General features: G+C 36.1%; 12 protein-coding genes, 5 long non-coding RNA genes and 4 pseudogenes across 21 annotated transcripts; 15 read left to right on the top strand and 6 right to left on the bottom strand.

Moving 5' to 3' along the window:
* Positions 1 to 11,422: 11,422 nt before the first annotated feature.
* Positions 11,423 to 14,370, bottom strand: LOC125202676 (Double Clp-N motif-containing P-loop nucleoside triphosphate hydrolases superfamily protein). Its single transcript, XM_048101124.2, has 3 exons — positions 13,077 to 14,370; positions 12,806 to 12,983; positions 11,423 to 12,339 (listed from the first exon to the last, which is right to left on the bottom strand). Exons 1-3 carry the CDS (start codon positions 14,183 to 14,185, stop codon positions 11,527 to 11,529), a joined length of 2,100 nt encoding a protein of 699 aa, XP_047957081.1. The 5' UTR covers positions 14,186 to 14,370; the 3' UTR covers positions 11,423 to 11,526.
* Positions 14,371 to 20,913: 6,543 nt separating this feature from the next.
* Positions 20,914 to 23,419, top strand: LOC125192813 (putative UDP-glucuronate:xylan alpha-glucuronosyltransferase 4). 2 transcript variants are annotated; one of them, XM_048090580.2, is made up of 3 exons: positions 20,914 to 21,653; positions 22,304 to 22,748; positions 22,861 to 23,419. In XM_048090580.2, the coding sequence occupies exons 1-3, from the start codon at positions 20,963 to 20,965 to the stop codon at positions 23,285 to 23,287; spliced, it is 1,563 nt and encodes a 520-aa protein (XP_047946537.2). In that variant the 5' UTR covers positions 20,914 to 20,962; the 3' UTR covers positions 23,288 to 23,419. The 2 variants fall into 2 exon arrangements, with proteins under 2 accessions (XP_047946537.2, XP_047946464.2); XM_048090507.2 differs by having other exon boundaries at positions 22,298 to 22,748.
* Positions 23,420 to 28,073: 4,654 nt separating this feature from the next.
* Positions 28,074 to 30,870, top strand: LOC125224521 (putative UDP-glucuronate:xylan alpha-glucuronosyltransferase 4). The gene is made up of 2 exons (XM_048127967.2): positions 28,074 to 28,785; positions 29,884 to 30,870. Exons 1-2 carry the CDS (start codon positions 28,086 to 28,088, stop codon positions 30,786 to 30,788), a joined length of 1,605 nt encoding a protein of 534 aa, XP_047983924.2. The 5' UTR covers positions 28,074 to 28,085; the 3' UTR covers positions 30,789 to 30,870.
* A 3,783-nt stretch (positions 30,871 to 34,653) lies between these two features.
* LOC148932295 (uncharacterized) lies at positions 34,654 to 35,874 on the top strand (annotated as a pseudogene).
* Positions 35,875 to 40,599: 4,725 nt separating this feature from the next.
* On the top strand, positions 40,600 to 43,688 carry LOC125215431 (putative UDP-glucuronate:xylan alpha-glucuronosyltransferase 4). Its single transcript, XM_048116883.2, has 2 exons — positions 40,600 to 41,317; positions 42,627 to 43,688. Exons 1-2 carry the CDS (start codon positions 40,615 to 40,617, stop codon positions 43,541 to 43,543), a joined length of 1,620 nt encoding a protein of 539 aa, XP_047972840.2. The 5' UTR covers positions 40,600 to 40,614; the 3' UTR covers positions 43,544 to 43,688.
* A 3,157-nt stretch (positions 43,689 to 46,845) lies between these two features.
* On the bottom strand, positions 46,846 to 48,317 carry LOC148932294 (protein FAR1-RELATED SEQUENCE 1-like; annotated as a pseudogene).
* A 3,333-nt stretch (positions 48,318 to 51,650) lies between these two features.
* On the top strand, positions 51,651 to 55,043 carry LOC125201770 (myosin-binding protein 7-like). The gene is made up of 4 exons (XM_048100014.2): positions 51,651 to 51,977; positions 52,065 to 53,727; positions 54,330 to 54,367; positions 54,675 to 55,043. Exons 2-4 carry the CDS (start codon positions 52,318 to 52,320, stop codon positions 54,781 to 54,783), a joined length of 1,557 nt encoding a protein of 518 aa, XP_047955971.1. The 5' UTR covers positions 51,651 to 51,977; positions 52,065 to 52,317; the 3' UTR covers positions 54,784 to 55,043.
* A 430-nt stretch (positions 55,044 to 55,473) lies between these two features.
* LOC125202269 (transferring glycosyl group transferase) lies at positions 55,474 to 57,839 on the top strand. Its single transcript, XM_048100639.2, has 2 exons — positions 55,474 to 56,895; positions 57,464 to 57,839. The coding sequence occupies exons 1-2, from the start codon at positions 55,574 to 55,576 to the stop codon at positions 57,702 to 57,704; spliced, it is 1,563 nt and encodes a 520-aa protein (XP_047956596.1). The 5' UTR covers positions 55,474 to 55,573; the 3' UTR covers positions 57,705 to 57,839.
* Positions 57,840 to 61,360: 3,521 nt separating this feature from the next.
* LOC125194166 (uncharacterized) lies at positions 61,361 to 62,793 on the top strand (annotated as a pseudogene).
* A 2,085-nt stretch (positions 62,794 to 64,878) lies between these two features.
* On the bottom strand, positions 64,879 to 67,292 carry LOC125203397 (uncharacterized). 2 transcript variants are annotated; one of them, XR_016134945.1, is made up of 4 exons: positions 66,943 to 67,292; positions 66,754 to 66,828; positions 65,230 to 65,786; positions 64,879 to 65,132 (listed from the first exon to the last, which is right to left on the bottom strand). It is a non-coding gene; the product is annotated as an uncharacterized LOC125203397 (long non-coding RNA). The 2 variants fall into 2 exon arrangements; XR_016134946.1 differs by lacking the exons at positions 66,754 to 66,828; positions 66,943 to 67,292 and adding an exon at positions 65,947 to 66,662.
* Positions 67,293 to 68,419: 1,127 nt separating this feature from the next.
* On the top strand, positions 68,420 to 69,092 carry LOC148932293 (transcription factor GTE7-like). Its single transcript, XM_089065059.1, has 2 exons — positions 68,420 to 68,653; positions 68,735 to 69,092. The coding sequence occupies exons 1-2, from the start codon at positions 68,420 to 68,422 to the stop codon at positions 69,029 to 69,031; spliced, it is 531 nt and encodes a 176-aa protein (XP_088921185.1). The 3' UTR covers positions 69,032 to 69,092.
* Positions 69,093 to 71,231: 2,139 nt separating this feature from the next.
* Positions 71,232 to 73,645, bottom strand: LOC148932292 (uncharacterized). Of its 2 annotated transcripts, XR_016134943.1 has the most exons (4): positions 73,296 to 73,645; positions 73,107 to 73,181; positions 71,583 to 72,139; positions 71,232 to 71,485 (listed from the first exon to the last, which is right to left on the bottom strand). It is a non-coding gene; the product is annotated as an uncharacterized LOC148932292 (long non-coding RNA). The 2 variants fall into 2 exon arrangements; XR_016134944.1 differs by lacking the exons at positions 73,107 to 73,181; positions 73,296 to 73,645 and adding an exon at positions 72,300 to 73,015.
* A 414-nt stretch (positions 73,646 to 74,059) lies between these two features.
* On the top strand, positions 74,060 to 75,498 carry LOC125194158 (uncharacterized; annotated as a pseudogene).
* A 2,092-nt stretch (positions 75,499 to 77,590) lies between these two features.
* LOC148932291 (uncharacterized) lies at positions 77,591 to 78,347 on the bottom strand. Its single transcript, XR_016134917.1, has 2 exons — positions 77,942 to 78,347; positions 77,591 to 77,844 (listed from the first exon to the last, which is right to left on the bottom strand). It is a non-coding gene; the product is annotated as an uncharacterized LOC148932291 (long non-coding RNA).
* Positions 78,348 to 78,360: 13 nt separating this feature from the next.
* LOC125214294 (uncharacterized) lies at positions 78,361 to 80,237 on the bottom strand. Its single transcript, XR_016134918.1, has 3 exons — positions 79,655 to 80,237; positions 79,466 to 79,540; positions 78,361 to 78,498 (listed from the first exon to the last, which is right to left on the bottom strand). It is a non-coding gene; the product is annotated as an uncharacterized LOC125214294 (long non-coding RNA).
* A 5,203-nt stretch (positions 80,238 to 85,440) lies between these two features.
* ABCG22 (ABC-2 type transporter family protein) lies at positions 85,441 to 90,814 on the top strand. Of its 2 annotated transcripts, XM_048099988.2 has the most exons (10): positions 85,441 to 85,587; positions 85,698 to 86,094; positions 87,587 to 87,657; positions 87,988 to 88,223; positions 88,290 to 88,445; positions 88,515 to 89,007; positions 89,081 to 89,368; positions 89,609 to 89,893; positions 89,979 to 90,086; positions 90,166 to 90,814. In XM_048099988.2, the coding sequence occupies exons 2-10, from the start codon at positions 85,704 to 85,706 to the stop codon at positions 90,385 to 90,387; spliced, it is 2,250 nt and encodes a 749-aa protein (XP_047955945.1). In that variant the 5' UTR covers positions 85,441 to 85,587; positions 85,698 to 85,703; the 3' UTR covers positions 90,388 to 90,814. The 2 variants fall into 2 exon arrangements, with proteins under 2 accessions (XP_047955945.1, XP_088921736.1); XM_089065610.1 differs by lacking the exons at positions 85,441 to 85,587; positions 85,698 to 86,094 and having other exon boundaries at positions 87,600 to 87,657; positions 87,995 to 88,223.
* A 923-nt stretch (positions 90,815 to 91,737) lies between these two features.
* On the top strand, positions 91,738 to 92,315 carry LOC125219858 (uncharacterized). Its single transcript, XM_048121946.2, has one exon. The coding sequence runs from the start codon at positions 91,841 to 91,843 to the stop codon at positions 92,162 to 92,164; it is 324 nt and encodes a 107-aa protein (XP_047977903.1). The 5' UTR covers positions 91,738 to 91,840; the 3' UTR covers positions 92,165 to 92,315.
* A 23,119-nt stretch (positions 92,316 to 115,434) lies between these two features.
* LOC148932290 (uncharacterized) lies at positions 115,435 to 116,703 on the top strand. Its single transcript, XM_089065058.1, has 2 exons — positions 115,435 to 116,028; positions 116,185 to 116,703. Exons 1-2 carry the CDS (start codon positions 115,435 to 115,437, stop codon positions 116,701 to 116,703), a joined length of 1,113 nt encoding a protein of 370 aa, XP_088921184.1.
* Positions 116,704 to 121,136: 4,433 nt separating this feature from the next.
* Positions 121,137 to 122,405, top strand: LOC148932289 (uncharacterized). The gene is made up of 2 exons (XM_089065057.1): positions 121,137 to 121,730; positions 121,887 to 122,405. Exons 1-2 carry the CDS (start codon positions 121,137 to 121,139, stop codon positions 122,403 to 122,405), a joined length of 1,113 nt encoding a protein of 370 aa, XP_088921183.1.
* An 11,395-nt stretch (positions 122,406 to 133,800) lies between these two features.
* Positions 133,801 to 135,056, top strand: LOC125187346 (uncharacterized). The gene is made up of 3 exons (XR_007170597.2): positions 133,801 to 134,007; positions 134,140 to 134,290; positions 134,457 to 135,056. It is a non-coding gene; the product is annotated as an uncharacterized LOC125187346 (long non-coding RNA).
* Positions 135,057 to 137,545: 2,489 nt separating this feature from the next.
* On the top strand, positions 137,546 to 142,393 carry LOC125201490 (E3 ubiquitin-protein ligase RHF2A-like). The gene is made up of 9 exons (XM_089065667.1): positions 137,546 to 137,764; positions 138,123 to 138,269; positions 138,375 to 138,421; positions 139,177 to 139,239; positions 139,355 to 139,463; positions 139,551 to 139,891; positions 139,960 to 140,070; positions 140,186 to 140,535; positions 142,134 to 142,393. The coding sequence occupies exons 1-8, from the start codon at positions 137,759 to 137,761 to the stop codon at positions 140,484 to 140,486; spliced, it is 1,125 nt and encodes a 374-aa protein (XP_088921793.1). The 5' UTR covers positions 137,546 to 137,758; the 3' UTR covers positions 140,487 to 140,535; positions 142,134 to 142,393.
* Positions 142,394 to 143,400: the final 1,007 nt, after the last annotated feature.

The raw sequence follows: 143,400 nt of genomic DNA, 5'->3' as shown, positions 1-143,400 counted from the left end.
AACTAGAATTCTTATACTCAATTTTGTTAATTACTAACTATCTAAATTATGCCAAACCCATTGATAAACTCTTTGCCTAACTTATCTATTAGTATTACTCCCTCAGTCCACTACCAATATTGATAGTAGATATTACTAAGTTTACATTTAAAATTAGTATAGTTGAAAAGATAGAAAAAATAGTGGAAGTATTTCTAGGTAGAAAAAAATATAGTGGGCTATATTACCAAAATGAAAATAGACTAAATTTTGTGAATGGATTAAAATGGGAAAAAAGGGTGTTAGTTATGAAGGGATGGAGTATTAATATGCACTTGTGTCTGTATTAACTACTCCTATGTTTCTATTTGTCACTAAAAGAGTAACTATATATGGATCCATAAATAGTGTGCATTTTTTCCTTTCCGAACACCTCATCTTATAGTTTACCTTTTAATAACAAAGGGATCTATGAATGACACATAATCTTAATTCACTATTTACCATTGATGAACATTTTTTCTATCAAATATTTTTATTAAACCTTGTGTAATTCTTAATAGTACTTATATTTGGTTTAAAAATTCATATTTTGTTATGATCAAATGTGCCACCTATTTTCATACCGAGTCAATTGTAAAACTCCATATATGTATTTAAGCATACACCGATAACTAAGAACCATGAGATATAACGGTTACGTAATGGTGTACAAAATTCAAGCTAGTGAAACTTGGATTAAATATATCTAACACTCATGTAATTCATAAGTTCCTCAACCCAATTTTGTTCTCGAACATAGAATCAAATTATTGAATGGTGTGGCCATGTGTCTCACAAATTTAAAATAATAACAAAAATACATTTGTCACAATTGGAGTAGCCACCTTTTTACTCCATGCAAATGAATGAAATTCTCATAACAAGGTGGACAGCTTTCTTTCTAAGACTACACAAAATATTTACAAGATCAAACAATAGAAAAAAGGAATATAGTAGCAATTTAAAGGTATAGGAAAAAGAAAGAAAGAAAGTTGAAATTGATTAAAGTTAACTTTTCAATTATAATGCACGAGGTGTGCAGAAAAGAGAACAACTTTGTGTTAAAAGGGCTGTCCACTTTCTACACTTATGCTAATTAATTTATTTTAATTAGTCATCATGGCGAGTATCACCCTTCCTCCTTTTGAGGCAGAATTAGATTCCATATGCTTTCGAATAATTTATGAAATTATTCTTTGAATGTTTTGATAGATTACTAGCTAGCTAGCAAGAGACCCTGTCGGTGATATTCTATCCATAACGAGCCTAATATATATATATATATAGGGTTAATTGTTTATATAATGTCATAAAATTTAGTCAAATTCTGATTTATCTCATAATTTTTAAAACTGGAAAACAAATTATGAAGTTAAAAAAAATGAACTGTCTCGTATGTTTTTTTCCACTCAAATCCGACGCTAAATATGCGCCAACTATCACATGAATACATGATGTTTTTTTATTCAAAATCTGACGATAAATAAGTGAACATGTGTAAAATTTTGGCAATACGAATAAATAATGACACATGTGTATTAATGAGTCGACGACAAAACAATATTGTTTTATGCGTGCTAAACTAAAAAAAAGAAAAAGAAAATAACACCAATTTAGTCCAATTAGACCATTGGAATTTTTGTTAAACTTCATAATTAATTTATCATTTCAAATTTTAAAAGGTACTCCCTCCGTCCCATAAAAGTTGAGACAAAACTTTTGGGCACGGAGATTAAGAATTTATATTAAATAAATAGGAGAGATGAAAAAAGTAGGAAAGATAAGAGAGTAAAGTAAATGATGGAATAAAATAAGAGTGATTAGATGTTTTGTCTTTAGTTAAAAAAGGAAATGACTCAACTTTGTTAGGACGGACTAAAAAGGAATACGACTCAATTTTTATGGGACGGAGGGAGTACCACACAAACTAAAATTTGATCAAAACTTCATAATTTTATAGACTAACGCAAAACACACCCGAATAGAGCTAATTAATCTTGATTAATATACCAACCTGAACCATTAATTATTATTACTTTATCCGTTCCAACTAAGTTGAGACATAACTTTTGAACATGAAGATTAAGAAATTATGTTGAAAAGTAGGAGAGATTAATAAAGTAGGAAAAATAAATAAAGAGTAAAGTCAATAGTGGAATAAAATAAGAGTAATTGGATATTTCGTTTTTTGTTAAAAAAAAATGACTCAACTTGTCCAAAGAGAAATATGATTCAACTTAGTTGGGACGAAGAGAGTATATAATAACATACTTCTACTTACTAAATGAATTTCAAATTCTTAATGCTGGAAAACAAAAAGTTGGACATGAATATTTAATAGACCACCTTTTTTTCTCTATTACAATCTGCACTAATTCCCGGGAACTCTATTAAAGCAGCCACAACAAATTCCCTATACAATAATGCTTTAAGTTTTAATTTATTTCAAGATTACGATTTTATTGTATTTTGCGGTTCAACTTCAGTCGGACTCGGACCAAATCATTGTGCTAAGTTTGGTTTATGTAATATTAAGCCGAATCCCGAATTTTGTTTATCAAATATCTTAAGACTCACGAACTTATTCGAGCCAAACTGAACATTTTGTAAATTCAGAAATATGTTTTAATTAATAATTATTCAATTTTTAAAATATAATGTTTTACCCACAATAGCACAAATACACTCAATGGTTACCATATGTTGATAAAGTATAACTGTATCTAGTTATCATTTTATACTTTCAAGATCAATTATTTAACGAGCTATTTAGGAGCTACCGAGTTTTGAGTCGAACTTAATTTGTTTAGCTAACGAGTTTCATCAAATGAGCTCGAGCGAGCTATTTCCGAGCTGAACTTTGAATAACTTGCGAGGGACTTGGTTTATGAAAAATCCTAATAGTACTAGATTAACATATACTCTATCCCTGTTTTAACATCGATTTTTTTAGTTAAATGAATAACAACTTAAAGGATGTATGATAGTGAATTTGAGCCTAATTAAGATTTTTGTGATTGGACATTAACCGCTTTATCACTGGTTCAAACGTGTTTTTGAATGAAGCATTGTGTGAAAACTTTCATTGCAAAATCAAAAGGTTCATGGAAACTAAAGAAGAAAATATGTTCTCTTTTGTAAAACACGTCACAAAGCATGAAAGTAGTGCTATCTTTTGATTTTTTGTTTGGGAAGATTTGCTTTTCTCATTTAAACCTTCTAAAGCAGAAAAGTTACTCCTACTTTGCCATACCAGTACGTTATAGATTCCTCACACCTTAATTTTTTTGGTAACTTCAATTCGCATTATATTTATTTATATGGAATATTAATAATTTAATGGAGCAGTTCTACTTCTTATGATAATATTAACTATAAAAATATACGATAAATGATAGTAACATGGAAAGCTGTTGTCCAGCTCCGAATATCCTTTATTTTTGTTTTGTTTGAGCTTGTATTTTTATTTTATTAAACCTTACTAGTAATAAAAATTGTTCACCATCCAGATTGACATGATAAGGGTTATCCGATTAACATCCCAATTCACACAACTCACTATTTTTACAAATTTTCCTACTCCATTTTCATCCCATCCTTTATTAAGAACTAACATCCACGATTTTTTATTCTTTTTTCCCCCACAATTTTCGTTCATTCTATTACATTATGTATGCATCTTGTCTTTCAATTTTGATTCATCTAATTTATTATTTTGTTACATTATGTATGCATCTTGTCTCTCAACTTTGATTCATCTAATTTTTATTTATTTATTTATTTATTATTATTATTATTATTAAATATTTTAATTAAATTATATATGCAATTTATTTTTAAATACGAAATTCATTAAACTTTAAAATTTCATATACTTTCGAATTAAATGCATTATATTTTTATAATTAACTAAATTCTATGCTAATAAAATTTAAGTACTCCTATATGATTTAGAAAAAGCAAAAAAGAGAAAAAAAGACACAAAATTGAAAAAAAAAAGTGAAAATTTGAAAAAACACAAAAAGTGGATATTGATTTTGAACCATGAACCCCTAGCTTTCGCCAAAGTATATTTCACTATACCTTAATTAAAGCATTCTCTCAAGTGTGAAGCTTATATTTCACATCGAATACAGAATCAAATGGGAAGAGAAAACAACCCAAAAAATCTGCCTACTAAAGTTCATCCCATATTGAATAAACAAGTAAACACAGTAGATAAATAACTTAAAAATATTTTCCTGAAGTGTAAGACTATGGAGTACAAGTCATTTAATTTTTATAAATAAAATTCATTTTTTTATGAAAATTGATTTTTAGAAAAAAAAAATTAGAAACGAGTTTGGCCACCCATACACCATGCAAATGGTCATCTTCATGCTAAGTTGTCCCTCGCTCTTTCCCTCCGTGGATTGATGTCTGGCTTTCTGCAATGCATTCCGCCTCTGTCTCATTTAGCTGCGAGGGCCCCAACCCCAAGGCCCGTGTTGAGAATGATCTAAAGTTGTGCAACATCACCATTTAATTTCTAGCAAAAATAGCTTATGAATGAGCTACAATGGCTGTAACAGAGTAGTCTACTAAGGACAGCGACATACATACGGAGTACTCAAATCCGGAAAACTTGATTAATAAATAAAACAAATATTTAAACGACACGTTACGTAGACATTAATTGCTTACTAGGCCACTTACACACATACATTTTTAACCCGAGGTATATAGTAAAATTTATATCTATATTTTTTACAAATAATTTTTGCCCCACTTAAAAATGTAACAAACTCCAAAATGCCTTTTCCGTTGTATTTGTTCCCGACCTCGTAAAAACAAAAAGAGAAAGCAAGTTATTTTATCTCAATTTTTAAGAGGTTATTTTCCCTTTTTTTGTTGCTTTTACTTCTTTGTTTTTATATTCTTTTTGTTTTTTTTGTTCTAGTAGTTTCATTTTTTCTCGTTCTTTTGCTTTGTGTTGAACATACTCGTCACTCTCCTCAAAGTCTGCACATTAATAATTCATAATTTAGATATTGAAATCCAAATGATTATCCATTTAAAAAAATATCAATTTTAACCACTATCATTAATGTGGTGATTCATCACCTCGTACCTTAGAGCATCTCCGGTGACGCCCTTCTGATAGGGTCCTCGATCTAGCCAATCTCACCAAAGATCAGCCTCAATATTCCGTTCTTGATTTTATTTGATTTAGCATATCTCTTATTTTAGTTATTTATCTTTAGTTATTTTCCATATCTTTTGTAATCTTTTATTTTAATTATCTTGCTTGATTAGCAAGATAGGTTTAGGATTTAGGGTTTAGGGTTCTATCGTATTTAGGGTTTAGAATTCTATCGTATTTTCATTCATTGAGAATTCAGAAATAAAATACTTCTTTTCTCATTCTGGTTCCAAAACCCTAGAACTTCAACTAGGGAATTATCGATTACTTTCGGTTCAATCTTTGCGTGCTCTACAAATCTCTCGATAGGGAACTTAAACCCTATCAATTGGTGCTTCCATTGATTACTCTTCTCCCACCATAATCAATTTTCTCTCAAATTCACGTCCCCTATTGAAACCCTAGCTTTTGTTGCTTGAACACCTTCATTCACAAGCATAAACATATCATTCTCAAAATATCATGTCTTTTCCCAAGGAATCACAACAGCACCACCTATCCATCGATGATATACTCTTGGAATTAATATACTCTTGGAATTAAAACGAATGATCAACGCTCAAAATCAAGCCTTGGTGGAAAATTTCGAGCAGCAAACGCTGATCGAACAGGCTCCAGGCAGCCTTGCCGAGCGCTCACCTCCGCATCAGAGACCGAAGGAGCCGCCGGACCAACAGCCGGCCATGACACCGCAGCGGGGCTGGTGTCTTCCACCGTCGGTCACAAACCCACCGCTGGGTATCAAACCCTGGGCCGTACCAATTTGATAGGAATTAATATGAGATTAATTCCTATCTGGAGAAATTATATGAACAACCGCGACTTTGAGAGAATTATAGAGATTGGCGGTTTCTCCAAGAGGGAGAACCGAGGTAGAGAACGAGATTAATATTTTAATTCTTCATTCTGCTTGATAATAATAAAAGACTCTACACATATTTATAATATGTGTGGTACAAAAAGATCTCTATAAACTAGGAAAACAAATCAAAAGCAAATCAAATCCTAACTGCTATGGAAAGTAAATAAAATCATAATAACTAAATAATACTAAAACATAAATAAACTAAATAAATATACGGAGAGAATATCAGCTCCCTTCCGGAATAAAATAGAATATCAGGTCCCTATCAACTCTCCCACCGTTGAAAACCACCTTGCCTTCAAGGTGGAAGTCAGAAAAATAATCTTCCATCTCGTTGTCGCCGTCTTTGTTTGGATCTTCGTTTGCAAACAAAATTATATCGTTTGGGACCGCAACGAGTGATGGAGAATCCGTCTTTGGACATGAGATCTCTTCCGGAACTTCAGTGACATAACCAATGATGACAATAGTGATTTTTGGACTATGGGATTTCGAAGGAAGCTTGGTTTCCACCAAAACCATTGGCTCATCCAGCTTTTGAGGTGATTCGTCATCAATTTTTACCATCTCTTCGATGATGGGACCAGACTTGACATTTATTGTTGACACATCGTCATTTTTTGCAATTGCAATAGTCTCGACGACAGAATCAGATGTGGCCTCCTTTTTAGCCATGACCTCCTTTTTTGCTAAATATGCAACTACCTCCGAAATTTTGTTGAGAAGTTTATTCGTCTCGGCGAAGTAAATGGCATCCTCATCAAAGTTATGATAAACAACATCCAGAAATTCTTGCCATGAGCAATTAGGATTCGAGCGTCGATACTCATGGAGCCATACAGATGCTGGATGGTCAAAAAATAACCTCACAAAAAATAAACGATCAGTATCAGAAAACAAATGATAGTCAAAATACTCCTGAACATCCAAAATCCATCTCACGGGGTTAACACCAGAAAATCGAGGAGGAGAGTCTGGAGGAGAGTTCGACAGCAAGACGGACATGGTGGTTGAAATAAATAGGAGGATGAGAACCTAATGAAAGCACCAATTTGATAGGAATTAATATGAGATTAATTCCTATATCTGGAGAAATTATATGAACAACCGTGACTTTGAGAGAATTATAGAGATTGGCGGTTTCTCCAAGAGGGAGAACCGAGGTAGAGAACAGTCTTTTGGATTCGATGGATTCCATGACAACGGAAGTGACCTCTTGTGAAGATGATGAATGGAGATGTGCAATTATTCAATCTGGTTCAATAATTCTTGTTCACCCCTCATTTTGCATCAGTGAAGAGATTTTTGGGATTGATGCAAACCGGTTTTTGGAGGCTTTATGCAGGCATGCTCATCATCAAACTATAAGTTTACCTGAATCAGTTGGTGACAAACAACGAGACCACTACTTCGATCCAGGAGGTTCTTTTGCTGTCAAATTTGTTGATAGGCTCATTGATAGAAAGAAAATATTCGGCAAATTCCTTTCAGAAGTCAACTCCGAGCTGCATTTTTTTCCAGCAACTTTAGAGGTCAAAAAGATGTTACTCAAGCTCTTGTCCTACTGTCAGCAATCGGTCAGTGGCCTTCTGTCCGCGAAAATAGCCAGACAATTCTGTGGACGATTTCCAACAACATTTCCTTACTTTCCGTCTTGAGGGCAAGGTGATTTTCGAGGGCGGGAGAGTTGATAGGGTCCTCGATCTAGCCAATCTCACCAAAGATCAGCCTCAATATTCCGTTCTTGATTTTATTTGATTTAGCATATCTCTTATTTTAGTTATTTATCTTTAGTTATTTTCCATATCTTTTGTAATCTTTTATATCTTGCTTGATTAGCAAGATAGGTTTAGGATTTAGAATTCTATATAATAGAATTCTATCGTATTTTCATTCATTGAGAATTAAGAAATAAAATACTTCTTTTCTCATTCTGGTTCCAAAACCCTAGAACTTCAACTAGGGAATTATCGATTTCTTTCGGTTCAATCTTCGCGTGCTCTACAAATCTCTCGATAGGGAACTTAAACTCTATCACCTTCCCACTAGGACTTCCCACACAAAATTCATGCCACGTCATCACTAGGACTTCCCATTGCACTAGGACTTCCCGCAATAAAATTAAATTCACAATTATTCAATTTAAGGAATTAAAATTTACGGAATTAAAATTTCGACACGAATACGAACGCGGAAAAGCGAATATTTCATTAAAAAAAAACATACATTCTTCGAAAAAAAAAATTACATAGTCAATAAAAAAAATTAACCACTTCAACGTCCACCCCTCCGCGTCCAAACCTCTTCGATGATATCCTCCTGAAGTCGAATATGGGCATCTCTTTGCCGCATGTCGGCAAATGCGCGCAACCGCTCAACCTCTCCATGAGGTACCCCCATGTTCACATTCGCGCTGGCCACGCCGTGGTTTGGACCGGCACCCATATCATCTTCGTTGGTCCACTGAGTCAGTTCGTCACCTTCACTTTCGACAATCATGTTGTGCAAAATGATACATGCGTACATAATGTCGCCGATGTTCGGAATATACCACATCCGTGAAGGACCCTTCACCATCGCCCATCGACTCTGGAGCACACCAAATGCCCGCTCAATATCCTTGCGCGCTGCCTCCTGACGGCTCGCAAAAAAGGACTTCTTTGGTCCGACCGCATGTTTGATCGTCTTCACAAAGACGGGCCAGTTTGGGTATATCCCATCCGCCAAATAGTATCTCATATTGTGCTGCTTACCGTTGGCGACGAAACTGATGGCGGGACCAATGCCATTGCACTGATCGTTGAACAGGGGCGACGACTGGAGGACGTTGAGGTCGTTGTTCGACCCGACGACTCCAAAATAAGCATGACATATCCACAATCGGTAGTCAGCTACGGCTTCAAGGATCATCGTGGGATGCTTGGCTTTGAAGCCGGAAGTGTGGATCCCTTTCCAGGCGGCGGGGCAGTTCTTCCACTCCCAATGCATACAATCTATGCTGCCCAACATCCCAGGGAACTCGTGCACCGACCCGTGCATATTTATCAGCTGTTGGCAGTCTACGGGGCTCGGACTCCGAAGATAGCGATCCCCGAATATCGCTCTAACGCCCACTCAAAAATTCTGCAGACACTCGACGGTTGACGACTCGCCAATGTGTAGGTACTCGTCGAACATGTCGGCCGGGCCTCCGTACGCCAGCTGTCTGATTGCGGCAGTGCACATCTGTAAGGGCGTGTGTCCGGGTTTGCCAGCCGCATCCTCCCTGATCCTGAAAACTCATATCTTCTCTCTAAAGCACCAACGATATGCATAAACAACCGACGATGCATCCTAAAACGTCGCCGGAATAAGGCATCCTTAAAACGCGGTTGCGGAGCGAAGTAGTCCTCATACAACCGCATATGTGCAGCAATGTGGTCCCGGGGTACATGACGTCGGTGATGGATCGGCCGAGGTACCGCCGCCTGCTGCCGCCGCTGCTGCCTCTGTCGTAACAATCGATCAATCGCCCCGTCCATAGCAACATCCAATTCATCTTCACTATCACTATCACTATCACTAGCGCCTCCGCCACTACCACCCGCACGACTACTAGCCATTCTAGAAATATTTGAAAATAGAGTTTAGAGAGAGAAACTTGTCAACACAAGTGGTGTGAATGAAATAAAGTTCAACGAGCCCTATTTATAGAATTTTTTAAAACAAAAAAAAAAAAACAAATTTAATCGGACACCCACGCCACAGCGGCGGACGTCCGGTCGGATGGGCGAGCCCATCGGACGGGCAAATGGGACGGGCGTGTCCTACCATTCTCCCACAGCGGCGGACGTCCGGTCGGACTTCCGCGACGTCCTACCGCGACGTCCGCTGTAGGAGATGCTCTTAGACTTAGACATGAGGTCAAGCCAATCCTTGGCCAGTTCCCTAGTTGTTTAATGCCTGACTTTTGAGACAAAAGATTAATGAGGGAGTACAATTTTTTAAAATGTTAGAAAGAGAATTTGAAATTAACTCTTCTTAATTAAGAACTTTGCTTTTGGCTTCTATATTTTTGCTTTCTTTTTTCTTTGACGGAGTTGATCTTCATTCTTCTATATTGAGTAGGTAAAAAAATGTCAGTAAAAATTTATTTTATAGAATAAAGCCAAACTAGTCTAAAAGTGCAATTGATGGAGTACTATTCATATTCTTTTCTGTGTTTGAGACTTTATATTTTATACTTCAAAGTTTAATTCTTTTATTGCTACTTGATCTTTATTTTTCACATAAAAATTATTCAAAAATATTCAAGGGAAAACAACGAAAAACGCCCTCAAAGTTTGATCAAATTCTGATATATTTCTTAACTTTAAAAAATAACTAATTAATTAGTAGTAGTAAATCATAACTTTGACAATTCTCTAAATTATCCCATCGAGTTAAATTTTGTAGAATTGAGTGTGACATGGACCCCAGAATTGAGCATGACGTGAACGTAATGCATCAATATTCCAAAATCTCAAAAAACTTATTCAATTCCACCGTCCGCGTCATACGTTCTCGGCGTCCATGTCAGGTTCAATTCTCCCCAAATTCAACTTTATGGGACAATTGAGAAAATCATCAAAGTTACAATTTAATTGGTCATTTTTTAAAGTTAAACGATAGACTAGATATTGACCAAAATTTGTTATTTTTTTTTTTGTTATTTTTCTAATATTCAATTACTCTAACTTAAATGCTACTCTCTTCGTCCCCAATTAATTAACACCAATTTCATTTTTCGCCCATTCCCAGTTAATTGACATCATTATTTTTTAGAGTACTACTATCTCCGTCCCCCAAATTTTGACACAGTTTACCATTTCGGTCCGTCCATGAAAATTTGACACACTTCACTTTTACCATTTTTGGTAGTGGACCCCATATTCCACTAACTCATTCCTAAACACATTTTATTATAAAACTAATATTTTAAAAGCAGGACTCACATCCCACCAACTATTCCAACTCACTTTCCATTACATTTCTTAAAACCCGTGCCGGGTCAAAGTGTGTCAAAATTTGGGAGACGAAGGTAGTATTACTTTTGGTAATGGACCTCAAATCCATTAATTTATTCCATCTACATTTTATAATAAAAATAATATATACAATTAGAACTCACATTCCGCTAACTTTTCTCACTCATTTTCTACTACATTTTTAAATATTTATACCAAGTCAAGCGGATGTCAATTAATAGGGAGACTGAGGGAGTACTGGTGCTCCAAGTCTTAGTATGCACCTATATATGAGCACAAGGTTGTGCTTATTCATACTAATATGTAGGAAAATATTATGGATTAAATTCATTTTTTTCGACTTAGAAATTATGGTGGGAACTGAGAATTCTATTATACCCAATTAAATAACCCAACTTACCTAGAAAATGAATTCATTTTCGTTCTACTGAAAAAAAAAGAAAAAACTAGTATTACCGCAAATCCTGAATCTTAAACACTAGGCGCCTATCAACATTTTCAAGAATTCCCAAATCATCATGATCTTGATCTTGAAACGACATATTCAAATCCAAGATACCGCCCGCCTCCTCCTCTTTCCGATCATCACCAGGAGAAGACCCCCTCGATCTGGAGCTGAAACTCTCGCAGCTCAACACAACAATGGCATCGCAGAGGCCAACCTCCTCCCCATTCTGATCAACAATCCTCCCCTTCTCGATCGCCCTCTTGATCCCCATCTGCGAGCACTGATCCGCCTCCTCCAAATCCTCCACCAAGAAAACTCGGTGTGGATCCGCCGCCGCCGCCGCTGCAAACCTATCGATGAAGCTCCTGCACTCGTCCCTCCCCCGCTTGTTCCGGCAATCCGAATCCACGAAGCTGCTCAGCCCGAATGATGCGAAGTTTGAATGTGAGCCGAACACGATCTTGGCCAACTCTCTGGCGATCTTCTCCTTGGCTTGGTTCTGGTCCGGGCCGAGGAAAAGGAGCCATGTCTCTTCTTTAACGTCGCTGCTCTGGCTTTTCCTCCTCAGCATTCCCGACCTGCACTGCAGGACTGTTCCCGCGATCTCCGGGATGATCTCCTTCTGCCATGGAACCTTCTCCTCCAGCGCGTTGCATAGGAGATTCAGATTCTCTGCGTTAAATTCTTTGAACCTTTGTGCTCCGTCCGTGTCCATGGCGTCTCCGAGTGATGGTGGTGACGAGGATGAAGGTGTTTTGTGAACCGAGCTGCAGAATGAGTTCCATTTTTTGCATAGCTCCTTCATCGCATCAGATTTCTGAAATAAAAAATTAGTTAGTTATTGCTATGAAGTAAACAAGTAAGATAAGACGAAGAAGGACTTGTGTGCGTGCGCTGGCCTAGTAGTAGTCTGGTTACTGCCTGATGTCAAAGGTCTCGTGTTCGAATTCACTGTGACGTGACCTTTAAATTTTTAGTTTATTTTTCAAAAAACAAAGAGGAAGGACTAAGTGAAGGCCTAACACTACTAAAAAGCATGATATTTATCCGCTGTCATTCGGTAACTATGATGCACGATAACAATAATCGAACGGACATTCCTTGTCGGTGAGATTTTACCAACGTGCAATTAATCGAACGGACTTGTGTACCAACGGAAATATCCAACGTGCAATTAATCGAACGGACTTGTATAGCAACGGAAATATCTTCGCTTTTTGTAGGGGTATGATTATTTTTGGACTTTATAGTATACAATACTAAAACACGAGATAGGTAGGCACCTGGTCTTTGTCATTTAGTCTTCTACTTTCATCTTTAAGCCAAGAAGGCAATCTCGACAAGGCTGGGCCGTTAGCACCGGCTTCCATGTCTCGTACTTGGCCGTGGAATTTCTCTGAACATTCCACACAGCAAGAAAGCTTCATCTCTCCATTTTCTCCACCTTCACTCTTCTCATCGCTGAACCAATACACAGAAATTTGTAAATAAGTATTTACACACTCATAATCAACTTAGGTTATAGTAATGATAAATCTTGGAAAACAAATATACCTGTGGGAAACAAGGGTGAAAGCCAAGCTATTAACAGGAATGGTGAGAGGGTGGAGCCCCCAAACAGTTTGGAGAGAGTGGTAGCCATTTCTACACTTGATGTAAGTTTGGAATGTGGCGATCCCCATCAGCCAAAACCTCTCCATCTCCCCAACGCTCCAAACCAATCTCCCAATCTCCATGATCATGTGCTCCACAGAGCAGTAGTAGCTCCCTTCCCTCTCCACATAATCACTGATCCATTTCAAATCTCCAAGATACAGCACCACCCCTCTCCCGACAAGGCTCTGCACGAGGCGCGTGAGCTCCCTTATCTTCAGCTCCACCTGGTCGCGGTGGAGGTTGCTGAACGTGTAGAGCGGCGGGATGCTTATGAACTTCACCTCTTTTAACGACTCCGCCACCTCCCCTCTCTCAACCCTTTCCATTAAAGCTTTCACAGTAGCTTCTAAGCTGGATGTGTTCTCCCCAACTAAGGCCAAGCTCCTTTTCTCCTTCTTGAATAGTAAAGTGTCGATTATGACATCCAAATCTTCGTTCCTGGCTGGAGATGAGGAGAGGGTTTGTTTTGGTGTAGGAGAGGGAGAGGAGGAGGTGGAGAGGTGCAAGGAGATTGCTTTCTCGACGTTGATCTTGACCTGCGTGCTCGAGAACCCGGCCTCTCTCATGACCCTGCTCACGCTGGGGTCGTCGAGGATGGAGATGATGAGCTGCTCGAGCTCGATCTTCACTGCAAGGAGGGGTTGTTGCTGTTGCTGCTGCTGCTGCTGGATGTTGTCTCCGCGGCGCTGGTGGGCCTGGGCGCGCTTGAAGGCAGCGACGAGGGCGTTGGAGATGGCCGGGGAGGGGGAGGAGGAGGCCGGGAGGCGGTTGAGGGCCACGTTGAAGCAAAGCTCGAGAGCCTTGCACTGGAGGGGGTGGGAGTGGGAGTCGAGGCAGGCCACGCGGAAGAGGCCGCCGGGGGAGGCGGAAAGCATGGTGTTGGCCACGTGGAGTGGGGTCACTTGTGCATGGCCGCGACGCTTCGCCAGCACCACTGCTTGCTTCACCATCCCGGCTGCCTCCGCCGTCAGGGCTTGCTGCACCGCAGAGCTGCCGCTAGCTCTCATTTTGCTTCAATTACTAGTTATGTTGCATGAAAACGGAAATAAACATTAGTGGATGTTGCGTTTGTTGTTGGGGAATTTCTTATAAATATAGATAGAGGAGAATGGGAATTCTTTTCTTGTAGATGAGGTAAAATAAAATAAATTTTTGAATAAAAGTAAAAGTGTGTTATCCGATTTGTGACACTTATGTTTGGGTGTGTAGGAATACATACATATATGTATGAGGAATAATGTATGGTTGTGATGGCAATTATAGAAATAGTGCATTAGTCCAAAGTCGAATGTTGCAGTGGGAAAGTGGAATGCATGTGCTGACAAGGAGGAGGAATACCAAAGGCAAATCAGCTTTATCTCTATCTCATTCTTTCTCCATACATTTTATAATCATTTTATTCTATGCATATATATTTATTGTGGTGTTAGTGGGACTCTACCTTTCATGCAGATTATACACTACTTAAATTAATATAATCACCATTTCTATGATTCTTTCGCTCCTTTTGCACTTGTGTGATGGAGTGATTGCAATTTGTACCATGATTGTTCATCCTTATGAATGTGAATACCACTAATATCTCATTATTATTTCTTTATGATTCTATATTAGAAATTTGGAGGCGAACATAATTTGCTTGACATTTAATCAATATCTACTATTCTCTAATTATTGGAGAATGTTTTATCATTATAACCAAGTGCAACTTTTCCTTTTATCCCAATCAATGCAGGTGGTTGTAGTTCTATAGTTATCTGAATCGGGTAAAAAGTTTTACAAATTTTTTTTACCAAATGATGAATAAAATAACGCTTTAATATTTTGAGTAGTTTATGGGCACAAACACAAAAATATGAGTATGGTAGAATGAATAAACACAGAAAACGAGGAGGTGAAAAAGTGAAGCAAGGTGTGGGGGCTGTCTGTTTGAAGGAATCGGGAACTGTGTACGATTTTGCTTCTTCAACCAAGCGAATAAAGCCTCTCTCCATTTACCTAAAGTTTATAAAGCTTTGCATGCAACCTCCTTTTCTCTATTTTGCATGGGGATTATGAACTTCCTAACCATTCCCTCACCCCTCTCTTTCTCTCTTATAATAAAACAAATGATTAATTAGAGTGGAACAAGCCAATGACAACTTCGTGTATACTAAATTTTAAAAATTGATTGAGTATCTATTATTGATTTTGAATTTTAAACGGTCTTGATTACAATATGCAGCGACACTGTATATTACATTGAAGACGTTGCGGGCATTTGTGATATTATTTTTGATGTGCTAAGAGTATGATAGAGTATATGATTCATTGTTGTTAATTCATTTCCAAAAACAATTGAAATTTGAATATACCCACTTTATATCTCATAAATATACAAAATTAAAGTTAATTTGTTGCTGCATCAATTTTGATTATAACCACTAGAGGACAATTGTAAAAAGTAGTGAAATTTACGATTTTATATTTCAGTTTCAAAAAGTTATAGAGTTGACTAAAATTAACAAAAAAATGTGATTTAAATGATAAGAGTGAACTACAAAAATGGTCCCTGGACTATGGGTTTATCTCGCCCATAGTCCCTGGACTTTAAAAATATCGCCAGTAGTCCCTGGACTAAGGGTTTATCTCGAAATTGGTCCTTTTGGCTTTTTTTGGTACGAAAATACCCTTTGATATTATTTTGGGGGGTTTGGGCAATTTGGTCTTTTTACACTTTTACATTTTAAATCTGATATTATCTTAGTTATGTACTAACTTTGATATTATTTCAAAATTATCATTCTTCTTCCATTTTGTTATCCTTCACTGAATTTGTTTTTTTTTATTTCAATATTAGATTTAATTTTATAAAATTAAATTTAATATTTAGATTTTAAATATCAATAAATTTTTTTAATGAAAACTATTAATTCATGGACACTATAAATATTGATTAAAACTATTAATTTTTATTATTTAATATAATATTCAATTGAATTGAAGAAGTACAGAAAAATAATATTAATCATGATGGAAAAATAAGAGTTATTCTATTTAGCCTCCGTTCGGTGTTATAATTGCTTGTGATTAAATATTATGAAGTTGACTAAAAATTTGATCTTACTAAAAATTTTATATAGGAGTATTTTTGTTGAAATTTTCCAGTAAATTTTGATTGTTTTCAAATTAATAAACTATAATTATATTAGTCTTACATTAGATGCATATTTATTTCAGAATAAATTGTGTTATATAATCTATTTATAATTAAAGCTACTGTATTAAATATTGATTAAAACTAACGCGTTGTCATACCTTATTGATTACATAGTACTATACACTATCAAATATTGATTATAACTATTAATTTTTGCTATTTAATATTTTTTATAATTAAAAAAATTTATTGATATTTAAAAATTAAAATTTAAAATTTTGTAAAATTAAATCTAATATTGAAATAAAGAAACAAAGTGAATGATGACAAAAGGAAAAAAGGATGATAAATTTAAAATAATATCAAAGTTAGTACATAGTTGAAATAATATCAGATTTAAAATGTTAAAAGTGTAAAAATACCAAATTGCCCAAACCCCCCAAAATAATATCAAAGGGTATTTTCGTACCAAAAAAAGCCAAAAGGACCAATTTCGAGATAAACCCTTAGTCCAGGGACTACTGGCGATATTTTTAAAGTCCAGGGACTATGGGCGAGATAAACCCATAGTCCAGGGACCATTTTTATAGTTCACTCAAATGATAATTATTCCAAAATAACCCTTGTTAATGTAGGTCCAGTGGATAACGCCAAGACGTCAATTGTGTTACAATAACGTGAAATTCGCATTGCGCTTGTGAAACAGGCTGAGGAGTGGTCTTTCTATTGTTTTTCCGGATTTATTTTTAATTTCCGTGATTTTGTTTTATTTCCTTTAAATTATTAGGGCTATCTTTTTATTGTTTTTATTTTTAATTTATTTTCCTTTAATTTATTAGGGTTTCCAAACCATTTATAAATAGTGGATTTCATTTTGACTTATCACATCTCTGTATATATGTATACAAGATGTATTATTGTATATATGGAATGGCTCATAATTATTTAATTTACATCGAGTTTATTTTTGGGGCAATACCTTGTTTGAGCTGCATCCTGATTTTTCTCAGCGTGTTAGGTATAGAAAGATGAACCCATGCATTGGTCACCATCCATTTCATATCAATCTCTATCTTTGATATTCAATTCGGATAAGAAATAAAAGGGATGAAAAGAATATTAGTATAACTCAATAATTTAGCAACCTAATTGATGAAATGGATGAAAAGAATAACTCAATAATTTTCATCTTAATGAATCATTTACATTTCTCTCTCCCTTTTAACCTAATGCTTTCTTGAACATAAAGAAAGGTCAAACGACAAAACCAATACACTTCAATAATATACATTGTGAAAATAATAAAGCTAGCAATCATAAATAGCTAGGATCAAAATTCTGAGTTTATGTGTGTGCTCTACTTCTAGGAAAGGAGAAAAGTGCACTTTAATTCTCTGTAGAAGTGAAGAAAAACTGAGAAGGTTCTGCTCAGGGGACCCAAGACATGATAAATTCTGCAAGCAAGAATATTTCGAAATTGTTGTATGCTACTCAAGATTTGTCTTGTCCCTACATATATGTATTTGTATAGATGTATGTATGCATGAAAACACATAGTATATACATGTACAGTATATGTGTATATGTTAATATGGGTATGTATAAATCACCTTGATTTTTAGGGTTTTTGCCTTATGTATTTGATGTGCACCTTTTCATGTATAAATATAGCTAAGTATTATCTTCATTCAAAGGTAGTCTCAGTCAAAAAGGGGTCTTCCTATCTTTGATGGCCTAAAAAGACATCCAAATTAAGAGCACCCAAATAAACTGTATGAATTATGAAAAGTTCTCTACTACCACTAAAGCACTCTCGTTTGAACCAAATTTAACTCTCTCTCTTTATGTATATATGTTCCTTTTGATAACTATTTGACCCTTGCTTTGATGTCTCCCTAAGTAAAGAAACCTTGTTCAAATAGGTTAAATCTAGATAAAGCTACCAAAACTATTAGTCATATTAAATTTAATTATCTCTTCACATATCTAGCTATCTAAATTCTCTTCACCAGTCCACACTCTACACTATATTTGTTGAGAAGAATAAAAGAAAAGTATAAGTGTGTGTCAGGAGATAATAGAGGATTAGCACCCCCACTAATTATCTTTTCTCTCTCTTGCTTAAAGTAGATTAAAAGCACTATTAACGAAAAGCAATGTATGGCACTATCTACTCAAAAGACTTATGCTTTTCGACCTTCAAATACGCGTAAGGGGCCATGTGGGGGCTAAAGCGATTTAATTTCTTTTCTAAAACACATTGATTTTAGGTCTTCTAATCTAATTATGTGAGAGCGAATATATAATTATGCACAAAAAAGTTTGTATTTGTTGGTGATGATTATCTAATTTAACTATAATTAAACAAGTTGGGCTAGCTTGAATGTATCTCCGAATTAAATAAGTAATGTAATGAAAATGACACAGCCTTTAATTAGGAGATAGATCAAGATTGATGAAGATTAAAGTGAATGACTACATGTTTTAGATTAATTGGCGTTTGATCCTGTTTTTTTGCAGCGTTTCGTTGTGAGACGTATATTTGATTCGGTTCTATATATGTTTTTGGTTTGAAAAAAGAAACATTTTTAGCGCAATAACTATTTCACCAAATTTTTATTATTATATGAGAGTGGTTGGAAGCATATGTGTATTAAAGGCACACAACAAGGGGAAAAGTTGTTGCGATTTCCACATGACAGCCTTCTTAATGCAAAGGTGACGGAATTACGTAACTCATTCTCCTTTTTCCTCTAAAGTTTCCTCACTAGTTTTTCTCTTATGCTGTCGGAACATTAAATTATTCCCCTAATTGATGCTTCCTCCGTCTGTGATTAGAGACCCAGATTTTTCTATTTTGGTTCGTCCGTCAATAAGAATCTTAATTCACTTTTACTATAAATATCAAGGGAAATCCCACATTCCACTAACCCTTTTCACTCACATTCTACTATTTTTTTTATCCACTTTTCTTTATATTTATTTACACCCGCCCCAAACTCAAATGAGTAATACCCCCTCCGTCCACCAATAATAGTCTAATTTTGCCATTTTCATTCATCTACCAATAAATGATCCACCTTCCACTAGCATTTTTCATCCACTTTTTACCATGTGTGTTATGCCTTATGAGAGTGTGGGGTCTATTCTACTTTTATTAGTGGAGAATCCGACTCACCTCATTAGAGAAGAAAAAGTTTCCTTAAATAGAATTGTTCTACTTTTAAAGGAGATTCCAAAAGATACGGAGGGAGTACATTTATTAAAATCTGTGTCCTGTCAAATTTGGCCTTTTAATTATTGACGCAGGGGGTAATATTTTGGAAAAGAGACTTCCGAAAGGTGTATGAGCAAATAAGTGATTGGTAACTGTCATATTTACCTAGCATAATTCGAACGCGAAGTCTAGTGTTCAGTATTGTTTGGCATTGAAAAACTCAAGAAATGAAAAAATAATAAGAGCCCCTAAATAGGCTAAGCACTTAAGTACTCGGTCGGTGACAGTCATGTAGACGCAGGAAAAATCTCGCAAAATTTTCACCTAAAAATTGGGCTGCTTCCACTCACCCTTGAAATACTATTGGGCCATGAGAGAATGAGAAAATATCTCATTTATATCGGTGGGGAAGTTGGGTTCAAGCTTTGGGTTAGTGGGATTGGGCTGCAACAAATAAAATGGGCCTTCAACTTGGGCTAGTCAGTTGTACAGGTAGAATAGTTAAGGGCGACATGTCTTATTTATCCACAGTAGTTCATTTATTGAAAAATTGAGGTACGACCATACTAAATAGATTTGACACATTGAGCAAGCCTTGGATTACACTTAATACCCAAATTTCTAGCTTACTCAATTTTTACTCATTACCAATCTGATCGTCCAAAACCGTACCTCAACACTAACTACAAGTTCAAGTCATTTTGCCCATCTGATTTTTGGACAAATACGTTGATTTAGTCTAATAATTATGAAATTTGTAACAGTTTTTAGCTATCGCCCAATAAAAGAAAATTTCTATATAGAAAATGTAATATTTGGCTAAAATTTTTAAAACGTCACTCTAATGCTCTCTTAGAATAAAATGCATTTGTTTCTTCCATGCTGTCATTTACGGTTACTATGCTTTTTAATACTCCCTCGGTCCTATACATATAAACTGAATTTTCCTTTTTTAGGAGGTAGAAATATTTCATATTTAATTATAGAATTTATTTATCTTTTCTTTTACTTTATTATTTATTGATCTCACCATCCACTATATTATTTCAACTAATTTTTCTTCTTCACTCTTACTTTACCAATTACGCATTAAAACTCGAGCTATCCCCAATTAGCCTAGGACGGAGGAGTATCTGAATATTGATGTACTATGCTAAAATTGTTTTCTACTATTTTACAAGAATAGTTATATAATAAAAATATGAGTTGGTAGAGAATGTTGAAAATGCTAATTACATGTCACCCGCATTGTGGAAAAGCAAAGCAATACTATAAAACTGCCAAAACGGATTAGACAAGGAAATACAATATTGCAGCGTGCATCCATGCTCTTACTCTTACAGTTACAATCCACCTACATTCCATCCATCCCATATTTAACTACCTCAAACCCTCTCAATCCATGGCAAACACAACAATCAATATTCAATGGCGGCGAAGCCCTCGAAGCCGAAGCCCCTCACCTCCTCTTTCCTCCTCTTCTTGATAGCCCTCTTAGTCTTCACCACATACTACCTAAGACAGCTTCACGACGACTTCCAAATCTACCCCAAACCATCACTGAATCCAGCCTGGTACGACGTCGTATCACGGGAAATGGGGCACGAGTGGTTCAACATCGGGCTGGTGAACATGGATGAGGACGAAGCCGCGGCGTTGGTGACTAAAGGGAGGGTTTTGAAGGTGGAGATGGGAACGCTGGATGAGGGGTTGCGGTGGTCGGACTTGTTCCCAGAGTGGATCAACGAGAGCTCGACGAAGACGAGGTGCCCGGAGCTGCCCATGCCGGAGTTCGGGAGGTACGAGGAGCTGGATGTGGTGGTGGCTAGGGTTCCTTGTAGGGTGTGTGAGGGGAGTGGGTGGAGAGATGTTGCTAGGTTGCATGTGAATTTGGTGGTGGCTAATTTGTTGGTGAGGAGTGGGAGAGTGGGAGGTGAGAGGCCGGTTTTGGCGGTGTTTTTAGGGTGTTGTGGTCCGATGTGGGAGATTTTCCGATGTGATGATCTTGTGTTGCGAGTTGGTGATTCTTGGATTTATAGGCCTGAGTTGAGGAGGATCAGACAGTTGGTGCACCTCCCGGTCGGAAGTTGCCAGGTCAGCCCGGCATTAGCACAATCCGGTGAGCTACTGAACCATTACCCGTTTCGTTGAGGGAAAATTGTTAAATAAATCACAAAGAATGGTCAAATTTTGGTCCATTTGACACTTTTTTATTGAAAATAAATTACAAAGTTTGAGATTTTCGCTATTATTATCACATCCTTCCCTTCTTCCGGCGAATTACGTGCTGATGTAGCAACCAATTTAAATATGTGGACGTCATTTCGTACTTAATTTTGAATATTGTTTTGTTAATGTGTTTTAAACCGATTGCTACATCAACGATTAATTGTCAAAAAAGAAGTATTTTATAATAGTGAAAATCTCAAACTATGTGATTTACAGTATTATTTTAATTTTGAAAAATGTAGGAAGAACTCGAATTTGACTATCTTTCTAGTTTATTTGGCAATTCGCCTTTCTTTAGGAACCCTTTTTAGCCCCGTTTTACCTTTTTGGACATAGAATTATGTGAGTTTTCCATTGATATTATACATAGGATAATAAATCATTAAAAGCATAGTATGGTAATTCCTATAGTAGGAAGAAAGTTGGTTTGATTACTTTGATATACTAGACGAAGGAGAGTTGTTTCTTGAGTAATATAGTTAGCAAATTAATCTAACTAATTGAGATCAAAATTAAAAGGTTGGTTGTGTTTAGGTTCAGAATTAAGAGGTGCAGAGGCATACGCGACAGTGCTACATTCCTCAGAGGCATACGTGTGTGGAGCCATAGCTCTAGCACAAAGCATCCTCCAAACAAACACGACCAAAGACCTCATCCTCCTCGCCGACGACCACATCTCCCCCGAATCAATTGAAGCCCTCCGATCAGCCGGCTGGAAGATCAAGCGAATCCGACGGATACGAAGCCCTCAGTCGAGGAAGAACTCCTACAACGAGTGGAACTACAGCAAGCTCCGCCTCTGGCAGCTCCTAGACTACGACAAGGTCATGTTCATCGACTCTGACCTCATCGTCACCAGAAGCCTCGACCACTTCTTCACCCACCCGCAGATCTCCGCCGCCCCCAACAACAAGGAAATCTTCAACTCGGGCCTCATGCTTCTAGAACCTTCCCTGTGCACCTTCAGAACTCTAATGAAGAGAAGGTTCGTGATAGGAATTTATAGGATTTTATGTGTGCGATGCAAGGTTTAATTAATTTTTCAAAAACTAATTTATGATCTTTTTTATACTTATTTTTGTTTCGCTTGCAAACAGGTGGCTGGTCCGCTCCTACAATGGTGGCGACCAGGGCTTTCTCAACGAGATGTTCCCGTGGTGGCACCGCCTCCCCAAGAAGATCAATCACCTCAAGTTCTTCCGGTCGGATGGGGGCCATGAGCACCGGATAGCGGATGATGCCTACGCGTTGCACTACCTTGGAATGAAGCCGTGGATGTGCTACAAGGACTACGACTGCAACTGGGACAAGGCGGCCACGCGGAGATTCGCCAGCGACTCTGCCAATGAGAGGTGGTGGCGCGTGTATGACAGCATGCCGGAGAAGTTGAGGCAGTTCTGCGCCTTGACGCCGGAGGCGGATGCCAGGATTAGAAACAATAGGGTTAAGGCAAAGCGTGCTAAGTTTGGTGATGGACACTGGAGGATCAAGGTGAAGGATCCCAGGCAAATTCACTTGTCATGATTACTTTGTTTGTTATATATGTGTGTATATATTTACTTTGATCAATTGCCTAGACATCATTGAACCAAACTCAAAAATCATATTGTTTATATATTTACTTTGATCAATTGCCTAGATATAATTGAACCAAACTCAAAAACCATATTTTTCCAAATAGTATATGAAGTTGAGTACGTGGTAAACAGTTTATAAACTTTACCTCCATGTTCGTTATTTGGTACTCTCTCCGTCCCAAAAGAATATGAACATTTGGTTCGGCGCAGGTTTTAACGTATAATTGGAAAAGTAAGACAGAGATAGAATTTTTTTTTTATTAAAGTATTGTTAGTGGAGAATGAATCTCACCTCATTAGAAGGAAATGAGTATCCAAAAATTAAAAAGTTCATACTTTTTAGGACGGACTAAATATGAAATAGTTCATAGTACTTTTCAATGACGGATGAAGTATTTTAGATATACTATTATTGCACTGTATACCTGTAGTTGGTTTTAGTGGTAATAAAAGGTGCATCCAGTTTGTGGTGCCGCTATAAGAACATATTTTCGCGTTTAAACTGATATCATAGTGTAAAAACCACGCGTGTCGTATGCACGTCTCCAAATCTACTCAATAGGATCTGTTTGTTCCAACAGGAGTAATCATTTATATAAGGTAAGTGCAGATGTCGCTCCCACGAATAGGGGTGAGAAAAAAAACTGAAAACCGAATATCCAAACCGAACCAAACCGAAATTTTGAAATTCGGTTCGGTTTTTTCGATTTTTCGGTTCGGTTCGAGCGAAAAAAAAACTGAAAAACCGAATTATATTTTAAATAAAATAGTATATATATTTATTCTATTAATTTAAATATATTATATCAGAGGAGTGTTATATTGCTAACTCAAACTTAATTGCTAACTACAACTAAATAATAGTCATTATATATTCAAATTAAAGACCTAGATCATCAACCCTGAAATGTCAATACGATCAACAAAAAAAGTCAATAAGACCATAGAATTAATTCCAAAAAATATCAATAGGGGTATTAATGTCAATTAACTACAAAATTAGTTATAACTAACTTTTAAAAGAAATCCCAAAATTTTAAATTCATATAACATATACTCCCTCCGTCCCAAATAATTTGGGACATTTTGACCCGGCACGGGTTTTAAAAAATATAATGGAAAGTGAGTTGAAAAAGTTGGTGGGATGTGAGTCCTACTTTTAAACTATTAGTTTTATAATAAAATGTGAGTAGGAATGAATTAGTGGAATATGAGGTCCACTACCAAAAATGGTAAAAGTGAAATGGGACAAATTATGTGGGACGGTCCGAAATGGAATACTGGGTCAAATTATCTGGGACGGAGGGAGTATCAAATTAAAGATAATTTTATATGGATTCCAACGATATCCTGCATGCATATGTCCCGACGTCAAAATTTGAAAAAAAATTCAAAATTTTTTAATTTTTTCGTACAGCAAAAATGTCAACATACTATATAAAATATGTCAATATAATACATGTATAATGTCAATATAATCAACGGGTTAACATTCTTAAAGCATTGTGTTAACATTCTCAAAGCATTGTGTTGATATTTTCGGAACACTATATTGACATTTTCATCCAAAACCCTAATTTGAAGTTTTTTTCTTATCTTTTTCGATTTAATTAATAAAAATGAAAATTACACGTGGAAAATTGTAGACCACACGTTTTCTAAACCCTAATTTGGGACATTTTGACCCGGCACGGGTTTTAAAAAATATAATGGAAAGTGAGTTGAAAAAGTTGGTGGGATGTGAGTCCTACTTTTAAAGTATTAGTTTTATAATAAAATGTGAGTAGGAATGAATTAGTGGAATATGAGGTCCACTACCAAAAATGGTAAAAGTGAAATGGGACAAATTATGTGGGACGGTCCGAAATGGAATATTGGGTCAAATTATCTGGGACGGAGGGAGTATCAAATTAAAGATAATTTTATAAGGATTCCAACGATATCCTGCATGCATATGTCCCGACGTCAAAATTTGAAAAAAAATTCAAAATTTTTTAATTTTTTCGTACAGCAAAAATGTCAACATACTATATAAAATATGTCAATATAATACATGTATAATGTCAATATAATCAACGGGTTAACATTCTTAAAGCATTGTGTTAACATTCTCAAAGCATTGTGTTGATATTTTCGGAACACTATATTGACATTTTCATCCAAAACCCTAATTTGAAGTTTTTTTCTTATCTTTTTCGATTTAATTAATAAAAATGAAAATTACACGTGGAAAATTGTAGACCACACGTTTTCTAAAATCCTATGGCCTTAAATTAGTTGTAGTTAGCAATTAAATGATGAGTTAGCAATTGATCACTCCCCTATTATATCATATATATAATATATATTCTTTTACTATATTTTATATAATATGTATTATATATTCTATTAATTTTATATTATATATTTATATTATATTAGTATATATAAAATAAGATAAATTATATATATATATATATATATATATTAATATATGCTCCATATTTTTTTTGCATTTCCGGTTTTATTGAAAATTTTGGTTTTTGGTTCTAATTCGGTTTTTTTAGTTCGGTATTTCGGTTTTTCGATTTTTCAATTTTTTTCAGTTCGGTTCGGTTTTGATTTTTAAGAAAATTCGGTTGTTCGGGTTCGGTTCGATTTGAAAAAAAAAAACAAACCGAAACCCGAATACACCCCCCTACCCACGAGAAATAGTGATTGGACTTGGTGATCTTGCACACTAGAGAGAGTTAGCTAGGCAGCCACGTTCAGATTTATACAAACAAATCAATATTAATAAACCTAACCAAATTTAATAAATCCACGCAACAATCAACCAAAACATAGTAAAGGAAAAATAAATCCATAACCATAACAAACAATTTCAACTTTATTTACCCAAAAATCCAATACATTTTATATACCCTAAATTAGTCGAATATAATTGGTCGAGAAACTAAAGAAAGGGGAAACTAAAACTTCCTGATTTTTCGCCAAAAATGCAGCGGCCTCTAAGCTAACTGTCCGAAATGAGGAGGGAGTCTTTTTTCGTGTTTAGATTATGTGAGTTGCGCATTCAGTGAATGTGTGTTCAGGTTACGCATACAATCAGGGTCGTAGCTACATGAAGAGGATAAGGGGCATTTGCCCCTCCTCAACATATTTTTTTTATTATTTTGTTTTATAATTTTTTCAATTTCCTCTATAAATGCTCCACCACAAATTCTTAAAATTTCTTTATATAAATATTTTTGCCCCTTCTGAATTGAATTTCTGGCTCCGCCCCTGCATACAATTACTACATTTGTTGAATACGCATTCACCAAAAGGGTGTTAAACATATAATTTTGTAAATTAGAAAAATAGTTCCCATATTGAGAACATCTCTTCTGTTTTATCCTAAATAAATAAAAAAAAAGCTGAAATTCAATAGATTAGTACTGTTACATAAATAGTTTTAACGCAATAAAATCGACATATTTGTTTATTTGATGTGAAGTGGGAGGACGTTGATGAGATATGTATTATTGGAGTTTTGTGCCTTTAATGGATCGATTAGTGGATACCTCGATTAGGAGTAGATTGAATAGTGGATCGATTAGTGGGCTAATTACTGGGCTGGTGAGATACTTTAATTTTTGCTATGTTTGAGTTTGGGCCATTTGTAATTGGATAAGGAAATAATGAAATGTGGTCACTTTTTTAGAACCGTGAGTAAATTATAAACTTACAAAACATCCAAACTCAATGCCCCATGCATGAAATTGCCTCGATCTCATTAAATAAGACTAATAAATAGGTCTTTGAATTGGAGTCTATGTGTTGTGTGCATTATCAGGTTGGTTGAATGGTCTCTTTCTTGTAACTATATATATCAATACCTAATTAATGTAATTGACATTTCAAAGTAGATCAAGTCATATTTAGAGTTCTCCATCAACATTATATTCCACTTTTATCATTTCCGTATTTATTATGTTTTATTAATGTTCTGTACTAGTGTTATTTTTTGTAACACTTCAAAATGATATTTCAATTCAAAATTAGAACATCGATGATAATTTTATTTGCAAGTTAACCTTATAGCATATTGTTATTTAAGATGAAAATTAATTTTATTTCATAATTAACATTAATTATATGTCAGTTTTCCATCGTTAAATATAAAGTTAGAAATTTCATCACGAACGTCACCAAACTAATTCATAAAGGTATTGATACCTTAATTGCATTTAATGTTTAAATGATCAATCAAATTCACATTAAAATTAAGAGAACCAACATTTGGTGGTTAACCTATATTTTTATTAATGCTTTAAAAAACCTATATTTCCATTAATAATAAATATCACAAAAAATAGTGCAAGATCGGATCGTGGTGAGAAGGCTTAAGATGTAAAATCCAAATATACATTTAGCTGACATATTTGCATCTTTTATACTTATAAATACATTATCAATATTAGATTTGTAAAAAACTTCTCACTTTTTACATCGTTAATTTTTTTTTTTTCCGGACCCTTACAAAAGGTTATCCCTTATTTATTCTCCATCATAATTGTCATTTATTGAGCTCATAATAAACCATGTTTTATAGGAGTAGTACATAAATATACAAGTATACAACGCTAGCTAATCAATATTTGTTGCAAGGTTAGGACGTTTAATTGGTTGAGAATATTAAAACTATTTACCATCCCATATTACATATATTTAGCTCAAACGCTTGATAATGTATACAATAAGAAAACTCATCACACTCCTTAATGGCGGCGTCGAAGCCGTCAAGGCGGAAGCCCTTCACCTTTTTCGCTATTTTTTTCTTGGCAACACTAATCACATTCAACATCCAAAACCTAATCCAGCGGCATCAAGATGTCCAGAATGCCGTAAACCACCCCACACCAGCCACGAGCCTCAATTGGTTCGAGTTCATTGCACGAGAACTGGGACAAGAGGCCATCAACGTTGCATTGGTCAACATGGACGAAACGGCCTTTCCAGACAAAATCCCCATCAAAGGGAAGATTTTCAAGGTGGATTTCAACCGCGTGGATGAGGCAGTGCAGTGGTCCCACTTGTATCCAGAGTGGATCAGTGAGACCAATGCAAATTGTCCGAATGTTCCCATGCCCATGTTCGAAAACTACGAGCAACTCGACGTGGTGGTGGCTAGGGTTCCTTCGGATGAATTTGGTTTGAAGGATGTTTTTCGGTTGCAAGTGAATTTGGTGGTTGCTAACTTGTTAGTGAGATGTGGGAGAGTCCAAAGTGGGGTTATTAGTAGACCAATATTTGCTGTGTTTATAGGGGCAAGTGGGCCCATGTCGGATATCTTTCGATGTGATGATCTTGTGTTGCACGATGCTGATTCTTGGATTCACAGACCTGAGTTGACAAGGATCAGACAGATTGTACGCATGCCTGTCGGAAGTTGCCAACTCAACCCTCCGTTACCACATAATGGTAAGCTTTACGAAAGTTAACCTAGCTATATACTCTCTTGTCCATAAAATAATGTTCATATTTACTACTCCCTCTGTCCCATAAATGATGTCTCACTTTTCTTTTCAGTTTGTTCCATTAAAGATGTCACATTTCCATTTTTGATAAAAGTTTTCTCTCACATTAATATAGAAATTATATTTTCTCTCTCCACTTTCTCACACAAAACAAAACCTCATAAAATCCTATATTGTCCCACAAGTGTGACATCTTTTGTGGGACGGAGGAGTACCATTTTGTTCCGTCTAAATTTGCTTTATCCATTTTTGGCAAGTGGACTCCACTTTCCACCTAACTAATACTCCCTCCGTCCCAAGATATTAGACTCATATACCATTTTGGGGTGTCCCAACATACTTGAGTCATTTATCTTTATGGTAAAAATTTACTTTATTACCAACTCCATTTACACCACTAAACAACATCTCCTAAATTCTTATGCCCAAAAGAAAGGGGTCTACTTCCTATGCCCAAAAGAAAGGGGTCTACTATATTGGGACAGATGGAGTACTATAAAAGTGGGATACTTAATACACTAACTTTTTCCACCTCTTTCCTTCACATTTCTTAAAACTCACATTGACTCAAAATAGGACTTTACATCGTGAAAGGAAGTGAAGCACTTCTTATTTGGCACGAAATTTTATTCAATACGTATTGTTTTGTGAGTCAAGTGAAAAGAGATAAAATAAGAGTGAGAAAAAGTAGAGAAACTGATAATTCTATTTTAAGAAATGCATCATCTTTTATGGGACAACCTAAAAAGATTTTTTTTTTTTTTTTAATTTTGAATGGTATGTGAGGAAAGATGGATCATGATTGAACTTTTCTTAAAATCAGAATACAAAATTATATCAGTTCGCAGATACGTTGATTCATTATATCAATTTCTGACTCAATATTAGCAACCAATATGTTTTGTGATGCCAACTACTAATATTTTAATGTATCAGATAATTAATGTGATTTAATTTTAAAAAAGTTGTCATAGGAACCGATCCCGGCCCTATACAGGAGGAGTATATGTTTATTAATTTATTGACTTTGTACTATGTTTAGGTAAAGAATTAGGGATTGAGAGGTTGAAGCAACCAAGAGAGGCTTATGCTACCATAGTCCACTCGATAGAAACCTACGTGTGTGGAGCAATAGCTCTAGCAAGAAGCATCATCAAACTAAACACAACCAAAGACCTCATCTTGCTAGCCGACGATCACATCTCTCCCAAATCCATCAACGGCCTCCAATCCGCCGGGTGGAAGATAAAGCGGATCCAACGCATACGAAACCCTCACTCGACGAAAAACTCCTACAACAAGTGGAACTACAGCAAGCTCCGCCTCTGGCAGCTAACAGACTACGACAAGATCATCTTCATCGACTCAGACTTCATCGTCACAAAAAGCCTCGACGAGTTCTTCAAATACCCGGGCATCTCCGCCCGGGGAAACAACAAAGACCGGTTCAACTCGGGGTTGATGCTCCTAGAGCCATCGATGTGCACTTTTAGGAGCTTAATGGAGAAGAGATGGGTGGTGAGATCGTATAACGGCGGTGATCAAGGCTACCTCAATGAGATGTTTCCATGGTGGCATCGCCTCCCTAACAAGATAAACTATCTCACCTACTATGATCCGAATAATAGTGATAAGAATAGGGAGCATGTAGTTCCGAGTGATGTGTATGCGATTCACTACCTTGGGTGGAAGCCGTGGACGTGCTACAGAGACTACGACTGCAATTGGGATGTCCTCGAACATAAAAAATTTGCGAGTGACTCTGCTAACAACATTTGGTGGGATGTTTATGACAAGGCTTCTGATGAAATGAAGGAAAACTGTATTTTGACACCCCAAATGCGTACTAAGTTTTGGAACAACAGAAAGAGAGCCAAGGAAGCTAACTTGTCGGATGGGCATTGGAGGATCAAAATTAGAGATCCAAGGTTGAATAATGGATTGTGATGGAAATGTAATTAGGGTGACAAAAACAACTGAACTAAAATTTAAAAGAGTTTCGGATTGGAACATACTCCCTCCGCGTCCCCGATTAATTGTCACTCTTTTCCATTTCGGTCTGTTCCTCAATAATTGTCACACTTCATTTTTACCATAAATGGTAAGTAGATCTCACATTCCACTAACTAACTTCACTCACATTTTATTATAAAACCAATATAAAAAAGTGGGTCTCACGTACCACTAACTTTTCCAACAAATTTTTCTTTAAAACTCGTGCCCGGTCAAAGAGTGACAATTAATCAGGGACGGATGAAGTATCCAATTTTGTCCAATTTTTGGTGTGTTTTAAACAAAAAATAAAAATTTTAAATTGTACTATTTTATAATTAAGTTTTAATTTTCTATTTATAATTAAATTTCAACTTTCATAAAAACTAGATTTTCAGATCGGTTTGGATTAGTCAAAAATCTAAATCGAAATCTGAATACTCACCTGTAAAGATAATAACTAATGTCCTCTAGTAACATCCTAGATATTAGTGTTATAATAAAGAGTGAACTACGAAAATGGTCCATAGACTATGAGTTTATCTCGTCCATAGTCTTTGGACTTTAAAAATATCGCCAATAGTCTTTGGACTAAGGGTTTATTTCAAAATTGGACCTTTTGGCTTTTTTGGTACGAAAATGCCCTTTTTGGGGGTTTTGAGGGGTTTGGGAAATTTGGTCTTTTTACACTTTTAACATTTTAAATCTGATATTATTACAATTATGTACTAAATCTGATATTATTTCAAAATTATCATTATTCTTCCTTTTTGTCATCCTTCACTTTGTTTCTTTATTTCAATATTAGATATAATTTTACAAAATTAAATTTTAAATTTCAATTTTTAAATATCAATAAATTTTTATAATTATAAAAATTATTAAATAACAAAAATTAATAGTCATAATCAATATTTGATAGTGTCTAATATTTAATCAATAAGGTATGACAACTCCTTAGTTTTAATCAATATTTAATAGCTTTAATCATAAATAGATCATATAACACGATTTATTTTGAAATAAATATTCATCTAATGTAAGTCTAATATAATTTTTGTTTATTAATTTGAAAACAATAAAAATTTACTAGAAAATTTCAACAAAAATATTCCTATATAAAATTGTTAGTAGGATCAAATTTTTAGTCAACTTCATAATATTCAATCACAAGCAATTAAGAGACAACCGAACGAAGGCTAACTAGTATAGCTCTTATTTTTTCATCATGATTAATATTATTTTTTCCGTACTTCTTCAATTCAGCTGAATATTATATTAACTAACAAACATTAATAGTTTTAATCGATATTTATAGTGTCCATGAATTAATAGTTTTAATTAAAAAAATTTATTAATATTTAAAAATCAGAATTTAAAATTTAATTTTATAAAATTAAATCTAATATTGAAATAAAAAAAAAAAATGAAGGATGACAAAAGGGAAGAAGAATGATAATTTTGAAATAATATCATATTTAAAATGTTAAAAGTGTAAAAAGATCAAATTACCCAAACCCCCCAAAACCCTCTAAAAGAGCATTTTCATACCAAAAAAACCAAAAAGGCCAATTTCGAGATAAACCCTTAATTCAGGTACTACTGGCGATATTTTTAAAGTCCAAAAACTATTTTTGTAGTTCACTCTATAATAAAAGTTGTTCCTCGTTCCAACATTGCTCAGACTTAATTATACAACAAATTGAGAGTAGTTCGTCTTTAATTAATAGGTTTGCTGAGCGAAGCTCTCCAACTGTCCAGCAAACTATATAGTCTATTCTTTTAACATGCCATTATTAGTGACTCTAAATTATACTTTTCAACTATTATCCTTAACAACAATTATAATTAGTTATGGTTGTGGTGTGTGTATATGTGTCTTTACTATTTCTTTTATAGAAAATTACACTACAAAAAAATATCAGTTTATCAACGGAAAAGCGACGGATAATTTTCACTACGAATTACCGACGGAAATTTTTTAGCTAATTGTCCATCAGTAAAGAACTCGTCGGTAATTTTTTTTTACTGGCGGAATTACCGACGGAAAATACATTAATTAAAAAAGGAAAAAATTAGCGACGGAAGTTGTAATTCCTTCAGTAATTCCGTCGGTAAACTGACATTTTTTGTAGTGAAAGAGATAGAGAATGATAAACGTGCACTTGACTTTCTTATTTTTCAGATCTTTAAATAGTTATCTGATGTTGAGTTTGTCCCATCGTACTCCCTCCGTCCATCAATACAAGGGTTTTTTTACCCAACATATATTTAAAGATTAGTGGAAGGTGAATCATAATAAAATGTGAGTGTGATAAAGTTAGTGGAGTGTGGTCCATTACCAAAAATAGTAAAAAGAAAACGGGAAGCTAAATGGGAGCCCTTATAGTCGATGTCTTTATTTGTTCCTAATCTTAGATTTATTAATTATAACTTTGAGTTCAGAAAATTAGAGTAGTTTCACTTCAATTCTATACACTCCATAGGTTTATAAACGTAACAGATAGTACTCAGTGTTTTAAAAATCAGTTTGGACCGGCCGGTCGGACCGGTTCGGCCGTGAACCGGTGACCTCTCCGGTCCGATTCATCATATAAAACCAGTGGAGCATTGAACCGTTTTGGGCCGGGTGAACCGGCCAGTTGGACCGGAAGTTACCAAATTTTTTGATTTTTAAAAATGAATTAAAAATCAATTTAAAAAAAATTTACACTAAACTTTCATTTCATATTAACCCATACTTGTATTGGGCCTATGAATTTATAAAAACTAGTTTAAAAAATCATTTGTGTCTTTCTTTTATAGAAGTATTCCACAAGATTGTTCTTTCATTTTTCAATGTGGGATGAAAAGCTTATTTTATAGTCATCTTTTACAATCTATTGCCTTCACTTTTTCAATGTGGGATGTAGTTTGTTTTGTTAATATGTACTACTTCATATTATATCAACTATCAACTATATACTAATTGTATATTTATAATTAAAAGCTATATACATATTTTATGTCATAACTAAAATTAACAAATCTTAATTAACTTTCAAATAAAGTTTTAATTACTAATGCTTAGATTGAAAATAAAATAACAAGAATATATAATGGGAGAAGTGTTCATAACATGAAAATTAATACATAGTATAATAAACATATGAATATGTATTTTTACATTACTAGTATTACTCGTTAAGAATTGATATATATATGCTTTATCTATACTTATATATCTCTATATTATTTAAAATTAAATTATATATTGCATTAATGCTTGTTTATTTACATGTTTTGAAACCAAGTGTTTTATAATAAATATGTATTTAATTATATACTCATATATATATATATATAAAGCTACAGTAAAACGGTTTGACCGAGGTTCGACCGGCTGGACCAGTTGAACCGTGAACCAATAGTCTTACCGGTTCGCTCGCTGGTCCGGTTTTTAAAACATTAGATAGTAGTGTCTATTAGTGAAAGTATAATGTTGGATATTTATGGAATCCCCAATCAATTAATAATAAATGATCTATTTAATAAATCCACTATAAATAGAAATAATAATTAGGCATGAAAGAACAGCCCCGGCAGCCCACATGGATTCTTCCCAGGCAAGAGAGGGTTACGACAAGGGGATCCAATGTCACCGTTCCTCTTCATTTTATGTATCGAATATCTCTCAAGACTCTTGTCAGAAAGAACAGTCGTGGACTTCAATTATCATGCTAAGTGCGCAGCACTACACATCACACACCTTGCGTTTGCGGACGACTTGATGCTATTTTGTAGGGGGGACGTGGGATCCTTGACTATCCTAGCCAAGACAATGGATGAATTTGCAAGGTGCTCAGGGCTTGAGATTAATAGGGACAAGTCTCAATTATTCACAGTCGGAGTACACGGACCCGAGCTTCAACAAATTAAGGGAGTCTTCCACTTTGCCGAGGGACAGTTACCCATTAGGTATCTTGGAGTGCCCTTAAACTCAATGCAACTCAAAGCGGCACACTACTCGCCCCTTGTGGACAAAATTGCCTCCATGACAAAGAGATGGACGGATAAGAACCTTGCTTACGCCGGACGAGCCGAACTTATCAAATCAGTTATGCAAGGAGTGGAGTGCTACTGGCTCCAAGTGTTCCCTTTGCCTGGGACGGTGATTGATAGGATCACACGTTTGGCGCGTATTTTCCTATGGGGCTCAAAACAAGCACCAGTAGCTTGGCGCGACCTTTGTCTACCGAAGGAAGAAGGAGGTCTTGGCTTCCGAAGCCTTAAATCATGGAATACGGCGCTTATCTCGCGAGTGCTTTAAAATATCTTCTCCAAAAAGGATTCTCTTTGGATTAAATGGGTGCACAATGTGTACATCGGAAATAGAGATTTTTGGGACTGGACAGCGAGGAAGAGAGACCCGCCACTGATCAAAGCGCTACTGGCCAACCGGGATTGTCTTCTCCAACATATGCCTCGACACGATGTAGCAAGCTTGCTGGGGACTTGGTACCAGGCTAGAGGGTCAACACAAGCATACGAATGGTTCCGACCGAAGGGCAAACGTAAATTTTGGCCCAAATTTGTGTGGAGGAGCTATATTCCACCAAAATACTCATTTACCACCTGGCAGGCCATCAAGGGAAGACTCCCAACCCGGGACAGACTCACATACCTTGACATTGATTGAGTTTGTCCTCTTTGTAATGAGGAACCAGAAACAGCCGCCCACCTTTTCTTCTCATGCAACAAAACTCGAACAACTTGGCATGAAATCAAGAGGTGGCTTGGAATCAGAAGACCCCTCACAACAATACCAAGTGCCATCAAATGGATGGCACGAGAGAACATGGGCTCAACAGTCAAGAAGAAAGCTAAATGGATAGCCCTTGCGGCTATGGTAAGTCTCACTTGGAGAGCAAGGAACTCGCCGATCTTTGATACCAAACCGTTCGATCCCGACCGTTTACTTTTTGAGATTAAAAGGGTTACGTACATCACCCTTTACTCAATGTTCCCTGAAGATCTTGTTGTATTATCCATTGGGCACTAACTATTTATATAATAAGATGGGTCACAAGGCTTTTGCCTTGGTGTGTGTGTATGCCACTGCCATTGGAGTTCCTTCATGGTAGGATGGCTTTATGCGTCTGTTCTTTTATGTGCACTACATGCGGACAAGCCAAACTGCCAATCGAATACCGATGTGACCCGGTGTGGAGGTCTCGTGATACCCGCAAATCGCCCGCACCACCGCATGGCGCATGCGCACAACATGCGCACCAACCTGGCCAAACCGCTCAAGGGACTACCGAGGCACCTTCGTGCGGTTTCGGTATACCGTCAACTTGCCCGTAACAACGAGTGACCATGCGTACAACATGCACACATACCTGGCCGAACCGTCCGAGGGTCTACCGATGCAGCTCGTGTTGCGGTCTCGAGATACCAACAAGCCATACTGTCCGAGGGTCTACCGAAGGGACTCGGGGTTGCGGTCTCGAGACCAGCGGCTTGCCCGCAACACCGCGTGGCCCACCCCCACCACAGTGGGCCACTCTTATATATATTTTAACCAAGTTTTCCGAACTGAGAAGTATAACTTTGGGTTTAAGAACGATAAATTTCATATAGAGGTCAGGGCACGAAATGCACAAATCTCTTACAACGGCCACACTTCCCCTTCCCCCGACTTCTTAGGGTACTCTTTCCTCTTGGAGATTTTATCCCAATGGGTTTTGCCCCAAGAGGTTTTAACGAGGCCCGCCCTCTACCGTTTGAGGGTTCAGTTTTGTGGTTTCGGGGGTAGACCCGGACTACCCCCACATAGGTATGCCTATGTTCCCCTTGTAAACCTCTACTTGGCAAGGACGATTGTCTAAGCCCTAGGCTCTCTAGGTGTTTTACAATAGTTTGGTTCATCATGTAACCGGCTTGATAAAAGCCCTTGGGTATGCCCAAGTTCAGTTGTATTGTGTTGATCCCACCCGGCTCGCTAGCTTGTCTAGTTGGCTGTACCCCTCGGGTATACCCGAGCTATGATTGTATCTCGTTTTGTTTTAGTGAATTTATTTAAACACCAAAAAAAAAAATTAGGCGTGAAAATAATGCAAGAGAAAGTTTCTATTTTTTCAAGGAATCTCATGTCCACAAGATTCTTTTAAGAGGAGAGATCATATTAGATGTTGATAAAGAAATGTGATCGTAGCCCATAGGTATGTAACTACTTTCTATACATAACTGCCATAGTGCTTCGCAAAAACCGAAGCAATAAAAGATCCGACCTTCACTAAATAGTACTCTCTCCGTCCCGCTCAAGATGTCACGTTTTCATTTTTAGTTTGTCCCAACTAAGATGACACATTTCCTTTTTTGGTAACTTTCTCTCTCCAATTAATACACTCAACCACGTTTTCTCACTCCTATTAAAATATTCATCTTTCTTTATCTCTCTACTTTAATACTCACACCCACCTTCTCTCTCTCCAATTAAACACTTTAACCAATAACTCATAAAATCTCGTGTCGGCTAAGCAATGTGTCATCTTAGCCGGGACGGAGGGAGTAACTTAAATACCAAATGCATGACTTAATCCAGATAAATCACATTATCATGTTGTAATATACTACCTCTGTTCCATAGTAATAAAGTCATTTTGTTGCCCGCAGGGGCTTAGCGCAGTTGGTTCCGGGGGAGCAGATATTGCTACAAGGAGCTAGGTTCGAATCCCACTACTGGCGTGTGGGAGCTTCCATCTCTCAGGCACAAGTGTGAGGCCTTGGAAGATGGGCTCCTGTCAGGACAGTGGGTTGAAGGCCTCCTCTCTAACGGGCCGTTGTGTACCATGATTGAACCCCCTCACAAACTGTCGGGCCGGGGTGTGTGGGCGGCCAGGGTGACCGCATCACCTTTTTGCTACAAAGTCATTTTGCCATTTTGATGCGTTCCATAGTAATATAGTCATTTCCCCTTTTTAGTAAAAGTTAACACACTTTTCCACGCTTACTTTAGTCTCTCTTAATTTATTCTCTCTTCATCTCTCTACATTTTCCATTTTTCATTTTACTCTCCATTTGCTTAACTCACCTAACACAATTTTTATTAATCTTCGTGCCGAAAAAAAACGCCTCAATTACTATGGAACAGAGGGAGTAGCTACTGACGTATCTTAATAAATCAATCATTTCTGTGAGAAAATTATAGCTCATGATACCACTGACTAGCCCAAGTCGTAGGCCCATTTTATTTGTGCAGCCCAATCTCACAAAACCCAAAGCTGATCCCCAATTAAAGGCCTAAACTATGTAACCAGTTCGACACCTGACTCATGAGTTATGAACCCACGTCAATTGAGGGTTCTTTTCTTTTCAAGTATATATCTTGTTGTTGAAAATAATGTATTTGCACGTTGTCTTTTGCAGTATTCAGATCTCAATAATAAAGTATGGATCAACCTACACTACAAGAAAGAATACATAAACGGATGGATTTATTCTTCATCTCATGTTCTTGATAAAAGATATTTTGCCTCCATGTCCCTTATTTTTCTAAAGGATGTGCTTGATAAGATATGTTTAATCTTGACCTAATATATAACTACTCGATTATTATAATTACGGGCATGTCTAGGCCCGCGCATGAACTTATAATAAATGCCTAATTTTGATTACTCTTCCGAAGATATATTTTTTGTAATTCATGGCTTTGGTCATACAAAGCGGGCCTAAATTAAAATCATATAAAGCCTTTAGTAATATAGCTTAATAAGTACTAGTAAACACTTTTCGAACTAAGTAAATAGCTAGTGGGTTGTAAGCAACGTTTAATATATTAGACCAATTTTTATTAATTACTAGTCCTACTGCTATAAATTGATTAATTAGCCTGTCAAATTGACTCGAAAGTTCGAAAATGATATCGAATTACAATTTGAAAGTTCATGCCATTGAAATTTAATAATGTCAGTATATTTATTTTGGGGCGGATCTAACATAAGGACAAATTTGGAGTGTGTGAGTTGACCAAATAGTAGAATGGTAATGTCTAAGATCAAATTAAAGGTCTCAATTTCAAATCTACCGTGATACAATTGTTAAATTTATATTCATTTATCCATTAAAAAAAAAAGACACACTTGCCCTCCAATTTCCCCACATGTAGTACTAACTTATTAGTGTAAAGATTACTATTTAATTTGTTTAAAATTTCTATCTCCGCTGAAAATATTTAAAATTCTTCTTTATAAATTCTTGGCTCCACCACCCTGTAAGTATAAATTGATTAAGTTATATTTTGGTACTATTTTATCTAGCAAATCGAACACCACATTAGGTTACGCATACCATTAATATATCTAGGTTATGCCACTCACCGAATGCGTATTTCGTACGCATTCACGAAAAGGGTGTTACCCAAAGAATTTTTTAATTATAAAAATAGGTCTGATATTGAGAACATCTTTTCTGTTTGATCCTAAATCAAGAAAAAAGCTGAAATTCAATAGATGAGTACCGTTACGTACAGTATGCTAAGCAATTAAACGCGATAAAATCGGCATATTTGATGTGCAGTGGGAGGGAGTTGATGAGAGATGTATTTTTGGAGTTGTGAGTCTTTACTGGATCGATTAGTGGATACCTTGATTTGGAGTAGATTGAATAGTGGATCGATTAGTGGTCTAATTACTGGGCTGGTGAGATACTTTAATTTTTTTCTATGTTTGAGTTTGGGTCCTTTTATAATTGGATAAGGATATAATGAAATGTGGTCACTTTTTCAGAACACTGAGTAAATTAGTAGTATAAACTTTCAAAACTTCCAAACTTTAATGCCCCATGCATGAAATCGCCTCGATCTCATTAAATAAGACTAATAAATAGGTCTTTGAATTGGATTCTATGTGTTGTGTACATTTACATTATCAGTTTGTTGAATGGTCTCTTTCTTGTAACTATATATCCATACCTAATTAATATAATTGACATTTCAAAGTAGAGTTCTCCATCAACATTATATTCCACTTTTATCAGTATGTTTTGTTAAGGTTCTGTACTAGTGTTATTTTTTGTAACACTTCAAAATGATATTTCAATTCCAAATTAGGACATAGATGGTAATTTTATTTGCAAGTTAACTCTATAGCATATATATTGTTATTTAAGATGAAAATTAATTTTATTTAATAATTAACATTAATTATATGTCAGTTTTCCAACATTAAATATAAAGTTAGAAGTTTCATTACGAACGTCACCAAACTCATTCATAAAGGTATTGATACCTTAATTGCTTTTAATGTTTGATCAATCAAATTCACATTTAAATTAAGAGAACCAACTTTTGGTGGTTAACCTATATTTTTATTAATGCTTTTAAAAATACCTATATTTCTATTAATAATAATCACAAAAAACAGTGCAAGATCAGACCGTGGTGAGATGGCTTAAGATGTAAAATCCAAATATACATTTAGTTGACATATTTGCATTTTTTTTATAATTATAAATACATTATCAATATTAGTAATTTGTAAAAAAAAGTTCTCACTTTTTCCATCGTTAATTTTTTTTTCCGGACATCATAATTGTCATTTATTGAGCTCATAATAAACCATGTTTTATAGGAGTAGTACATAAATATACAACACCTAGCTAATCAATATTTGTTGCAAGGTTTGAAGGTTTAATTGGATGAGAATATTAAAACTCTTTTCCATCCCATATTACATATATATAGCTCAAACTCTTGATAATGTATACAATAAGAAAACTGAGTACAGCACACATATTCCTAATGGCAGCGTCGAAGCCCTCAAGGCGGAAGCCCTTCACCTTTCCCGCTATAATTTTCTTGGCAACACTCATCACATTCAACATCCAATACCTAATCCAGCTGCATCAAGATGTCCAGAATGCCGTAAACCACCCTACACCAACCACGAGCCTCAATTGGTTCGAGTTCGTAGCACGAGAGCTGGGACACGAGGCCATCAACGTTGCATTGGTCAACATGGACGATGAAACGACGCTGCCAGACAAGATCCCCACAAAAGGGAAGATTGTCAAGGTGGATTTCGACCGCGTGGATGAGGCAGTGCAGTGGTCCCACTTGTATCCGGAGTGGATCGATGAGACCAATGCAAAGTGCCCGAATGTTCCCATGCCCATGTTCGAAAACTACGAGCAACTCGACGTGGTGGTGGCTAGGGTTCCTTCGGATGAATTTGGTTTGAAGGATGTTTTTCGGTTGCAAGTGAATTTGGTGGTTGCTAACTTGTTAGTGAGATGTGGGAGAGTCCAAAGTGGGGTTATTAGTAGACCAATATTTGCTGTGTTTATAGGGGCAAGTGGGCCCATGTCGGAGATCTTTCGATGTGATGATCTTGTGTTGCACGATGCTGATTCTTGGATTCACAGACCTGAGTTGACAAGGATCAGACAGAATGTACTCATGCCTGTCGGAAGTTGCCAACTCAACCCTCCTTTACCACATATTGGTAAGCTTTACCATAAAATAATGTTCATATTTCTTCCATTTCAACAAAGCTATGTGACCAAATTTTGTACAAACAAAAATTAGTTTATTTGAAAAAAAAAATTATTTATGCATTTAATTAGAGTATATAGATGCATATATAGTACATGGAAAGTGCATAATATTGTGGTCATATATTTATGATTTGTGTATAATTTTTTTACATTTTTGGAACCGTAAATGTAATTAGTGCATACTTTAATTCAAATTTTAAAAACAATAGAAAGGAAATTCAAATATAAAAATAAAAAATGAGGTTAAAGGCTAATATGTCTTTTTAACTTGTCCACTTACTACATTTATTATTTTAATATATAATTAATACATCAAATTATTAATATAACCTTATTTTGGTTGTACAAAATTTGGTTGTTTATCATCACTCCATTTCTTTCCAATTTGGTCTGTTTACATTTGCTTTATCCATTTTTGGTTCCACTAACTAATTATACTTACGCTCTATTATAAATTAATACTGTATATAAAAATGGGATACTCATTCCACTAACTTTTTTCACCATCTTTCCTTCACATTTTTAAAAACTCGCACCGAGTCAACGTAGGACTTTAAAGCATGGGCGGAAGTGGAGCATTTCTTATTTGGCATGAGATTTTTTGCAGTGTTTTTGTGTGAGTTAGTTAGAAAAAAGGTAAAATAAGAGTGATGAAATGTAGAGAAGCTGATGGTTCTATTTTAAGAAATGTATCATTTTAAATGAGACAACCTAAAAAGAAAAAGAGTTTCATTTTGAATGAGACATAAGAAAAGATGGATCATGACAAACTTTTTCTTAAAGTCAGAACACAAAACTATATCAGTTTGCAAATACGTTGATTCATTAATTAATATCAGTTTCCAACTCAATATCAATAACTAATAGTATGTTTTGTGATGTGAGCTACTATTAATGTTATCATATACTACCTGTCCCTGAAAATTTGATACATTTTACCATTTCGGTCCGTCCCTGAAAATTTGATACACTTCACTTTTACCATTTTTGGTAGTGGACCCCATATTCCACTAACTCATTCCTACTCACCTTTTATTATAACACTAATACTTAAAAGTAGGACCCACATCCCACCAACTTTTTCAACTCACTTTCCATTACATTTCTTAAAACCCGTGTCGGGTCAAAATGTAGCAAATTTTGGGGGACGGAGGTAGTAACATGTGATTTTCGGTTATCAAAATTCTCATTTAAAAAAAATTCTCACTACAACCACTCCCTATGTAATTTTTTGACTTGTACTTGTACTATCTTTAGGTAAAGAATTATGGATTGAGAGAGAGGATGAGAGGTTGAAGCAACCAAGAGAGGCTTATGCTACCATAGTCCACTCGAAAGAAACCTACGTGTGTGGAGCAATAGCTCTAGCAAGAAGCATCATCAAACTAAACACAACCAAAGACCTCATCTTGCTAGCCGACGATCACATCTCTCCCAAATCCATCAACGGCCTCCAATCCGCCGGGTGGAAGATAAAGCGGATCCAACGCATACGAAACCCTCACTCGAAGAAAATATCGTACAACGAGTGGAACTACAGCAAGCTCCGCCTCTGGCAGCTAACAGACTACGACAAGATCATCTTCATCGACTCAGACTTCATCGTCACAAAAAGCCTCGACGAGTTCTTCAAATACCCGGGCATCTCCGCCCGGGGAAACAACAAAGACCGGTTCAACTCGGGGTTGATGCTCCTAGAGCCATCGATGTGCACTTTTAGGAGCTTAATGGAGAAGAGATGGGTGGTGAGATCGTACAACGGCGGCGATCAAGGCTTCCTCAATGAGATGTTCCCATGGTGGCATCGCCTCCCTAACAAGATAAACTATCTCACCTACTTTGATCCGAATAATGGCGAGGAAGATAGGAAGCATGTAGTTCCGAGTGATGTGTATGCGATTCACTACCTCGGGTGGAAGCCGTGGTGGTGCTACAGAGACTACGACTGCAATTGGGATGGCCCCAAAAATCAAAAATTTGCGAGTGACTACGCAAACAACATTTGGTGGGATGTTTATGATAAGGCTTCTGATGATATGAAGGAAAACTGTTTTTTGACACCCCTCATGCGTACTAGGTTTTGGGAAACTAGAAACAAAGCCAAGGAAGCTAACTTGTCGGATGGACATTGGAGGATCAAAATTACAGATCCAAGGTTGAATAATGGATTGTGATGGAAATGTAATTAGGCCGGTGACAAAAAATTTGGATTCATATTTTTAATTAAACATCTGGTCTTTTGGATTCATATTTTTCGGTAGTTTGGTTTGTTGTTAAGATTCATTTTTCATAAAAACTAGTAATAGTAGATTTTTTATAGTTTTTGGTTCGTTGTTAAGATTCATTTTTCATAACCTATGTTCTCTAGTAAAATCCTAGATATTAGTGTGGTATTGTTCGTTCCAACATTTCTCAAACTGTGTTATACAACAAATTGTGAGTAGTTCGTTTTTAATTTTTAGGTTGCTGAGCAAAGCTCTCTCTACCAAATTATATTTAACAAGTCATTATTATTAACTCTCTATTTGTTATACTTATTATTCAATTATTATCCTTAACAACAGTTTTAATTAGTTGAGAAGGATTAACGTGCATTTTAGGCTCTTATTTTCGAATCTTTGTCATCTGATGTTGACCTGGTTATATCGTACTCCCTCCGTCTCAAGGAAGATGACCCATTCCTTGAGTAGCACGATATTTTATGTAGCTTTATTTTGTGTGTTGAATGGAAAGAGTAAAACATGAGAGAGAGAATAAAATAGAGATAAAAAAGATGTTTTCAATTTTTGTAATGAGTCTTGGTTGAGACAATCCAAAAAAAAGGCTTTAATGGGACGAAGGGAATAGTAGTTATTTAATTAGAGCATTTATAATAGAGCCCCAACACCAGCAGGTGCGTGCACCTAATTTTGGGGATCTATTACAAGAGGGGAAAGGAGAGGCAGCCCGGTGGAAACCGCTGCATGGGCAGCGGCCGCTTACGGTGGGATTTCCAACCTTATGTGGCCGGTTCCTGCCAGGCGGACTTCAATATTTTTTAAAATAAATTTATTCAATTTATAAATATCCTCAATTTTAACATTATAATTTAAATCTATTTATTTTGGAATTTTATTTTATTTGTTAATTCAAAAACATGTAAAAGAGGTAAAAATTTTATGAAAGACAGTTTATATTTTTTCAAGGAAATTTCATGTTCACAAGATTTTTTTAAGAAGAGAGATCATATTATATGTTGATAAAGAAATGCGATCATAGGTATGGAACTACTTTCTATATATACAAATAGCTGCCATAGTGCTTCTCAAAATCGAAGCAACATGATAGTACTAAATACGAACTTAAATACCAAATGCATGACTTAATTAACTCAGATAAATCCCATTATCTTGTTCTAGACTTCTAGCATAGTATCTTAGTAAATCAATCATTTTTCGTAGGAAACATTATAGCTCATGATAACACTAACTAGCCCAAGTCGTAGGCCGATTTTATTTGTGCAGCCCAATCTCACAAACCCAAAGCCTGAACCAATCTTCGCACTCTAATTAAAGGCCTAAACTATGTAACCGATCATGACTTATGAACCCACGTCAATTGAATTTGAGGGTTCTTTTCTTTACAAGTATCTTCTTTTTAACACCTTGCTGTTGAAAACAATGTATTTGCACGTTGTCTTTTGTAGTGAATTTTTTAACACCTTGCTGTTGAAAACAATGTATTTGCACGTTGTCTTTTGTAGTATTCAGATCTCTATAATAAAGTATGGATCAACCTACAAGAAAGAATATATAAATGGATGAATTTATTCTTCATCTCATGTTCTTGATAAAAGATATGTTAAGCTGTATTAATATTCACCCAAGGAGAGTGATCAATTGCTAACTAATTAGCAATCACAAATTAAGATCAAATCTTAGCTATTAAATTAGGAGGTATAATATCGCATCAATTATATTTTAAATTAAAAAACTATTAAATAAACTTAAAGGGTATTAATGTCAGTTGTCTCTCATCAAAATCATCTCAAGACTTTAAATTTACTTATCTCTCTCGGTTTAAATTATTTTTCGCAAAATAAATACCAATTAAAGATAATTTTATAAGGATTCCAACAAGATCTCAATTGCATATGTTCCGACGATGTTCGGGTGATGAAATTTGATAAATTATATTTCAATTTTCGTACATGTTGATAAGCAGATTTTATCAACAAATACAAAAAAAATCTCAATATAGTGTATGCAAAATCTCAATATAATGTAGATAAAATATCAATAAAACTGTGTTGATATTTTCTTATGCTTGTGTAGATATTCTCATGTAGTATTGTTGATATTTGTAATACACTATGTTGATATAATAAATCACCCACGAAAATTATCATACGATAACATAATGACGATATTACTCTTTTGTTGATATTTTGTCTACTATTTATTAAAATTTGTGAGTTTTAATCTCATTTACTCATTTTAAAATCCAAGAACGTAGATTTAGTCTTAATTTTGGATTATGGTATAACAAGAATTAAAAGAACCCATTAACCTAATATATAACTACTCGATTATTATAATTTATAATTACGGGCATGTCTAGGCCCGCACATGAACTTATAATAAATGCCTAATTTTGATTACTCTTCCGAAGATATATTTTTTGTAATTCATGGCTTTGGTCATACAAAGCGGGCCTACATTAAAATCATATAAAGCCTTTAGTAATATAGCTTAATAAGTATCGTGATATAATAAACACTCATCGAACTAAGTAAATAGTGGTAAGGATCTCCTCATCCACTTTTCCTCCTCCATTCCTCATCCACTAATATAAAATTGACACATGGATCCATTTTCATATATAAAAAAATGCCTACTAAAAGCTTGCTCCATTCCTCATCCGCTATGGATCAAACAAAAAGATGTCATCAATCAACAAACTCAAACCATACACAAGTTGAAGCAGTACAGCTACGCTATATGCATTTGATCTGAAGAAATGAAAGCATTCTCTAAACTAACATCACGTTGCCGAATTAGAAACAACCTCAGTCTCAAAGGCGCATATATTTATTCTCGTGCAACAACAATAATCAGAAATCAATAAAGCAAATACAAATGCACAACCATTCAGACGATGATACAAAGCCAAAATTAACAAAAAAATAGCAGATTCCTTACACATATATATAAATGCCTACTAACAGCCTGCTCCATTTCTAGATTACCCACGAAGCAGCAACCGCAAGATTTCAAATATACTCCAACTAAGCAGCAAAAATAATGAAATCATGAAATTACCATAAAAATTTAAAAATAGTTCATAGCAAAATAATTGAGTTCATCAATCTTTTTCCAGTTCAAGCTCAAACACAATTGATCTTAGTGCATGAAAATTTCAAAAATAGCAAAACAATAATCCAGATAATTTGCTCTTCTTCATTGCAAGCAAGCTTGCATCTCTTTCTACACCAAATTTATGATGTATTTTGAGGATCAAAAGCAGTGTACGTTAAGTCCCGGTAGTCATCATTGATGAGCACAATCCCTTCAGATTTCCGCGTAGAAGAAGCATGTTCCACACCACTCTTTATTGCTTTTGGTTTCCGTTTTTTACTGATAGCTTGTTCCAAAGCATTCTTTGGTCTATTACATGTTTTGTATGTAACCCTTCCTTTAGGTTTCAAGCCTTTAATTTGATTTTCATCGCAGTCACCTTCGGTTGCAACATCTCCAACCTTCTTTGCCTCAACAGCAACACTTTTTCCCTTCTCTACCATTCCATCAATGCCGTTTCCCATCTTCAAGAGACATTTCATGGCATAAACATAACTATCTTCACTCTCGGCTGCCTTGCCTGTCAATTGTATGAATGAATTACACAACTCTTTATATCGCTGTCTCTTTCGGGTTTTTTCATCAACAACGACAGCTCCTTCCTTGCAAACTCTTGTCATCCCGCTCTTAGCATGTTTGGTCCATCGCTTTAAGATATATTCATCGGGTATTCGATTGACATTCATTAATGTAAAGACTTTTAAACTATGTGAGCATAAAATACCCGAGAATTCAAACTTTCTACAGCTGCAAGAAATGGAACCTTCTATGGTATCATATGTGACAATATGTTCATAAGCCCGATCAAGAGGTCTAACCTTATATATTCTTGAACTTCCAAGTTGACTCTCACTCTCGATCTTTCTTTCGAATGCCTTCCTCAACTCCTCGTTAAATAATGCAAATATCTTGTGTGTATATATGGCAGCTCTAACGAAAAAGTCATGACAGGAGAACTTTGAGCATTTTTGAAATCTTCTGCAGCTTCTTTCTCGCGCCGATCATCTATCAACCTTTGAAAATGATGGAACACCTCAACAATGTTGTTTTTGTAATTTACATAATGTTTAATCTTCGAGGTCCTCTTAGTTCTTAAATAATTCTTCAAATCAATATGAGTGAAACCAAGATGTTGAATTCCACCAGATTCTTTTGCCATTACGTCCAAAATTTTCTTTGGAGGCAACCCGCAACTTTGAGCAACATCAACTTGAGTTTGTTGAACATTAAACATTTTCCGGAAACATCTAAACTTGTAAGGTTGTTCTGGATCACACAAATCATGATTGTGTTCTTCAACAAATTTCACAATATGACACTTTCCACTGTTTCTACAGTTGATTTTCAACATAGCTCTACATCCGCACCTAATTTCAGGACGAGGTCTCTTCACTGTAACAGCTCGACGATCTGTTCCTCTAAAACCTTCTTTGCAACAACAAAAACTTATGTCCAAAAGCTTGCCTGTAATTGGATCCCTATGAGCAGATTTTTTTCGAGTTCCAAATCCTGTTGCTTTAGCATATTTCATATAAAAATCATATGCCTCAACTTCTGTTTCAAACTCCATTCCTATCTTAGGAATAAAGTCTTGTGATATAGTATCATCCATACCTGTAGATAAACAATAACAACATCAACTTTTTTAGTACTCCATATTAACGTGAAATCAAAAAACACATCTGTAGATACACATCTGAAAAAAATGAAAAGAACACATCTGTAGATATACATCTGTAACGTGAAATCAGAAAAAAAAAATGTTCTTACGTAACTCATTTAACGTGAAATCAGAAAAAAAAAATGAAAAGTTTTTACCTTTTTTGGATGCTTCTAAACAATTAGTTGTGAATGCTTTTTATTGAATGGTATATTGCGAGCTTCAATGGAGAAGCTTCAATGGAGAATGGGAGAAATACTTCCCGTTAGTAATAAAGTAGAGAGGCACTGATTTTAAAAATGGAAGATGGAAGGATTGTTTTGATTTGGCGCTGATTTAGTTCGGCGCATTCATGAATTAGATTTGATTAGGCATTTTTTTATATATAAAAATGGATCCATCTGTCAATTTTATATTAGTAGATGAGAAATGAAGAAGGAAAAGTGGATAAAGAGATCCTTTAAACAACATCGTACTATATTAGACCACTTTTTAAATACTGGGTCCCACTATAAATTGATTAATTAGCCTGTCAAATTGACTCAAAAGTTCGAAAATGATATCGAATTACTACAATTTAAAAGTTCATACTAGTGGAATTTAATAACGTGAGTATATTTATTTTGGGTTTGATCTAGCATATAACTAGAAGGACATATTTATATTGCGTGAGTTTGGCAAGTAGTAGAGTGGTAATGTATGAGACCAAATAAAAGGTTCTAAATTCATATTTATCGAGACACGATCATTGACTTTATATTTATTATCCATTAAAAAAAGACACGCTAGCCCCTCCAATTCCCCCAAATGTAGTACTCCCTCCGTCCCGCTTTAGCAGTTTCATTGACTTTTCTGCCTTGTTTTTGTAAAAATGATAAAAAAATAGTTAAAGTGAAGAAATGGTAAATTAAGAGAGAGAATAATATAGAGAAGAGTCTTATCTACATTATTGTCTCACTTATTTTACCATTTCACCACTTTAACTATTTTTTATCATTTTTACAAAAAGAGAGCAGAAAAGTCAATGGGACTGCTAAAGCGGAACGAGGGAGTAATATATTAGTGTAAAATTTATTTGTTTAAAATTTCATCTCCTCTGAAACTTTTTAAAATTCTTCTATATAAATTCTTGGCTTTGCCTCTCCGTATGTATAAATTGATTAGGTTAATTAGAATTTGAGTTGAAACACGTCACTTTCAAATGTGTAGTTTTAATAAGACCCATAACGTATATTAATGTGCTATATGAAAACACTTTTTGAATATAAATTATGTAAATATCATTAGAGACATATTTTAAATCTTGGCGCCATGTTGCTTTTACTGTAGAAACTCAAGTAGCATGACCCAGGACAAATATTCAAGTCACATAAACCTACCCAATTAATGATGGTCACTCATGAATTTATGTCACAATACTATATAATAAGATTGAATGGATAATAAGAATATAAGATTCAATAAATGATGGCACACGCTTTCTCTCTTGGTTGAGCGGCACGCACAGTTTGATTTTAACCATCCCAATTCTAAGAATTCATAAATTTCTTCAAGATCAACTTTCTCTACTTTTGAGATTATTGCTTATGCTTCTTCTTTTTTTTTCTACCAAAACTAATGTAGGACTTTTTCATAGGTTGAGATCCGTCAAACAAGGCAAATATATGTACGATTGCGACATGTATGTTTAATTGTCTTACACAAACAAATACTATGTGCATATCTAAAATAGTATTATTAAATAATTCGCGATTGTCATACATTGAAATGAGTCAAAGTTCTAATCCGAACTCATAACTCAATGTCATATTTTATGGAGTATATCATTAGATGTAAATAAATATTTAAGTCAATTAAAATTTTGGTATTCCATTCCTCTCATTTGGTATTCCTTGTGCTTATTAAAAAAAAAGCATCCAAACATTCATTCCATTCTGCCATATTCTGCTCCATTATATCCTCGAATTTAGTTTAATCTAATATCCATTAATTTTTGTTAACACGGTAAAACTGACCAACGTGATGCCATCCACTCGGATAAAATTTTGAACAAGGAGGCCATGACGATCAACTGATGGATATACAAAGTTTTAGGACTCCGTCAAAAAAAATCTAGTAGAAGTAAGATTCATTGCAATGAGAATGTAATATTATGATTTTTACTCAAATACTAGTAAAAGAAAAGTATATGTGGGTAGTTTATGTTGGACCCCAAGCCCGGTTAATATAATTTGACTGGATCGTACGAGTAATGAAATATTTAATACTCCCTCCGTCCACGAATAGGAGTCTCATTTCTTATCGGTGCGGGTTTTAAGAAATGTTAAGAAAAGTGAGTGGAATAGGGGTCTCACTTGTATATATTAGTTTTAAATGATATGTGAGTGGAATGGGTTGGTGGAATGTGGGGCCTCTTTACCATTTATGGTAATTATGAACCGGGACTCCTATTCGCGGACGGACTAAAATGGAAAAACGGGACTCCTATTCGTGGACGGAGGGAGTATTTAAAAAACTAAATATAACATAGAATCCATTTATGTTTTAAGATAATTGTGGTATACCCAATTTTTCTAAAAATCGATTCTTGATGAGTAAAAAATATTACTAGAATAAAGTATGTCACAATAATATGAAGTTTTAGATTAATTAACATTAACAACTAATTAATTCGATTAAAAAAATAGTCTAAATTAAATTTGTATTTATGAGGTTAAATTATTTTATATATGCAAGCTGCTGCTTCCACCGCCTGCTCATCAGACTTGGTGGTTGGTAGAACCTAGTTCTATCAAATTAGAGCACGAACATTTGAAGTGAGAAGAAGAACGAGATAAACCCTAGTTGAGGTGTTATGAAGCGATTTCCGCTAGAACCAAGAATGAGAATAATTTATTTATTATTTTTCAATGAATGAAAATATTATAGAATTCTACTCCTAAAACATATCTTACTAAACAAGTAAAATAAATAAATAAAAAAATTATAAAAGATATGCAAAATCAAATCAAATACTATTAAAAGATAAAGAGGTTTGGATGCAATATTGTGCATTTAGATGCTTGAGGGCTCTATCAGTGGTGTTTAGGACTAGATAATAAAAAAACAAGCAGTAAAAGTTAGATTAAAGCCTGCATTAATAGGAGGGTAATAGTATTGAATTGAAATTTGTAAATACACAAAATTTAGCGGGTGAATTAACCAAATCCAATTTGCTATTACCAGGTAAAAGACGCGCGATCCACACGCGCTCTGATTAGTCAAAAACGCCTCTCTAACTTGGGTATCTCCCTCTCTCCCAAATCAACAATAAACTACCTTTCTCTCTCTCTAAAAACCAGCTATCAGATCATCGCGAAACACGAAGCAAAAGCAAAATCAAAATCAGAAAACAAACTCGAAGCTCGAAACACAAATACCTGACACAGAATAATTCATCACCGGAAGGGATAGGGTTTCAAATCCTCCCCCAATAATACTTTCATTTCCCTCAATCTCCCAATTCCAACGGGAGATTGGTTTCCCCTTCCGATCACAATTCCTTACAGAGAGCACCTTTGGCTTTCCGGAGAATATCATTCTCACTCTTCTCGCCTTCCCGGGAATTTCCAGGTTCGTTTTCCCGTCACGTCATTCAGGAAATATCTCATTTCTGCACCCGAATTTTCGTTATGGAATTTCTTGGTCATTTCTTTGCAGGGAATCCGTGGCGATTGAATCATTTTTATCCGGAACCATTGGTTTCTTTTGTCTTGGTTGATGAATAGAGGGGAAAATTCATGCATAATTTGAAGGGAAGTTTATTAATATACATACGGGCGGAGGAAATGCTTTTTAATTCTGAATTTATTAATTGTATTTTATAGTTCTTCGTGTTTAAAAACACTGATAGTTGGGGTGAAATTGTGAGTTTCTGGGGCTTGATCTGCGTTGGGTGTGTATTGGCTGATTCATGGAATCAGATGATTCGCTCCAATCCATGAGCCATGTCCAATGTTGTGACTGTGGTTGCAGCTGTTCTATGACGGACACGGCCTTATCTGAGATGTGTCTACGCCCTGTCAAGCATAAATACGATGACGTCGAGGAAGGAAACAAATTTACTGCCCCGGGACTTGTTGTGCCGCAAAATGCCCGTGTGGAGGTCGAAAATGAATGTATGGCACTGCGTGAAACAGTCGGCAGTCAACAGCAGACTATCCAGGATCTCCTTATCGAATTAGACGAGGAGAGAAATGCATCTTCTTCAGCTGCAAACGAGGCCATGTCTATGATTCTGAGGCTGCAGAGGGAGAAGGCAGAGGTTCATATGGAGGCAAGGCAGTTTAAGAGGTTCGCGGAGGAGAAAATGGCTCATGATCAGCAAGTGGCATTGGCATTGGACGATTTGTTGTATAAGAGGGAACAGGCCGTGCATTCACTTACCTGTGAGATTCAGGCCTACAAACACAGGATGTTGAGTTTTGGGCTCACGGAGTCTGAAGCCGATGGAGAAAAGGTTGTGGGCCAAAACACGAGCATGACTGAGAACCTAGAGGGACAATATGAGTTTCCTGGATACGATATTTACCCACCTCTCAAGTGCAATGTAAATGAATCCCAAGCTTATCCAAATGGTGATGATGAAAGTGCTGACATTGAGAAATATCCCTTTGGGGAAACTCCACACTCTCGGTATGAGCTGAGGGATTTCGAGTACAGGCTCAATGAATATGAGCGAAGTCCTACTAGAACCATCGAGCCTGATAGGGAATACTCTGGCACAAAAAATATGCTTGAAAAGGTTATTGTTGGTCAATCTCCAAGACGGCCTAATCATCTTAGGAAGTTATCTACTGATAGCTCATATTCACAATTTGGAATGGTGAAAGAAATGAGTCCAGATTTTGCGCCAGATTCCCCAAAATATGGCGGCAGTTTTAGGAAGACGACTTTTTCCCATTTGGATTTGAATCCTAATTACAGAAAAGTGGATAGTGCATCTGAAGCTGGAGATGACATAAGTGACAGAGTTTACACAATAGATTCCATCCATCAACGGTCTGCAGTTAATGGTGTCATGGATCATAAGGGTTCTGATGGATCCGTATATGAGGACTATTCAAAAAGTTCCCAGGGTTCACTAGACCACTCTGATGTTATGGACCTAGAGATGCAGAAACTGTATGCAAGGCTTCAGGCTCTTGAAGCTGATAGAGAATCAATGAGGCAGGCTCTTATCTCTGTTGGAACTGATAAAGCACAAATGATTTTGTTGAAAGAGATAGCTGAGAACTTGTGCAAAGAAATGACACCAGCAAAAGCAATGCCTATCCAGAAGAAGCCAGTAACTAAGGGTTTAAGCTCCGTTTCCTTATTGAAGGTAATGATAGTGGTAAATGCTGATTTTTTTTTCCAAATTCCAGTTGCATCTACACATGAAAGAGACACATTGCCCTTTTTTCTGCTTTATCTGCAATTACACTCTTCTTATCAAAGATACGGTAGTATTTGGAAAAACTTGATTAATATGTGTGGTTATGCAAGCCTCACAACCTTTAGCAGTTAGCACTGTACAAGCACAAGTTGTGTTTCAGACAAAAGAAAGTGCAGCCAAATACCTCTATTTATTAATGGGGAAAGCCTCACTTCATGATTACAAAAACAGTGTAGATTCTAAGCATCTTTTCGTAGATAGGATATCTACCATTAAGATCTATGTGGTTTGGATTGTTATGGACTTCTTCCAACTTTTATCCTTACATTATGTCTGCTCACACTTGGGATCATCTTCTGGCTGTTTAGCAAATAGAGCCATTGTTTGTAATAAGATCCTGTAAATTACTTCCGTCTGAAGTTTTTTATTTTCATGCAACACTGGTCACATGTGGGAGCTGTTTGTTAAAACTCTAATTGCAGGACATTAGTAAATCTTGTAATTACCATTTCTTCATGAATACTGACTATGTATTTCTCTTTGTTCAGTGGGTCATATTATGGAGAAGGAATGCACGCAGAAGCAGGTAACATACAATACCATGAAAATGTCTAATTAAGTTGTGGATATTATTGGACATCAGAAATTTTGCTCTCTACTCTTTTTCTGCTGGTTTACTTGATAGAGCATCCTTAGCCCATTGGTATTATCTAGTCTTTAGCTAAGGTCTGTTTTTGGATGGATGTCTTAGTTATGTCTGCTAATACTTGTTAAAATAGCTTAATATTTCCAAATAAGAATGCATAATAGCACCTATCCTCTGAATTAATGCAGTTAGACATTGTATGATTTAACCATTATTCGCTCATTTTTCTTATTTCTGAGTGTCTCAGGTACACGTTCGGGATGTCTGCCAAGAATGAAGGTTTGCTAATGCTTTTAGACAAAGGTCCTCGTATCGGACAACGAAGGGTTGTGTCAACAGTAAACCTGCGAAACTAAGACTGACTGGTCTTTGTTCCATCCCCGAAGCCTCTGTTATCATCACTACTGTTTGGATGCTGAGTGGTTTTGAGCTTTTCTGGTGTTTGGATTGTGAGTGAAGGTTTTTTCTTTGCTAATTTGTTGCTAAGGGGATTGGTAATACTGGCACGTCGTCGTGCAGTTTCGCATCACTTCAATTTGTGGCATAGCATACATCAAATTTGTCGATATAGGAGTTGTATTCTTTGTGGTTGATCAGCCAATTTCGCTTGTGCTTCTCTTTTTCTGTTTCCTTTACTTCTCACTATAATGTTGATCTGTTATTTTTCTTGTACCCCAATCGTCACATAAGCCCAGTCTTCTTGGGACGCAAATGACAACCTCTGCCGTCACCTTAATCAAGTTTTGATGCTGAAACCCTAAACCCTTCCATTGCAACTTGCAAGACCCTTTCTCGTAAATTGTGGATAAAATAAAATAGAGTGAGAGAACTAAATACTGTGAGTAAAGAAATCATCTTTTTCCTTAATAAATTACATTTTTTGACTAATGTGCTTCATAAAAATAAAATGTTAAAAGTGACTATCTTCTTCATTACACAAGCTAATTTGCCTAATGGTTGTGATTTAATAAATTAATAAAATTTAAATTAAAAAGTATAGGAGTAATTAATTTTGGTTTTTTCTTTGAATCGAATAACCCTTTTATGTAGTTGTAAAAGGGTTCGTGGCTTGTCTCTCCTCTTGCCTTCATCCCAGCATACAGTCTCCGGCGGCTTAAACAGCCGCCGACCTCGCCGTTGTTAAAAATGCTGAGCTCCAAAAATTTATGGGTCAAGGCTAGATCGAAGAAATCGAAAAAATCGCGCGTAACCCATTCCAAGAGGCCGAACTCAGCCACAAAGAAACAAAAACTTGAATTCAAAAAGCAAGCTACAGGCGTGGCACCGCCGCCGCATTCATTAACGGAAGAGGAAGAATTCGAGCAAACTGAAGAAGGTAAATTCAGCTTGAAAAACTCGGCTCAATCCCACTCTCACGGCGTCCAACCGTTGGGCAATCTCTACTTCAGCTCTTCGCCCACCAATTCTAGGAACTCGGGCCTCGGCAATCTCCAAATCCTCACAGATGAGCTCCTTCTCGAGATTCTTGCATTTCTCAGCGGGACCCAATTGGGGGTTTTATCAACTGTGAGCAAATCTTTCTATGTTTTCTGCAATCAAGAGCCTCTTTGGAGGAATCTCGTACTGGATACTTATCAAAATGGGTTCTTGTATAAAGGGACTTGGAAAAACACTTTTGTTAGTTCTTATAAAAGCTCGTTCAAGATTGTTAGCAGTGGGGTTAGAGTTAGGGATTTTTATTCTGATTACTTGTTTCAGAGCTGGCTCTGTGCTAATCTTGAGATGAAACCTGAGTGGGTTGAGAGGGATAACATAGTGAGGAGAAGGGGAATTTCTGTTGATGAGTTTATACTGAGCTTTGAGGAGCCGAATAAGCCAGTGTTGTTGGAAGGATGTCTGGAGAAATGGCCTGCAATTGAGAAATGGGACAGGGAGTATCTGGTTGAAGTTTGTGGTGATGAACAGTTCTCGGTTGGGCCGGTGCAGATGAAGCTCGGGGACTACTTTAGGTACTCAGATCAAGTGAAGGAGGAGCGGCCGTTGTATCTTTTTGACCCTAAGTTTGCTGAGAAAGTTCCTCAGTTGGGGATGGATTATGGGGTACCTGAGTATTTCAGTGAGGATCTTTTTAGTGTTTTGGGAAGTGAGAGGCCGGACTATAGATGGATTATTATTGGGCCGGCAGGGTCTGGATCGTCTTTCCACATTGATCCTAACTCGACCTCTGCTTGGAATGCTGTGGTGAGAGGTTCCAAGAAGTGGGTGCTGTTTCCTCCTGATGTGGTGCCGCCTGGGGTGCATCCGAGCCCAGATGGTGCAGAGGTTGCTTGTCCCGTTTCCATAATTGAGTGGTTTATGAACTTCTACTGTGCCACGAAAAGTTGGGAGAAGAGGCCCATTGAATGCGTTTGTAAAGCAGGGGAAGTCATATTTGTGCCTAATGGATGGTGGCATCTGGTTATTAACCTCGAAGATTCTGTTGCCATCACGCAAAATTTTGCTAGCAGGTATACACACTTTTCTCTCCATCATGTTACCTTTGTTTTTGTTGCTACACCATATATTCATTGATGCTCAATTCATGATTCAATCAGTCTTCCTTGGTGATTAAGTGCTACTTATTACAAGTAGTTATTAGTTGATGGCTTGACAATGTGATGATTTTTCGGTTATGGACTTTCACATGCTGTCATCTTCCTGTATGAGTCTTATAAGAGTATCCTTAAAATCTTTATGTTGCAAGTTCAACTCAACATCCTATACTTTCTTTTAGAGGGCACTGACATGAAGTTATTTAGAGGTATTATATTCATTGAAACAAATGCAAAACTTGTGCATCCACAATTACTTATCTAATTTTGATGGCTGTTTAAGCAAATAATGAATATAGGAAGTTAGTGATGAAAATTTGGATTCATGGATGGTTAGCAACCCTTTTTTGGTGTTGGAAATTCAAGTTAGTGAGGGAGACAGAATATACTGTTAAGAAACATGTTGGGCTGCTATAACAAGACCAGAAATTCCAGCATCATCTTGGTTATGCTGCAATAAGTTAAGATTGTTTTCATATTGCAGGAGGAATTTGTTGAACGTTTTGGATTTTCTAAAGAGGCCTAATGCGAGCAGTCTTGTGTCGGGAACGAGAGATAGAGTCAATCTTCATGACAAATTTAGGAATGCTATCGATGCAGCTCTACCCGGAACGATAGACGAGCTGAAAGTGAAAGCAGAGGAGAAAGAAAAGCAGGCCAAGAAGCTTTCTTTCTGGGAGACTGTTACTGATTCCAAGGTGGGTGCCTTCAAGTTTTCCTTTTAGTTTTAGGTCTCACACACCACTCACATTCTATGTAGAACAAGTTCATTTGTTTTCTTGCAACTACAGACGTGCAACATTAGAGTTGAGAGATTTAAACAATCATTTCATCTATCATTATTAGTCTTTACTCCATCACATTCATTATTTATTCTTTTCTTTTTGTCACTAATTTTTGTTGCAATATCTGTTACTTTTTGTATTAAGGACAAATGAAATGAAAAACTAACAATAGCAATAGGTGTGTTTTTTTGGTCAATGGCACTAATACGACCAGTTATTTCGAACCTCTTTTGACTAACAAATTGGTGCTAGTCAAATTTTACCATCAAGATAATACGACAGCTCTTTTATAATAGGAGTATAGTATATTATATTTTTCTTTATATGGCACGAATTAATTTCTATTACACTCTTTTTTCAAAAGCACTTGGTGAGGCTTCAAATTCCCTTCTTTTGTTCAAAATATTATAATGATTGATGTATCACACAGCAGCAGTTTTAATATTATAATAAAATTAAAAAAAAGGTACCCATTTAGCTTAATTAATTATAAGAAAATAGCGTATATATTCACTAACTTAGTATGTATATATACTCATAAAAGTTAGTAATATTAAGTGAAGTTCGAAATATACTCCTAATACGAATAGAGTAATAAGTAAACATTAAATGAAACTCATTGCCAATCCAGATCTCCTGATTCTTCTTCCATAATTCACTGGGGAGAAACGACCTTCTCCAGTTCTCCTTTCATATTCTCCCAATCTCCCTCATTCGTTTAGGCAAGTGTCGCTCTGTCGCCATTTGCCGAAGATGGTGGCATCGCCATTTGTGTACCTTGGGATGGGATGTAAGGGTAGGTAATATAGTTTACTACTGTATTACATGTTTTAAATTGATAAAATTTTGTCTTTCACAATTGAGCTTGGCCAAAAATTGTTTTGCAGTTCAATTTATATATTGGAACTACGAAAACCTAGCTTATCAGAAACATGTTGGGGTCATCACATTCATTATATACATCATTACTCTTACCAATACACCGGATCTATAATAAAAGCACAATTTATACATATTAGTGTCGTGTTTGATATGATGCATTAAAATATTTATAATTAATATATAATCTATTGTTGGGTAGACAATATATATTAGGGGAGTGTTATCTTGCTAATTCATAACTTAATTGCTAACTACAACTAAATAATAGTCATTAGATATTCAAATTAAGGGCTTAGATCATCAACCCAGAAATGTCAATACAATTAACAAAAAACGTCAATAAGGCCATAGGATTAATTCCAAAAAATATCAATAGGGGTATTAATGTCAATGAACTACAAAATTAGTTATAACTAACTTTTAAAAGAAATCCCAAAACTTTAAATTCATATAACATATATCAAATTAAAGATAATTTCCATAAGGATTACAACGATATCCTACATGCATATGTTCTGACGTCAAAATTTGAAACAAAATTCGAAAATTTTTAATTTTTTCGTACAACAGAAATGTCAACATACTATATAAAATATGTCAATATAATATATGTAGAATGTCAATATAAGCCATGGGTTAACATTCTTAAAGCATTGTGTTGACATTCTCAAAGCATTGTGTTGATATTTTCGAAACACTATATTGACATTTTCATCCAAAATCATAATTTGGAGTTTTTTTTTATCTTTTTTTTTTATTTTATTAATAAAAATGAAAATTACACGCGGCAAATTGTAGACCACACATTTTCTAAAATCCTATGGCCTTAAATTAGTTGTAGTTAGCAATTAAATGATGAGTTAGCAAGTGATCACTCCCCATATATATTAAATGTTAAACTATATATAATTAATAATCGTAAACATAGTAAAAAAATCACTAAATTTTAGTATATGGAGTAATATTTCTGAATTATTATAAAAATGTGTTTTAAGTATATAATTCTGTCACAGCCTCATTGGGAATGAATAAATAGAATTTATTAGTATTAGTTTGGGAACACGCTGTGCATATTCAATTATTGATGCCATAACCATTCTTAGAAAATCACTCTAAGTGGAGAACATTATATCATCTACATATACTAAAATAAATTAATTATGTTTGGTTGCGTAAGAAGCCACCATCGGGCTTGTGATAGCTAATCATATTTGTTTAAATTCAGCCCTCATTCCATCTCTCTCTAATATTATGACAATTGTGTGGCCACAATTATACGTAATTCAAGTACGTCCATTTTGTTTGTTTGGATGCATGACAATTTTCACGCCAAAGTCCATACTCTCTTTCACATCGCAAAACCCAATTTTCAAAATAGCTACCAGACATTTTCCTACTTTTTAATTGCTCTTGTCCTCTTCATCTTTTTTAATTTTTTTCATTACTGCATATATATGTGTATTGTAAAAAGGACAGCATAATATATAATTGTATATATGTTTTTTGTGTTTATATATATGTTATTTTTTTTCGATTTAATTGAACTATCGTGCTTTGTCCCAGTGATATAAGGATAGTGGGTTTCTATTGTGGGAAAACTGATAAAATGTACTCCAGATATGAAATGATCTTCTTTCAATTAAATAAACAAGTTAGTTATCAATATGTCTATGCGTTGCATGTCATTGATTGGATGAAATTACTACTAAGTATGATTGGTGAATGTTTACACTTTTGTAAAAATAAATTATAGCATCGTGGATATATGTGTCATTGGTTCAGGAATAGGGTACCCATACAAAAAAGTTTCATCCTACAATAAAGTAATCATTTCGGTAGTTGAAGTCTTGAAGATAAATAGTTTAATTTTCTACTAATACCAATTTTGCTTAATTTCAATTTTCAATCTTCTTTTTCCTTGACAAAATAACTAGCAAAATAAGGGCGGTCCATATCTGTTACTCCGTACCATTTTGACATAGAAATTATATATAAGGAGGTGATCAATGGCTAACAAGCTTAATTTGTTAATTTTACTAATTTATTATTAATAATAATAAAAATATCAAGCGATGACATTAGCATGTTAACACAAATCTAGTTGACATACTTATATACTCGTGTTGGCATTTAAATATAGATGTCAACGCAGAGATATAAGTATGCCAATTAAAGTTGTATTGATATATTAATGTCATCGTGTTGACATTTTTTATATGTAGGTTGACAAATTAGCAAAATTAATAAATTAAATTAGTTAGCGGTCTAATAGGACCTCATATTTATACCTTAATGTATAGGAATCTGCTAAATTAAAAACCCATTTCAAAAAAAAAATATATATATATATATATATATATATATATATATATATATATAAGATTGTGATCAATTGAGATTATTTATGCTAATTGAGAAATGAGATGCAATATCAGCCACTCATTTTTATTAAATGAGTGGTCCAGATTTTGCCACACAATAAATATTTTTAGATTAATTTAATATGAAAGGATAGAATGGTAATTTCATATTTTAATTAGGATTTCATCTTCACGTTCCATAGATAGAACTCCAAACCTTGCTGGCTTTGCTGCTGAAATTCTGCTAGTGATCGCTTTCTGATCAAATCCGACCGCCGGATCTGAGAAGCAGGATCGGTAAGGACTCCAGAGAGCGGCGATCAGTAATTTCATGTTTTAATTAGGGCAGAATGGATGAATCGAGGGAAGCAGCAACAACAGGATGAATTGAGGGAGATTCCGGCGAGGCAAGACTGGGAAATTGATGCCTCGAAATTCGTGGTCAAATCTGTGCTGGCGCGGGGCACTTTTGGCACCGTTCACCGCGGCGTTTATGACGGAGAGGATGTTGCAGGTATGTGTATTAATTTTTTCTTTTTTATGGATCAAGATAAATCAGATTAGGAGATGTTAGAATTTGACTGAATTTTGTGTTGTTTTCAATTCAGCATTGTGGCTAATTGACATGTTTTGGAATGGGAAATCTTTTTGTGAAGATGAAAATAGTCTATGCATTCCATGTGTTTGTTAATTTGTCTCAATATCAGTAGGATACAGCTTGGTGTGAATTTTTTTTTGCCTTGTAGTGCTTGCTGTGATGACTGTAGACTAAGTAGTTGTTTTTCCTTGATCATGATTTGATGAGTTGCTATTAACTTGTGTTTTTGCTATCAAAATTTTTATGAGATTTTTGCTTCTGTTGCAACCATATTACCATATTTTTGCAGTAGATGATTCAATTGTATTGGATGTGAACTCATTTGAGAGATTGATTTTCCAATATTTGCTTTTGTTATAGGATTTGAACTTTTTGCAAGCTTAATTGTTGATTTGTTTATGGAATTGGAAGTATTATCAGGAATTGGATGTCAACAAAACTTGGATTTGGGTTGCAGAATTTACCCCAAGAGAAAATGCCTCAACTTGTATAGATAATCAGGAAGAGGGATGAGCATTTGGCACAGGATGACGATGAAATTGAGCTTGATATTGAGGCTCTTGATACGGAAACGTTGTGGGAATTTGATCGGTTTGTGACCAATTGGAAGAAGATGGTGAGCAAGACAAAGCGGCAAGCGTTGATGATGAACAACAATCCAGCTGCTGGAGTTTGTATTCCCTCCAGTCTTGTTACTGATGCTGATGTGGTAAGTTAAATTTGCATCAAGATTTTTGTCTTTTTTGTGGTATTTTCACTGTTTATTCATGTTGCTGGTAATGTTGTGTAGGGCGCATTGAGCGACAAGAATGATGATTGTGGCAAGATGATGAAAGAAAATGATGAAGAAGATGTAGATATTGATGACGATATGCCAGCAGCGAGCTTCCCTGCTGTGGTGGAGATTGAGATTGAGAGAGAAGGTGTTGTTGGGCAGGAGAATGATGGTGTTGTTGGACAGGAGAATGATGGTAGAGGCAATGCCAGCAGTAGCTCAAGCAGTTCTGGCAGCTCAAGTAGCGATTCGTCATCCTCGAGTGGTATTGATACTGATTCTTCTTGCGTTTCTACATTGTGTTGGGGGTGAAAGTATGGAAAACAGAAACAGATGTTCATTCGTTTGAGCTTGCTTTTTACAGATTCTGATTTAGGGAGTTCCTCTGGTAGTGAGTCCGACGCAGATGATTGACCAATTTGATGATTGAACTTTTATTTGATGATTGAATTGGATGTATGGCAGTTTTGTTGCTTTTTCTTGCCTGTTAACTAACTGTGATATCTCAACTTTGTTTTAGTTCATTTGATATTTTAGCTATTGATATGTGAATTATAAGTGTTATTTTTTAGTTGTTGACATTCGATATTCTCGGTATTGATATGTCAATTGTAAGTGTTATTTTTTAGTTGTTGACATTTTAATATGAGTTGTTGACATTCGATATTTTCGGTATCGATATGTCAATTATAAGTGTTATTTGTTAGTTGTTGACATTTTAATACGAGTCGTTGACATTCGATATTCTCAATATTGAAGAAATGTTAAATGTACAATTTTTTTATTGTTGTTGGATGATTTATCAAGTATGAAAGGAACGGAAAATACGTAAAGAATTCTGCTTTTGAGGCAAATGTTACGTGTCTCTCTCTTTTATTTCTCCAAATTAAAGCATGAAATATTTTGCACTCTGGTTGTTTGGTAATATTTCTCATTTGAAAATTAGTTGCTAAGATTTAGTTATCTCCCTTTTTTAATATCAACTATGCATGTCAACTACCTATATAATCTATGTCAACTACGTATACAATTAATAACATTTGTTGTTGACATCGTGGTTCCCATAAATAACATTTGTTGTTGACATCGTAGTTGACATATTGTCTCCGTAGTTGACATCGCGAAAATGACAATTATGCCCCCTAGCTGACATAATGTTTGAGTAGTTGACATTACGCAAAAATTGTGAATGATTGGCTGAAAATGCATCTCATTTCTCAATTAAGCTAAAAAATCTCAACCTAACAAGACCCGCTGTTGATATTTGATTTTGCTCTCTATTGACATCTATTGTATGATTTTGTTTTTTTTTTTTAATTTTAAGATTTGTTTTCTAAGTTGTACACACTTTATACAAGCTGTTGACATTTGGTTATAAGTTGTTGACATTTCAATACAAGTTGGAGTCAGACTTGCCTCCGTGCTACTCGCTGATGAGGGCGTCCAGGCTGCCCCAGTCCTGCCTGGAGGGGTAATTACAATTACAATTCATGTTTTTAAGGTTAATTATAATTAAAAATTATGTCAACTATATATACTAGCCATGTCAACAACTAATATAATTATGTCAACTATGGTGCATATCGTGTCAACGGTACGTACAAGTCATGTCAACTACGGTACATATCGTATCTACTACACGTACAAACCATGTCAACTATGTTACATACTATGTCAACTACACGTACAAGCCATGTCAACTATACATAGAAACCATGTCAACAACAATTATAAGTCATGTCATCTACACGTACAAGCCATGTCAACAACAATCAGAGTTGTTTTTTAGTTGTTAACATATACTAAAAGTTATTGACATTATCTTATTAGTTGTTGATATTTGATTCTGCTCTCTAATGACATCTATCTTATAATTTTCTTTATTAATTATAATATTTGTTTTCTGAGTTGTTGACACTTTATACAAGCTGTTGACATTTGGTTATAGGTTGTTGACATTTCAATACAATTTGTTGAACTGATTAACATTTGATATAACTGCTAAGTTTAAACTTCAGAATCCACAATAATAGTTTTAAAACCCATCCAACTATATAATTTAAGATTACTTACACATGGAGATGTAGTCATATAATTTAAGATTACTTAAACATATAATTTTATTATGCTCAATTATAATTCATGTTTTTAAGGTTAGTTACAATTTAAAATCATGTCAACTATATATACTAGTCATATCAACAACTAATATAATTATGTCAACTATGGTGCATATCGTGTCAACGACACATATAAGTCATGTCAACTACGGTACATATCGTGTCAACTACACGTACAAGCCATGTCAACTATGTTACATACTATGTCAACTACACATAGAACCATGTTAACAACAATTATAAGTCATGTTAACAACAATTATAAGCCATGTCAACTACACATAGAACCATGTCAACAACAATTATAAGCCATGTCAACTACACATAGAAACCATGTCAACAACAATTATAACCAAATGTCAACTACACTTTCAAGCCATGTCAACAACAATTCAGTCATTTTATAAAAACAATATACTATTTAATCTTAGTTTTAGTTATTTTATTTTAACAATATTCTCTACTTTCTCTTTCCTTTTCTCCTGTTGTTTTTCTTTGTTCGTTTCAACTTGTGCGTCATCCATTGGGCTTGCAGCTGGTGGTGAGATAGGAGAGGCTGATTCATTGGCTCACCCCTTTAGGATCATAACCTGGCGATGTAGGGATATTTTCTCTGTTTCTTTCTTCTGCATACTGCTTGTAAATTAGTTCTACAATGTTAGTATATAAACTGTAGGAGTAATCTAATGTCAACTCAGAGAAACATATGTAAACAAAATGATGTACTTACTTCATCAAAGAAATGTCCAAATTTAAAAGTTGGAAATTCGGTCAAATCTTCAAGAACTTCCTTTTCTTTTTCAGCAATAACTATTGATTCAGATATTGTTTTCCAGTGATCAAAAGTATCATGCTTGTCTTGAAGGAACGTCTTGGACAAATGAAGAAACTTGTCGGCCACAGATTCAACGACTTCTTCCAAGTGCATATCAACTCAAGCAGTTGCATCAAGAAGCAAAACACATATGATGACTGGTGTGGGGGAGGGGTATTGATTGACAAGAGAAACCTCATATACTTATTCAGAGACAATAAAATTACAAAATCCACTGGATAAAAAACAGGCATAAAACACCAAAATATGATTACATATCATCCCTAAGACCCTAACTGTTGGGAACATCCATGAATTGACACTTGAGGAGATTCTAGTAAAGATTGAAAAGACTTACAGCTATGCCACATGCAATGAGTCCAGGCTTCTCCCTGTCATCCATACGGACACATAGCAGTAGAAAAGCTCCTATATACCAGGGGATTGCACCCAGAAAGAAACTAGTAATAAACCTAGCAAAAAAGCAGCAAAATCAGAGAAGTTCCTATTTCACTGAACAAGATGGTAAATCATTCAACTATCATGAAACTATCAGCTGCACCGCATACATTATCTCTTAGGAAAAGCATTTTTGAAATAATTAAGTAGACAATGACTGCTAGATAAACTTACAAGAGCCATCCAAGACCAACACCAAAACAGGGGAGTCGTTCCTCCCTAAAAGGTCCATGAGCAACAACATGACCCAGAAACATTTATATGTTTTCTACAGTCATCCTAACAGCCATTCAAACAAGCATACACTATGTCAATATAATTATGTCAACACCTATTCAAACAAGCATACACTACTACTGTCAATAGTATATTATTATAGCTATGTCAATAGCTAGTATATAAAATGTCAATAATCTTAAAATTTTTAAAATCAAACAGAATAAATCAATATCAATTATACACGATATCATGTCAATAAGAAGTATACCCTGTTGACAACAAGTGCATGCATGTTATTACGATTATGTCAATAGATAAAGTACATAATAAATCTATGTCAATAACAAGTGTACCCTATCGACAGCAAGTGCATGTATATTCTTAAAATTATGTCAATAGATAAAGTACATAATAAATCAATGTCAATAACAAGTATATCTCATATATAGCAAACACAATTATCTGGTTACTATTATGTCAATTTGACTATGTCAACAACGATTCTAATAAGTATACACTATGTCAATAACAAGTATATCATGATTAAAGCAAACATAATTATCTTATTACTTTTATATCAATTGTTAAAGTTTATAATGTCAACAACAATCCAAATAAGCATACACTATGTCAACAGTATACAATATCATCTCAATGACAAGTATATGCTGTTTATAGAAAACACAAGTCTATTATCATAACTATGTCAATAGCTATTGTATGAAATGTCAATAATCTTAAAAATTTAAACAAATCCTTAACTGGAAGCAGATGCATGTTCTCTTTTGTTTTTTCCAGCAGCCTTGTTGATTTCCCCCTCTTCCGAATCTACCATCGCTAATCAACAATAAAAAATCAGCAGAAATCGAATTCAGAAGAAAACAAATCCAGATCTGTTTTAATACACTAAAATCGAAGCAATATACTTAAAATTTGAATCAATTTCTTAACCTGAAGAATTCGCTTCAACGACCGCCGATTTGGAATGCCTTTTTCCGGCTACAATCGGTGCTTCAACTTCAACTACTTCTTCGATCCTCATTTTTGGAAATTAATTGATGTAGAAAACTGAACGAAGTCTAAGATTAGGAGATGAATAGCGACGAAGGGAAGAGAAGATGCAGAATTGTAGGAGAAATTTGGGAGAGAACTCAGAGAAATGTTTGAGAGTTTTACGGCGTGTTTTGAATACAGCTGAAACATTTTAGAACTAAAATGACAAAAATACCCCCCTGTTGACATAAACCAGGCGCTGTTGACATCGCGCGAAGATTGTGAATGGGTGGCTGAGATTGCATCTCAATTCTCAATTAGGCCCAAAAATCTCAACCTAACAGGACCCTATATATATATATATATATATATATATATAGAGGATTGTGATCAATTGAGATTATTTATGCTAATTGAGAAATGAGATGCAATATCAGGCACTCATTTTTATTAAATGAGTGGTCCAGATTTTGCCACACAATAAATATTTTTAGATTAATTTAATATGAAATGATAGAATGGTAATTTCATGTTTTAATTAGGATTTCATCTTCACGTTCCATAGATAGAACTCCAAACCTTGCTGGCTTTGCTGCTGATATTCTGCTAGTGATCGCTTTCTGATCAAATCCGACCGCCGGATCTGAGAAGCAGGATCGGTAAGGACTCCAGAGAGCGGCGATCAGTAATTTCATGTTTTAATTAGGGCATAATGGATGAATCGAGGGAAGTAGCAACAACAGGATGAATTGAGGGAGATTCCGGCGAGGCAAGACTGGGAAATTGATGCCTCGAAATTCGTGGTCAAATCTGTGCTGGCGCGGGGCACTTTTGGCACCGTTCACCACGGCATTTATGACGGAGAGGATGTTGCAGGTATGTGTATTAATTTTTTCTTTTTTATGGATCAAGATAAATCAGATTAGGAGATGTTAGAATTTGACTGAATTTTGTGTTGTTTTCAATTCAGCAATGTGGCTAATTGACATGTTTTGGAATGGGAAATCTTTTTGTGAAGATGAAAATAGTCTATGCATTCCATGTGTTTGTTAATTTGTCTCAATATCAGTAGGATACAGCTTGGTGTGAATTTTTTTTTGCCTTGTAGTGCTTGTTGTGATGACTGTAGACTAAGTAGTTGTTTTTCCTTGATCATGATTTGATGAGTTGCTATTAACTTGTGTTTTTGCTATCAACATTTTTATGAGATTTTTGCTTCTGTTGCAACCATATTACCATATTTTTGCAGTAGATGATTCAATTGTATTGGATGTGAACTCATTTGAGAGATTGATTTTCCAATATTTGCTTTTGTTATAGGATTTGAACTTTTTGCAAGCTTAATTGTTGATTTGTTTATGGAATTGGAAGTATTATCAGGAATTGGATGTCAACAAAACTTGGATTTGGGTTGCAGAATTTACCCCAAGAGAAAATGCCTCAACTTGTAGAGATAATCAGGAAGAGGGATGAGCATTTGGCACAGGATGGCGATGAAATTGAGCTTGATATTGAAGCTCTTGATACGGAAACGTTGTGGGAATTTGATCGGTTTGTGACCAATTGGAAGAAGATGGTGAGCAAGACAAAGCGGCAAGCGTTGATGATGAACAACAATCCAGCTGCTGGAGTTTGTATTCCCTCCAGTCTTGTTACTGATGCTGATGTGGTAAGTTAAATTTGCATCAAGATTTTTGTCTTTTTTGTGGTATTTTCACTGTTTATTCATGTTGCTGGTAATGTTGTGTAGGGCGCATTGAGCGACAAGAATGATGATTGTGGCAAGATGATGAAAGAAAATGATGAAGAAGATGTAGATATTGATGACGATATGCCAGCAGCGAGCTTCCCTGCTGTGGTGGAGATTGAGATTGAGAGAGAAGGTGTTGTTGGGCAGGAGAATGATGGTGTTGTTGGACAGGAGAATGATGGTAGAGGCAATGCCAGCAGTAGCTCAAGCAGTTCTGGCAGCTCAAGTAGCGATTCGTCATCCTCGAGTGGTATTGATACTGATTCTTCTTGCGTTTCTACATTGTGTTGGGGGTGAAAGTATGGAAAACAGAAACAGAAACAGATGTTCATTCGTTTGAGCTTGCTTTTTACAGATTCTGATTTAGGGAGTTCCTCTGGTAGTGAGTCCGACGCAGATGATTGACCAATTTGATGATTGAACTTTTATTTGATGATTGAATTGGATGTATGGCAGTTTTGTTGCTTTTTCTTGCCTGTTAACTGTTAACTAACTGTGATATCTCAACTTTGTTTTAGTTCATTTGATATTTTAGCTATTGATATGTGAATTATAAGTGTTATTTTTTAGTTGTTGACATTCGATATTCTCGGTATTGATATGTCAATTGTAAGTGTTATTTTTTAGTTGTTGACATTTTAATACGAGTTGTTGACATTCGATATTTTCGGTATTGATATGTCAATTATAAGTGTTATTTGTTAGTTGTTGACATTTTAATACGAGTCGTTGACATTCGATATTCTCGATATTGAAGAAATGTTAAATGCACAAATTTTTTATTGTTGTTGGATGATTTATCAAGTATGAAAGGAACGGAAAATACGTAAAGAATTCTGCTTTTGAGGCAAATGTTACGTGTCTCTCTCTTTTATTTCTCCAAATTAAAGCATGAAATATTTTGCACTCTGGTTGTTTGGTAATATTTCTCATTTGAAAATTAGTTGCTAAGATTTAGTTATCTCCCTTTTTTAATATCAACTATGCATGTCAACTACCTATATAATCTATGTCAACTACGTATACAATTAATAACATTTGTTGTTGACATCGTGGTTCCCATAAATAACATTTGTTGTTGACATCGTAGTTGACATATTGTCTCCGTAGTTGACATCGCGAAAATGACAATTATGCCCCCTAGCTGACATAATGTTTGAGTAGTTGACATTACGCGAAAATTGTGAATGAGTTGCTGAAAATGCATCTCATTTCTCAATTAAGCTAAAAAATCTCAACCTAACAAGACCCGCTGTTGATATTTGATTTTGCTCTCTATTGACATCTATTGTATGATTTTGTTTTTTTTTTTTAATTTTAAGATTTGTTTTCTAAGTTGTACACACTTTATACAAGCTGTTGACATTTGGTTATAAGTTGTTGACATTTCAATACAAGTTGGAGTCAGACTTGCCTCCGTGCTACTCGCTGATGAGGGCGTCCAGGCTGCCCCAGTCCTGCCTGGAGGGGTAATTACAATTACAATTCATGTTTTTAAGGTTAATTATAATTAAAAATTATGTCAACTATATATACTAGCCATGTCAACAACTAATATAATTATGTCAACTATGGTGCATATCGTGTCAACGGTACGTACAAGTCATGTCAACTACGGTACATATCGTATCTACTACACGTACAAACCATGTCAACTATGTTACATACTATGTCAACTACACGTACAAGCCATGTCAACTATACATAGAAACCATGTCAACAACAATTATAAGTCATGTCATCTACACGTACAAGCCATGTCAACAACAATCAGAGTTGTTTTTTAGTTGTTAACATATACTAAAAGTTATTGACATTATCTTATTAGTTGTTGATATTTGATTCTGCTCTCTAATGACATCTATCTTATAATTTTCTTTATTAATTATAATATTTGTTTTCTGAGTTGTTGACACTTTATACAAGCTGTTGACATTTGGTTATAGGTTGTTGACATTTCAATACAATTTGTTGAACTGATTAACATTTGATATAACTGCTAAGTTCAAACTTCAGAATCCACAATAATAGTTTTAAAACCCATCCAACTATATAATTTAAGATTACTTACACATGGAGATGTAGTCATACAATTTAAGATTACTTAAACATATAATTTTATTATGCTCAATTATAATTCATGTTTTTAAGGTTAGTTACAATTTAAAATCATGTCAACTATATATACTAGTCATGTCAACAACTAATATAATTATGTCAACTATGGTGCATATCGTGTCAACGGCACATACAAGTCATGTCAACTACGGTACATATCGTGTCAACTACACGTACAAGCCATGTCAACTATGTTACATACTATGTCAACTACACATAGAACCATGTTAACAACAATTATAAGTCATGTTAACAACAATTATAAGCCATGTCAACTACACATAGAACCATGTCAACAACAATTATAAGCCATGTCAACTACACATAGAAACCATGTCAACAACAATTATAACCAAATGTCAACTACACTTTCAAGCCATGTCAACAACAATTCAGTCATTTTATAAAAACAATATACTATTTAATCTTAGTTTTAGTTATTTTATTTTAACAATATTCTCTACTTTCTCTTTCCTTTTCTCCTGTTGTTTTTCTTTGTTCGTTTCAACTTGTGCGTCATCCATTGGGCTTGCAGCTGGTGGTGAGATAGGAGAGGCTGATTCATTGGCTCACCCCTTTAGGATCATAACCTGGCGATGTAGGGATATTTTCTCTGTTTCTTTCTTCTGCATACTGCTTGTAAATTAGTTCTACAATGTTAGTATATAAACTGTAGGAGTAATCTAATGTCAACTCAGAGAAACATATGTAAACAAAATGATGTACTTACTTCATCAAAGAAATGTCCAAATTTAAAAGTTGGAAATTCGGTCAAATCTTCAAGAACTTCCTTTTCTTTTTCAGCAATAACTATTGATTCAGATATTGTTTTCCAGTGATCAAAAGTATCATGCTTGTCTTGAAGGAACGTCTTGGACAAATGAAGAAACTTGTCGGCCACAGATTCAACGACTTCTTCCAAGTGCATATCAACTCAAGCAGTTGCATCAAGAAGCAAAACACATATGATGACTGGTGTGGGGGAGGGGTATTGATTGACAAGAGAAACCTCATATACTTATTCAGAGACAATAAAATTACAAAATCCACTGGATAAAAAACAGGCATAAAACACCAAAATATGATTACATATCATCCCTAAGACCCTAACTGTTGGGAACATCCATGAATTGACACTTGAGGAGATTCTAGTAAAGATTGAAAAGACTTACAGCTATGCCACATGCAATGAGTCCAGGCTTCTCCCTGTCATCCATACGGACACATAGCAGTAGAAAAGCTCCTATATACCAGGGGATTGCACCCAGAAAGAAACTAGTAATAAACCTAGCAAAAAAGCAGCAAAATCAGAGAAGTTCCTATTTCACTGAACAAGATGGTAAATCATTCAACTATCATGAAACTATCAGCTGCACCGCATACATTATCTCTTAGGAAAAGCATTTTTGAAATAATTAAGTAGACAATGACTGCTAGATAAACTTACAAGAGCCATCCAAGACCAACACCAAAACAGGGGAGTCGTTCCTCCCTAAAAGGTCCATGAGCAACAACATGACCCAGAAACATTTATATGTTTTCTACAGTCATCCTAACAGCCATTCAAACAAGCATACACTATGTCAATATAATTATGTCAACACCTATTCAAACAAGCATACACTACTACTGTCAATAGTATATTATTATAGCTATGTCAATAGCTAGTATATAAAATGTCAATAATCTTAAAATTTTTAAAATCAAACAGAATAAATCAATATCAATTATACACGATATCATGTCAATAAGAAGTATACCCTGTTGACAACAAGTGCATGCATGTTATTACGATTATGTCAATAGATAAAGTACATAATAAATCTATGTCAATAACAAGTGTACCCTATCGACAGCAAGTGCATGTATATTCTTAAAATTATGTCAATAGATAAAGTACATAATAAATCAATGTCAATAACAAGTATATCTCATATATAGCAAACACAATTATCTGGTTACTATTATGTCAATTTGACTATGTCAACAACGATTCTAATAAGTATACACTATGTCAATAACAAGTATATCATGATTAAAGCAAACATAATTATCTTATTACTTTTATATCAATTGTTAAAGTTTATAATGTCAACAACAATCCAAATAAGCATACACTATGTCAACAGTATACAATATCATCTCAATGACAAGTATATGCTGTTTATAGAAAACACAAGTCTATTATCATAACTATGTCAATAGCTATTGTATGAAATGTCAATAATCTTAAAAATTTAAACAAATCCTTAACTGGAAGCAGATGCATGTTCTCTTTTGTTTTTTCCAGCAGCCTTGTTGATTTCCCCCTCTTCCGAATCTACCATCGCTAATCAACAATAAAAAATCAGCAGAAATCGAATTCAGAAGAAAACAAATCCAGATCTGTTTTAATACACTAAAATCGAAGCAATATACTTAAAATTTGAATCAATTTCTTAACCTGAAGAATTCGCTTCAACGACCGCCGATTTGGAATGCCTTTTTCCGGCTACAATCGGTGCTTCAACTTCAACTACTTCTTCGATCCTCATTTTTGGAAATTAATTGATGTAGAAAACTGAACGAAGTCTAAGATTAGGAGATGAATAGCGACGAAGGGAAGAGAAGATGCAGAATTGTAGGAGAAATTTGGGAGAGAACTCAGAGAAATGTTTGAGAGTTTTACGGCGTGTTTTGAATACAGCTGAAACATTTTAGAACTAAAATGACAAAAATACCCCCCTGTTGACATAAACCAGGCGCTGTTGACATCGCGCGAAGATTGTGAATGGGTGGCTGAGATTGCATCTCAATTCTCAATTAGGCCCAAAAATCTCAACCTAACAGGACCCTATATATATATATATATATATATATATATATATATAGAGGATTGTGATCAATTGAGATTATTTATGCTAATTGAGAAATGAGATGCAATATCAGGCACTCATTTTTATTAAATGAGTGGTCCAGATTTTGCCACACAATAAATATTTTTAGATTAATTTAATATGAAATGATAGAATGGTAATTTCATGTTTTAATTAGGATTTCATCTTCACGTTCCATAGATAGAACTCCAAACCTTGCTGGCTTTGCTGCTGATATTCTGCTAGTGATCGCTTTCTGATCAAATCCGACCGCCGGATCTGAGAAGCAGGATCGGTAAGGACTCCAGAGAGCGGCGATCAGTAATTTCATGTTTTAATTAGGGCATAATGGATGAATCGAGGGAAGCAGCAACAACAGGATGAATTGAGGGAGATTCCGGCGAGGCAAGACTGGGAAATTGATGCCTCGAAATTCGTGGTCAAATCTGTGCTGGCGCGGGGCACTTTTGGCACCGTTCACCACGGCATTTATGACGGAGAGGATGTTGCAGGTATGTGTATTAATTTTTTCTTTTTTATGGATCAAGATAAATCAGATTAGGAGATGTTAGAATTTGACTGAATTTTGTGTTGTTTTCAATTCAGCAATGTGGCTAATTGACATGTTTTGGAATGGGAAATCTTTTTGTGAAGATGAAAATAGTCTATGCATTCCATGTGTTTGTTAATTTGTCTCAATATCAGTAGGATACAGCTTGGTGTGAATTTTTTTTTGCCTTGTAGTGCTTGCTGTGATGACTGTAGACTAAGTAGTTGTTTTTCCTTGATCATGATTTGATGAGTTGCTATTAACTTGTGTTTTTGCTATCAAAATTTTTATGAGATTTTTGCTTCTGTTGCAACCATATTACCATATTTTTGCAGTAGATGATTCAATTGTATTGGATGTGAACTCATTTGAGAGATTGATTTTCCAATATTTGCTTTTGTTATAGGATTTGAACTTTTTGCAAGCTTAATTGTTGATTTGTTTATGGAATTGGAAGTATTATCAGGAATTGGATGTCAACAAAACTTGGATTTGGGTTGCAGAATTTACCCCAAGAGAAAATGCCTCAACTTGTATAGATAATCAGGAAGAGGGATGAGCATTTGGCACAGGATGACGATGAAATTGAGCTTGATATTGAGGCTCTTGATACGGAAACGTTGTGGGAATTTGATCGGTTTGTGACCAATTGGAAGAAGATGGTGAGCAAGACAAAGCGGCAAGCGTTGATGATGAACAACAATCCAGCTGCTGGAGTTTGTATTCCCTCCAGTCTTGTTACTGATGCTGATGTGGTAAGTTAAATTTGCATCAAGATTTTTGTCTTTTTTGTGGTATTTTCACTGTTTATTCATGTTGCTGGTAATGTTGTGTAGGGCGCATTGAGCGACAAGAATGATGATTGTGGCAAGATGATGAAAGAAAATGATGAAGAAGATGTAGATATTGATGACGATATGCCAGCAGCGAGCTTCCCTGCTGTGGTGGAGATTGAGATTGAGAGAGAAGGTGTTGTTGGGCAGGAGAATGATGGTGTTGTTGGACAGGAGAATGATGGTAGAGGCAATGCCAGCAGTAGCTCAAGCAGTTCTGGCAGCTCAAGTAGCGATTCGTCATCCTCGAGTGGTATTGATACTGATTCTTCTTGCGTTTCTACATTGTGTTGGGGGTGAAAGTATGGAAAACAGAAACAGAAACAGATGTTCATTCGTTTGAGCTTGCTTTTTACAGATTCTGATTTAGGGAGTTCCTCTGGTAGTGAGTCCGACGCAGATGATTGACCAATTTGATGATTGAACTTTTATTTGATGATTGAATTGGATGTATGGCAGTTTTGTTGCTTTTTCTTGCCTGTTAACTGTTAACTAACTGTGATATCTCAACTTTGTTTTAGTTCATTTGATATTTTAGCTATTGATATGTGAATTATAAGTGTTATTTTTTAGTTGTTGACATTCGATATTCTCGGTATTGATATGTCAATTGTAAGTGTTATTTTTTAGTTGTTGACATTTTAATACGAGTTGTTGACATTCGATATTTTCGGTATTGATATGTCAATTATAAGTGTTATTTGTTAGTTGTTGACATTTTAATACGAGTCGTTGACATTCGATATTCTCGATATTGAAGAAATGTTAAATGCACAAATTTTTTATTGTTGTTGGATGATTTATCAAGTATGAAAGGAACGGAAAATACGTAAAGAATTCTGCTTTTGAGGCAAATGTTACGTGTCTCTCTCTTTTATTTCTCCAAATTAAAGCATGAAATATTTTGCACTCTGGTTGTTTGGTAATATTTCTCATTTGAAAATTAGTTGCTAAGATTTAGTTATCTCCCTTTTTTAATATCAACTATGCATGTCAACTACCTATATAATCTATGTCAACTACGTATACAATTAATAACATTTGTTGTTGACATCGTGGTTCCCATAAATAACATTTGTTGTTGACATCGTAGTTGACATATTGTCTCCGTAGTTGACATCGCGAAAATGACAATTATGCCCCCTAGCTGACATAATGTTTGAGTAGTTGACATTACGCGAAAATTGTGAATGAGTTGCTGAAAATGCATCTCATTTCTCAATTAAGCTAAAAAATCTCAACCTAACAAGACCCGCTGTTGATATTTGATTTTGCTCTCTATTGACATCTATTGTATGATTTTGTTTTTTTTTTTTAATTTTAAGATTTGTTTTCTAAGTTGTACACACTTTATACAAGCTGTTGACATTTGGTTATAAGTTGTTGACATTTCAATACAAGTTGGAGTCAGACTTGCCTCCGTGCTACTCGCTGATGAGGGCGTCCAGGCTGCCCCAGTCCTGCCTGGAGGGGTAATTACAATTACAATTCATGTTTTTAAGGTTAATTATAATTAAAAATTATGTCAACTATATATACTAGCCATGTCAACAACTAATATAATTATGTCAACTATGGTGCATATCGTGTCAACGGTACGTACAAGTCATGTCAACTACGGTACATATCGTATCTACTACACGTACAAACCATGTCAACTATGTTACATACTATGTCAACTACACGTACAAGCCATGTCAACTATACATAGAAACCATGTCAACAACAATTATAAGTCATGTCATCTACACGTACAAGCCATGTCAACAACAATCAGAGTTGTTTTTTAGTTGTTAACATATACTAAAAGTTATTGACATTATCTTATTAGTTGTTGATATTTGATTCTGCTCTCTAATGACATCTATCTTATAATTTTCTTTATTAATTATAATATTTGTTTTCTGAGTTGTTGACACTTTATACAAGCTGTTGACATTTGGTTATAGGTTGTTGACATTTCAATACAATTTGTTGAACTGATTAACATTTGATATAACTGCTAAGTTCAAACTTCAGAATCCACAATAATAGTTTTAAAACCCATCCAACTATATAATTTAAGATTACTTACACATGGAGATGTAGTCATACAATTTAAGATTACTTAAACATATAATTTTATTATGCTCAATTATAATTCATGTTTTTAAGGTTAGTTACAATTTAAAATCATGTCAACTATATATACTAGTCATGTCAACAACTAATATAATTATGTCAACTATGGTGCATATCGTGTCAACGGCACATACAAGTCATGTCAACTACGGTACATATCGTGTCAACTACACGTACAAGCCATGTCAACTATGTTACATACTATGTCAACTACACATAGAACCATGTTAACAACAATTATAAGTCATGTTAACAACAATTATAAGCCATGTCAACTACACATAGAACCATGTCAACAACAATTATAAGCCATGTCAACTACACATAGAAACCATGTCAACAACAATTATAACCAAATGTCAACTACACTTTCAAGCCATGTCAACAACAATTCAGTCATTTTATAAAAACAATATACTATTTAATCTTAGTTTTAGTTATTTTATTTTAACAATATTCTCTACTTTCTCTTTCCTTTTCTCCTGTTGTTTTTCTTTGTTCGTTTCAACTTGTGCGTCATCCATTGGGCTTGCAGCTGGTGGTGAGATAGGAGAGGCTGATTCATTGGCTCACCCCTTTAGGATCATAACCTGGCGATGTAGGGATATTTTCTCTGTTTCTTTCTTCTGCATACTGCTTGTAAATTAGTTCTACAATGTTAGTATATAAACTGTAGGAGTAATCTAATGTCAACTCAGAGAAACATATGTAAACAAAATGATGTACTTACTTCATCAAAGAAATGTCCAAATTTAAAAGTTGGAAATTCGGTCAAATCTTCAAGAACTTCCTTTTCTTTTTCAGCAATAACTATTGATTCAGATATTGTTTTCCAGTGATCAAAAGTATCATGCTTGTCTTGAAGGAACGTCTTGGACAAATGAAGAAACTTGTCGGCCACAGATTCAACGACTTCTTCCAAGTGCATATCAACTCAAGCAGTTGCATCAAGAAGCAAAACACATATGATGACTGGTGTGGGGGAGGGGTATTGATTGACAAGAGAAACCTCATATACTTATTCAGAGACAATAAAATTACAAAATCCACTGGATAAAAAACAGGCATAAAACACCAAAATATGATTACATATCATCCCTAAGACCCTAACTGTTGGGAACATCCATGAATTGACACTTGAGGAGATTCTAGTAAAGATTGAAAAGACTTACAGCTATGCCACATGCAATGAGTCCAGGCTTCTCCCTGTCATCCATACGGACACATAGCAGTAGAAAAGCTCCTATATACCAGGGGATTGCACCCAGAAAGAAACTAGTAATAAACCTAGCAAAAAAGCAGCAAAATCAGAGAAGTTCCTATTTCACTGAACAAGATGGTAAATCATTCAACTATCATGAAACTATCAGCTGCACCGCATACATTATCTCTTAGGAAAAGCATTTTTGAAATAATTAAGTAGACAATGACTGCTAGATAAACTTACAAGAGCCATCCAAGACCAACACCAAAACAGGGGAGTCGTTCCTCCCTAAAAGGTCCATGAGCAACAACATGACCCAGAAACATTTATATGTTTTCTACAGTCATCCTAACAGCCATTCAAACAAGCATACACTATGTCAATATAATTATGTCAACACCTATTCAAACAAGCATACACTACTACTGTCAATAGTATATTATTATAGCTATGTCAATAGCTAGTATATAAAATGTCAATAATCTTAAAATTTTTAAAATCAAACAGAATAAATCAATATCAATTATACACGATATCATGTCAATAAGAAGTATACCCTGTTGACAACAAGTGCATGCATGTTATTACGATTATGTCAATAGATAAAGTACATAATAAATCTATGTCAATAACAAGTGTACCCTATCGACAGCAAGTGCATGTATATTCTTAAAATTATGTCAATAGATAAAGTACATAATAAATCAATGTCAATAACAAGTATATCTCATATATAGCAAACACAATTATCTGGTTACTATTATGTCAATTTGACTATGTCAACAACGATTCTAATAAGTATACACTATGTCAATAACAAGTATATCATGATTAAAGCAAACATAATTATCTTATTACTTTTATATCAATTGTTAAAGTTTATAATGTCAACAACAATCCAAATAAGCATACACTATGTCAACAGTATACAATATCATCTCAATGACAAGTATATGCTGTTTATAGAAAACACAAGTCTATTATCATAACTATGTCAATAGCTATTGTATGAAATGTCAATAATCTTAAAAATTTAAACAAATCCTTAACTGGAAGCAGATGCATGTTCTCTTTTGTTTTTTCCAGCAGCCTTGTTGATTTCCCCCTCTTCCGAATCTACCATCGCTAATCAACAATAAAAAATCAGCAGAAATCGAATTCAGAAGAAAACAAATCCAGATCTGTTTTAATACACTAAAATCGAAGCAATATACTTAAAATTTGAATCAATTTCTTAACCTGAAGAATTCGCTTCAACGACCGCCGATTTGGAATGCCTTTTTCCGGCTACAATCGGTGCTTCAACTTCAACTACTTCTTCGATCCTCATTTTTGGAAATTAATTGATGTAGAAAACTGAACGAAGTCTAAGATTAGGAGATGAATAGCGACGAAGGGAAGAGAAGATGCAGAATTGTAGGAGAAATTTGGGAGAGAACTCAGAGAAATGTTTGAGAGTTTTACGGCGTGTTTTGAATACAGCTGAAACATTTTAGAACTAAAATGACAAAAATACCCCCCTGTTGACATAAACCAGGCGCTGTTGACATCGCGCGAAGATTGTGAATGGGTGGCTGAGATTGCATCTCAATTCTCAATTAGGCCCAAAAATCTCAACCTAACAGGACCCAATATATATATATATATATATATATATATATATATATTTAACTTCCCCTCAGTGTACTCGAATGCTTCCTCAATTCAACAAAAACCACCACATGCAACAATCTTTTTTGTTTTTTTAAATACCATGCAAGAATCTTGACATTGTTTATCAACGTTACTTGCATAGAGAAAAAAAAGGTATATGAATCATTAATTTCCCTAGAATTAGTCATGGAGAATAAATGGATTAGATTTAAGGAGAAAGGAATAGCTAAATGGGGTGAAATGAATGAAAATAAAAATGAAAAGTGAAACGGGAAAGCAATGAAAGAAACAAAAAACAATAAAAGCTGGAAATAAAGAATGTAAAAGATAGTGAAAATAATGTAGGAATCGTGATAGTGTGAGTTGACGTGGAAGCTGTAGAGAGGCAGTAATAGATTTTTGGCACCACGTGTGTGGTGGCTCAGCCCCACTCCTCCGCCGTCCCTATCACGTGCTTAGGCCGGCACCGCCACTTTTTGACACGAGACCAACACCATCCCCCCCTCTCTACATTTCTTTTGTTCCAACAATTCCACGCATATATATTCTATATCCCAAAACTATGGATATTAATTCTCCCTTGTGAAACATTTGGGTTCCAAGTCTATTTTCATTTACACCCTCTTTCTTAAATTCATATAAAATTATGTGTAAAAGATTTTAATACACATCTAGCTAGGGAAGCAACAATTAAAGTGGAATTTATATAAAAAAATATCTTTTCAGAGAATTACATGATTGTGAAATTATGAGGTTAATATTATTCTAAATTAATAGACCTTGAAGTAATGCTCTATTAATCAGATGCGAATTTGAATGTTTATATGTATGTGTGGCACCTATATACGTATCAAAATTTGATTGAGTTGTGAGATAAATTTGACCCAAATGCATATTTTCGAATTAGTTGCGTTCAACAAAAGAATTTGAGGGTGATGAAGGTGGGTGTTATGATAGATTTAGGGTTAGTGTTTGAAGAAGAGGTGGTTGATGCCTTGATGGAGTTGAAAGTCTATGACAACATTTGGCCACTATGTATAATTATTGCATGTATTAATTGGCGACTGACAAGTTAGCCTACTTGAGATTTATCTGAAAATTGACACATATTTATTTATGCGATAGCTAGGTCAAATTAAATTGGACAAATATCAACTACATATGGTTCTATTAAAAATTGATATATATTCTATAAATCTCTTGAATGCATTGATGATTGATGGCGAAATATAGTAAAATATTCATATTGCATTGGTGGTTTTTTTAATAGTTGATATTTGTAATGCTTTTATATGTGTCTCTTAAGTTTAGTTGGAATACAAAAATAAAATATTTTTAAAACATATGTATTGTATTTAGAAATATAATTAACATTCATAATTAAATAAAAAAATACTCCACTTAGTTGTTTTTATAGTGTGTGTACCAATTAGCTAGCTAGGTGAAAGATAAAGATCATTCGTTCTTATTGATGAATTTCTCAAAAATAAACTGCAACAATTGAAAGAAAACTACAGGAAGTGAAAACTAATTCCAAGAACAATAATATTATGGAGCTATAACTTTTATGAAACAAAATAATATTATGGAGCTATGACTTTTAGATAAAAAACGAAGTTCAATTGTAAATGTTCAAGATACGTACGTACGCTCTATAAAACATGACAGATAAACATTTGGTTTCATAACTGTTTTCTTTCCATTACTATACTTATACATTTACATATTTTTTTTTCTATTTATGCAACATAATTATTACTATTTTTTATTTACATTTGATTTTCAATTTTACATCACTAACTATATTGTTTTAAATCTTTTTTACTTCATAATTATTTTCATCCATCAATTATGTACTTTAGTAAAAATTAATAAATGCAATTATTTTATAATGGTCGTCATAATTTATAGTAGTATTTTCGTGTATATTTTCTATTTTACATGACATCATCATTTATCGAAGAATACCTAACAACTAAGCATAAAATCTTTAGAATGTAAAATGATGGACATTTAGACGTCATAAAAAATTTAATCCATTATCCTTATATAACAACTAAAAATATTGATTATTTTGAGTTTTCGATGTCACCGACATCGAAAAATACCCTAAAACGATTAACACTAGCTTGAGCCCCCCTCATAAAAATCATGGCTTCGCCACTAATCCCGATAATAAGAATGATAATATATAAATATAATGATATAATAAGTTATGGAATATTTCCTAAAACATTCCTTTTATCCATATAAATAGTAATGGATAGACTCGAGCATTTGATCAGCAACATGTGGGTCGCCTAGAGTTATTTTTCTTAATTAAGAACCAATAATTTGAGTTACACCTAGCATTCTAGCACATATTATGAATTAAATTTCATTTAAAGCTCGACATGTTTATTAATTAGCTCGACACTTGAAGCTGAGTTTGGTAACAACATCACAAACGAACACTATTATTGAATATTGATGAGTGCAAGAATGATGAGACCATGACGAAGAATAAAATGCTAAAAATTATATGGATAAAGTTGATACCAAAATTAGCAGAAAACAAAAAAAAGATGGACCATTTAAATATACCGTCGGAATCAAGTGAGAAATTCCATATCTGAAAAGGAAAAAAGGTGTTAGATGATTAAGAAGTATGCAAAGGCGATGCAGATGCCCTAGCATAGAGGCAACCTAAGATGAAAACATGGCCTCAAATTAAATGTTGTTGCATGTAAGACTATTACATTGATCAGTCATGATTTCATTAGGCGGCATCGCAACTACCTAATGAGGTTAAACAACATTAATGCTAAAAGTATGATTTATAGAGACACCCCCCACTCCATCTTTATGAAACTTGTCTATATTCCATACACAAATGGAGTCACCACCGGACACTTGTAAGGTGGAGATGGATTCGAGTGATGAACAGAATGAACACTGTTAGAGTTTTTTCGGTTGTCATGATTATCTGTGACTAAAGATCATGTCTAATTTTATCTCTTGTTCGGTTGCCCTTTTTTCCTCAAAAGATCTATAACAATGTATGTTGAGCCGCGCGTGATCTATAATGTCAAGATTACACTGTATCTCACGATTATCCATCTCACTTCTATATATCTTAGAAAAACCCCATTTTGGTTTATCACGTGCATACTGCATTTTACTACTATTATCTAGTATAATGAATCAAACGACACATTAGGGAAGCTCGATAGTTAACCGTATAGAACCATGAAAATACAATTAGTGTAGATGCACTTATTTTTACTGACAAAATGATATTCATGTAAAATTTATCAACTAAAATTACGTATAGTACTTCATCCGTCCCATAATAATTGTCACTTTTTTCCATTTCGATTCGTTCTCCACAATAATTCTCACATTTCATTTTTTATCATATGGTAAGTAGGTCTCACATTCTATTAACTCACTTCACTCACATTTTATTTTAAAACTAATATAAAAAAGTGGGTCTCACATTCCACTAATTTTTTCAACCAACTTTTTTTTACATTTTTTAAAACTCGTGCCAAAAATAAGAGTGACAGTTATTATGGAGCGGACGGAGTATTAAATTACCAAATTGTAACATAATTTGTAAAAGTACACAATTTTGAAATGAGTAGTGATTTAGAGACATACTGTCTCTATGCCATAATACCCTTATGTCTCTATGCCATAATTATATTTTATATATGGACAAATATAACCAAATGCTATTTTTGGATAAAATCAATTAGCATGATCATTAGGGGGTGATCTAATTTCTATAATAAAGACTAATAAAGCTAACGGTGAAATTCAATAGAGTATATTATATATTTTACATAGGAATAACATAAAAATAAATACTCAAAAATCAAACTCTAATATTTTATATAAATCAAACTCAATAAATACTATAAAGTCAATTATTATTATTATTATTATTATTATTATTATTATTATTATAACTAATAATTTATTTAATGATATACTGAATGGAGTTTAAAACTCTAATATTTTATATAAGAAAAAAGAAGAAAATAATATAGGATTAGTATTTTTATAAAATGGATTCATAATTTATTCATTAAGTTCAAATCTCATAATTTATTCCCTTAGTTTTGGAACATTACGTTGAATAAAACATTTATGAATAAATCTCCCATTTCTCTAATATTCTACTTCTTTAGGTATATATTTTAATTTTAAATCATATCTTCCACATTTATATATATTCCATAATTAAGTTACCACATCCTTATTTAAGATGTAAGGGCAAAAAGGTAAATGTAAAAAAGTGTAGATTTAATTAAAAATATAATATAATATAAGATTACAATTTTAACCTCGTTATGGTATTATGGCTTGGAGACATTATGTCTCTAAATCATTTTTCTTTTGGAATATACAGTTTGTTGTATTATGGCACCTGCGAATTGTTCCTTCCGTAATGAATGTTTCTTAATTTCGTGAGCATTGAATGTGCACTTGATGTGCATTTGTACGGCTCCCAATAAATTGGTGCATCACTTGACTAAACATACTTTTAACAGTTGCCAATTTTGAGAAACCTATATAGTATAACACATGCATAGTATATTAGTATATGCTTTGGTCAAATTCCATGTTTCCAATGTGCTTGCATGAGATATCTCAAATAAAAATGTGACCGCGTGATCATTGATTTTCTATGTAAATATAAATGTATATGAGTTATTATTTTCTTATTATTTTCCTTGAAAAAGAATAAGCACACTGCTTTAAAAAAAAATTAAGGACTTCTGATAGTCAAAATTTGTGAACCACCAAAATAGCAATTCACAATAGAAATAACAACATGAAGCGTAAGAGAAAAACAAACACTCGATCGAAAACCACTATATAAGAAAAACAACGAACGAACACAAGAAAATAGAAACCAAGGGACACGAGTGCAACATATATACTGAAGTTATTAGCCAGAGAAATTTTATAATCACAAATAGCAAGAAACAAAAAACTCACAAAAGTAAACAACAACTAAGTCATAGCCATAAACTACGCATGTCGACAATTTATTATAGAATTTTAAAGAACGTTGTGTTGCACAAGTCACCAATGGCTTAATTAAGAAATATAAAAGCAAAGAGAATTTAATGGGCTAATTTACCTGAGCGATACTAATATCGATAGCTAATTTAAATGCAACAATCATTTACTAGAATGTAAGCAAGTTAATTAAGAGATCTAGTATGTTCCAAAGCTAGATAGCATTTTCCTCATTTTACATAAAAAAGAAATATTCGAATTAAATCCCCACTTGCAGCGTAGAGCCGTGCGAAGCCAACACTTGTTCCTTTACCTATCTTTTGCATTTATGGCCTTATTAATTATCACAAAGTTTAGGGGCTCACATGCAACTTAACTACTATTCTCAAATTTCTCTATCACTCATTTCACCCTATATATAACAAAAACCCTCCACATTTATGATCAAACTTCAACAACTCTTCTTTCTCCCTCTAAATATTTAGGCCAACCAATTACAGTATATTGTAAGTCCAACTGTCCTCTCTCACCTACTGTTTTATCCTGTTGTATCATATCGTATCGAAAATCACGGAGTCAATTTGTAATATAATTTGCATGTAAATTTTTTTCACAGTAAGAAATGGAGAAGACGAATAATTCGACGACGAGTCTCATACGGACGAAATCCGACCAGCTGGTGGAGACGATCGCGGCGGCGCTGGGCGCGATAAAATCTCCGGTGTCTTCCGGCGGCGATGCGGCGGCGGACGGCAGCGGCAACCTGTCGCGGATGTCGAGCCGGCGGCTGGCGGCGGCGTCGCCGGGGCGGGGCAGCGGCAGCGTGGGGAGGAACACTCACATTCGGAAGTCGAGGAGCGCTCAGATGAAATTCGACGTGGACGACTTGAACAGCGGCGCCGCCCTGAGCCGCGCCTCCAGCGCCAGCCTCGGCTTCTCCTTCTCCTTCACCGGCTTCACTGTCCCCGCCGACGAGATCGCCGATTCGAAGCCGTTTAGCGACGACGAAATCGGTCAGTCCTCTCTCACACATTTTACATGTGAAACTAACTAAAATTAACGTTGTTTAAATTTAAATTACTTTGAAATACATACTACTATTTAAATTTGGTAAACTATTTTATTTAATCAATAGATCAAAGGAGGATTAGTGATCGATAACGAACTTGTATTGACATTAACTAAGACCATAATGCTTCCAAAATGATCTGAATCCACATGGTTTTCCCTCTGCCAAAGGCAACTTATTAGAGCCAAACACTTAAATCTGGTTTTGTGCCAATATTTTCGATCTTTCCCATACGTATATTACTACTATTATTTGGGTAGTTAAATATAACTTAATTGATCAATATTTTATGCAAACGGAACTATAAAGAGAAGCAAGTTAAGTTTCTGACTAACTTAGATCAGTCTGTTTTCTAGGATAGATAACTCATCTATCTTAGAGTTATCTGACCTAAAACGACATAAAATGTGTGTTCTTATCATGTTTTCTAATATCAGATGACTAAAGCAAGACCTCTTTTCCTGTGATTCTTTCTTTCACTTCTATCTTGATATATTTATGCTTGCATGAGTGAAGACAGGTGAGGGGAAAGGCCATGTATGTTCATAAAGAAAAAAGAGGAAGGACACATGCATGAATCATGAATCTAGCCAAACCACTGGTCACGTTAAATTTTCATAATTTGGAGTTATTCATAAAAATAAATAAACTTTTCAAAAAAAAAAAGAGAATTGGTCCTAAACTACTTTCACAAAAAGCAAAAACAGGTTCTTTTGCTTTAAAGCAAATGGACCTGCATGAAAATGAAACTATTTAATTTTTCGGCAGTTTCCGATGATTCTGAATGGCATTTCATCTACAATTAATTCATATTTATATTTTCTTATAAATAATGAGGATGTTATAATGAGGCACTCAATTAATTTTTCCTGTTCATAATCATGAAAGAATATGAATATGATGGGACGAAAAATTCTGATGGTTGAACATGTAGGTACGTAAATGAAGGTGGTAGTCGTAGTCACCCTTAGTGTGTGACAAATGTTTTTGGAAGAAGCACAAATTTTGATTAAGAAATACTCCTACAATAAAATTAGGTATTTAGGATTGGGTGCGGGACACAAAATTCTCCACCAAATCAAATAATTGTACTACCATCTTATCCTATTTATTTATCTATGTACAATTGTAAGGTCCATACTTGTTTGGCCACCTCATGGGGTCCCTTTGCATTGCCAAGGACTCTCAGTACATATCATGTGTACTCAATTTTACGGTTTCATATTTTTACAATTTTATTTAATATTAATATAGTTTGTGATAACAAAAATATATTTTTACAATTTTATTTAACACTAATCAAATACTAGTAATTACATATACTTGTACTACAAAATCATTTAGATTTTTTTATTGCCTATTAAGCTAATTATTATTAATCTATAACTGAATTTACTTTAACTCGTAGCTAATAAAATAGTGAAAAATGGTTGCAGCTGATGATCTTGAGGCAGGCAGGCAAAAGAAGAGACTCCAAACAGAACCCACAATGCCAATCTACCTCAAGGTAATATACACATCATGAAACTCGATATAGAGTACACATGTCAAAACGCGATTGGTTGCGCCCAGGTACTTTCTAGAAGGAGCCGCAGATTAATTTGTGATGCCATCTATTTGGATGTTTATCTAGCTATAGATCACTGCAACTCAAATCTTACAATGCAGTAGTCACAATTATATGATCTTAGGCCTTAGGCCATAAATAAAATGACGACGACGACGATGATGATGCACTTAGACTATGTGATCAACTAGTGTGTGTTGTGTAGGACCCCAATTTCTTGCAATGGCCTTAAACAAGCACATCATATTCTTGTCTCCTAAAAATGTGCAGTTCACAGATGTAACATACAAGGTGATACTGAAAGGCATAACATCGACAGTGGAGAAAGATATTCTGTATGGGATCAATGGCTCTGTTTCTCCAGGGGAAGTTCTAGCCCTGATGGGGCCATCTGGAAGTGGAAAGACTTCATTGCTGAGCCTACTAGGAGGGAGGGTGAGAGAACCCGCCCACGGTGGCTCGATCACGTACAATGATCAACCATATTCCAAGTCCCTAAAGTGCAGGTAACTATCTAGTTTTAATATGGAATTCATGGCATCAAGCAAGTAATGACATTGGAAATCTCACAGGATAGGGTTCGTGACTCAAGACGATGTTCTGTTTCCTCATCTCACTGTGAGGGAGACGCTGACTTATGCAGCTCGGTTGAGGCTTCCAAAGACTTTGACGAAAGAGGAAAAGGATCAAAGAGCGTCGGATGTTATATACGAGCTGGGACTAGAGAGGTATAATTAATTAGGTAGCAAGTTTGAGCATATTTTGTGAAATTTACTGACCTTTCAGTATTTAACCAGCTGCCAAGACACAATGATAGGTGGCTCCTTTGTCAGAGGAGTCTCAGGCGGAGAAAGGAAGCGCGTGTGCATTGGAAATGAGATCATTATCAACCCATCACTCTTGTTCCTGGATGAACCAACCTCAGGCCTGGATTCTACCACTGCTTTGAGGATTGTGGACACATTGCACGACATAGCCGAGGCTGGTAAAACAGTGGTGACGACGATTCACCAGCCATCGAGCAGACTCTTCCTTAAGTTTGACAAGCTGATTCTTCTGGGCAAAGGGAGTCTGCTATACTTTGGAAAGGTGTCGGAAGCAATGGTTTACTTCTCATCCATAGGATGTTCCCCTCTTATTGCGATGAACCCTGCAGAGTTCATGCTCGACCTTGCAAATGGAAACGTAACAGACATCTCCGTCCCCTCAGAGTTGGAGGATAAAGTGCAAATGGGGAACTCCACAACAGAAACAAAGAGTGGAAAACCAGCTCCAGCAGTTGTGCATGAGGTAATAGATATTCATTTATATGATACGCAACGATTCAAAAAGAACAAACTCATATGTTACCATTCTTAAGCAGTATCTCGTGGAGGCTTATGAGACACGGGTAGCTGAAAGTGAGAAGAAGAAACTTAAAAACCCGACCCCAATTGATGATGAGATTAAGGCCAAAGTATGTTCTGCAAAGAGAGAATGGGGAGCAAGTTGGTTTGAACAATACTCCATACTATTCTGCAGAGGACTTAAAGAACGGAGGCACGACTACTTTAGCTGGTTGAGGGTAACTCAGGTTCTTGCGACCGCAACTATTTTGGGATTGCTATGGTGGCAATCTGGCAGCAATAACCCCAAAGAGCTGCAAGATCAGGTAACCAAACATGTGTCAGTAAATAGAATTCTATAACATCGTATACACATCAAGAGTATATTGTTTATTCTGCAAACGAAGGCATAATGAAATAAGTTGCTATAATAAGATATAAAGAACGGAGATTCAAACAAAGACAAGTAGCATGACACTTTTAGTATAATGAAATGGCTGAATCTGGTATGTTCATCAACAAGCTATAGAACAAAAAATTAATCTAAATGCAAAAAACTTTTACAGGCAGGGTTACTATTCTTCATTGCCGTGTTTTGGGGATTTTTCCCGGTCTTCACAGCCATCTTTACATTTCCCCAAGAGAGAGCCATGCTGAGCAAGGAACGAGCAGCGGACATGTACAGATTGAGCGCATATTTCGTGGCAAGAACGACAAGCGACCTTCCACTCGACCTTATATTGCCAGTACTTTTCCTCGTGGTTGTATATTTCATGGCAGGGTTACGAATGAATGCCGGTTCATTTTTCCTCACTGTAGTAACAGTTTTTCTCTGCATTGTAGCAGCTCAGGTACGCCCTTTCTCCATTTATGTGATCGTTATAGCAATTCGAATACATAACATGAAACAATAATTAGAGTAAAAACTGATGGCAGGGGCTGGGGCTAGCCATTGGTGCTACACTGATGGATTTAAAGAAGGCGACAACGTTGGCCTCGGTCACAGTGATGACCTTCATGTTGGCTGGAGGATACTTTGTGAAGGTAACCACAAACATTATGAAGTAAATACTTAAAATGGGGATAAAGTAGGAAAAATACTAATACTATAAACATTTTGCAGAATGTTCCGGTTTTTATATCGTGGCTTCGCTATCTCTCCTTCAATTACCACACCTACAAACTTCTCTTGAAAGTGCAGTACGAGCACATAAGTGACACGGTCAATGGGGTCAGAATAGACGACGGTTACAAGGAGGTTGGAGCGCTGGTAGCAATGGTGATAGGCTACAGAATTCTAGCTTACCTATCTTTGAGAAGGATGAAGCTCCAGCCGGGAGCTTAGGGCTCCATATATCCATATTGTTAACGGCTTCGCAACAGCTCAGTTTTTTGTTTTCAAGGCTTTTGTTAGCTAACAAATCATCTGGCCACAAGACTACTGAAACTCCTGCCTCTAAGAGGTTGCACAACTACGATTTCGCGAGATTAATTAGCATAAACTCATAGCATGGATTTCTATAAGATACTTTTGCAGGATCACTGAAAGACATGTTTCGAGCAAATTCTGACAAGTTCAAACAGTGCCGTGAAAGTTTTTCACCTTCTTTTCTAAGGCTATGTTTGGTTACTGGATTCTATTGAGAAGAACACATAGGATATGGTATTTTTAGTCAAGATGATTGTATATATTGTACTTAATGTTTTGCTACTTTTGCCATTCAAAACCAACACCCAAGATAAGAATCAAAATGTTCCTCATTTTGGGTTAATCAGTGTGTCAATCTCATCAATCTACATTGTATAATTAATTTCATAAGTAGACTACTTCAATAGTTTTACTAAAAAAAAGGTCCAAGGTAAAAAAGTACCTCAATCCGGTTTCTTCACTACTTTATCGATCAAGGAAAAGGTAGCTAACAACTGCTGATCGTATCTTATTGCTCTTCAAGTCTCAACATTTTTTATAGACTTTTCATACCTAGCTTCTCATGTTGATTATAATCAATACCAACATACATCAATCATTGATAATTTATATATGCACTAATACACAAAGAAAACAATTAAGAACGTATTGAAAATATTGCATCATTATGTTGTAGTTATACACAATGGAAGCATTATAAGTCGACTAATTATACTAAGAACATAGAATGATTGAAAATATTAGCAAAATCGCGATCGAAACTCTGAAAAATGGAATCATTACAGTCTATACAGATACAACAATGTTGTCGCGAGAAGCCCAGTAAAATATCTCAAGCAAATGCAAGATCGAGATTTTCACTAATTAAATGCCTATCAAAAGCATACCACTACAATACAAGCCATAATCATTTTATATTTTTGATGAATTTCTTTACTATATATGTTGAATGGAAACCACATAAAAGAAGTTATATATGTCATGAGACGATTTAATTACTCGTCAAATCAGACGACACCTATTTTTGATATGAATCCAACCGTAGGCGTCTCTCTTCCGTCCAGCGCATTAAAATGACTGCTCCCTTCCCTCTACTCTGCCATCACTTACGTTCCTGTCATCTTATTTTCTTCCAATGAATATTCTAATTATATGGTTTACAAAAAAATAATACTAGTACTATCACTCTTCATCACAAAAAATATCACTAATACAAATAATATCATCTCCACTCTCTATAAGTATTAAGAATCTCCATTCCAATTTCCAACGAAAAACAAACTCACTCTCAAAAATCATAATCATTCACTTACTATTAAAATTTCTCATACAATTAAGCCTTGTGTCACACTATCATCTTATTTAAACGATGACGCGGCTGGCAGAGGTCGTGGGCGGCACCACGGCGGAGTGCGCGGCGGTGTGCTGCTGCTGCCCCTGCGGCCTGGTGAACCTCCTCGTGCTGGCCACGTGCAAGGTGCCGGCGGGGCTCTGCCGGAAGGCGCTGAGGCAGAAGCGTCGCCGCAGGCTGTTGAAGAGGGGACTGCTGCCGTCGGCCAAGTGCACATCCGACGACAAGGACTTCCAGATTCACCCGGCGCCGTCGAGCGCGGAGGTGATGGAGCTCGATAAGGAGATGTTCGATCAGTTCTACAGCGGCGGATTTTGGAGGAGCTCATCGGGCCGAATGTGATTTCTCACGTTAGTTTTATTTTTGTGACAAACGTAATATAGGATAGGTATATTAATTGAAATAAATGGATCCCGACTTAAAGGAGATATGTATGGCGTCATTTGCCTTTGTTTCCATCTCTTTTTGTTAGTGGATCGGTGCTATTGTGTAAGTGTGATATTGTGTATGTGTGAGGTGGTTGTTTTTTCGCATGATAACAAATGTCACACATATCTCATTTAAAATTTGCGAATACACAATATGTTGCATACATTAAAATCATGGATATCACATATCAGATTAAGTGTGTTATGAGCGATAACGACGATCAAGCAATGGAGGTTGTAGAAGAGTTATCAGATAGTGCAATCCTAGTTACTTAGGTATCTTTATTTTAATTAGTACAAATGAATTATGGATCGTGTTGAATATTGGACTCCTTGCCTTAGGCTGTTAATAATATTTGCTTGGACTATTTTTTGTTGAGTTTTCAATTGTTATGTGGCCCAAATATAGGCTGGCCCGATTTACTTACCAGGCGCGCTGGATGGATGCCACCTGGCACCTCCACGCGGATGATTTTGACGAGAAAGAATTGACATTTATACTCTTAAAATTTATTTACTAATTATTAAAATTCAAAATATAATTCACTTGGCAATATTTTAACCATTAGGCTTTTAATCTAGTGGCTAAGAATTGATTTTAATTTTGGTTGCTAATTAGTCATTTTTTAAAAGTTATAAATTTTAAAATTATTTAATAATAAAATAATTAGATTCCAATCAATATGATTATCTGGTTTGATGATCGTAGCACTAAGAAATTAAGTATATATCATGTAGTTATTTTTTATAAATTGTAAATATATAAATAATATAATAATAAAATATGAATCACTATTTTACTATTGTTTTGTTTGGTAATTATAATTATAAGAAATTAAGGATATATGCATGTAGTTGCAAATGATTTAATAATAAAATTATTGGATTTAAATGATTATGGTTATTTTGTTTGATGGTAATACTAATAAATTAATTACATATACATGTAGTCATTTTCTATAAGTTATAAATTATAAAATTATTTAATAAAAAATAATTGAATACGAGATACAATTATTATTTCTTTGGAGGATAATGATATGCTCGGATTTTACACTGTTTTAAGGTCATTATTTGGTCCGTTTTGAGTGTCAAAGTTGCATACTTGTCCATAAATTGCATATTTTATCTATTTTGGTATTTTGACGTGTTGTGTGAGAAATGTGCAAAAATAAAACCTAAAAGATAGCTAAAAGTCGAAGTTGGAAATCTAAAGCATTCGAGAGGTCCAGCGGTCCGCTGCAACCCAGCCAGCTACCGCTGAAAGAGCGGTCCGCTTCGGAAAATTTGAGCTGAAAAAGAGGACACGTCCAGCGACTGCTGGGTTGTGTACAACGACCGCTCCAGAAGATCCAGAAGCTACTGAATACATTGCAGCGGCCGCTAAACAACGTGCAATGGCCTGCTGGGGAAGAGCAGCTCACGGATTTGACCTACTTTCTCTCTAAGATTTACCATACTGTGCTGAATATTTGTCATAATTGTGGGGCACGAAAATAAGGCTATAAATACCCCCCTCCCCCCAAGCTTCATAAAAAAGGAGACCTTTTTGCTGCATAATTCCAGAGTAAGAATACTTTGAGATTTTTCCATTGTTCATCAAGTCCAAGGTGTTTGCTGAAGAGTGCAAGAGAAGATCAAGGCTACAAGGATTCAATGATGTGTAACTAAAAGGAGGCCTTTTTGCTGCATAATTCTATAGCAAGAAAACGATACAGTTAATTGAAAGTGGGGACATCGTGGGGGTCTAATTGAGCTTTTAGGAGTTATAACTCTAGGATTGACGCTCCTAGTGTCTGTAATCTACTTTGTGCCGCATGGGCAATACATATGTGACTCGTTCTAGTGAAGTATGAGGTGTTGTAGTTGGAATTTGTATACAATAGCTGTGAAAGCACATCCCGGGAATTCCCTTATCGCATCTGAATTCTCTCTGTGTTTTATCTGCAATCATTGTTTTCTTTGCTTTTACAAGTTTTTATTTTAAAAAATCCAAAACCTTTTGATTCTCCAAATAGTAAAAGAAGCTTATTAGAAGATAGTCAATTTGTGTTCGTTTTTCTTGTGCTCAATATCTGGTACTAAATTAGCTATATTATATATCATTACACTTGAGGGATTATTTAGTGCTAATAAAAAGTGCATCAGATAACTCTAGGAAATTATGTATATATACATGCAAGTAGTACTTTTTAGATTTAGAAATTTAAAATTTATATTTAATAATAGTATAATTTAATGCAAATCACTCTGATTATTTCATTTGATGATCATAACATTAAGAAATTAAATATATATGAACATGAATGACACTAAGACAATAAGTAGTTTCTATAAGAGTAAAGGCCAAAATTGGTCCTAAACATATGCTCATTTTATGATTTTGGTCCTAAACTTTATCTTTTGTATTTTTTGGTCATGTACATTTCAAATTAATCACAATTGGTCCTCCGTTAACAATTTCGTTAATTTTATAACGGTAACGAGTTTAACCCAATTTTGACCGATTAAAGCTCTTAATTATGATTTTTAACTCACTAATTATATCATTAATTATTATTCTAATTTATTGCTCCTAATAAAACAAAACAAATATATTAACAATAAATATACTAAAAACAAATGAAATTAAAATAACAAAATGAAATTAAAAAAAATTCCCAAACACTTGGCCAAAAACGAATCGTCTTCTGACTCTCCCCTAGAGGTGGCCAAACCAAACCGGACCACCGGTTAACCGCCGATTTCCAACCGGCGGTTCGGAACCGGAACCGGAACCGGACGACGGTTCCGGTTCGAAATCCGGTTACGGTTACGGTTACGGGCCGGTTACGGTTCAAAAAATAAGCAACCGGAACCGCCGGTTAACCGGGAATATGTAGCCGTTCGCCGGTAGGTTCGTAGGCTTGCAGGCGTAGGTCTGAAAAAGGACGGTTAACCGCCGGTTCGTGTCAGAAAACCGGTTTTGGTTTTGCTTATGATGACCCCGATGCTCAATCACAATTAGCCGACTTATACGGCTACGGCACAGGCTCAAGCTCAAGGCACACCTCAATGGGATCGGTAAGCGAGTTAGATTTTTATTTGGAAGCACGCCACCATACTTTCAGTGATGCAGGTCCTACACCCGCCCAAATCGACGTCCTAGAGCGGTGGGGAACACACGAGAAAGATTATCCCATACTTGCGTCAATGGCTAAGGAGATCTTTGCAGTCCCGGCTTCCACCGTTGCCGTCGAGTCCGCTTTCAGTGTTGGAGCATGTGTCTTGGACGCGAGAAGAAGCAAACTCTCCGCGAGAAATATGGAAGCTGTGATGTTACTTGATGATTGGGGAAAAGCTGCAAAGAGAGCGCAAGAACCAGATTGGGATGCTCGTGAAGAGAGTGAGGAAACCTTCACCGACACTGAGGATGAAGGTGAAGAATGAAGGCCAACTGCCGTCAACCGCCAACCAACAAGGTAAGCAAGGTAAGAGAACTACGTGGACTTTGATTCCACAATGCAATTTAGCATTAAGGATACGTAGGCACCTCAACTTAAATTTTAAATTTAAGTTGAGCTTAAGTCCTTTTCCTTTTATTTCTTTTTTTTTTCCTAATTGTTTCAACTTTACTTTTAATATGTTTTTTGTAAATTGTAATTTTGTATTTAAATTTTAAATTCAAGTATATAGTTGTATTGTTGTATTTTGTAACTTGTAAGTTGTAAGTTGTAACTTGTAATTGTATTGTAGAAATTTACATTCAAAGTTTCAAATCAATAAAATTGCAATTCTTTATCGTTATCATTTATCGTTATCAATTATCTTTGGATTTTACTATAGAATTTAAAAGTTATAACTATAAAATTTAAAAATTTACGATTCCACCAATCGCCGAACCGGAACCGGCGGTTTTTGAACCGTGGCCACGTCTACTCTCCCCTCTCCCTCCCACGACGAATCACACTCTGTTTACTTTTGTTTTATTAAACTTTCTCTGTTTTATTTTTGTTTTATTTTCCTTTTAGTTTAATCAATTAGTTATAATTCATTTTCGACACCAAAAGCTTAGTTTTGATAATTTATTTGTGATTATCTGAACTTGGTGGGCAATAAGAGATCAATATCCTTGCCGCCGGATTCAATCCCAATCCGAGCTTTTCTGCATTGCCTCTTTCCGCAAAGTTAATTCTATTGAATACCTCTAGATTTTAGCTGCAATCACCCCTAATTATTGAGGGCATCCACAATGGCGGCGAGCGGGCCGGCTAGCCGATTCCCGGCGCTGGCCGGTCCGCTCGCCGAACCATTGCTGCCGGCTAGCGCCAAATTGGCGAGAAAATAGGCGAGCGCTGGCTGATTTTGCGTCGCTGGCCGATGCACTCGCCGATTGGCTCGCCGCCGTAGTAGGCTGGCGACCGGCGAGCGATCGGCTAACTGTGTTTTTTTTTTTTTTTTAATTTTCTAAACACTATACATAAGTGATTTGAACATCATTTTCATTCGCAACACTTGTTTTAACGAGTTTTCTCTCTCTAAATTTTTGTGCAAGTGCAATATCACGAAATGGAGAACAACAACGACTCTCCTCCAGTGATGAGCGGGTCTCAAACTCCCATGGAACCGATGGGTGGGTACTAAAATATGTACCAGTGGCAGCAGATGATGGCCGCGATGGCAGCCGGGGATAGTGGGATGCCGGGCGGGCAGGGGATGCTGAGCGTAGAGGTGCCCACGGTTCAGGAACCGCCGGTTCCGGTTCGGAACTGCCGATTCCGGTTTTAGAAATTGTTGAACCGGAACCGAACCGCGAGGGTGTTTCGCGGTTAAGGTTCCGGTTCCAAAACCGCCGGTTTCGATTTCGGTTTCGGTTCCAAACCTGCGGTTTTTCACGGTTCCAAAACCGCCGGTTTCGGTTTCGGTTTCGGTTCCAAACCGCCGGTTTTTCACGGTTCCAAACCGTCGGTTTTTTGCGGTTCTGGCTTGATTTCACTATTTTCCGGCCATTTTTCGCAGTTCCGGTTTGAAACCGCGCGGAACCGGCGGTTCCGGTACGGTTTCGGTTCGAAAAAATTTGAACCTGAACCGAACCATGGTTCAAAAATCGATGGTTTCGGTTCGAGTAAATTCTCAAGGTTTCGGTTCGGAACCGTAACCGACGGTTACAGTTTCGGTTATAACCGACGGTTCAATAAACCTTGAGCAGGTCTAGCTGAGCGGGCAGATGATGCCAGGGTGGGGGGGGGGGGGCGGGATGGCAGGGGATGCATCCTGGGATTCAGGTGCGGCCGGTGGTGCAGCCGGAGGGGTCAAATGTCTATCGCCCCAGTCTTGACTTTTTTACTGCGTCTTCCTACACATCGACCTCGGTGGAGACTCAATTCACTGGAGATGACACTTTCTCCCTAGAGGAGTTGTTGGTACCTGGCGTTCGATACGAAGACACTCCCATTCATACAGAGGGAGTAGGTTAGGGGCGGCGGGGCGCACCGAAAAAGAAGGGCAAGGGCAAAAAGGTGGTAGGTGAGTCGTCGCAGCCGGCTGATGACGACAGTGTACGGAGGAAGTGGACGGATGATGAGAACGTCGCGCTGTTCAAGGCTTGGGTGTCTGTTTGTGATGATCCCCTCATTTCAAACAATCGGAGGATCGCCAACAAGTGGGCTAAAATTGCAGCAGTCTACAAGAGGAATTGCCTGCATGGGAAGGCATACAGCGGGGAGGAGTGCCGGAAGGGGTGGGAAGGAATCAGGGCTGCGGTCTCACGATTTGCGGGCATGTTCACCAACGCCCTCCGCATGAAGACCAATGGCCAAACTGACGAGGACTGCAGGAGGATAGCGGAGAGAGCATTCCCCGTGCCAGGGCTGTATAAGGAATTCACCTACTGGAACTGCTATCTGGTGCTGATGGATTCCGAGAAGAACCGGGCGGGTGTCAATGCTGTCTGGCCGAAGAAGCAGCGGCTGAACCTCGTCGGCGACCATAGCAGTAGCGGTGGCTCCCACAAGCTCCCCGACGATGTTTGGGAGTTCCCGACTCCTCCATCCTTCGCTCGCCGCACTCGCCCAGTTAGTCAAAGGAGGGCGCAACGGGTAGCTAGGAGAAGCGCCCGGGGGTCCGAGGAGGTCCAGTCGGCATTCCCCCCAGTGGCAAGTCGCCAGCCGAGCTCGCCTGCATCGGGCATCAAGCGACGCAGCTGAGAATGCATAAGATCCATAGGTAAATGGAGGGCGGCAACTGACCCCGTGGATAAGAGGTTTCTTCATGACCTCATCGAGAGTATGCGGGTCGATTTGGCGGCCGCCACGGCAGAGGCGGGGGGCTCAGATGCGGCCTCACATGCGGCAGATTTGGGTGCCCCGGGTAGCGGCGAGGACGGCGAGGAGTAGAGTGAGACGGTGGCTCGTGTGTGGAAGCTCAGTTTTTTTTAGTATGTAATTTTTTTAATTAATGTACTTTATTTTATTTAAATGAAATTAATGAATTTTCCCATATATGTGTCGTAAATTTAATTTCGTATTTTGTGTTTAATTCTGTAAATTTAGTTGTTTTTTACTTTTGATTGTTGTGGCTAGCCTATTGCTTGTCTAGTTGTTTGTCCTGAGATGTGGTAGGAGGAAATTTAGTGCTGATGATGTGGCAGGAGGAGTTTGTGGCTAGCCTATGGGCCAATGGCTAGCCTATTGCTATTGTGGATGCTCTGATGGCCCCTCAAAGTAGGAGACGCCTCTCGCTACTCATCCTCCTCCTCTCCCTCTCCTCCCTCTTCCTTTCTCCCTCCGCTCCCTACCCCTAAATCCAGCATCTCCGCTCACTCCCAACCCCATCCCCTCAACCCAACTTCACATTTCTCATCAAAGTCCTCACCTTTGACCGCCCCGCCTCTGTCTCCCGCTGCCTCAACTCTCTCGCCAATTCCCACTAAGATGCCGCTGACAAAATGGTGTTTTTTTTTTTAAATTGAGAATCTTATTATAGCTGGAATGTGGTTTCAATAAATACAAGTTAAAAAATGGAAATATATATGTGCATAAAGAGTAAAAATAGCGAGAAAGATGGGAAGAATGTGTGGGATAAATGAAAAATGATTAGGGAATTAACTAGGGTGTAAATAATCAGAATTAAAAGTCTAATTTGATCAAAATTGAGATTAAACATGTTGACCGTTATTTTTTAACGAAACTGTTAACGGAGGACCAATTGTGATCCGATTTGAAATGTACAGGACCAAAAAATCCAAAAGATAAAGTTTAGGACAAAAAATCATAAAATGACCATATGTTCAGTACCAATTTTGGCTTTACTGTTTTTAGAAATCTAAGAATTATAGCATTATTTTCGTTGTATAATAACACTAAGATATTATGTACTACTAGGATCATACCCGCGCGATGCACGGATAGATTTAATTTCAGCACGATAAATTTATATTTTGAATTAATTACTTTAAATCAGATACAACCATGTTATCTAGAGGTTAAAAATTATAAACGTGTAATACAATTTAAATCTACAATCCCAAAAATTAAAATTAAAAAACTTTAGAAATCAACTAAGCACTTAACGTATTGCATATAATTATATTGAATGTGCATTATTCATAAAGTAATTCAAAACTTTCAATGACCACTTTCTTATCTATGCAATAAAACAACAATCATAATTTTATATTATATTAATGGACATTATAAATACTCTTGTATCATTCGTATCAAAATATTAACACACAATAAAAATAATATAATACTAGTTCTTAAGTTTTGGAAAAATTCTTTGTAAAAAAGATTAACATGAAAATCACAAGTATCATCGACCTAGTATATACAAAACAAAATTTTCAAAACAATTAATCTCTTTGGAAAAAATAATACTCCACATATTTCTTGCAATAATTGTACATGAAATTTATTTCCAAGACTAAGCCCGACATTTAAAACTCTAAACCCAAGCCTAAACATAGATACAAATTAAATAATAAAAGAAATCTTAACAAAAAATAAATACAATGTCACTTCTTCTTCTTCTGCAATATTGTACTTCCACCACACTACATCTTAAACTCGTTTCCTCTTTTATAATAGAAATGAAGTACATATAGATATGTTAATAACAATTCTCGAAATAAACTACAAATCTTATACTTACATGAAATGATTTAAAGTTTATGCATAAACAATTGCCTCCAATGCCACAACTCATGTAGTGTATATAATGTTATGGTTGGTATACTAAAAAACATGTTTCGAGCAAGTTCGGGAGAATAGAATCTTACTTTTGTATGCAAAAACTCTACAATCCACTTTTAACTCGATTAAGTATTATTCGAGCAGTTTTGTACGAATAGAATCAGTATATTATTACATTGTGTCTATTTGTGCATTTTTAAGATGTTTTATAAACATTTAAATGTATAAGAAGCAAAAAGAAGTCTAAGTCTTTTGCTTAGTAGACTGGTTGTAGGCGACGTCCACTTTAAGGTAACACAGTCGGTTCTATGCAATGCTTTGCAAAAGAAAAATAAGAATTTCACAACCCAGGTAGGATTACACTACCTATCGTGAAAGGTTGCAATTTTAGTCCGATTATTTCTAAGGGCATCCACAATTGGACGCCCTAAGCGATGCCCTATGCACCGCCACGTCAGCATTTTTTCCTTCTCCTATTCCACCTGCAGTGGGGCGGACTATAGCCCGCCCTAAGCGACGCCCTAAGCATTTCACTATTTTGTATTTATATTTTTATTATGTTTGCATTGTAAATAAAAATAATAAACAAATAAAAACAACACAATTAAAGGGAAATTCTAATTTTACTTAATTAAAAAAAAATTACAAAATAAGAAATAAAAAAAAAAGCACTAAATACAAAAAAAGGAGGCTAGTCTAGAGAAATCCCAACTTGCGGCTGAGGCCATCGATCATCCGCTGGATGCGGTTGGTCGCCTGCATGAGGGCGGTGTGCGCGTCCAACAACGTCCGGTAGTCGGAGGAGGCCGCCAAATCCGCGTACGCATGGGCCGCGGTCGAAGTCGCGGACGACGTCGAACTCGGGGTCGGCGACGGGGCTTGCTCAGGCGGCGCGACGGAGGAGGATGTGGCCTTGCCCTTGCCCTTGGCAGCCTTGACGCCAGGGGGACGCCGGGAGGACATCGGTATGCCGGAACTCTCATCCTCGAACACCGGACTGTTGAGGTCCATCGGAGACGTGCCGCTATCGCTACTTGTATAATCATTGAAGGTGCACTTCGACGCCCTCCTCCTCGCCGCCGTCGATTGGGGAATCACACCACCGACGAACTTTTGTTTGTCCCTCAAGAGCGCCCAGGACTGGTAGTGCTTGAAATCGCCGTACAATGAAATGTACGACTGCATCGCTTTGTCTCGCACATCCGCGAGACTCTCGCCACTGGCCTGCTCCCTCTCGCACTTCTCGTACTCCGCCGCGAACAAATTTACCTGCTTTTTTATTTGATCCCAGTGCTTGCAGAGCTGCTCCCTGTGGCGCTTTACGCATTCGCCGGCTTGGCCGCGTTGTATTTCTCGGCGATGCGCTCCCAATACGCAGTCACCCTCTGGTTGTTGGCGTATACTGGATCCTCTGAAACATCAATCCAACATCTCGTCAAGACGATGGATTCGGGGTCGGAGTAGTTCGTCCTTCCCGGGGCGAACTCTTCACATACCTCCGTTGTAGGCAACTTCTGGGCTCGTGCCTTGGTCTGCTTCTTCTTGGAGGCGGACCTAGAAGTGGTGGCGGCGGCGGGCCGGCCGCGAGGTGCAGCGGCGGCGGAGGGGCGGTGTGGAGACGGTTCCATGTCGGACAACCCGTATGAGTCGGTGGAAAAGTCGGGATCGTACTCGGCGTTGGTGTCGAATGACCAGTATTCGTCGGGTTCTGTACCCGGCCATCGTGCACCACCGAACATCGGACTATTCGGATAATCTCCGGAATCCATTTTGCTTGAAAATGTAGTGAATTTGATGAGAGTGAAGTGAGAAAAATGAAGTGTGAAAAATGAAGTGAAAGAGGAATATATATGTTTTGAAAATTTAATAAAATTAAAAAAAAAAAAAACTAAACCGCGTCGCATCATCCGTGACCCATCGTCCGCCTCGTCCACAGTGGCGGACGATGCCACGGACGATGGGTATCCTCCGCGCATCGTCCGCGGACGATGGGTTACCCATCGTCCGCGATGCTGCAGTGGCGGACGATGCGACGGACGATGCATCGTCCGTCGCATCGTCCGCCCCGTTGCGGATGCCCTAAGCCTTACTGAAATAAGATGACATTGGTGTGGTATAGCACCGAATGGATCTAACTGCAAGATGTGTCTTTATGGTATCTACTGAAAGACTAGGTCTTGATAAATAACTATTTCTTAATCTACATACGTTAGCATTGAGCATACGGTATTGATTATGCACTACTTTGACTTATCAAATGGTGCGGGTTTTTCGCGATCCAATAATCCTGATATATTTGGGTAGTGGTGATTAATATCTAGCGGTGCTAGGATGTCTATTATGTTGAATCGCGCGCGAGGTGAGTCTCGTTTGATGATATCACGCCCGCATTTTCTAAGGATAGAAAACACGGTTGAATCGCGACTAGTGGGGGATTAAAGAAACGGGAAAGAAATAGGGAAAACAATCAATGGCTCGACATGAATCAACCTTGGAAATTCACCCATTTATATAAGAGTGTTCAATCTCAATAGTTCAACAATTGAAAGAATCAACATTCCACGATATCAAAAGATAAATGAAATTACGTTTAGTGGAAGCATTCGAGAGTAGAATACTGCTATATATGAAGACATAACATATTCTTGAACATTTGATAGACATTCTTCACTTTTATTCTCAACACCCACCGCGCTCGTCACCGCTCAACCTGCACATTTTTTAAAACAAATGCAGGGGTGAGTACTTGATGCACTCAGTGGATTAATGCCAAAAACATTTTTATAAAAATTGTTTATCATGCCATTAACGAGTGACCTCGAAGTTTTAACTTTGAAAGGGCTCGAGTCGCTAAAACATTTCACCAACATCATCATAACCATCAACCTCGACATCATCAACATCACCATACCATATCTGAACTACATGACAAGGAATGTGGCCACATTCCAAGTCACTAGACCGTCCAAATCAAAGAGATAGCGCACGATCTGCTGAGTGTACACCAGCCTGAGTAAGGACTCACTCCCTAGTCAGACCCGAATTCGATTAACCATACATGGAAAAAGCCACTTCAGATAGGTCCCACATCAACACAAAAATATGGCATGACAAACATATTTTGCACCATTTAAAAATAAACATACTTAGGACATAGTCCTTACTTAAAAAAAAGCTCACCTCGTTCTCTTGAATCCTCCACTTGTCAATCCTTTCCGTTCTCAAATAGCATGCAAAAATCACCTTTTTTTAATAGAACATAATATGCAAAAATTAGACTTTACGAAAATAATTTAATTTCAACAATGCATGCATGTATAAATCTTACCCTTCGGTCTCTCTTAGGAATTTCTAAAATATCTATGATATTAGCACATCATATTCATCCTTCTATTGACTCCGTCCAAGCTCTCGTCATTCTTGTATTCCAATTCCAGTCCAACTCAAATAAAACAAGCGGCCTAAGTCTCCTAATTAACTCATTAGCCGACATCTGTAAATATAACTCCATTCCATACTACTCCCTCCGTCCCTAAAAATTTGTCACTTATTTCCATTTCCGTCCGTTCCTAAAAATTTGTCACCTTTCACTTTTTACCATTCTTGGTAATGGACCTCATATTCCACTAACTCAATTCTCACTCACATTTTATTATAAAACTATTATATAAAAGTAGGACCCACATGCCACTAACTTTTTCAACCCACTTTCTACTATATTTCTTAAAATCCATATTGGGTCAAATGGTGACAAATTATAGAGAACGGAGGGAGTACTATTTGTCAATAATGCTTGAAATCATATCTTATGGCCAAATATGTTAAATAGTAAAAGGGGCCATACTTATATCTCTTTTTCTCATTAAGTAAATTCCAAAAATGGCATTTGAAAAATGTCCATTCCTTCTTCTGTCATCCAATTCCATCTGCATACTCTCCCGCCGTCTCCATCGCTCAGCTCTACCAAGGCTGATGATTCCCTCGGTCTCTCATCTATCTCCGTCGCTCCAGCACGGCTTTTGTCATCACCGTTCAGCCGAGCAGCCGCTGTCCACCATTTGTTGTTGCTGTCATTTCCCGAGCTTTCTGCCCGGTTTATCCAGCCTCGGCTGTTCACGGAGAGCGTCGTTGTTGTCCCTTATTCGTCTCCTCTTTCTCTCTTTCTATCGCCATACATCGGCATCTCCCTTCCTCAGCTCGCAGCCTCTCTGCCGGTCAGAACGTAGCGTCGTTGCTGTCACAGTGTAGTTGAAGTCTCCGGTCCCGTCTGTCTCCATCGCGTGGTTTCACGTCGTCATCTTCAGCCGCTGTATCTTTCTCTCGTTTACGGCACTACATCGCCCTCGTTGCTCGCTGAAATCAGCCCCTCGTATATCTCTCTAAATCTTTCACCAACAAGCACTCTCATATTTCTCTCTCAAACTCTCGTCGTCTTCTTTCTCTCTCAAATCTCGACTCTTCCATTGTTCCTCAAAATCGATCGCTCTGCCTTCCTCTCTCTTTGATTTTGATTCCAAAATCAATTAGTGAACTCCGATTCTACTCCTAATATCAATCTTCTTGTCACGCCCGCATTTTCCAAGGATAGAAAATACGGTGAATCGCGACCAGGGGAGGGTTAAAGAAGCGGGGAAGAAAGGGGAAAAAGACACAACTCGACCATAGCTCGAATAATTGAAATAGCTCGAATAAAATCAAGTATCTCAACAATCAACAACTCAAAAGAATATTATCTCAACAATTGACAACTCAAATAAACAATATTCAGCGGAGTACTTGATGCACTCAGTGGACTCATGCCGAAAACATTTTATAAAAAGAATAATTATCATGCCACCATTGAGTGACCTTGGGGTTTTGAAAATGCCCTAAGACACTAAAATCATTTCCATTGTAAAACTCGACTGCAGTCATTTTCCCATAGATGTCTACCATATCTGATCCATTGATGACAAGGAATGTGGCCACATTCCTAGTCACAAGACCGGCCGACCCAAAAGATGGCTCACGATCCCCATTGGTCTACACTAGCCTGAGTAGGGACTCACTCCCTAGTCAGACCCGAATTCGATTATCCATAGATGGCAAAAGCCACAACAGATAGGTTCCATAGATAAAACAAAACACGGCATGATAAATATTCATTTTCACATAAAAATATACTTAGGGCATTGCCCTTATTTAAAAAGAAAGCCCACCTCGATCGCATAAAATCTTATCCTGCGTTCCATTGCATTCTCGAAACACGTGTATGAAGGCGCCCATCGAGCGTACGAGCAGTGCCATCGCTGTCCCGATCAGCTTCGCACCGCCGCTGTCATTCCTCCATCTATCATTGCCGCAGAACTAACTTTGTTGCTCCGCTGTCGCTCCATCTCCAGCCCACTCTCTTTGATCCGCCAGCCCCTCGCTGCGACACCGCTGCCTCCTCGGAGTTTCATCAGCGCGTTGCTGCTGTTGCGAGGCTGCTGATCGGAGTAGGAGTCGTCACCGTCCAGCCCCGCTGTTGGAGCTTTTGCAGCCTTCTTCTCAACACGGCACCACCACCTTTCTCTCTTTCCTAACTCTCTCGGTTTTCTTTGGTAGGGTTTTGGAAGAATGATGTAACTTGTGAAATTGGTTTTGCTGGTGAACGTGGAGAGGATATATATGTATTGGTGATCTCTAAATAGATTTGGCTAGTTTGTTCCTATTTTTCTGCATAGTGCAGTTTTCATTTTGTTCGGCTGATTAGGTTTCGAAAAGAAAAAAAAGAATTGGGCTCCCATGAAAAAATTCCATGCTTGATTTGGGTTTCTAAAATAAGTTGGGCTCAACCCAAAAAGAATTAAATAATCGCTATAGGCCAATATTGTATATTGTTTTTCCATCTCAAGAAAGAAAGGTGAAAAATTGGCTTGAAAAAAACGACACACTCTCGAGAACAACTATAAAAAAAAATTGGAAAAGTCGGGGTGTTACACTTCTTCTTCTCAATCCATATAGAACGCCTTATACTCTCCTTTTCTTCCCACAGCGATGTCATGCCGTCTCCGACAAGTTGTCGTCCCTCTCTCTTCTCCTTCGCTGGTTTTCGTCGGAAAAGCACAGCACCACCGCCGCCCATGCCGCGATGCAGCAGGAGCTGTTGCTGCTCTTGATTACGAAACTTGTTGCAGATCGTGTTGCTGTGCAGCCGTGGTCGCTGCTGTTCGCACCCGATGCCTGCACCATCGTCCTCCCCATCTCCTCTTTTTGTCTCCATCGAAAACATGGTGGCTTCAGTGCCGTTGCCGGTATCCACTCACGCCGCAATCGCCATCCATCGTCGTTGCTGATCATTCAGCATTGCCGCTGCTGTCCAGTAGATGCAGCGCCACCTCTGTGTCTGATTCACTTGGATTTACATGGTTTTAGAGGGTAGTTTTACTTGGTTTTGATCATATATTGTGAACTTTGAGACATGGTTATAGCTACTTCTCTATTATGTTGGTATTTTGACCATTTTGTGAAGAATGTGTAGAAAAATGTACAAAATATGTGGATGTGCAGCTGCTCAATGTTCGAGACATCTTTTCTGGAGATTTTGAAGTCCGATTCGCATGTAATTTATACCATTCTCTTCGTCTTCGAAATATCTTCGCGTGGATATCTTAAACGTCTCAATCGGAGTTTGGTAAAATAAGTTATGGCCGTTTTACCAAGACTGCGCAGAGCAGTGGCATAGCTGGCGACCCGCCAGGTTCGCATGCAAACGAACCTGGCGACCCGCCAGCAAAACACGAAAAAAACGCGGTAAGCGGCTGGCGACTCGCCAGCTTCGACGCACACCCAGCCTGGCGACCCGCCAGCTTCGTCGGACAGCTTATTTCGGGCCCAAAGTCAACCCTAGGTATATATATGCCTAGGAAACGCCTCCAAACACAACTTACACGCCTCCTACCCCAAAAATACTACTTTTTCACCTAGGAAGAAGAGAAGAACGAGCAGAGGACGAGTATTCATCGCAAGATTGAAGACAAGACCTCCAATCCGCCCAATCCAATTCTAGGAGTTTCTACTTTTAGTTTTATTTCTGTTCAAACAATGTTTTTGAATATTTCTTTGAATATTTCTTTGACTTTTGTGTTGAACATGAGTAGCTAAACCCTTCGTAGAGTTCTATGGGGGAGATACAATGATTCTTATGTTTAATTGATTTCCTTTTCCTATGCCTTGGCTCATGTGGTTATTATGACTTCTCTTGTGCTTATACATTTATTTGATTGATCACCTTATAAATGCATGTGGATTTTCCTACAATACCTGGGAAGTGAATAGTTTAATTTGAAAGAAGAGAAGTTGACGTCTTTGCCAATATAATCGACAGATTTGAGCCTTTGAATGAAGCTAAGTATCTTAGGAGCTTTTAGGAGTTGTTATCTTAGTTCTAGGAAGGACACTTCGGTTCTAGGTAGCAATCTACAAATTATATGCTTTGAGAAAAGATATAGTTTTACCTTAGTGATAGCTTAATAACCCTTGAGACCCTTTGTTGGCATAGTTAGGAAGTTAGTTGAGCATAGGATAGTTGTTATCGATCCCGTAGGATTCTACCTTCTCATCCTTGATCTACATCCGTTTTCTTATTTGCTTTTAGTTCTCTAGTTGTTTTTAATTGTTTTTACCTTGCTTTTAAATAGATTTAGAAAAACCAAAATTCCGATTCATCTAGATAGTAGTTGAGGTTGGTTCGTGGTAATTAGGTTGACACTCATTGTCTCTGTGGATACGATACTCTTTGCTTACTATTTGCTACATTAGCCCCGTACACTTGCGGGTATACTTGTGTTAAAAATAAGTTGAGTCAAGTTTTTGGCGCCGTTGTCGGGGACAATTTTGTGTTACTATAGCCTAATATCGTGATTAAAATTAAGATTACTAATCTAGATTTTACTTGCTTTATTTTTCTTTTTTTCTTTTTGAGTTCTTCTCACTTTTGTGTTTTTCTTTTCAGGTTGTATGCTCACTCGCTCTAAGGGGCAACCATTAGAGTTATTTGATCCTGAGATCGAAGCATCCAACCGAAGGAGAAATGCTCAGAGAAGGCTCAACTAAAGGCGATCACTTTCGCCTCTTAAGGGAGAACCGCCTGCTCCTGTTGCAGTAACAATGGCGGACAACGAAGAGAACAATGTACCACATCCAGATCCGGTAGTCCAACAACTCCAATTACAACTTGCAGATGTGGTGAAACAGCTGAAAGAAAAAGAGGAACAACAAGCCACAGTGCCAGTGCAAAACATGTGCGCTTACAGAGAGGTAGAGGACCCACCAATTGGAAACCATGGGATTGATGCCAATCATTTTGAGCTCAAGCCAGGATTGCTAAATATGGCTGAGGCTAATGCTTTTGCGGGGAAGGCCAATGAAGATCCCAACAAGCATCTTACTAAGTTTATTCAGATCAGTAACACGGTGAAGCTTAATGGGGTGAGAGATGAAAAAATCAGACTAAGGCTATTCCCATTTTCCTTGAGAGATGATGCTAGAGACTGGTACGACAGCATGGGGTCAGGATCTGTTAAAACGTGGGATGTCATGGTAGACTTATTTTTGGAGAAGTATTTCCCACCCAATGAAGTTCTAAAGAGGCAAGCAGAGATAATTCAGTTCAGATGAAGCCTCATGAGACAATCCGAGAAGCATGGGCTAGATTCAAGACACTGCTGAAAAGATGCCCCAAACATGGTCTAAGTCCGGGACACCAAGTCATAACTTTTTATAGGGGGTGTACTCCAGATGCAATGCGTGAACTGAATTGGAGCGCACGAGGAGCACTCTTTCAATTGATTGAGAGAGTAGCTTCCAGTGATGAAGGATGGAATAATGAAAGAAACATGTCATACAGGGTGTCCGCTGCTACAGAAGATGATAGAATGTCAAAGCAGCTTGATCTCTTGACCACACAATTGGAAATTATGGAGATGAGACAGTCAGGGCCAGAGATCTAAGGAGGAGTTGAAGGTGTAAACTATGTGCACCAAGGAGGGAATAACATGAACTTCAACAACTATCGCCCCAACCAAGGGGGTGGTAACTATAACCACTATGGTAACAAGGTGCATCTCAATCTCTCCTATGAGAATCCAAACAATGTTCTGCAACCACCGCCAGGATTCACAGTGTCTAATGGGTTGGTAGAACAGCAGAAAAAGCCTACTACTGAAGATATCTTGGCAACATTCATGAATCAGACTACCAAGTACATGGAGAAAACTGACAAGTACATGGAGAGCACTTGTCAAAGGTTGGGGAAGGTTGAAAACGACGTGCAAAGCTTGAATGTGCATATGAAGAGCATTGATACTCAGATTAGTCAAATTTCTCAAGCTGTAGGTGTCCAACATCAGCCAGGACAATTTCCAGCACAGACCATAAACAATCCCAAAGACTGCAAGGCCATACACTTGAGAGGTGGTAAAAGCTATGAAGGACCTTCCATGCCTATAGAGGAAAAGAAGAGTACTCCAGAGGAAGATGTTAGAGCAGAAGAGAATTCCAAGGGAAAGAATAAGGTGGACATTCAGACCAAGAAAGACGCAATGCCAGAAAAGCTGCCCCCTCCCTCCATTCCTACGACAGTTAGAGTGCCCTTCCCATTTGCGGTGAAGAAGAAGAAGTTGGATGAGCAATTCTCCAAATTTCTCGATATTTTTAGGAAGGTGCACATTAATATACCATTAGTGGAAGCTCTGCAAGAGATGCCTACGTATGCAAAGTTCCTAAAAGATGTGCTCTCCAAGAAGAAGAAGTGGATTGATTATGAGACGGTGAACATATCTGAAAACTATAGTGCGATAATTCAAAAGAAGCTACCTGCCAAGCTTAAAGATCCTAGGAGTTTCAATATCTCATGCGTCATTGGAAATGACAGACAGACAAAGGCACTGTGTGATCTGGGGGCGAGCATAAATTTGATGTCATTATCATTTTTCAGAAAGATGAAGATCGGCACTCTCAAGCCGACTACAATCACACTACATATGGCAGATAGATCAGTCACCTATCCTAAATGAATTGTTGAGGATGTTCTGGTGAAGGCACACGACTTCATATTTCCCGTCGATTTTGTAGTATTGGATATGGAGGAAGACATGAATGTGCCGCTTATCCTAGGGTGCCCATTCCTAGCAACGGGAAAAGCATTGATAGATATAGCAAAGGGAGAGCTCACTCTCCATATGGGCAACAAACGACACATTTTGTCTATCTATAATGCTATGAAGAGTCGTGAAGATGAGGAACTTGTTTTGAAGATGGAGTGCAAAGCTGTGCATGTTGTAGAGGTCCAAAAGACACAAGCAATTGAGTCCGCATTGGGGGATTTTTCATTGCCACGGTGGATGTTTGGTTCATGTGGTGGATCACTTTCTAAAGAAGAGACTGCACCAAATTCTAAAGAGAAGGAGAAGAAAACAAAAGTTGCAAATTCACCCAAAGTGAAAACCAAAATTTGTGATGGAGCTTTGAACACTACTTGGTGGAAGAAAAGATTGGCTAGATCATATGCTTCCAAGATTGATAGAAAATTCAACACCACCATTTATGGCGTGACATGATGCAGCTCATGGAGGACGTCGAGCCAACGACGATAACCAAAGGCACTGTAGGGGAGGTAACCCCTAGTAGGTAACTCTTAATTTTATCGTTTCATTTTGTTTTTGGTGTGTTTTTTTGTTGCTTGCTTACCATGTATGTCTCCCTTCTCCACCAACTTTTCAAACTTATTCTTTGCTTAGCTTTGAATAAGTTTGGGGGGATGATATGGTGGATAGGGACACTAACGAGGTACGTATCTTATTGCTTTTGTTGCTTTATTTTGTTTTAGGATAGAATTATTTTGTTAGAACTCTTTGAATGCTTACTTTAATTGGTTGGGTTTTGAAATTGAATTGAAAAATTTGGTAGTAATTTTGGTGAAGACTAGTCGTCTATGATAAAAGAACCTTCCACTTTGAGCTATCACTTGACCATTGACTTGAGAGTGAGTAATAGGAGCATAAGTAACGAATTGCTTGTTTGCCTTGATTCGTGCTATTTTCCCAGTGAGACTTGAGCTTTTAATTCTTTCATGTGTGATTTATCATCAAATGTGTATGTGTTTCTAGAACTTGCTCCTTGTCTTCTTGAGTCTACATAGTGACCTTAGAGATAGGCGAAGATGTTAGGCCATTGTTGTTAGCCTTATTTTTACCTAAACACTAACCTTGCTATATAATAATACCCTTGATAGCCAAATTTGAGCCTATTGCCTTTTCTTTTGTTAAGCTAATCAAAGGGGTTGGGAATCCTAGACTCTAGAATTGTTGAGCTATGAAAAGAAGAGTTTGGAGAGTTTAGTTGTTGAAAGAAATTGGTCGTGTTTAGCTTATCAAGTTGAAAGTTGGTTGTACTTAGAAAAAAAAAGAAAGAGAGAAAGAAATAAAGAATGAAAGAAAGAAAGGAAGAAAAAAAAAAGAAATAAAAAAGAAAAAATATAGTATATAGAGAATAATTTGAGGTCTTTGGAAGTTGGGAAGAAATTAAACAAAGTCTAGTTATTGTTGAGAAGTGTTTTGGTGAATGGTCGAAGTTGAAAGTGGATTGTGTAATGTCTTAGAATTTCACATCTTATTGGGAATTTAGTCACTTTAGCCAAATATTACCCTACCTTACCAAAGATCCTACACTATAACCTAAACAAAAGACCTTTCGGACTCTAGATATATTGTCACACGAAGTAGAGGAGAGGTTAGACACTGAGCAAGCCTATGGTAAACCATGCATTTTTTATTGATTTGAGTGTTACTTGATATCTTATACACTTTGAGTGAGGTGAATATACACACATATATACATCCCGAGTGGAGCATGAATCCAAGGTGATATACGAGTTAGTAGTAAAAGTGCATTCGACGGCTTAACTTGATGGAATTTGTATTGTGATATGCTCCTTTATTCCGTATTCTTTGAGACGATGATGATGTCTAAAACTCTTTTGAATCCAAGTTTCTTCTAGTTCTTTTTCTTCATTGCTCGAGGACTAGCAATTGTTTAAGTTTGGGGGAGTTGATTCACTTGGATTTTACATGGTTTTAGAGGGTAGTTTTACTTAGTTTTGATCAAATATTGTGAACTTTGAGATATGGTTATAGCTACTTCTCTATTATGTTGGTATTTTGACCATTTTGTGATGAATGTGTAGAAAAATGTACAAAATATGTGGATATGCAGCTACTCAATGTTCGAGACATCTTTTCTGGAGATTTTGAAGTCCTATTCGCATGTAATTCATACCATTCTCTTCGTCTTCGAAAGAGCTTCGCGTGGATATCTTAAACGTCTCAATCGGAGTTCGGTAGAAGAAGTTATGGCCGTTTTACCAAGACTGCGCAGAGCAGTGACATAGCTGGCGACCCGCCAGGTTCGCATGCAAACGAACCTGGCGACCCGCCAGCAAAACACGAAAAAAACGCCGTAAGCAGCTGGCGACTTGCCAGCTTCGACGCACACCCAGCCTGGCGACCCGCCAGCTTCGTCGGACAGCTTATTTCGGGCCCAAAGTCAACCCTAGGTATATATATGCCTAGGAAACGCCTCCAAACACAACTTACACGCCTCCTACCCCAAAAATACTACTTTTTCACCTAGGAAGAAGAGAAGAACGAGCAGAGGACGAGTATTCATCGCAAGATTGAAGACAAGACCTCCAATCCGCCCAATCCAATTCTAGGAGTTTCTACTTTTAGTTTTATTTCTGTTCAAACAATGTTTTTGAATATTTCTTTGAATATTTCTTTGACTTTTGTGTTGAACATGAGTAGCTAAACCCTTCGTAGAGTTCTATGGGGGAGATACAATGATTCTTATGTTTAATTGATTTCCTTTTCCTATGCCTTGGCTTATGTGGTTATTTTGACTTCTCTTGTGCTTATACATTTATTTGATTGATCACCTTATAAATGCATGTGGATTTTCCTACAATACCTGGGAAGTGAGTAGTTTAATTTGAAAGAAGAGAAGTTGACGTCTTTGCCAATATAATCGACAGATTTGAGCCTTTGAATGAAGCTAAGTATCTTAGGAGCTTTTAGGAGTTGTTATCTTAGTTCTAGGAATGACACTTCGGTTCTAGGTAGCAATCTACAAATTATATGCTTTGAGAAAAGATATAGTTTTACCTTAGTGATAGCTTAATAACCCTTGAGACCCTTTGTTGGCATGGTTAGGAAGTTAGTTGAGCATAGGATAGTTGTTATCGATCCCGTAGGATTCTACCTTCTCATCCTTGATCTACATCCGTTTTCTTATTTGCTTTTAGTTCTCTAGTTGTTTTTAATTGTTTTTACCTTGCTTTTAAATAGATTTAGAAAAACCAAAATTCCGATTCATCTAGATAGTAGTTGAGGTTGGTTCGTGGTAATTAGGTTGACACTCATTGTCTCTGTGGATACGATACTCTTTGCTTACTATTTGCTACATTAGCCCCGTACACTTGCGGGTATACTTGTGTTAAAAATAAGTTGAGTCAAGTTTTTGGCGCCGTTGTCGGGGACAATTTTGTGTTACTATAGCCTAATATCGTGATTAAAATTAAGATTACTAATCTAGATTTTACTTGCTTTATTTTTCTTTTTTTCTTTTTGAGTTCTTCTCACTTTTGTGTTTTTCTTTTCAGGTTGTATGCTCACTCGCTCTAAGGGGCAACCATTAGAGTTATTTGATCCTGAGATCGAAGCATCCAACCGAAGGAGAAATGCTCAGAGAAGGCTCAACTAAAGGCGATCACTTTCGCCTCTTAAGGGAGAACCGCCTGCTCCTGTTGCAGTAACAATGGCGGACAACGAAGAGAACAATGTACCACATCCAGATCCGGTAGTCCAACAACTCCAATTACAACTTGCAGATGTGGTGAAACAGCTGAAAGAAAAAGAGGAACAACAAGCCACAGTGCCAGTGCAAAACATGTGCGCTTACAGAGAGGTAGAGGACCCACCAATTGGAAACCATGGGATTGATGCCAATCATTTTGAGCTCAAGCCAGGATTGCTAAATATGGCTGAGGCTAATGCTTTTGCGGGGAAGGCCAATGAAGATCCCAACAAGCATCTTACTAAGTTTATTCAGATCAGTAACACGGTGAAGCTTAATGGGGTGAGAGATGAAAAAATCAGACTAAGGCTATTCCCATTTTCCTTGAGAGATGATGCTAGAGACTGGTACGACAGCATGGGGTCAGGATCTGTTAAAACGTGGGATGTCATGGTAGACTTATTTTTGGAGAAGTATTTCCCACCCAATGAAGTTCTAAAGAGGCAAGCAGAGATAATTCAGTTCAGATGAAGCCTCATGAGACAATCCGAGAAGCATGGGCTAGATTCAAGACACTGCTGAAAAGATGCCCCAAACATGGTCTAAGTCCGGGACACCAAGTCATAACTTTTTATAGGGGGTGTACTCCAGATGCAATGCGTGAACTGAATTGGAGCGCACGAGGAGCACTCTTTCAATTGATTGAGAGAGTAGCTTCCAGTGATGAAGGATGGAATAATGAAAGAAACATGTCATACAGGGTGTCCGCTGCTACAGAAGATGATAGAATGTCAAAGCAGCTTGATCTCTTGACCACACAATTGGAAATTATGGAGATGAGACAGTCAGGGCCAGAGATCTAAGGAGGAGTTGAAGGTGTAAACTATGTGCACCAAGGAGGGAATAACATGAACTTCAACAACTATCGCCCCAACCAAGGGGGTGGTAACTATAACCACTATGGTAACAAGGTGCATCTCAATCTCTCCTATGAGAATCCAAACAATGTTCTGCAACCACCGCCAGGATTCACAGTGTCTAATGGGTTGGTAGAACAGCAGAAAAAGCCTACTACTGAAGATATCTTGGCAACATTCATGAATCAGACTACCAAGTACATGGAGAAAACTGACAAGTACATGGAGAGCACTTGTCAAAGGTTGGGAAGGTTGAAAACGACGTGCAAAGCTTGAATGTGCATATGAAGAGCATTGATACTCAGATTAGTCAAATTTCTCAAGCTGTAGGTGTCCAACATCAGCCAGGACAATTTCCAGCACAGACCATAAACAATCCCAAAGACTGCAAGGCCATACACTTGAGAGGTGGTAAAAGCTATGAAGGACCTTCCATGCCTATAGAGGAAAAGAAGAGTACTCCAGAGGAAGATGTTAGAGCAGAAGAGAATTCCAAGGGAAAGAATAAGGTGGACATTCAGACCAAGAAAGACGCAATGCCAGAAAAGCTGCACCCTCCCTCTATTCCTACGACAGTTAGAGTGCCCTTCCCATTTGCGGTGAAGAAGAAGAAGTTGGATGAGCAATTCTCCAAATTTCTCGATATTTTTAGGAAGGTGCACATTAATATACCATTAGTGGAAGCTCTGCAAGAGATGCCTACGTATGCAAAGTTCCTAAAAGATGTGCTCTCCAAGAAGAAGAAGTGGATTGATTATGAGACGGTGAACATATCTGAAAACTATAGTGCGATAATTCAAAAGAAGCTACCTGCCAAGCTTAAAGATCCTGGGAGTTTCAATATCTCATGCGTCATTGGAAATGACAGACAGAAAAAGGCACTGTGTGATCTGGGGGCGAGCATAAATTTGATGTCATTATCATTTTTCAGAAAGATGAAGATCGGCACTCTCAAGCCGACTACAATCACACTACATATGGCAGATAGATCAGTCACCTATCCTAAATGAATTGTTGAGGATGTTCTGGTGAAGGCACACGACTTCATATTTCCCGTTGATTTTGTAGTATTGGATATGGAGGAAGACATGAATGTGCCGCTTATCCTAGGGTGCTCATTCCTAGCAACGGGAAAAGCATTGATAGATATAGCAAAGGGAGAGCTCACTCTCCATATGGGCAACAAACGACACATTTTGTCTATCTATAATGCTATGAAGAGTCGTGAAGATGAGGAACTTGTTTTGAAGATGGAGTGCAAAGCTGTGCATGTTGTAGAGGTCCAAAAGACACAAGCAATTGAGTCCGCATTGGGGGATTTTTCATTGCCACGGTGGATGTTTGGTTCATGTGGTGGATCACTTTCTAAAGAAGAGACTGCACCAAATTCTAAAGAGAAGGAGAAGAAAACAAAAGTTGCAAATTCACCCAAAGTGAAAACCAAAATTTGTGATGGAGCTTTGAACACTACTTGGTGGAAGAAAAGATTGGCTAGATCATATGCTTCCAAGATTGATAGAAAATTCAACACCACCATTTATGGCGTGACATGATGCAGCTCATGGAGGACGTCGAGCCAACGACGATAACCAAAGGCACTGTAGGGGAGGTAACCCCTAGTAGGTAACTCTTAATTTTATCGTTTCATTTTGTTTTTGGTGTGTTTTTTTGTTGCTTGCTTACCATGTATGTCTCCCTTCTCCACCAACTTTTCAAACTTATTCTTTGCTTAGCTTTGAATAAGTTTGGGGGGATGATATGGTGGATAGGGACACTAACGAGGTACGTATCTTATTGCTTTTGTTGCTTTATTTTGTTTTAGGATAGAATTATTTTGTTAGAACTCTTTGAATGCTTACTTTAATTGGTTGGATTTTGAAATTGAATTGAAAAATTTGGTAGTAATTTTGGTGAAGACTAGTCGTCTATGATAAAAGAACCTTCCACTTTGAGCTATCACTTGACCATTGACTTGAGAGTGAGTAATAGGAGCATAAGTAACGAATTGCTTGTTTGCCTTGATTCGTGCTATTTTCCCAGTGAGACTTGAGCTTTTAATTCTTTCATGTGTGATTTATCATCAAATGTGTATGTGTTTCTAGAACTTGCTCCTTGTCTTCTTGAGTCTACATAGTGACCTTAGAGATAGGCGAAGATGTTAGGCCATTGTTGTTAGCCTTATTTTTACCTAAACACTAACCTTGCTATATAATAATACCCTTGATAGCCAAGTTTGAGCCTATTGCCTTTTCTTTTGTTAAGCTAATCAAAGGGGTTGGGAATCCTAGACTCTAGAATTGTTGAGCTATGAAAAGAAGAGTTTGGAGAGTTTAGTTGTTGAAAGAAATTGGTCGTGTTTAGCTTATCAAGTTGAAAGTTGGTTGTACTTAGAAAAAAAAAGAAAGAGAGAAAGAAATAAAGAATGAAAGAAAGAAAGGAAGAAAAAAAAAAGAAATAAAAAAGAAAAAATATAGTATATAGAGAATAATTTGAGGTCTTTGGAAGTTGGGAAGAAATTAAACAAAGTCTAGTTATTGTTGAGAAGTGTTTTGGTGAATGGTCGAAGTTGAAAGTGGATTGTGTAATGTCTTAGAATTTCACATCTTATTGGGAATTTAGTCACTTTAGCCAAATATTACCCTACCTTACCAAAGATCCTACACTATAACCTAAACAAAAGACCTTTCGGACTCTAGATATATTGTCACACGAAGTAGAGGAGAGGTTAGACACTGAGCAAGCCTATGGTAAACCATGCATTTTTTATTGATTTGAGTGTTACTTGATATCTTATACACTTTGAGTGAGGTGAATATACACACATATATACATCCCGAGTGGAGCATGAATCCAAGGTGATATACGAGTTAGTAGTAAAAGTGCATTCGACGGCTTAACTTGATGGAATTTGTATTGTGATATGCTCCTTTATTCCGTATTCTTTGAGACGATGATGATGTCTAAAACTCTTTTGAATCCAAGTTTCTTCTAGTTCTTTTTCTTCATTGCTCGAGGACTAGCAATTGTTTAAGTTTGGGGGAGTTGATTCACTTGGATTTTACATGGTTTTAGAGGGTAGTTTTACTTAGTTTTGATCAAATATTGTGAACTTTGAGATATGGTTATAGCTACTTCTCTATTATGTTGGTATTTTGACCATTTTGTGATGAATGTGTAGAAAAATGTACAAAATATGTGGATATGCAGCTACTCAATGTTCGAGACATCTTTTCTGGAGATTTTGAAGTCCTATTCGCATGTAATTCATACCATTCTCTTCGTCTTCGAAAGAGCTTCGCGTGAATATCTTAAACGTCTCAATCGGAGTTCGGTAGAAGAAGTTATGGCCGTTTTACCAAGACTGCGCAGAGCAGTGACATAGCTGGCGACCCGCCAGGTTCGCATGCAAACGAACCTGGCGACCCGCCAGCAAAACACGAAAAAAACGCCGTAAGCAGCTGGCGACTTGCCAGCTTCGACGCACACCCAGCCTGGCGACCCGCCAGCTTCGTCGGACAGCTTATTTCGGGCCCAAAGTCAACCCTAGGTATATATATGCCTAGGAAACGCCTCCAAACACAACTTACACGCCTCCTACCCCAAAAATACTACTTTTTCACCTAGGAAGAAGAGAAGAACGAGCAGAGGACGAGTATTCATCGCAAGATTGAAGACAAGACCTCCAATCCGCCCAATCCAATTCTAGGAGTTTCTACTTTTAGTTTTATTTCTGTTCAAACAATGTTTTTGAATATTTCTTTGAATATTTCTTTGACTTTTGTGTTGAACATGAGTAGCTAAACCCTTCGTAGAGTTCTATGGGGGAGATACAATGATTCTTATGTTTAATTGATTTCCTTTTCCTATGCCTTGGCTTATGTGGTTATTTTGACTTCTCTTGTGCTTATACATTTATTTGATTGATCACCTTATAAATGCATGTGGATTTTCCTACAATACCTGGGAAGTGAGTAGTTTAATTTGAAAGAAGAGAAGTTGACGTCTTTGCCAATATAATCGACAGATTTGAGCCTTTGAATGAAGCTAAGTATCTTAGGAGCTTTTAGGAGTTGTTATCTTAGTTCTAGGAATGACACTTCGGTTCTAGGTAGCAATCTACAAATTATATGCTTTGAGAAAAGATATAGTTTTACCTTAGTGATAGCTTAATAACCCTTGAGACCCTTTGTTGGCATGGTTAGAAAGTTAGTTGAGCATAGGATAGTTGTTATCGATCCCGTAGGATTCTACCTTCTCATCCTTGATCTACATCCGTTTTCTTATTTGCTTTTAGTTCTCTAGTTGTTTTTAATTGTTTTTACCTTGCTTTTAAATAGATTTAGAAAAACCAAAATTCCGATTCATCTAGATAGTAGTGGAGGTTGGTTCGTGGTAATTAGGTTGACACTCATTGTCTCTGTGGATACGATACTCTTTGCTTACTATTTGCTACATTAGCCCCGTACACTTGCGGGTATACTTGTGTTAAAAATAAGTTGAGTCAAGTTTTTGGCACCGTTGTCGGGGACAATTTTGTGTTACTATAGCCTAATATCGTGATTAAAATTAAGATTACTAATCTAGATTTTACTTGCTTTATTTTTCTTTTTTTCTTTTTGAGTTCTTCTCACTTTTGTGTTTTTCTTTTCAGGTTGTATGCTCACTCGCTCTAAGGGGCAACCATTAGAGTTATTTGATCCTGAGATCGAAGCATCCAACCGAAGGAGAAATGCTCAGAGAAGGCTCAACTAAAGGCGATCACTTTCGCCTCTTAAGGGAGAACCGCCTGCTCCTGTTGCAGTAACAATGGCGGACAACGAAGAGAACAATGTACCACATCCAGATCCGGTAGTCCAACAACTCCAATTACAACTTGCAGATGTGGTGAAACAGCTGAAAGAAAAAGAGGAACAACAAGCCACAGTGCCAGTGCAAAACATGTGCGCTTACAGAGAGGTAGAGGACCCACCAATTGGAAACCATGGGATTGATGCCAATCATTTTGAGCTCAAGCCAGGATTGCTAAATATGGCTGAGGCTAATGCTTTTGCTGGGAAGGCCAATGAAGATCCCAACAAGCATCTTACTAAGTTTATTCAGATCAGTAACACGGTGAAGCTTAATGGGGTGAGAGATGAAAAAATCAGACTAAGGCTATTCCCATTTTCCTTGAGAGATGATGCTAGAGACTGGTACGACAGCATGGGGTCAGGATCTGTTAAAACGTGGGATGTCATGGTAGACTTATTTTTGGAGAAGTATTTCCCACCCAATGAAGTTCTAAAGAGGCAAGCAGAGATAATTCAGTTCAGATGAAGCCTCATGAGACAATCCGAGAAGCATGGGCTAGATTCAAGACACTGCTGAAAAGATGCCCCAAACATGGTCTAAGTCCGGGACACCAAGTCATAACTTTTTATAGGGGGTGTACTCCAGATGCAATGCGTGAACTGAATTTGAGCGCACGAGGAGCACTCTTTCAATTGATTGAGAGAGTAGCTTCCAGTGATGAAGGATGGAATAATGAAAGAAACATGTCATACAGGGTGTCCGCTGCTACAGAAGATGATAGAATGTCAAAGCAGCTTGATCTCTTGACCACACAATTGGAAATTATGGAGATGAGACAGTCAGGGCCAGAGATCTAAGGAGGAGTTGAAGGTGTAAACTATGTGCACCAAGGAGGGAATAACATGAACTTCAACAACTATCGCCCCAACCAAGGGGGTGGTAACTATAACCACTATGGTAACAAGGTGCATCTCAATCTCTCCTATGAGAATCCAAACAATGTTCTGCAACCACCGCCAGGATTCACAGTGTCTAATGGGTTGGTAGAACAGCAGAAAAAGCCTACTACTGAAGATATCTTGGCAACATTCATGAATCAGACTACCAAGTACATGGAGAAAACTGACAAGTACATGGAGAGCACTTGTCAAAGGTTGGGAAGGTTGAAAACGACGTGCAAAGCTTGAATGTGCATATGAAGAGCATTGATACTCAGATTAGTCAAATTTCTCAAGCTGTAGGTGTCCAACATCAGCCAGGACAATTTCCAGCACAGACCATAAACAATCCCAAAGACTGCAAGGCCATACACTTGAGAGGTGGTAAAAGCTATGAAGGACCTTCCATGCCTATAGAGGAAAAGAAGAGTACTCCAGAGGAAGATGTTAGAGCAGAAGAGAATTCCAAGGGAAAGAATAAGGTGGACATTCAGACCAAGAAAGACGCAATGCCAGAAAAGCTGCACCCTCCCTCTATTCCTACGACAGTTAGAGTGCCCTTCCCATTTGCGGTGAAGAAGAAGAAGTTGGATGAGCAATTCTCCAAATTTCTCGATATTTTTAGGAAGGTGCACATTAATATACCATTAGTGGAAGCTCTGCAAGAGATGCCTACGTATGCAAAGTTCCTAAAAGATGTGCTCTCCAAGAAGAAGAAGTGGATTGATTATGAGACGGTGAACATATCTGAAAACTATAGTGCGATAATTCAAAAGAAGCTACCTGCCAAGCTTAAAGATCCTGGGAGTTTCAATATCTCATGCGTCATTGGAAATGACAGACAGACAAAGGCACTGTGTGATCTGGGGGCGAGCATAAATTTGATGTCATTATCATTTTTCAGAAAGATGAAGATCGGCACTCTCAAGCCGACTACAATCACACTACATATGGCAGATAGATCAGTCACCTATCCTAAATGAATTGTTGAGGATGTTCTGGTGAAGGCACACGACTTCATATTTCCCGTTGATTTTGTAGTATTGGATATGGAGGAAGACATGAATGTGCCGCTTATCCTAGGGTGCTCATTCCTAGCAACGGGAAAAGCATTGATAGATATAGCAAAGGGAGAGCTCACTCTCCATATGGGCAACAAACGACACATTTTGTCTATCTATAATGCTATGAAGAGTCGTGAAGATGAGGAACTTGTTTTGAAGATGGAGTGCAAAGCTGTGCATGTTGTAGAGGTCCAAAAGACACAAGCAATTGAGTCCGCATTGGGGGATTTTTCATTGCCACGGTGGATGTTTGGTTCATGTGGTGGATCACTTTCTAAAGAAGAGACTGCACCAAATTCTAAAGAGAAGGAGAAGAAAACAAAAGTTGCAAATTCACCCAAAGTGAAAACCAAAATTTGTGATGGAGCTTTGAACACTACTTGGTGGAAGAAAAGATTGGCTAGATCATATGCTTCCAAGATTGATAGAAAATTCAACACCACCATTTATGGCGTGACATGATGCAGCTCATGGAGGACGTCGAGCCAACGACGATAACCAAAGGCACTGTAGGGGAGGTAACCCCTAGTAGGTAACTCTTAATTTTATCGTTTCATTTTGTTTTTGGTGTGTTTTTTTGTTGCTTGCTTACCATGTATGTCTCCCTTCTCCACCAACTTTTCAAACTTATTCTTTGCTTAGCTTTGAATAAGTTTGGGGGGATGATATGGTGGATAGGGACACTAACGAGGTACGTATCTTATTGCTTTTGTTGCTTTATTTTGTTTTAGGATAGAATTATTTTGTTAGAACTCTTTGAATGCTTACTTTAATTGGTTGGATTTTGAAATTGAATTGAAAAATTTGGTAGTAATTTTGGTGAAGACTAGTCGTCTATGATAAAAGAACCTTCCACTTTGAGCTATCACTTGACCATTGACTTGAGAGTGAGTAATAGGAGCATAAGTAACGAATTGCTTGTTTGCCTTGATTCGTGCTATTTTCCCAGTGAGACTTGAGCTTTTAATTCTTTCATGTGTGATTTATCATCAAATGTGTATGTGTTTCTAGAACTTGCTCCTTGTCTTCTTGAGTCTACATAGTGACCTTAGAGATAGGCGAAGATGTTAGGCCATTGTTGTTAGCCTTATTTTTACCTAAACACTAACCTTGCTATATAATAATACCCTTGATAGCCAAGTTTGAGCCTATTGCCTTTTCTTTTGTTAAGCTAATCAAAGGGGTTGGGAATCCTAGACTCTAGAATTGTTGAGCTATGAAAAGAAGAGTTTGGAGAGTTTAGTTGTTGAAAGAAATTGGTCGTGTTTAGCTTATCAAGTTGAAAGTTGGTTGTACTTAGAAAAAAAAAGAAAGAGAGAAAGAAATAAAGAATGAAAGAAAGAAAGGAAGAAAAAAAAAAGAAATAAAAAAGAAAAAATATAGTATATAGAGAATAATTTGAGGTCTTTTGGAAGTTGGGAAGAAATTAAACAAAGTCTAGTTATTGTTGAGAAGTGTTTTGGTGAATGGTCGAAGTTGAAAGTGGATTGTGTAATGTCTTAGAATTTCACATCTTATTGGGAATTTAGTCACTTTAGCCAAATATTACCCTACCTTACCAAAGATCCTACACTATAACCTAAACAAAAGACCTTTCGGACTCTAGATATATTGTCACACGAAGTAGAGGAGAGGTTAGACACTGAGCAAGCCTATGGTAAACCATGCATTTTTTATTGATTTGAGTGTTACTTGATATCTTATACACTTTGAGTGAGGTGAATATACACACATATATACATCCCGAGTGGAGCATGAATCCAAGGTGATATACGAGTTAGTAGTAAAAGTGCATTCGACGGCTTAACTTGATGGAATTTGTATTGTGATATGCTCCTTTATTCCGTATTCTTTGAGACGATGATGATGTCTAAAACTCTTTTGAATCCAAGTTTCTTCTAGTTCTTTTTCTTCATTGCTCGAGGACTAGCAATTGTTTAAGTTTGGGGGAGTTGATTCACTTGGATTTTACATGGTTTTAGAGGGTAGTTTTACTTAGTTTTGATCAAATATTGTGAACTTTGAGATATGGTTATAGCTACTTCTCTATTATGTTGGTATTTTGACCATTTTGTGATGAATGTGTAGAAAAATGTACAAAATATGTGGATATGCAGCTACTCAATGTTCGAGACATCTTTTCTGGAGATTTTGAAGTCCTATTCGCATGTAATTCATACCATTCTCTTCGTCTTCGAAAGAGCTTCGCGTGGATATCTTAAACGTCTCAATCGGAGTTCGGTAGAAGAAGTTATGGCCGTTTTACCAAGACTGCGCAGAGCAGTGACATAGCTGGCGACCCGCCAGGTTCGCATGCAAACGAACCTGGCGACCCGCCAGCAAAACACGAAAAAAACGCCGTAAGCAGCTGGCGACTTGCCAGCTTCGACGCACACCCAGCCTGGCGACCCGCCAGCTTCGTCGGACAGCTTATTTCGGGCCCAAAGTCAACCCTAGGTATATATATGCCTAGGAAACGCCTCCAAACACAACTTACACGCCTCCTACCCCAAAAATACTACTTTTTCACCTAGGAAGAAGAGAAGAACGAGCAGAGGACGAGTATTCATCGCAAGATTGAAGACAAGACCTCCAATCCGCCCAATCCAATTCTAGGAGTTTCTACTTTTAGTTTTATTTCTGTTCAAACAATGTTTTTGAATATTTCTTTGAATATTTCTTTGACTTTTGTGTTGAACATGAGTAGCTAAACCCTTCGTAGAGTTCTATGGGGGAGATACAATGATTCTTATGTTTAATTGATTTCCTTTTCCTATGCCTTGGCTTATGTGGTTATTTTGACTTCTCTTGTGCTTATACATTTATTTGATTGATCACCTTATAAATGCATGTGGATTTTCCTACAATACCTGGGAAGTGAGTAGTTTAATTTGAAAGAAGAGAAGTTGACGTCTTTGCCAATATAATCGACAGATTTGAGCCTTTGAATGAAGCTAAGTATCTTAGGAGCTTTTAGGAGTTGTTATCTTAGTTCTAGGAAGGACACTTCGGTTCTAGGTAGCAATCTACAAATTATATGCTTTGAGAAAAGATATAGTTTTACCTTAGTGATAGCTTAATAACCCTTGAGACCCTTTGTTGGCATGGTTAGGAAGTTAGTTGAGCATAGGATAGTTGTTATCGATCCCGTAGGATTATACCTTCTCATCCTTGATCTACATCCGTTTTCTTATTTGCTTTTAGTTCTCTAGTTGTTTTTAATTGTTTTTACCTTGCTTTTAAATAGATTTAGAAAAACCAAAATTCCGATTCATCTAGATAGTAGTTGAGGTTGGTTCGTGGTAATTAGGTTGACACTCATTGTCTCTGTGGATACGATACTCTTTGCTTACTATTTGCTACATTAGCCCCGTACACTTGCGGGTATACTTGTGTTAAAAATAAGTTGAGTCAGTGTCTCCTTTTTCATCGCTGTTAGGTCGAGGAACGCCACCACCGCTCATTGTCTATCGACCTCTCTCTCAATTTGCTCTCAATTTCAGAAAGAACTCGCCGCCTACTTTCTTTTATCCCTCTCTGCTCTCGACTTTTCTTGCTATTTAAATTATGTCCAGAAAGATCGTGGGGTTGAGGAAGACAAACATGTATAAAAACGGTTAATCTATAATTGTTGAGATTTTACAGGGTGTTGGAGAGATTTTTGGTAACAGTTTTGTGTTGACAAAAAGACCGACTTGGTTGAAAAATGATATGGGCTCGTGGGTTCTCTCAAGAAGAAAATAATTGGGCTTTTGAAAGAATGAAAAAGAATTGGGCTTGATAAAATTAAAAAAAAAAAAGTGAACTACAAATTTAGTACCTATGTACGGAGGTTCGAACGCTAGATATCCCTATGTTTTAAAAATATCGTTACACATCTCTATGTATGGACTTAATATTATTTGAAGGATTTGTTCACTGTTCATGGACTTTTAAATCCTTTTTCCACTTGAATTTAACCAAAATGCCACTAAGGGCATTCTGGTCTTTCTAAAACAAGGATACCATTGATGATATTTTAATATTCTTATAGAGGTACCTCAAATGAAATTTTAATACTATTGATACTTGAAAGTTGAAACGATATAAAATTTAACACTTTACAATTTTCAAGGAAATAATTTATCTTCATGTCTACATGTTTAACACGAAAGCTAATATAATAATATTATATTATTATTTTTTAAAAATTTTATTCTTCTTTATCCTCTCCAACGAGGACATCCATTTTTTACTTCTGCAATTTTGATACAAAAGTGCAGTTCAGCCCATTCTACCATTCCAATTTTGATTATTTACTCTCCAATAATATTAACTTGGTGAAGGCTGAAGAAGAGTTTTTAATAATTTTCAAATAGAAAAAAAAAAGTTCTCGAAAGGGGCTTAAGCCCTCCATCGAGAGAGAAGAGAAGAAGTGAACGGTCCTTTTCATTGAGAGTGAAGTTCAAATAGACAATAGGCAGAAGTGGCAGAGTGGAAAAGAGAATGGTTCATTCTAAAGATTAAAAAATCCTTCTACTGACATTTTGGTTAAATTTGAGTGGAAAAATAGCTTAAAATTATGTGAGTAGTGAAAAGGTCTTTCAAATGATATTAAGTTCATACATAAAGGTGTGTGACGATATTTTTGAAACTTAGGGGTGTCTAGCGTTCGAACCCCTATACATAGGTCCCAAATTTGTAACTTACTCTATTTGAAAAGACTGAAATGCTCTAGGTGGCATTTTGGAAAAAAATGAGAGTGAGAAGGGCATGACCGGCCGTAAAAAGTGAAAAAGGACTCCAAATGATATTATATGCATACATAGAGGTGTCTGATGCATTTTTTGAAACATGGATACCTCCAACGTTCGAATGACAATACATAGGGGTGTTTTTTTAGTTCACTCAAAAAAAAAAGATCCTAGCCCAATTTCAATAATAAAAACTCCATCCCATCCCATCAAACATCAAAAAGAACTGAAGGCAAAAATTTCCGGCTACACAATCGACGTTCTATCAAAACACACTTAAAAGGAACAAAAAGTCGGGGTGTTACAGATAATGTCCTCAAGAGGAGCTCGAACAAGGTTTTATTATTCGGAAAACTGGCCAGTTGGAATTTAATTATTCCATAAATAATAAATAAGTGTTTCTTGTTGAGTCCACTCTTAGAATTAATAAGATGTTAATTAATTAAGTCCATAGCATACTTCAATTAATTAATGGACATTTATATCTTAAGCGCGAGAAATAAATAATATAAATAACGGAAATCCGAATTACTTATAATTTCGGATTTGGATGGGGAGTGCAATATTACTTCTGCAGTGGCTGCTCGTAATATTCCAATTAAAAGTTTACATTAAATTGGGGTTCAATTTAATTAGTAAAAAGCTAATTGGAGGAGCTCATATCCAAAACCTTACATAGATCTCTGACTATGCCCAATATGAACTTAATATAAATAGGAGAATAAAGAAGTAATTTTTCTAGAAAATCACGCCAGTCCCAAAATCAGAGAGGGAACGATATTTTCTATTATTCTCCTCCGTGAGATTTTCAGCTCCTCCTCCGTGAGGAATTTTCTGTCTTCTTTATTCGAGTCCTAGTATTTTGATAAGATCAATCCACCCTGATATCGAGATACAGTTCGGGAACCAGTCATCAGATCCGTGGTCTAGTATTGAAGATCATCACGTAAAGAAGGGGCAAGCAATCGAAGATTCTTTGGAGAATCAAATCGGTAACTCTAAACCGTAGAAATCATGTTTAGGATTTATATTTTCTAAGCATGAATTATTTGCGTTCTAGCATGCAATTATCTGTTTAACATGTGAATTGATTAATCGCATAATCGGTCAAATAGATCCGTATCTGATTTATTTGTTTTGTATAAGTCTTCCGCTATGCAATGGACACCAAACCCCAACATATAATTCCTGCAATTACATAAACAATGATAGTTACTCAAATCTATCAAATAATAATACTTATAGAAAATCGTAGAACAAAGTTTCATTGGAAGATGACCAAGGAACAAAGTTCAAACATTTAGTGACAAATCTACAAAATTAAAAATAACGTAATGACTGAGCAGATTTATAGGTATCATTTGTCATGTATTTATATTCCACTAAAAAATTAAGACCTTATTAATAAACTTTTCACTTGTCCCATTTATTTATACTAAAATTTGTTAAGATTGTAACATTAATTTTAAAAAAATTACTAAACGTTATTAAGTACATTAAATACAAATAAGAGAGTTGATTGTTCCAATTTAAATATTTCCAGTTAAGAAACGTATGTCATTATTACACAGAGAATGGTTTAATTAATGTTCCTCAAGAGACTTTAATTTCGTTTAATTTTTAACTTAAAAACTTTAACCGACAGATTCATCATTTATGCTCTTAATTAATTAAATACATAATAGTTATAAATATTCAAATTTACCCCAAAACTCATAAAAATTCAAAATAAGGTCAAAACTCGTCTTTTATATATGCACATAGTGTATATAATTCCTACAATTACATAAACAATGATAGTTACTCAAACCTATCAAATATCACTTATAAAAGATCGTAGAATAAAGTTTCATTGGAAGATGAAACCAAGAAATAAAGTTAAAAAAATTTAGTGACAAATCTAGAAAATAAAAAATAACATAATGACTAAGCGGATTTATAGTTACCGTATGCCATATATTTATAGTCCACTAAAAAATTAAGACCTTATTCATAAACTTTTCACTTGTCCCATTTATTTATACTAAAATTAAAATAAGGATTAAGATTGTAAAATAAATTTTAAAAAATTTACTAAACTTTATTATGTACATTAAATGCAAATAAGAGAGTTGATTGTTCCAATTTAAATATTTCCAGTTAAGAAACGTATGTCATTATTACACAGAGGATGGTTTAATTTTATTTTATAATAATGTTCCTCAAGAGACTTTAATTTCGTTTAATTTTTAACTTAAAAACTTTAACCGACAGATTCATCATTTATGCTCTTAATTAATTAAATACATAATAGTTATAAATATTCAAATTTACCCCAAAACTCATAAAAATTCAAAATAAGGCCAAAACTCGCCTTTTATATATGCACTTAGTGTATATAATTCCTGCAATTACATAAACAATGATAGTTACTCAAACCTATCAAATACTCCCTCCGTCCGCGATTAGGAGTCCCGGTCACTTTTGCGCACCCGTTTTATAAAAATAATAAAAAATAGTTAAAGTGGAGAAATGGTAAAGTAAGAGAGAGAATAATGTTGACAAGAGTCTTCTCAACATTATTCTATTTTTTACTTTACTATTTCATCACTTTAACTATTTTTTATTATTTTTATAAAATAGGTGCGCAAAAGTGACCGGGACTCCTAATCGCGGACGGAGGGAGTAACACTTATAGAAGATCGTAGAACAAAGTTTCATTGGAAGATGAAATCAAGAAATAAAGTTAAAAAAATTTAGTGACAGATCTAGAAAATAAAAAATAACATAATGACTAAGTAGATTTATAGTTACCATATGTCATATATTTATAGTCCACTAAAAAATTAAGACCTTATTCATAAACTTTTCACTTGTCCCATCTATTTATAATAAAATTAAAATAAGGGTTAAGATTGTAAAATAAATTTTAAAAAATTTACTAAACTTTATTATGTACATTAAATGCAAATAAGATAGTTGACTGTTCCAATTTAAATATTTCTTGTTAAGAAACGTATGTCATTATTACGTAGAGAATAGTTTTATTTTATTTTATAATAATGTTCGTCAAGGGACTTTAATTTCGTTTAAGTGTTTAACTTAAAAAATTTAAGCGACACATTCATCATTTATGCTCTTAATTGATTAATTACATAATAGTTATAAATACTCAAATTTACCCCAGAACTCATAAAAATTCAAAATAAGGCCAAAACGACTCACCTTTTATATATGTATAGATTGATATAATCATGTAGTTATATAATCTTTAAAACATCAAATTTTTAAAATTATGTTACTATTAGTGTAGTAGGAGATGTATTAGTAAATATTTTAGGTGATCCGGTCTGAAAAACATGTTATTACTAGTTGTTTTTTCTATAAATAGTTGTTCATTTAAAATACGTATATCAAATATTTTCTTGGTACAAAAATTGATTTTGCTTTTAAAATATACTCAAATATTACTAATTCAAATAAAAATATTTTTTAAAAATTATTATTAAAAATAAAAATATTTTTTCCTCTCTCTTTCTTATTTCCAAATCTATTTCTTAGTTTACCAATTGTCTATTTTTTTGTAAGATTCATTGCGTGAAAACGTTCCTAAGCAAAGTATGCATACAACACTGCGTTTCGAGTCAGCAGAACGGCGTCATTTCCCAGATTTCACAATTCAACTGACAAATTTGCTTACAAGTTTTCATTTAACGCTAATTCCTTTCTTTTCATTATTTCCCTCTTTTTTTTCTTTATAGAATATAGAAACTAAGAATATGTATTCATTATTTAAAATTAAAAAGTAAACGTTTTAAATAATTAAAAATAAAAAAAGGCCAGCTTTATATACGCATTCGGAATTCGTAAAATTGTCTTTTAGTCTTGGTAGCAGTACATATTTTCTCTTGCTCAAGAGCCTTCGGTACGTTTCTCCTCTCGACTGGCAGCCTTCAAGGTTTAATGAATCAGGTAGCCTCTTCGAATTCCGGTGCTTCTGTGTCTAGAAACGATGCTATGACCTCTGAATTAAGTCTGTGAATAGAAATTGTAGTTTGTTTTCTCCCCCTGCTACGTTATTGTTGTTTCTGTTTTTCCTCTTGTAGTCCTACGAAGGAAGATGATAATGATGGAAATTGGTGGGTAGAACTTTTATAGTCGAATTTCTGTGTTTCTGTTTTGAACTATAGCCTCTCTATGGTGCTATCATTTCAACGAAGCTTCTACCTACGGTTTATTGACCTGAATATAATGAAATCAGAAAATATCAATGTTATCATTTCGAGTTTTCATCTAAACTGTTACCTGTGTCATTTCGTTGTTCATCAAATCTACTGCAGGTATTCACTATTGTTGAGGATGTCTAACTACTAAGAGTTGTGACAACGATGAATCCTATGTGTGTCCATAGATGGGAATTTTAGCTAATGTCTCCGTTCATTGGGATGATGGGCGTCTTGTTGGACCCAGTGGCTCAACTCTTGAGGATATGCTAAAAGGGAGGGGTTTGATCCCGTGAAGGTATCCCCTTTGTGGAGTAAAGAAGGTCACTCCAGGTTTGCAATAATAGAGTTTAATCCTCAGTGGCTCGGACTAGCTGATGCCTTCAAGTTCGAGAAGGCTTATGAGGGTCGATGTAACAGCCCGACATTTTAGAGTATAATAAATACGGCAATCGCTACCTAGGCGGACTTAAAAGCAATAAGAACATGGGCAGGGTTTCATTTAAAGGGTTTTGACCAAGGTATTTAATGAACTATCAGAGCAATAAGTCAACGGCTTAATCAAGAATAATAAATGAATAGATATCGTAAATTATGCTCAAAAGACAAGGGCTTAATATAATTCCAAAAACGCATTATGTCTCAATATTCTAAACCAAAATGAATAAGTTCAAAAACAAACGATACTAAGTTTCATGTTTAACGGAAGCAACCAAGAGAAAAGTGAAGTCATGTATGAAGACACAACCCCACTCAATGTTTCAAGACGATCATATTATCATTCAATTTATTTGCTCAACACCGCCAACCGCCCGTCGCTGCTCAACCTGCACATAGGGAAAACACATGCAGTGCTGAGTATTTTAAACATACTCAGTGAACTCATGCTAAAACATTTTTAGAAGATATGTCATCCTTACCATAGTGAATTCGAGTTTGCATTTATAAAAGAATATCATCGAGTATCACAAAATAATTTCATAGACTGGCCAGTCAAACAATTCATCCCATTTTCTCAACAACCAACAATTCCATAGTGCGACGAAAGTGTGGCCACACTATTCGCCCAAGAGACCGGCCGACTAGCAAGGACGGCTCCCGATCCCAACTGTGTACACTAGCCTGATAGGGTTTGCGGCCCTACTCAGACCCGAATTCGTTTATATAGCCCTATAGCCTAATGGAGCGGACTCATAAACTAGGCATCAGGCACACAACATAATCAAAACAATCACATGCATGACATAACATTTTAATCCACCCTTATAACACCGTAATCAATATTTTGGTAATAAAAGAGTTTAGTGAATAAAGCCCACCTCGATTCCTTAGATCACAAGTATGTTCTTCCTCTTGCTATCACACCGAGAGCGCGAGTTATCACCTTTAATTTATGTGTATCACAAGTAAGTCTCAATCATCTACTCAAAATCATGCATGTTCCTAACGTTTCCCTTTTTCCCATCGATTCATTTTATATTATCACTCAAAAATCAAGGTATGATTATCATATCACTTTCTATTCGCACCACAACTCCAGATCCATCATCAAAACATGTCACGCATGGGTGTTCCTCAACACATCCACACGCACACACACGAACACACACGCACACACACATACCAACGCACACACACACGCACATCAACCCATATTCATCAATTGTTTCCCTTTTTCCCTCAATCTATATGCATGAGGGTTCAAGAACACCGATTAATCGGTTAGATGAGAAAAGATTAATGCTAAAACACCTTTTCTCGATAGAACGACGGTAGAACAAAGTAGTAGCCTTGATTCTTCAAAAATTCTTGAGTTTCAACTTCAATTCTTCTCAAAAGATGAAGAAATATTGGAGAAAAGTTGAAGAAAATTGAGAGAGTGTGGGAGAGTGGAAAACGGCGTGAGGGAGAGAGAGAGTAGGCGTGATTTGCTTCTAGGGTTAGGGTTTTCTCTCTTATTTATAGAGTTCAAGAATATAATCCCACAATTAAATAAATAAAGATTTGGAAAGATATGGTGGATAGTGGCGTTAATTCTAGTAAGAAATAAGGGGGTTTCGAATTTTCATGCTATTTATTAGCATATGATTTAATTTGGATATTTCACGAAGTAGAATAAAATATTACGGAGTAGAATAAAAATAATAATCTCCCCAGTTAAATGGGAAAAGTGGCGATTTTTATTCCTCTCCCACAAGGAATTTAATTAATTTCCTAATTAAAATAGGATATGGCAAAATCTCCTTAGATATGGTAAGATATGCTAGAATATTTATATTTCTTCATGGAAGAGAATAAATAAGGGAACAAATAATATAATAAAATAATTCCTTCTCCCTACATAGGAGATTTTCGAAAATCTCCATGTGTAGGCATAGGGGTCGGAAATTTCATAGAGGAAATAACGAATAATCGGACTTTGGATTTAATTTGGATAAATATCCCAAGCAAATAATTAAATCCAAGAAAAATAAAATTCCTTTCCAATAAATAGGAGTGGTCGAAAATTCCAAAAAATAATGGTGCTCCTGCTTAATCTCACTCATCCCTTAGGAATAATTCACCACAATATTATTTCACCCCGCATCAAATATTCACATAATTACGTCACAAAATCCACCATTTTTAATTCCACCTCATAATCACAACACATTGACCTTTCAACGGCCACGTCATATTTTCCACAATATTGACTATTCAATAGTCACGTCATATAATCAACAAGTTTGACTATTCAACTCAAACTCAACTCCAAATCGCAATTAGGTCACAAAGAATCATGCAATAAATCACTCATCATTTAATCTACATACTTCATAGCATTAAAAGCATTTAATGCAAAATTTTATGTCTCGAAAATTAGGGTTCGAAAAAGTGGGGTGCTACATTCAACCACGAGGAAAGAGGGACTACTTGCGGGATGGAAGGAATATGGAGAAGCTATATGGTTGGATGGCTGAAAGGATGATCACGACACAAACAATATTGTTGGTAGCTATCTAAGGAAAAAGGTGATCTGAAGATAAATGTGGAACCGAGGAGAAGATAAAGAATAGCAAACTAGTAAGCCAATTGGAAAACAGACTAGATTTACAGAAAGGGACAATATGACCCAAGCTTTCAATGAAGGTATATTCATTTTATGGTGTTGATTATGGTTCTCTATCAATATATTTCTCTCTGTTCTTATCTTTTTTTGCTCTCTGGAATATCATACTCCATTTTTTAGTGTGTAAATCTTACTTTTGCAACATCTATTAGAAAGAAGAAAAGTGCATGAAATTGCCTGTGGTCATCTAAAAAAGGTTCCCCACTCACCATGCAATTGGAACTTCAGAGGAAGAAGCTGGAGGAGAGGGAGCCAGAGTTGGGAGAAAATGAGAATTCATGGCTCTACCGTGAGAAAAATCAGGTAATGGACCATCCTCCATGTCAAATTAATTGGATAACACGACTCACCATAGCTACATTTATATCAATGGCTCTGATCATGGTTAAGTATATTGAATTATCAAGATTTTCTAGATGTGACTATTTACTGCAAAAAAAATTATAATACTTCATTTTTTTTAATGTAGAATGCAATAGCAACCTTGAAATTAAAGAGAGCAGATGAAAAGATGTTACTCTTGGCAGAAGAAAAAGGGGCTGCTCTTTATTGTGTAATGGAGTAATAACTTGGGCAATTTGAACATATGGTCTTCAGATCACCCTTTTTCCTTAGATAGCTACCAACAATATTGTTTGTGTCGTGATCATCCTTTCGAGCCATCCAACCATATAGCTTCTCTATATTCTTTCCATCCCGCAAGTAGTTTCTCTTTCCTTGATGTCGACCCTCATAAGCCTTTCTCGAACTTGAAGGCATCAGCTAGCTAGTCCGAGCCACTGAGGATTAAACTCTATTATTGTGAACCTGGAGTGACCTTCTTTACTCCACAAAGGGGATACCTTCACAGGATCAAACCCCTCCCTTTTTAGCATATCTTTAAGAGTTGAGCCACTCGGTCCAACAAGACGCCCATCATCCAAATGAACGGGGGACATTTGCTAAAATTTCCATCCATGGACACACGTAGAATTTATCGTTGTCATGACTCTCAGTAGTATCCCCTTTTGATAAGTTAGATATGTATGACATCATTCCCTTTATTCCAATATCTTTTTGTTATTGGATCTGTGCTATTGTGTATGTGTAAGGTGGTTGTTTTTTTCTCGTAATAACGGTTAGAAGAGACTTATTACTACATATTCTCATTTTTATTTTATTATATATTCATTTTAACTATTTATTACGTTTTTTTCAAAATAATTAAAAAAAGAGAAATGATATGTAAATAAATTGTACATGTGCATAATATTCTTAAATTTTTAAATTTAATTGAATTTAATTAAAAATTAGTTTTGTTATTTATTGTATTATATGTAGTAATAAGAAAGAAGTGATATAGAAAATTTATGTTAAATTGTGACACAATTTCGAGTTTGATTCAAATTAATTGTACAATATTTTGTAAAAAATATTTTTTTCTTAAATTTATAAATATTTAAGTTAAAATTTCATTTTTTTTTTTTTGAAATGTTGCAAAATGATTAGTATGAAATTTATTTTAAATTAATTAATATTTATAAATCAATTTTCAATATAAATTTTGTGTTATCCGAATATTGGCTTTACAGGATTTAGGAGAGAGAATAAAATTTTGTGTCTAACGATACCCATCTGCATGGATTATTATATCGGTTCTTGCTACAATTCAAAAATCAATTCCAGTCATCCACATCCTTATCTAATGGTTAGGATTAGTTATTTGTTAGTACATATATTCAACAAATCTAAGTAGATCCCATTTGATGTGCTTTTTCACAATGTAAATTTACTGACAAGCAACTTTGCTTTAGCATATTTTTTATAGGATAAAGTATACCCAAAACAAGACAAAAAGGAGTCATCCATTGCTAAAGAAATTCCTATTGATTAGTAGTATTAAATTAAAGAAGGCATGCTTTTGTAAATACAAATTAATCTTAATTAGGTCTCCTTTCGGCAACCGATCGTTTTTTTTCCAGAATTAAAGTTGTTATTGTTTGTTAAAGGTAAAAGTTATTCTTTCAAAACAAGTACTACTATACGAATACGAGTATATGTTACGACAAAAAACCAATACCTTAGTCGGCATGACGTTTGGAATGTTAATTTAAGAAAAACAATGATGACATGGATGAGAATTTAAGAAGAAAAGTAAATGAAAACAAGACAATCACTTTAGTAATCCCTTGTCCCTCCATCCCAAAGAAGATGACCTAATTATTGGGCGACATAAAATTTTATGCAAATTTATTTTGTGTATTGAGGGGCGAGAGTAAATTAAGAGAGAAAGAATAAAGTAGAAATAAAAGTGTTTCCATTTTAAATAATTAATCATTTTAGTTGGGACAAACTAAAAAGGAAAGTTGGTCATCTTCAATGGGACGGAGGGAGTATATTTTTTTGAGCCAAACATGATTGTGATTGATTAAATAAATTAAATAAGATGGGTCTTGTTTCTTGTTTTCCTACATCATAGTATAATGATCTTTTTAACACATTCTTAAGGATATTGGTCTCTAAAATTATAAATTTTGGACGAAATTTGGTATTTTTCCACGAAGATTAAAATTAGTCTAAGAAAATTACAAATTTTGCACTTGTTTGATCCCACGGCATATCTATCACAATATTTGGCTAACTTACGAGACTTTTTTTTTATCATATTTGGCACAGTTAAATCAATTTGATTTTTTATGTGACTTTTTATTCTACTTGTTGTGATTTTAAATAGTGATTCAAAATATCATAAAATGTATCACGGTTGATCACGTAAAATAAAATTTTGATAAAAATATCTTATATGTGTCAGTTTGGGAAATATCAAACAAAATATAAAGTTTGTGATATTCAAGATCAATTTTAAAAAGTTCATGGAAAATATCAAATTTTAACTAAAGTTTATAATTTTAGGAATTAATATCTGAATTATTAATGGGTGATTTAGCAGGAAAAATATACAGTACTTAATTTTCTTCAAACTTGAGTTACTTTAAATTTTTACTCCATATTATTACAGTTTCATACATTCTTCTTTCTAAAATTCTTTAATGATCTAAACATTGATGGAAATGAGATGGGTTGGGATGACGTGGAGAATTGAGAAATAAAAGAAAATATATTATTTTTATTAAACATGGTGGAAATAATACACCATCAAGTGAAGCGAGAGTGAATACTACTAGTATATACGTATAATAAGCATCAATGTATATATCTATAATTTATCATAATTTTACTAATATATTCGTAAATATATTAATTATATTTGTGATTTCAGAATCAAATTATAGATGCATAATCATGATTTATACAAAATGATGGTGAGAGTGAGTGAGAGGGGAAAGCATATGATGGTGGCAAATGGAGTTGAGATTGTCAAAAAAGGAACATTTAATTCGGTGTGAAATCTGAATTATTCTAAGGTAGAAATAATCAATCGTTTAGACTAAACCATAGAATTATTGAATTTGCCGATAAAGTAGTAGATTTGCACCACCAAATCCAAACCCACCAATCACACATAACATTTAATTAAATATTTTTCCCAATTAATTTAATAAATATAGGATTGCGTGACCTCCATATCCAATTCCTGCTTTTCACACCTCTCCGTTTCTCTCTCTTGAAATTGCGTGAGGTTTCCGTGAATGTGACCTCTGCGTTAACTTTCATATTTGGAGGGAAATCTGCTTCCACTTTTACAGAATTTGATGGGATTGGTCTCCTATTTTTGACCCCCGTCTGTTGATTCTCTCTATTTTCTTTGGTTCTGGACAATTTCTCTCTGTTATGGAGGTAAAGGATTAATTTTGGGAAGATTGAATTTTTATATTTGTCTGATTTGATAGTGTATGTATTATGTTCGATCATCAAATTATGGTGCTTGTTGAAGAATTCCAGCTACTTGGTCATGATTTATGATATGTTTCATAATTGATCATTTCGGCACTGTTTCCTGATTTTTTAATAGATTAGTTTGTTGAACAGTTATGGAGAATATGCTCAACAATTTCTGCGTGTATTTTTAGTTATGAAGTTTCAGTTTTGTCGCCTCGGCGTGTTATCTATTTACCTAAATCAAGCGGTGTGTGTGTTAGTAATGTGACATACCTTGCTCTTAAGTAGGAGTATCTTGTTTTGTTTGTGGTTTTAGGGTAAAGTTCCGGAGATGGATGAGGCGAAGAAGGCAGAGACACACATGATATCAGCTGCGGCTTTTGTGGAGGGAGGGATCCAGGAGTCTTGTGATGATGCTTGTAGCATATGCCTCGAGGGATTTGGTGATAGCGATCCTATGACGGTAAATTGTGAATGTAGTAATCCCATTTGCATATCCGTTCCATTGCTGATGAATATTAACTTATGTCGTATGCAATTACTGAATCTATTTCATAATCTTATGTAGGTGACAAGTTGCAAGCACGAGTTCCACCTTCAGTGCATTCTTGAATGGTATGTATCTCTCTGTTTGAATTTGGGGACTTGGTATTGCTGATATCATATGTTGCCACTCAACTTCGTCTCAGTTTTCAGGCTTTCGTGCTCCCCTTGAGGTCATTTGTGTGTGAAAAAAATTGTACTATCATTCTTACATGTAGAAAATAATCAAAGGTATACTTTCCTAGAAACTTGGGATGTAGTTCATATCGTAAAGTGTGAAATGAATACATAGAATTTTTCTAGTGGGGGTCCTGAAGAAGAGTGTAGGTGTACCTTAACTATGGATCATGGACCAACTATATGTAGGCTAAGTCCACTACTTGCCATTACTCATGAAAGTAACACTTATTGAGTAGCGATCCTCTGGCCCTTACTTTGGTTTGGTGGTGGTGGTACCAATTTGTTTTTATGTTAGTTTTGGCACTTTCCTTACAGCCTCTATAGGTCGAATAAAAACCAATTATAGAGGGTAGAAGATGGTTTGGATAGATTCTCCAGGCAAACAGTTGTTTCCCTTCTATTAAAGTTTGGATCTTTATCTTTTCATTTTAGTTTGATTCATGCTCAACAAACATTTTACAACAGTTGGAAATACTATTATGTAATTGCAATTATATGGATATAATTTGTGTGATGTTTGAACGCGTTTGTTGTCTATATATTTTATAATCTAAAACTTGGCATGTGAGGCCAAGATACTTCATGAAAAAGTGACTCGGTGGTGTTTGAGGAAGACTAATATGCTTATTCTTCAATGTGTGGGCCAGGTGCCAAAGAAGCTCCAATTGTCCTATGTGCTGGCAAAGTATTAGCCTGAAGGATCCTGCAAAGTATGTCTCTGATGTTTAGCTTCTATTGGTTTGAATTCAGTCTTCATGTTCAGTTCAGTTGTTTCTTGAATAGGGTTCTTGAATAGGGTTGATATATCTTTTTATATTATGGCAGTCAAGAATTACTCGAGGCTGTAGAACGCGAAAGAAGTTTCAGGCTCACTCCGTCAAGGAATGCAACAATATTTCGTCATCCTACTCTCGGAGATTTTGAATTGCAGCATGTCTGTTTTAACTTTGAACTTTTCAATCCAATGCCCCTGTGACTTAATGTTGTGTTGGTGTTTCATGACTCTTCTGACCAAATGCAGTTACCAGCTGGAATTAATGACGCTGAACTTCAGGAGCGGATTATCCAACATTTGGCAGCTGCTGCTGCGATGGGGAGAACTCACCGAATAGCTCGGAGGGAGGGCTCAAGAAGCCGTTCATCTGCTCATGCCCGTCCGCAATTTGTTGTATTCTCAGGTGCTCCTCCTGGATCTTCCACTGCTTCTGGTGGAGAAGAAACTGAGCCAATTGCAGCAGCTGAAACTAACCGATCAGTTCCAGTCACATCTGCAAATAACATGGGAAGCAATCAAAATTCAGCTTCATCATCCAGACCTGTAGTGGGGCCAACTTCTGGCCGAGGATCATCAAATGATAATAGGTAATTTGAATTTTTTTTTGCATTAACTATTAACCTTTGACTGACTGTGTATAAGTCCACTTTTTTAGAAACTATGCAAGCCAATCATCGTCCTTGCCAAATCAAGAAAGAGCCGGCCCATCTGAGTTACAGTCCATTTCAGATTCCTGGAAATCCCGATTCAGTTCTATGTCAATGAAGTATGAGTTTGCTTTAATTTTAATAACTATGTTTTCTTCTTGTTCTTCTATGTCAACCTAGTTTGAGGTTTAAGCCTTTTGAGTTCTGAGTGTTATCAGTTCAATTATTTTTTAGATACAAGGAATCCATTTCAAAGAGTACAAAGGAATGGAAGGAGAAGCTGTTTTCTCGTAGCTCTTCCATGGCAGATATTGGTTCTGAAGTCAGGAAGGAGGTGAATGCTGGAATTGCCACTGTGTCCCGCATGATGGATCGTCTTGAAAGTAGAGATAACAATAGTCATGTGCCAGCAACAAATGGCGCAGAAAGTTCTTCGGCCACTGGATCAAGCAACATTAGTAGGGATACTCCCAGTGATACATCATTGAATGGAAAGGACTCTGCTTCTGTTGCTGCAAGTTCACTATCAAGTTAAGTTTATAATATTGCTAGGGGTGTCCATCCTCAGCATTTCATCTTTGAAGGTGAGTTATCGAGTTTCCTGATAAGTAACCTTGATCTTTAGATATTTTTTGCTGTTTTCTCGTTTATGGTTGACCCTGACACAAAGGCACATTTATACATCATTTCACGATCTACTTTAGTGCATTATGTTATAATTGGCTTAGTTTAACTGCTATATCTTGTGTGTATTCGTAGTTCACTTATTTATTGTTTTTCGATGTGCTTAATTAATCTTGTAAATTAATGTAGATATTTTGTGACCTCAAAACTCTTTTACAAGGTGAAATGTGGATCTTTCTTATTTCCCTCCCTTTAATGAAAGATTGTTGATGCTTGGGAAAATGCATGGCAGCATTTGAGAAAAATTATTTATATTAGCATATATCTGAGACGTGTTCTCATCGTACAAGGATCAAACAATGTGCATTTTTTACAAACATTGTGTACCATCATTATAAATACTCACAAGTTGAGAAGAACCATCCATTATACCTGAAAGTGAAGATTTTGCATATGCCTACTTTTCAGAACTGTTAGGGTGATAAAGTTCCTCTGACACCATGAAACTGATCTGGTAACATTTAGTGATCTAAATGGCCTACTTTTTAGAACTGTTAGGGTAATAAAGCTCATCTGACACCATGAAACTGAACCAATGATTTTCAGTAGATTTAAATGGCTTTCTCTTGTTGATCTCCATTTTGTCTGTAGTTAAACTGCTTTTCACCTTTTATTTGCTCTTTTGCATGATATCTAGATCCACAAATGTCTCACACCCACTTGGTACTTTGGTAGTCAGTTCTGTCAATTAAAGTGTTGATTTTGGTAGAATGTGAAATGTATCTTTACTATTTTCTATTGAATACGAATGTTGCCTAGATTCTTAGCATTGTAGATGTTGCAATATTTATGGATCAGCAAGAGGAGCAGGAATGCAGCCACTGAGCAGTGGTCTCCTTGAAATTCCCAAGCATCTAGGAGTATTTTTGTAATTAATAATTATATTACCCAAAACATCGATCATATTGTCTAGTGTATCATTTTCCCTGGACATTAGATAACGATCTCCTTACACTTGGTAAGAGAATGTTACCCAAGTTATAGATACTTGTTACTTATCCCCTGTTAGTTAACCTTGCAGGAGTTATAAATTCTACCATCAGATGTCTTACAAAGTTTAGATGAAGTTTTCTCTCCATAGGCACTGATTTCATTAAGACTCACTGACTCAGTGATTTTAGAATATGATTTGTGGTTTTGCTTCTGTTACTGTACAATGTTCCTTTTGCTTTAAGTGCAAGTCACATTCAATATTAGATATATACATGCTCTACCTTTAAATTTACTCGAAAAGAGTATGTGGATGTACTGACATTGCTTCCTAAGCTTCCTGCTATGGATTGAGCTACTCAAAAAAAAAAAGAACATGGATTTAAGTTTATGATAACTGGTAAAGTTTAGTTGTTGCTCATCTTATTAAGAGACATGTCTGTATTTATAATCTGGCATGTTTATGCCCGGTTTCGTTCATATAACCTTGGTGCTTTGTTTAGTCTTTCCTGTTTAAGAAAGTTTTGGTATTAGAGGTGGTTGATCCTTATTTTGCAATCTATTTCAGGTATATGATCCAAATATGACATGGTGAGGATGAGATAGTGAAGGCTAGAGTTTCGGTATAATCGTTGTTTGATCCCAAACAGAAAACGGAAGGCAGCTTCTTAAATTTGGCTTACCATAATATCTGTATCTGCTTGTAATAGCAAACATGAATCTTGCAGTGTAACTTTCAGAGTTGGATTTGGGCAGAGATAGTGTAGTGGATGCTTTCTTGATTCTCCATTTGAATTAATGCATTGAACTTGCAACACTTTCACTAAACCTGTCTTTTTTTCAAGTAAAAGTGTTCTTGGGTCATAAATATCAATTATAGATTATACATTTACTGCTAATTAATTTCCATCATCATATCATTTCCAATTTGATTAGGTCAATAGTCAATACAATGCATACTCCTAGCACTTGGATGCTGCTAGTACATTAATTTAAATACTCCTATTTAATGAGCTAGTCAACTTTTTCACTCCCAACTCCCAAAATTTGACCAACTCCATTTCTGTAGTAATAGCATCCGACAAAATAATTTGTTATACTAATATTTACATGACACATATTTTTATGGATTACAATTTCTTGATTTTTTTTCCCTGCGTACCCAACTTTTGTCGGTGGGAGATATTTGATTAAAAGAAGTGGAAACAGAGCAGGTCCCAGTAGCAGCTCCAATAGTATAATGACTGAATTAAATAAAAGAATAAATATTTGTTCATGACATATGCATATTATAGATTATCATGTTCTTATGGGCTTGGGCTAATGTAATTCCTTCCGTACCGAGTGGGGCTACTTTTGTTGGTGGAAACAATAAATTGTGTTGGGCCTTATTAGCATTGACTGTCAAGTGAATTAGTGGTTAAAAATCACAGACATAAATATCTATGATGACTTTTAGGTTAAGCTTTTCGTACATAATTTGTCTGCCTCGAATTATAGAGTTTTGTGAATTTTTGTTGTTTTTGGGATAAAATACATCGAATTACGTAATTTACCTTCAATCGAAGGTAATTTAACTTTTTCTTCAATTTTCTTGAGTTTTAGTATTCTTTAGGGTTTAGATGAATATCTAGCACTATATATGAAAGTTGTGAAGGTATTACTCCCTCCGTCCCACATAATTTTACCCAATATTCCATTTTAGTCCATCCACATAATTTTACTCATTTCAATTTTACCATTTTTTGTAGTGGACCTCATATTCCACTAACTCATTCCTACTCACATTTTATTATAAAACCAATACTTTAAAAGTAGGACTCACATCCCACTAA

The sequence above is a fragment of the Salvia hispanica genome, chromosome 2 (assembly GCF_029641045.1).
Source record: "Salvia hispanica isolate PSC_SH4W2 chromosome 2, Shi_PSC_v1, whole genome shotgun sequence".
NCBI classification, from domain to species: Eukaryota; Viridiplantae; Streptophyta; class Magnoliopsida; order Lamiales; family Lamiaceae; genus Salvia; species Salvia hispanica.
Note: the sequence above shows the minus strand (reverse complement) of the source record. Positions and strands in the feature narration are given on the sequence as shown.

Excerpts from the sequence above, each read along its gene's own strand:
- LOC125202676 (XM_048101124.2), bottom strand. The coding sequence starts at position 14,185 with ATGAGAGCTAGCGGCAGCTCTGCGGTGCAGCAAGCCCTGACGGCGGAG. Across the intron at positions 12,984-13,076 it reads TTCACCCTTGTTTCCCACAG|CGATGAGAAGAGTGAAGGTG; the intron begins GTATATTTGTTT and ends GTATTGGTTCAG. Across the intron at positions 12,340-12,805 it reads GACTAAATGACAAAGACCAG|AAATCTGATGCGATGAAGGA; the intron begins GTGCCTACCTAT and ends TTTTTATTTCAG.
- LOC148932293 (XM_089065059.1), top strand. The coding sequence starts at position 68,420 with ATGCCTCAACTTGTAGAGATAATCAGGAAGAGGGATGAGCATTTGGCA. Across the intron at positions 68,654-68,734 it reads TTGTTACTGATGCTGATGTG|GGCGCATTGAGCGACAAGAA; the intron begins GTAAGTTAAATT and ends AATGTTGTGTAG.
- LOC148932289 (XM_089065057.1), top strand. The coding sequence starts at position 121,137 with ATGAAGAGCATTGATACTCAGATTAGTCAAATTTCTCAAGCTGTAGGT. Across the intron at positions 121,731-121,886 it reads GAAATGACAGACAGACAAAG|GCACACGACTTCATATTTCC; the intron begins GCACTGTGTGAT and ends GTTCTGGTGAAG.
- LOC125192813 (XM_048090507.2), top strand. The coding sequence starts at position 20,963 with ATGGCGGCGAAGCCCTCGAAGCCGAAGCCCCTCACCTCCTCTTTCCTC. Across the intron at positions 21,654-22,297 it reads CCCGGCATTAGCACAATCCG|GTTCAGAATTAAGAGGTGCA; the intron begins GTGAGCTACTGA and ends GGTTGTGTTTAG. Across the intron at positions 22,749-22,860 it reads AGAACTCTAATGAAGAGAAG|GTGGCTGGTCCGCTCCTACA; the intron begins GTTCGTGATAGG and ends GCTTGCAAACAG.
- LOC125201490 (XM_089065667.1), top strand. Across the intron at positions 138,270-138,374 it reads GTGATAGCGATCCTATGACG|GTGACAAGTTGCAAGCACGA; the intron begins GTAAATTGTGAA and ends AATCTTATGTAG. Across the intron at positions 140,071-140,185 it reads TTCAGTTCTATGTCAATGAA|ATACAAGGAATCCATTTCAA; the intron begins GTATGAGTTTGC and ends ATTATTTTTTAG.
- LOC125224521 (XM_048127967.2), top strand. The coding sequence starts at position 28,086 with ATGGCGGCGTCGAAGCCGTCAAGGCGGAAGCCCTTCACCTTTTTCGCT. Across the intron at positions 28,786-29,883 it reads CCCTCCGTTACCACATAATG|GTAAAGAATTAGGGATTGAG; the intron begins GTAAGCTTTACG and ends TACTATGTTTAG.
- ABCG22 (XM_048099988.2), top strand. The coding sequence starts at position 85,704 with ATGGAGAAGACGAATAATTCGACGACGAGTCTCATACGGACGAAATCC. Across the intron at positions 88,224-88,289 it reads TCCAAGTCCCTAAAGTGCAG|GATAGGGTTCGTGACTCAAG; the intron begins GTAACTATCTAG and ends GAAATCTCACAG. Across the intron at positions 89,894-89,978 it reads TCTGCATTGTAGCAGCTCAG|GGGCTGGGGCTAGCCATTGG; the intron begins GTACGCCCTTTC and ends AACTGATGGCAG.
- LOC125201770 (XM_048100014.2), top strand. The coding sequence starts at position 52,318 with ATGGAATCAGATGATTCGCTCCAATCCATGAGCCATGTCCAATGTTGT. Across the intron at positions 53,728-54,329 it reads GCTCCGTTTCCTTATTGAAG|TGGGTCATATTATGGAGAAG; the intron begins GTAATGATAGTG and ends CTCTTTGTTCAG. Across the intron at positions 54,368-54,674 it reads AGGAATGCACGCAGAAGCAG|GTACACGTTCGGGATGTCTG; the intron begins GTAACATACAAT and ends TGAGTGTCTCAG.
- LOC125215431 (XM_048116883.2), top strand. The coding sequence starts at position 40,615 with ATGGCAGCGTCGAAGCCCTCAAGGCGGAAGCCCTTCACCTTTCCCGCT. Across the intron at positions 41,318-42,626 it reads CCCTCCTTTACCACATATTG|GTAAAGAATTATGGATTGAG; the intron begins GTAAGCTTTACC and ends TACTATCTTTAG.
- LOC125219858 (XM_048121946.2), top strand. The coding sequence starts at position 91,841 with ATGACGCGGCTGGCAGAGGTCGTGGGCGGCACCACGGCGGAGTGCGCG.
- LOC148932290 (XM_089065058.1), top strand. The coding sequence starts at position 115,435 with ATGAAGAGCATTGATACTCAGATTAGTCAAATTTCTCAAGCTGTAGGT. Across the intron at positions 116,029-116,184 it reads GAAATGACAGACAGAAAAAG|GCACACGACTTCATATTTCC; the intron begins GCACTGTGTGAT and ends GTTCTGGTGAAG.
- LOC125202269 (XM_048100639.2), top strand. The coding sequence starts at position 55,574 with ATGCTGAGCTCCAAAAATTTATGGGTCAAGGCTAGATCGAAGAAATCG. Across the intron at positions 56,896-57,463 it reads ACGCAAAATTTTGCTAGCAG|GAGGAATTTGTTGAACGTTT; the intron begins GTATACACACTT and ends TTCATATTGCAG.